This window comes from Saccostrea echinata, unplaced genomic scaffold (assembly GCF_033153115.1).
Source record: "Saccostrea echinata isolate AGI-Se365-2 ecotype Australia unplaced genomic scaffold, CSIRO_AGI_Sech_v1 ptg000054l, whole genome shotgun sequence".
NCBI classification, from domain to species: Eukaryota; Metazoa; Mollusca; class Bivalvia; order Ostreida; family Ostreidae; genus Saccostrea; species Saccostrea echinata.
Window position 1 is genome coordinate 62,165,283 of NW_026889803.1, and position 114,245 is coordinate 62,279,527.

Below are 114,245 nucleotides of genomic sequence, written 5' to 3' on the forward strand. Positions count from 1 at the left end.
GTGGTATCAGCCCTAATAAAATAAAACATAACCGTAAAATTACTAAAAACATTTTGAAATAACCAGTTTGCCAAGTTTTGCTACAGTGATCGTTTTTATTTATGACGTACGTCACAAGAGACGCATCTTTAAAAATAAATATTGTTTAAACGTCCCTACCGTTTCCTTCTATAATAATTTTTTTAGTTATACAAAACTAGGTTAAAAAAGCACACAGCAAATGGATTTTCTTATCCAATTTCCCGATGATAAGTTTGGTAAGGCATTCTGCAACTTCTTGCTACCAGTTTTTAACATGGTACATTTTCTTGACATCCTTTTCATTATTTGTCTATATGTCCGTCTGTTAGCTTTTAGCTCACGTGAGCCAAAATGCGTCTCAAATTGAATATTAGTAGTGTTCGTCTATATTGTCTGTCTCGTGTGCTGTCTGTAAACTTTTCACATTAAATTTTGAAAGTTTTTCCTATTAATTTCCCTGTAAAAATAAGGGGCCACAACAAGGGATCAACTATTTATCTTTAAAACCCGTTTCTGTAAAATTTACTCATATTAATATACAAGCATTCTAATATAGTGCAGATTCATTTCCCTTTTAACGTCTATTATGGCTGTGGATTTCTCAAGAATTCCAATCAAAGAAAACACAAAAGGCTAGGATGGCACTAGCTGCAGAACTGTAGCTCTCTGGTTTGTCTGTTCGAATTTTCTCAACCAGAGAGCTACAGTTCTGCAGCTAGGGTGGAAATGGAATAAGTTTTACAAGATGTACGGTTAAATTAAAAAAAAATCAAGAGTAGCAGGGCGACACTAAATCATATCAATGTATAATAGTATGCATACAATATAGCGTATGAGTTCAACCTTCTTCAAATATTGATACTGGCGTTGGAATGGCGGTAATTAATATAATTTAATACAAAATCTTTTATAATGGTGAAACTGAAAAGTGATTTTTTTAAACAATTAAAAAGGGTATTTTTAACCAGGAACCAAATATATAATAAAGTAATAACTGAGATGGATGTGACATCCCAGTGCGCTCTGTGGTCAAGGCCCTGTCTGTAAATTGTTTATTGAAGATTAAAAAAAAAACATTTCTCCTTTACTGTCCTCTTTATGACGCATTTCAATTTAAGCATGATGAAATCTTTTTAATCAAAATGATCATTTATACAATGGCTCTGACCCAAATTATAAATATATTTAAATATATAATAATTGTTAAATATATATATTAAAATATATACTAGTATGTATATATTAACAGACTCTGCAATCTGCATGTAAAATGAGTTTGAGCGCCTTATGCATAGGAGGAATATCCATGTGCTTTTAAAGAAATTAAATTCCGCATGCTAATTGCTGCTTTCATTCACTTTTGTGTTAATAGTATGATTGTTTCTTGGCTAATTACAAATATTGCAATGTCAATAAATTAAATGAATGGAATTAAATAACACTAAGCAATATCAAAACAAATTAACTCTCAATTTCACACTGACAAAATGTTTATAACCAATATATTTAAGATGAAGATTACCGAGAAATTTCTTTGTCAAACTATATATTGTAATGAATATTGGGAAGTTTCAACATGTTATGCTGCACGCACGCCTTTGGTTTTTTATTCAAATTCAGGAAATGAGATGATGTTTATTTTTCACCTTCCTCGCATGTCTGTAGATTTTTAACTTGAATCTAAGGGGTAGTGAATTTCGTAACTTTTGATTTATGTTTTCTTTTCATTTTGATAACTGGATTATATTTCCATTGAACCGAGTAATTTGTTCACGTGGTGCAAACCGCAAACCTCGCATGGAGAATTGTTTTACAACGACTCGAAAATCGGACACCCAATGCATTAAAACTCAAATTTTTATAGTAACTCTTCTCTAATGTAAAACAAAACAAGTATTTTGAAAGCTTTCTTAAAGCATTTCATGTCCCCTCCGGAACCAACAAATCTTGACAATGCATACTGAGGTTTATTCTTGATAGAATTCTATTAATACTAGTATACAATGTGCTGTCATTATCAACATAAATCACTCTTAACACGAGTTTTAGGATCCCCCCTCTCATTTTCCCCCGAAACGCCCAAGTCCATGAAAATGAAATACATGCATCTGAAAGTTAAATCTAAAACTTTAAGATTTAAACACTCTTTTAAAGAGTCCATTATTCTACCCCAAAATTCCTGGGCTCAAACTTCAAACTGCTTCTCACAGAAGTGTGCCAAATTATAATTCAGCACACATACTCTCAACCTTTGACTAGCGAGTGGGAGCGGATCAAAGATATATTATTTTCCAAATTTTCCTCACATTGGAAATTAATATATTAGAACTTCTAACAGAGAATATACAAGCAGGGCCTGAAAATTTATTTATTCATATTTTATAGGTGTTATATCGATGGGTCGTTTGTACATCCATGGATAAAATGTGTACAGAATGTGCTTAATTCTTGTGGATTGTCTTATATATGGACAAGTCAAACATTTCATAGTTTTAACTGGCTTAAGTCAATTATTAAAGATACCCTAAAAAATCAATTTGAACAAGAATGGAGAAGCACTGTTGATAGTTCACATAAGTGTATTAATTATAGAATTTTTAAAACAAACTTTGGTTTCGAAAATTATTTGCTGATTTACCAAAAGATTTAAAAGTTACACTTACAAAACTACGAACGTGTAATCATCATTTGCCAATTGAAACAGGTAGATGGAATAATATTGATAGAAATTTAAGAATATGTACCATTTGTGACTGTAAAACTATTGGTGATGAATTTCATTATGTTATGGAATGCAAGTTCTTTTCGAATGACAGAAAAATATTTCTCCAAAATAGATATTGTAAAAATCCTAACACTTTCAAATTTAATGAACTAATGAACACAAATAATGTAGAAATACAGAAATCATTGTCAAAATTTATTAAGAAAATCTTCAAAACTGTCTGTCCTTCTTGAATCCTCCATATATATATCTGATTATAAGTTTACTTTCCTTTCCTTTTTCATTATATACTTGTCTATTTTTTGACCCTTGACTATAATTTTTGTTTGTATATATGTGTATATGTACCTCTTGTACCAGTAATCTGGTTTTGAGTGAATAAAGAATTGAATTGAATTGAAAGTTAAATCTAAAACTTTCAGATTTAAACACTCTTTTAAAGAGTCCATTATTCTCCCCAAAAGATGTAAATTCCTGGGCTCAAACTTCAAACTGCTTTTCACAGTAGTGTGCCAAATTACTAGTATAATTCAGCACACATACTCTCAACCTTTGACTAGCGAGTGGGAGCGGATCAAAGATATTATTTTCCAAATTTTCCTCACACTGGAAATTAATATATTTATTATATTAGAACTTCTAACAGAGAATATACAAGCAGGGCCTGAAAATTTACACGTTTTTCAATTTCACAATAAAATAGAAAATGAGGACAAACATTTCAGTTTTTTAATTTATCATGCAGTTTTAACTTCTACGTTGTGTTTTTTCTATTAGTTTCCCGTTGTTTTGTCATGGGTTGGGATCCAATAATCAAACAATCGTTGTAGAAAATACATTTTTTTCTCTCAATTCAATGAATGGGGCTTTTCATTAAAGAAAAAAAATAAACAAAATAAGCTGGTTTTGTTTTTTAACCCATTGACCGTTATGTAAAAGTTCTGCATTAGAATTCTATCTCGTTCTTCTTTGTTGATGCTTGTTTCACATTCAATATTATTTTTGTATCCTGTTATTTTCATTCTAAGTGTATATGGTAAATGATAAGGGAAAATGGTAATATCCCTTACAGTTTATTTTTAAATCAAAGTTTAGGTTTTTCGATAGTAATCCAGATATGAACATTGCATCTGAAACGTTAGAAACCACTATCAACCCGATATTGCTGAAATATATCGCACGCAAATAAGTTAGATGAAAAAATTATATATCAAATATCTCGAATTTTACTGCGATAGATACCCTATACTGTAGAGATAGGGTTAATTATGTGTCTATCTAACCATTTTCTCGCGTCGAGTGGTGTCGTTAAAACGTACTGATCCAAGATGTTTTTAATCATTTCATAATTTATATTTCTAATTTCTCCCAGGAGCCTTTTGATAATAGAATTCATGTTGCTCATAAAGTCCGTATCGCAATTTGCATGACGTTTTTACGATTGCGTTTCTGCACGGACGACGCCACTACCCCACACACAGTACGGCACACGTGCATTATAATTGGGAGGCATTGTATCTTTTCTATTGTCGATAAGACGGGATTTTCCCTTGTGTACATGGTCAGATTATGATCAATGAAAGGAAAAAAGGAATGAGTAATTTTGGTTATTCATACGAGAGAGAGAGAGAGAGAATCCAATAAATGGCCGACAAAATTAATATTGAAAGAATTATCCCACAGATGACTTTGAACAAGTATTTTCTGCAATGACCCTTGATCCAGCCTTTTCTGAACAAGCGTTGACTGACGGAACGATTTTGCTACAGGAGATGAACGCTATGACTGGTGATGAATATCATATCAATTTCCCTGATTACAGATATTAAATCCTTATTTTCTGTATTCTGAAGAAAATGAATGACGTTTCTTATCGTACAGTGAACATAACCACACGTGAAAGGCGCCTAAAGACGCGGCTCTTTACCAGAGTCTCGGCATCCCCGAGTTTCCAAGAAAATGCTAGTCTGTCTTTGAATGCCACAATGTTGAACTGAAAAGAAAGTGATGGAAGTGAAACATTATTGGCAAGAAACTATTTGGGAAAACGTTGTCCGGTTGGATAAGATGTAATCTGGCTTTTTTGCTGGGGTAACTAACCTAAAACAGTCATTATCTGTGTAATTAAAACGTTAAAAAACATTTTCATTGTGAAAGGTCTATGACTTCAAAAACAAAATTGACAGATATTTCTTTTTTTCTCCTCGGTCTGTACAAAGAAACTAGTGTGAGAAAGTACACACACGGAAAAGTTCATCTCTCTTAATCAGCAAAACCAGGTGCAAATCAACCAAAAATGAAATCTAAATCTCTAATGTGCCGCTTCGCTTGGTCCGTCCTTAGTCATATATCCCTTAGTTTGTTTTCAAAAAAAGATAATTCCTTCTGCAGAAATCCCTGTAAGTGATGGAGGCGATGTCATACATAGCGTTAAAGCTGTTAGAACTTGTAGCTGCTGGTGAATTGGATTGCTTCTACAGGTTCCATTGTCCGCATCACTCGCCAGGTGTCACTCAAGTCTCGTGACAAGCCCCGCGCTCTGTCAGGTCGCTAATCTGCCGAGTAATTTGTTTCATCTTCTCTCTCCACGGTTGTCGGGTCACTGCAAATTAACCGAAAGTGTTAAAGAACTTTAGTTTTCCAAAGAGCTCTGCTGTTAATAACTGCTTTACCACATTTTCTCGAAAGAGCTAATGTATATTTAAAAAAATATATATTATGTTGTCTGTAGAATTCCATAATTCAGAACTTACATAGCATTCCTCTGAAAAATTGAGAGATTAGCTTAAATTTAACTTTACAATCTTAACGTTTGCTGTGGGAAAAAAATCAAATTATATTTCTATGGAGTTTTTTTCTACCTCTATATAAAGGGTAACTAGGGATAGGGGAGTCTGTTAAAAATTCTGTCAAAATGTCCCTCTTTTCTGTAATTTTGGTTTAATTTTCATAAAACTTAGTAAATATTTTAAATATCTAAGACACACAATATTAGAAATGTAAAAACTCAACAACAACAAAATCATGAAAAAAAAATTAAAAATCCAAGTGCAATTTTTCTCCTATACCTACATAAGTTTATATCAGTAGAGCTACAGTATCACCAGAGACTTCTGGTTCTATAAATAGTGTTTGTGTCATTGACTATATATAACATTGCTTGAGACTGTGTCATTTTCATTAAAATAAATCACGATTTCCTGCAATGCTTTATCAACAGAATTGTGTGAAAAAACAAGATATTTCCAACAAAGTTCCGTACGTGAGGCAATCAACAAGTTCAATAAATGTTGACAGTTACAGTACACAAGTACAATCTAAGTACTGACAAATGAAGGAATCCAGGAAGATTCTTACAGAGGAGGAAGGGAGAGTAAAATTCAGACTTAAAATAAATTTCCGAGCAAATGAAAATAAAATAAAATAAATAAATAGATTAAATACACATGTAAATAAATAAAATTGAGACAAGCAACCAAACTTTGTGGCAGAAAATAAAATACGAAAACCATCATGAATCATATATATGTGTTGGGAGTGTGGTTGGACTTGAGGTGGGTTGTGTTGGGAGTGGGTGTGGACTTGAGGTGGTTGTGTTGGGAGTGGGTGTGGACTTGAGGTGGGTTGTGTTGGGAGTGGGGGTGGACTTGAGATGGGTTGTGTTGGGAGTGTGGTTGGACTTGAGGTGGGTTGTGTTGGGAGTGGGTGTGGACTTGAGGTGGGTTGTGTTGGGAGTGGGGGTGGACTTGAGATGGGTTGTGTTGGGAGTGTGGTTGGACTTGAGGTGGGTTGTGTTGGGAGTGGGTGTGGACTTGAGGTGGGTTGTGTTGGGAGTGGGGTTGGACTTGAGGTGGGTTGTGTTGGGAGTGGGGTGGACTTGAGATGGGTTGTGTTGGGAGTGGGGTGGACTTGAGATAGGTTGTGTTAGGAGTGGGAGTGGACTTGAGATGGGTTGTGTTGGGAGTGGGTGTGGACTTGAGGTGGGTTGTGTTGGGAGTGTTGTGGACTTGAGATGGGTTGTGTTGGGAGTGGGGTGGACTTGAGGCGGATTGTGTTTGGAGTGGGGGTGGACTTAAGGTGGGTTGTGTTTGGGAGTGGGGTGGACTTGAGTTTGGTTGGATTGGGAGTGAGGGTGGACTTGAGGTGGGTTGTGTTGGGAACGGGTGTGGACTTGAGGTGGGTTGTGTTGGGAGTGTTGTGGACTTGAGATGGGTTGTGTTGGGAGTGGGGTGGACTTGAGGCGGATTGTGTTTGGAGTGGGGGTGGACTTAAGGTGGGTTGTGTTGGGAGTGGGTGTGGACTTGAGGTGGGTTGTGTTGGGAGTGGGGTTGGACTTGAGTTGGGTTGTGTTGGGAGTGGGGATGGACTTGAGGTGGGTTTTGTTGGGAGTGGGGTGGACTTGAGGTGGCTTGTGTTGGGAGTGGGGTGGACTTGAGGTGGGTTGGGTTGGGAGTGGGGTGGACTTGAGATGGGCTGTGTTGGGAGTGGGGTGGACCTGAGGTTGGTTGAGTTGGGTTGGGAGTGGGGGTGGACTTGAGATGGGTTGTGTTGGGAGTGGGGTGGACTTGAGATGGGTTGGGTTGGGAGTAGGGTGGACTTGAGATGGGTTGTGTTGGGAGTGGGGTGGACTTGAGATGGGTTGGGTTGGGAGTGGGGTGGACTTGAGATGGGTTGTGTTGGGAGTGGGGTGGACTTGCGGTTGGTTGTGTTGAGAGTGGGGATAGACTTGAGGTGGGTTGTGTTGGGAGTGAGGTAGACTTGAGATGGGTTGTGTTGGGAGTGGGTGTGGACTTGAGGTGGGTAGTGTTGGGAGTGGGGTGGACTTGAGGTGGATTGTGTTGGGAGTGGGGTTGGACTTGAGGTGGGTTGTGTTGGGAGTGGGGTGGACATGAGGTGGGTTGGGTTGGGAGTGGCTGTGGACTTGAGGTTGGTTGAGTTGTGTTGGGAGTGGGGTGGACTTGAGTTGGGTAGTGTTGGGAGAGGGGGTGGACTTGAGGTGGGTTGTGTTGGGAGTGGGGTGGACTTTTGGTGGGTTGTGTTGGAAGTGGGGTGGACTTGAGGTGGGTTGTGTTAGGAGTGGGTGTGGACTTAAGATGGGTTGTACTGGGAGTGGGGTGAACTTGAGGTGGTTTGGATTGGGAGTGGGGTGGCCTAGAAGTGGGTTGTGTTAGGAGTTGGGGAGGATTTGAGGTGGGTTGCGTTGGGAGTTGTTTTGACTTGAGGTGGGTTAGAGATGAGGCTTACAGTTATCTCTATGAAAAGCTCTCTCTCTCTCTCTCTCTCTCTCTCTCTCTCTCTCTCTCTCTCTCTCTCTCTCTCTCTCTCTATATATATATATATATATATATATATATATATATATATCCATTTTCTCTATAGGGTCTTGAAAGGGTAAAACTTTTCAAAGTTAGCGATCTTATTTTAATAATAACTGAAAATTGGGTTGGGGTTATGTTTCGTGTGACCCCGCTGGATACAGTCTTGAACAATTCATTGTAATGCAATATCTAAAATAAATATCATCTTATGACAAATCTAAGAACATTGAGTATTTGATATCACAGGCACTTGGGGTCTGGACCCCCCCCCCCCCCTTTTCCATTTTTTTTTCTTTTTAAATATGGGGTCGAGTCACCTTTTTCCTATTTATGTATTCTAATATGCACTATATGTTATCAATAATGTAACTCTTTTGTCTCTATATGCTGTTTTTAAATATACCGTTTTCGACTGATACATAAAAAGATGTATCAGTCGAAACTTATACCAAACAATTCATGCATTGATCAACGTATGCAACATCAATATAACTCTTCCTCCTTTATTGGCTGCTACAAATGGCAAAAAAAAAAATCACCGATATAATTCATTCTGTTAATTAAAAAAATTGAATTGAAAGAAAATGTCATTTTTAATGATTTTTTTATTTAATCGACCTCAGATGAACAACGAAAAGCTTTTTTTGTGCATAATACGGAAATAATTTTTCAGGTTCTGAGTTTGGTTCTACATAATACAATTTTTAAGATTGATCTTCTGTACGCTTTTTCCTTAGTACTTCATAATATCCTTTACAAAACGTGATCCAACAATGAACTGTTCATTGACAGCAAAAATGAGTGTGAAAATACGTGATAATTGCTCAGACAAAGAAGGTAGGCATGTTTTTTTTTTTCAAAACTTAAGAGGATCCATGTAATAACTTTCTGAAGGCATATACCTAGCTATATGCAGTCACATAACAGGGTTTCCCAGGGTTGAAACAGGTGGGTGTGTCCCAGTGTAAGCATGATAGGGGTATATGACATGTGTTGTGAGTGATGGGAACAATTCTTATTGAAGGACCTTTAGCACAATTGTTTTATGCATTGCTTTAATATGTTTTACGGTGTGACCGTCGGGGCGAGCGCAGTTGCACCATAAGAAAAACGTTTACACAGCTTACACTTGTAAACTATGATCCGCCTCTTCAAACTTCCAAACCGCACGAGACACAGTCTAGACTGTGACGTCAAATGACGTCGGAATTTACGGAGACAGTCGAGCGTCTGGTTGAATGAGACTACAGGCCTAGTGTAATTTTTATCGAAATACGTTGTATGGTAAACAGGTTGGGCACACCCCACCAAATGGTCATTTATCCCCCGTTTGGTGGACAATCTCCCATATCGGAGACGAATTTTACTGACCAATTGGTGGACTTCTTTATTCTATTCCAAATTTTATTAAAATAAAGCAAAAGCGCATTTACTTAGGCATTGGGGAATTTTAGTGAACATATTCGTCGCACAATTAACATAGTTTGGTCGATTTCCCATGTGCAATTTCTCTATAACTTCCTAAAAACGATACCCATAGTTGTCCGTAACAGCCGAACATCTTGATCACTCGATCAAAAAAAAAATTGATTGTGTCTAGTAGGATAAAAATTCTATTTTATCCAGTGGTTTAACTCTTGATAAGTTAAGTTTCAATCGCTTTTTGGATCTTCGTCAATATTTATTTCCATAAAATCCCGTTAAACACAAGGTCCTCATTACTTTACTGGTACGGTGGGCACTTATTGCTATAAAGTTAAATTTTTAAATACTTGAACGTAATATCTGTTGTTATTTTTCTTTTAGGATGAAGTTGCATATTCCATACGATCTTTTGTGGTTTAATATGTATATTACTGATGAATTTAATATACTTGATAAATAATTTTCAATAAAAGATTAACAAAGGGACTTTTGCAATTATTCTTGTATTCGTTCGAAGTACATCGTTTTAAAACAATAATAATATCATAATCTAACTTCATTTACTATTTTTATAGAGAACAAAGCTATTGCGTACAAAATAAAAGGAAATAAAGGCGAAAACTTATTTTTCTTTTGATTTTCTAATTGAAAATTGACACTAATGTGCCTCCGTAGTAAAATCCGACTTTTGACCAGGTTAAAAAATTTTGATTTCCATTTGGGTCCATTTGGGTTCCATTTGGGTCCATTTGTTTCCATTTGGGTCCATTTGGGTCCATTTGGGTAAATCGACGTGCCGTTAAAAAAAGATCATCGTTTTTATTGGTTTGCATTATTTGATTGGTTGCCCGGATAATCGAAAGAGAAAGTAAAGAACATGATTGACAGGTGCAGCATCGTAGAAGAAGGAGGAAATTTTCTTTTTAAGTAAAAACGGAGAAACGTTGTACTTGTTTACATACGTGACATTTTTTGTCAAATTTTTGAACGACTCTGCGCAAAAAATTACACGTTGAATTTCCGATTTTTTTCACTCAAAACACCGATAAATATTTATATTTTATTCCACATGGTTTAAAATTATGCGCCATTCCACGCCATTCTATGGAATTGAACACAACCATTTTTCTCTCCCAAATGGTCAGTAAAATTCGTCTCCGATATGGGAGATTGTTCACCAAACGGGGGATAAATGACCATTTGGTGGGGTGTGTCCAACCTGGTAAATGCAACTATTTTTTGCGGCAAACTGCAGGTCTTTTATATTTTATATTATTTTATATTCGCCATTATCGCATGGAATCCTGGTAGTGAGGGAATTCTGGGAAGGTTTCACTCCAAAATTTGCCTGACGCATATGTCATTCCGAATTTTCTCTGTTCTTACACGTTAGTCTATCGAGCTCGCTATCAGTTCAGATTTAAAAAATCTTTTATCTTATATGTATTTATTTCAATTAAAGGTATTGTAACGTGAAGTGGTCACCCATCCAAGGGTTATACAGGCTCGCCGTTGCCACTTGCCTGAAATAGAGGGAGACTCTATTGCATTACTAGAAAAACTAGCTCACTAGCAAGGCAGTATAAGTTCCCTGTATAGTGTATACTTTCCCCTACATTTCTCCCCACTCAGCGAAGTTAAACATGGGTTCTCTCTTAGTGTCTGGGGCCTCTTCAGCAACGGCAACCAATGCCGTCCATGGACATTAAGTCATTATATGGGCACAAAGTCCTTCCCCTAGAGCTTCCTAAAGCAGGCGTTGAACTTCTTCAGTTACGGTAACTTCTGCCGTCCACAAACACCAAGTCTGTACATGGACACAAATTCCTAGCTCTAGCCCAGAAGCAGGCCGCCAGACATGAGAGTCACTACCCTGCCACCAATTTTGTAATGTGAAGCGGTCACCCATCCCAAGGTTATACAGGCCCACCATTGCTTAACTTGCCTGAAATAGAGGGAAACTCTATCGCATCACTAGAAAAGCTAGCTCACTAGCGAACAGTATATAGTGAACTTGTACTGCCTCACTAGTGAGCTAGCTTTTCTAGTGATGCAGTAGAGTCTCCCTCTATGGGTGACCGCTTCACGCTACAATTCCATCATGGCTTTAATGCTATATTATCCCACAGTCATGCACATGAGGGATCTTATTAATATTCAACATAATTACAGCAAACTGTAAAGTCAATATAACTATATAAATATAAGGTTTTCCAAGTTCAGAGATGGTGAAAAATTTATTTGTAACATAATAGCACATATCTGCACTTAATATTGTAAAGATTTTTGTAGCTCAGATATGTCATATATACCTTTGAAAATTAGATCTTTGAAAAAAAACTTGCCTACAATAAATTTAGAAGAAACTTCTTATCCAAAAGTGGCTTCAGCATGCTCCAATGACACGCTAATACTAGAAATAAGACAGTTATTCCTTAAATTAACACCAAAAAATGCTTTATTTATCTTTGTGGGTTTCGTTTTTAGGATCCTGTTATCATCGAGAATGGATATCCAGAGTCCATTCCTCCATGTGGCAGCTATTATCCTACTTTACTGGACTGTGTCAATTTCTATGGTGTTTGTCAACAAACATATCCTCAGTGGAGCTTATGGGGATACAGACTTATCAATCTTTATTGCCTGGTACCAGAGTTTAGCTGCAGTGACCATCATACAACTTATAGGATGTATGAGGAAATTTTGTAGGAAATGTTTTAAAGTACCAGAAATTGATTTTCAAACTCTCTTTCACGGTGACATAATAAAACTATCCCTGACTTTCATAATGAGCATAACACTCAACAACTTAATGTTGAAGCATATTGGAGTGGCTTTCTATCAAGTTGCTCGGTCTTTCACATTGATTTTTACCATCATCTTGTCTTCCAGCATGTTAAAGCAACCCCTCACTTGGAAGGCCTTATTAGCTTGCCTGTGCATTATCACTGGGTTTGTGATTGGGATTGATCAAGAAAATGATACAGGAACACTAAGTGTATGGGGCATTATTTATGGTTTGATGGCCAGTTTTAGTGCTGCTATATGTGGAGTGTACTTTAAACAGGCTGAGAGAGTACTTGAAGGTGACAGTTTAAGGCAAGCTTATTACAACAACATAAACTGTTTTTTTCTCCTGTCTCCTCTTATTTACAGCACAGGACAAGCCAGGCAGGTCATCCAGTCAGAGATGTCCTTATCCATGGATTTCTGGATTCTTTTGACTTTGTCTGGAGTTCTTTCCCTTGCTATTGGATGGGTCAGTGCTTTACAGATAAAAGTTACCTCCCCTGTTTCCCATCATATCAGCATTAATGCCAAGTCTGTTACACAGACAATTATTGCCATCATCTATTACAAGGAACAGAAAACTGTGTTGTGGTGGTGTGGAAATATATTGGTCATTTGTGGAGTTTTGTTATATACATTGATGAAAACAAACAAGCAAGCCACACAAAAGTCAAATTCCTCTTCTTTAAGTTTATTGACTTCAGCTTAACCAATTTATTGGTTGGATAAATGATACATAATTTATAGATTATCTACTAGAGTTGTAACTGAAAGTCTTTGATACTATTTATTTAATAAGAATATATTGATGTTTAGGATATACATCACTGGTACGTGTATTGTATCATAATGAATGTGCTATTTTTATACTTGATATATTTTTGAAATGGCAACCATAGATTTCACAATTATTTTGTATATTTTTTTTTATCCCATGTTTACCCCTTTATCCCGTGGATATCACTCATTTGATATTTTTTTCATATCCCACTGCTGTGACGTCACAATGGGTTTTGTGTGAAAGTGATGAAGTAAAATAAAGTGGATTCATATATAAAAATGGTGTAAAACATTGATAGTGATGTAGTAATAAGAATCCTATATATATAGCACAGTCAGAAAAAGTGGTTGGGAGTTTCAACTCACTTTAACATAACCATGGTATTTGAGATCTCTCTGTTAGAGATACTGAAGTTTAACTGAATTTTGATTTTAGTACCATCAAAGTTTGTGGATTTCAGAACTGAAAATGCAGGTACATATCAGTGATTTATTTACTTTTACAAACAGTCAAACCTCATTATCTCGAACTCAGAAAACTTTGAGATATCTGAGAATTTGAGTTATTGAGGCTAAAATACTTTAATAATAAGTGGTTGGGACTCCAAAATGACCTTGACATATTAAATATACCATACTGGCATTTGCCCATGTATGTATACACACTCATATAAAGTGCCTTTGTATGTTGTTCTCAATTAAAAAAAATAAGTACCCCCAGTTACAAATTGAAAATGGCAAGAGTTTTATTTTTAGCATGCAAGAAAAAAAAAACTCTTTTAAACTGTCGTCAACTGCATCAATATTTTTTACCTTGACTTTTTCTTTGACCTTGACCTCACTTTATTTAAATTTGTGTTTACCCAGTTTCAAAGACACTATTCAAGATATTTTTATCAAATCTTATATGCCGAAACATATTGGTGAGACCAACATGTTTTGGCCTTGACCTTTCTTTTGACCTTTACTTCACTTTTCCCATTTACCCAAGTTGAAAAGAAAATTTTTAGCTTTAAAGAAACTATTTAAGATATTTTTATCAAACTTCATATGTGGAACATATATTGATGAGAGCTATTCAACTGCATCAATATTTTTTATCTTTGACCTTTTCCTTGACCTAACTTTTCATATATTTGCATTTAGCTCAGTTTGAAAGAAACTATTCAAGATATTTTAATGTGAGCTTATGCACTAATACATAATTTGGTGAGAATTTATCAACTGTGTTCATTTTTTTTTTACCTTGACCTTCCCGATGGCCTTTGACTTTACTATTTATTATGTATAAAACAAACTATTCAAGATATTTTCATCAAACTTCATACATTAATACAAATTTTCATGTTGCATTAGTAATGAGCCCTTGGCAGGGCATTCCTGTCCTACAGATCGAGATATTTCTAGTTTATGTGCAATACGATGTATGGTGCTGTGTATCCTGGTACATGTCCTACAGGCTTTACATAGATTTTGATACAGATTGTTGTATAGTTGTAAATGATAAAAAGAGTATATGTTGTTAATGATACAGATTTTGATACAGATTGTTGTATAGCTGTTAATGATAAAAAGAGTACATGTTGATAATGATACAGAGTGTGTACAAATGTTTAATGTTACAAAGTGTTACACAAATTGTTAATGATACAAAGTGTTTCATAAAATTTAAAGTTTGAGAGTGTTGTACAAATTTCAATGATACAGAATTTTTATGGTAATGATGCAGAATGATGTACAAAAGTTTATGACACAATGAAAAAGTGTTTTACAAATGTAAAATATTTTTGTTGTTGTTTTATTGTATAAATATTCACGAGAAAATATATCGTACAAGTGTGAATGATAGTGTTGTACAAATTATATAATGTGTTGTACACAGTGTTAATGATCCAAAGTGTTGTACAAATGTTAATGATCCAGAGTATTGTATAAATATTGATGATACAGAGTGTTGTACAAGTGATTATGATATGATATGATGTTTCAGCTTGTAATACAAATCACAGAACTTTAGATTGCTTTAATCCAATTGACATACTCAAAGGGGATTTAAAAAAGTATGACAGTCATGTTAAAATGATCTAAAAATAATGATTTAAATTTTTAATGGAAAAGAGTTCTTAGAAATGTTAATGATACAAAGAGTTAACCTTATGTTATGTAAGTTACAGAGAAACATACACAAATGTTAATCATTAAGAGTGGTCAATAAATTTAATGATATAATAATGTTAAAATGCTTATGATGATATGAAAGGGTTGGTTACATCATAATGGAAGAGAGGGTTGTACAAATGTTAATGATACAAAATATTAAATAAAATTGTACACTTATGTTAAAGATTAAAGTTAATGATAGGGACTTTTAAAATGTAAATGATACAAATTGATGTACAAATGTTACTGATAATGTTACTGCAAATTTCATTCCTGTGTGTGGTGAATATGAAATCAAATGGTGCTAAATACCAGTATCCATATGAATTTACAACTTATAAGCTTAACTTAGCAGGAGACTCTTTAATTTTTTTATGATTTTTTTTTAATGATTTATGTGATATTTTTGTTTTTTTAAGAGCAGAAGGTTGTGATTTGTCAGATTTATTTACAAGCCTCCTGTAGAAGCATTCATATCTCTAATCATTATCTTGTAATTAGTATAAAGCCATAAAAATTGTATTAATAGTATATATGCATCCAGTGTTTATCAGGTTCAAAACAACACAGATGAACCTTGTGGTCCAAAGGTCCTTTGTTAATTTTTACCATTTGTTTATTGTCATAAGTGACATCATAATGTTTAATGTGATATTAAAGTGTACAGTAACTGTACATTCTTTGTTGTGTTTTGGAAATGAAAGTTTTAGATAGATATTGATATTTGATAAATGTTATTTATTCATTCTTTTTTTTTCAAGAAAGGTCTCTGTTGATCTAAAACCTTATGATCATATTGAACAAACCAGTTATCCAGGGTATAATGGAAATAGGATAAAATCTTCTTTTATTTGAAGATTTTATTCATCTCTTGCAAGACCAACAAATAGCCAATTTACATAATTGTAACAATTATTTATCGGAATGAAAATACAACAGGTGTTATTATAATGAAAAATTTAATCAAAATATTTTCATGGTAAAAATTGTTCTGTTTTACCTCAGGGAACCCTTAAAATTGAAATCATGTTAGATACAACCTTAAATTACCAATTAAAAAAAAAAACAATTTCTTCTTTACACTGTACATTGAAAAGTAAAGGTTACTAATGTAACTTCTGTGTAAGATAAACAAACTTACACATGCAGGTACTATAAAGCCATTTTTATGGAAGGATGGATCAAGTGTAATATCTTTATTGATTTTTAGTTATTTTAAGGGTTTTTAATTATAATATTGCGTGCTTGTGTTCTCCAAAATAACACATCTGACAAGTGTGATATGTCGGAGTTATTGTAAACGAAGAACGTTTTACAGGGGTTTTTCAAACAAATATTTTCCTACAAAAATACATTTAAACAATATAAAACTTTTTTTAAAAAGTGTTCTAAAACTTAACAAAAACACATTGATTACAGTCAAATCTTTCATAGCGATCACCTGTACTGAGCGACTTCCTGTCATATTCAACTGTTAAATTTCTTCATAAAATATGGAGATAATGAACAGTATTCAAGCTCAAAAGTCCATTCAAACAGTACATTTCAAGAGCAGAGCAAACACGGACCTCTAAAACATAAGAGGTTGAATCAGGTGCCGTAGAGGAGTGAGCATCCCCTGCCGACCGGTCCCACACACATGATATTTTACCAGCATTCCCGAAATTACCGACTTCCTGTCTAACACGACATACAGTCACTTTCGATCCTAAAGATGTTTAAGACCCTGAATTTGGAGACTTTCAACTCTACTTTCGATAATAAAAATAATAAAATACTTTATTTATTTGTTCCCCAACGCAATTTGCAGGAGATTATAATTAGCTGAGTATATTTCACAGTGTGTGATTTGGTATCAAATAGATACTTATTGAAATATAAACATACTAAATGAAATCCGGCGTAAGCTCGGAAAAATGAATTTTACCACTGTTAACGATACAATTCTTATAATCAAGAAGAAATACTTTGTCCAAAATTCGGCAATTAGTTAAGGAGTAGAAGTACATGAACACATTAACCCCCACCCCCTTCTTTTTTTGTTTTTGTAAAGGCAAGAAAAAAATTACTAATTTCATTAATTGATATTTTTACTTTACATGTTAGCAATTTTATTTTCTTCATTTTGATACCTGTTGTAAATACATATTGTACTTCGGGTGTTATCAAGGATAAAATATGCACATTTTATAATTACTGCGCTATGCATCTTCGGACGCTGGCCAAAGGTTTGTGATTCGTACCTCTTCGGTGCAGATCACAAACCCTTGGCTAGCGAAGATGATTTTACTCATGATTTTATCGGTACATTTTTCGTAAAAATTAGCCCTTCACACCCCATAAAATGTGAAAACTGAAAAGGTGCCACTTTTACGTATAATTTGGACAATACGTACGGTATTCATTGAATTGACATTTTTTCTTTACCTATTGCACTTTGGGTTCGTTGCCATAACGTTTTCGACTGATACATAAAAAGAGAAGACGATATATTTAAAACAGCTTAGTGAAACAAGAGGGTTACATGATCGATATTAGGTAGTGCATATTAGAATACAAATTTTAATTTTTTAATTTAATTTATTTTGACAAAAACCATGCACATGTGGCGCAAGTCATACATACAGTAAACAAATACAGTCACATAAATTTTCTTATACAATATTTATTGGCGCAAACACAATTACAATAATTGGCAAAGGCACAACATACAAGAATCATCAATTGTTCATACATTTAAACAATATTCTAGAATGTGAAGATACACATAAATATGTTACATGCATCACGTATGAAATTACATATACTTGAACTGATTTAATATCTGCTGGATTAAGTATTTCATAAGATATACATGTATTCTTAAAAAGTGTACTATATTCACTTCGAAGTTGTTTATAAAGAGGACATACAAATAAAAAATTATGTTCATCTTCAACAATATTTTGATAATTAATGCAATATCTTTCATCTCTTGGTATAATTGGATTAAAATATCAGAACGGGGAGTTGGTCGGGGTTCCGTCCCCAAGCACCTGTGATATATAGAGGGGAATGACTGTTTGATCGAGGACTTTATTTGCGATTCATATGCCTGTAGTCCAGTAGAGAAAAACTGACACTTAAAAAAATTTATATCTTTATAAAATGGCAAATATTCTAAACTATGGATTTTTAGGGGGAATAATTCATTTTAATTCGTTTATTTATCAATTAAGGGCCCTGAAGGGGCAACTAGAAATACATTGTAAATACTAAGAAGGTCTTATACTTTTAATACAATATATACAAACAAGAGAGAAAGAGTTGCATGATTGAACACTGTTGAAAGGAAAACAGACATAAAAAGGGGACTACATTGGTAATGCTAAATTGCAGTTTACCTTTTTAATATCGAAAATGTTCATCTTCAGTTTTATTAAGCATACGATTTTTACATATTCTTTCTGTTCTAACTTTTTATTATGTTATTATATCTGCCCAATATTATATGAAAAGTCTGTGTGCTGATACAAGTTCATTTTCCGGAACAATGATTCCCCCATACCGAATGACATTTTGTCTTTTACTCTCCAAGCACTTGTTCCGTTTTTATTCCATTCGGATTTTGAATGACTCAAAAGATTTTAACTTTTTAATTTATTGATTTTAAACATCAGAATACAAGAACTTTACGGTAAGTTTACGTAATTCATATAAATTGTTGATTGCTTTTTCAATTCAGAGGGAAATGATCATTGCAAACATGGACTGTGTTCATGAAATTTGCAACGTGCCCGAACCCGCGAATTTAGATTTTGGCGTTCAAGGTAAGTAGACGGGTGGATCCTTGTAAACTTGTAAATTTTATTTAGAGTCGACACTGTGTACGTAATGCAATAAAAAATCTGAACAATATAGAGCTCTTAAACCGACTACTCTTAGAATTATGGGTTGTGAAATATTAGCTGTTATTTATTTTAATTAATAGGTCATTAGGTGCTTCAAGTAATTCAAAAGCATTAAAACACATGATAGGTCATTGGTATTTTAATAAATTATTAAGCATTGAATTATTGTTTTTGGATTTTGTTGGGTGTACAACTGAATCTGGCCTAGTTAAAATAATCTGTGTCTCAAGATAGGGCCTCATCACAGTTAGAATGCCTTCCATATACTAGTTAGAATAATCTATCTGTGTCTCGAGACAGGTCTCACTACAGTTAGAATACCTCTCATATACCCGCAATATAGAAAATTGTACAATCACTCCGAAATTATATTGGAGAAAATAAATGAAGTTGCAATAAATAACCATTAAATTAATCATAACAAACCTTTTTAGCTCACCTAAGCAGAAGCTCAAGTGAGCTTTTCTGATCACTGTCATCCGTCTGTCCATCTGTAAACTTTTCACATTTTCAACATTTTCTCAGGAACCAATGGGCCAATTTCAACCAAATTTGGTACAAAGCATCCTTGGATGAAGGGTAGGACTGTGTCAGTATATCGACATATCAATACATATTCATGTTCAAGAATGTATCATATCAAAAAAATAACTTCCAATACGTATTGGGCAGGCAGTTTTGCTTGTAATTCTGTAAAAAAAAAAAAAAAGTTCGGAATTTCAATCATCTAAGATTATATTTAAATGTTTTGAATTAGAACTTATTAGTAATGATATAACCATAAAGGAAATAGCACATTTTAATTAATTGCAATAACTGCGATACAGAACACTTTCCGTGGGCGTTTCTTATGCAAATGAGCAGAAACTGTACATTATCTGCAAAATATCAATGATACAGTACAGTTAATTTTTAGCGATGAAGGAAAACTGAATCTGCATCTTAAATGATATAGACCTAAGAATCATTCAAATTACATAATAGCACTGTTAGTATTTATTCAAAATTTGAGATGAATTAAGAATAGAATTTTTCAACATAAAGTTACCGGTGGCGGATTAAAAAAACTTTAGAAAGGAGAGATTGGGGGGCAGTACACAAATGGTTTTCTTTAAAAAAAAATGTCCAAACTGGAAAATCAGGGATTTCCTGAGGGTAGATTCATAATCAGGCTTGACACTAAGTGTGTGATCATTACATGTTGATAAATTAGAAGTGTATACGAAAGCCAAAAAGAAAAAAAAAATCAAAAAGGGGGGATACCTATGTGCGCAAGTGAGTTCTGGATTCACCTTTGGTTACTCTACATTTTGTATCAAACATGAAGGTAATATGCCCATTTCTTTCATATGTTTATTTCAATTTGGAGCCAAGAATTTTGTATACACACGTATGACGACCAGTCGATGACATTAAACGTTGATTATTTCCCTGCATCATCAGACTTTGGCGTATCGGACCATCACACATTAGCACAGTGCGTCTTATAGGAAACCAACCATCAGACTTTGATATAATATAATGTAATGTAATGTAATGTAATTACATGTAATGTAATGTAATGTAATATAACAATATAATATAATATAATATAATACAATGTAATACAATATAATATAATATAATACAATATAATATAATATAATACAATATAATATAATATAATACAACATAATATAATATAATACAATACAATACAATACAATATAATACTGTACAATACAATATAATATAATATAATATAATATAATATAATATAATATAATATAATATAATATAATAATATAAATAGCTAACCCTAACCCTGGTGATAAGACTCTTATACTTCACATGTGTAATCCCTGTGACAAGACTTTCCTTTAGATACCAACAATTATAGCCCATTGACCTTGACCTTGGAGTTTGACCTACTTTTGTAAAACTTTTAACCTTTTTAACCTTTGCCATATCTTTTGAACGGTTGGTGTTAGGGCTTTCATATTTCACATGTGTATTTCTTGCGAGAAGGCACCATTAATTTTTTGACCATTTGATCTTGACCTTGATGTTTGACTTACTTTTGAAAAACTTTAACCTTTTCCATATCTTTTCAATGGTTGCTGCTAGGGCTTTCAAAGTTCACAAGTATATTCCTTTGGACAAGACCTTTGGGTACCAACATATTTGATATACATTTGAGAAATTTTAACTTGCCATACTAGGGCATCAGTGTTTCACAAACACATCTTGTTTGGTCTTTAAAAATGATAATTTTCATTCATCTTTATTATTGATTTAGTGCCTTTCAAGGCTGTACAGTAAATCTCAATCATAGCAAGTTTACACATTTATAATGAATTCATGCGTACAGTGGAGATTTTCAGTCCTGGTACATGGTTTTAAAATGTATTGTTATCTTAACAGATAAAACAAATTACTGTTTATAAGGAATCAAAATTGCACGTCCCTGGAATTTTGCTATAAGCATGTTTTACTGTATGATTTCCATCAGTCATTGTTTTTCAGTATTAACCTGAAATTGGATAAGCTTTCCCAAATTGTATTGCGAATTTCCACAACATTGGGTAAAGCACATATATTCAAAAGCACAATTAAGAGTGCTAATTTATAGCTTATATGTTGACAAAAACATTTAAAATCAAAAGAAATGTGAAATATTTATTTAAAAAAAAAATAGTTAATACTCATGTATATTATAGATTAAAATAGGAAATATTTGTATGTTGTAAATGTAATAGTCACACATATTGAGAATAGAGTACATATATGTCCACTTCTATGGAAAAGTGTGCTATTCTATCATAATTACCTATTACGGTAACCATTAACAGAAGATGACATGCAAGATATTCTTGGTGGTAGCTTGTGTTGTCTCCGCTTTGTTACTTTGTAATAGTGCATCTGTTAAAAGTACAAAATTCACAACTGGCATCATTGCATACTGATTGTTAACGGGATTGAAATGTTACTTTATGTTGTTTGGGGGAATTCCTATTTTGTTTAATTCACATGACAAATGAAAAAGACATTGGCCTGTCCTGATATATTCTACACCTTTTTTTTCTATCAGTTAAATCATTTGCCCTTCATTTGCTGTTTACTGCCTGGCTTTGATTATGTATTTACTAGAGATGAGTATCGACAAAAATTTTGCATCACGATATATCACGATTTTTCTCAATAACATCATGATAATATCATGATATTTTTACACATAACTTTAACTTTGATTTTAATGAATTTTCATAATTTGAAAACATAACTTCACTTTTTTTCATTTTTATTTATATATTAATAAAGTTTGGATGCTGGGGTGCCGTTGTTTTACTGTTTAATGACATCTTTTTCAATTACTATAATTGAACTTCAAAAGTTTGGACAAAAAACTTAATTATTTCTGGAATTTATAATAATATACTGAATACCGGTATTTTAGTCTCCATATCACGATATGTATCACACAGTAAAAAATCACGATATACCCGTATACTGATAAAATTGCACGTCCCAAGTATTTACATATTTGGGGTGAGATTTGTAATGTTGATGATGGATGTTTTTTTTGATTATCCAGTTATGAGGCAGCTCCTGTTGTGGATTTAAGTGATGGACAAGTCCAAGAAAGAGATCCTCCTAAAGAACAGAGTGGAGCTGGTGGAGAATATCAACATTGAGGATGGGCTCCTAACAGAACTGTTGTCCAGGCAAGCCCTGACACAGAGAGTTGTCAAAACTATACAGGTAAATCCTAAAGCTTCTATACACAGGAGGCTCTGAAGTCATAGACAGGCCCGTACACACAGAGTTGTCAAAACTTTACTGGTAAATCCTAAAGCTTCTATACACAGGAGGCTCTGAAGTCATAGACAGGCCCTGACACATAGAGTTGTCAGAACTATACTGGTAAATCCTAAAGCTTTTATACACAGGAAGCTCTGAAGTCATAGACAGGCCCTGACACAGAGAGTTGTCAAAACTATACAGGTAAATCCTAAAGCTTCTATACACAGGAGGCTCTGAAGTCATAGACAGGCCCTGACACAGAGAGTTGTCAAAACTATACAGGTAAATCCTAAAGCTTCTATACACAGGAGGCTCTGAAGTCATAGACAGGTCCTGACATAGAGTTATCAAACCTATACAGGTAAATCCTAAAGCTTCTATACACAGGGGACTCTGAAGTCATACATAGGCCCTGACACAGAGAGTTGTCAAAACTATACAGGTAAATCCTAAAGCTTCTATACACAGGAGGCTCTGAAGTCATAGACAGGCCCTGACATAGAGTTATCAAACCTATACAGGTAAATCCTAAAGCTTCTATACACAGGGGACTCTGAAGTCATACATAGGCCCTGACACAGAGAGTTGTCAAAACTATACAGGTAAATCCTAAAGCTTCTATACACAGAAGGCTTTGAGATCATAGACAGGCCCTGACACAGAGAGTTGTCAAAACTTTACTGGTAAATCCTAAAGCTTCTATACACAGTGCCTGGGAAGGTCAAGCAACAGGTGGGGCCAATGGCCCAACTGTTCATGAAATGATGGGGCCATTTTGAAATTTAAGGGGCCAAGGGGAAATATATTGGGGCTATTCTAAAATAAATCATAGTATGATGCTATAGGATAATGCATATATCTCTGACAACAAAATTTAGGAAAATTAAAAAGAAAAATGCGATAGGAATTGACAAGTCATATGACATTGCATGACTAGTGCAAATGATTTTTCCGTTTCTAAGAACTTCAGTCAATCGTCATCTAGATTCTAACCAACTAGTATTTAGAAAAATTATATTTAAACCAAAAGCAACATTTTTTAATGATGCCGATTTAGAGATCACGGGACAGGCTAAAATAAGTGGACTTCGTTGAAAAGGTTTTTCATTGTAAGGTATATAAATTTTCCATGTGCGAGACTTTCGTAAAGCTGTGGTCAACCATCGAAAACGACTTGACACTTACGAATCGAACGACATGAAAAAAAAACTTTTTCTTTGCCAGTGGATGTCAATATGCCGAATGATGGTTCCGATTTTATTATATAATACATTACAGATTCCATCTAACCTCAATGAATACAGATAGTGTGGACTGCGATGAACTTACAAAGTAATAAAACATGCATACTCGCATTTTGCGGGGCGCGCCACATGGCGCTGCGCACCATTATTTCATTGCGCCATTTTTCGACAGTATGCGCATATGGCGCATGGCGCGGCCCCTTCCCAGGCCCTGTATACAAAGGAGGCTCTGAAGTCATAGACAGGCCCTGACACATAGAGTTGTCAGAACTATACAGGTAAATCCTAAAGCTTCTATACACAGGAGGCTTTGAAGTCATAGACAGGCCGTGACACATAGAGTTGTCAAAACTATACAGGTAAATCCTAAAGCTTCTATACACAGGAGGCTCTGAAGTCATAGACAGGCCCTGACACAGAGAGTTGTCAAAACTATACAGGCAAATCCTAAAGCTTCTATACACAGGAGGCTCTGAAGTCATAGACAGACCCTGACACAGAGAGTTGTCAAAACTATACAGGTAAATCCTAAAGCTTCTATACACAGAAGGCTTTGAGATCATAGACAGGCCCTGACACAGAGAGTTGTCAAAACTATACAGGTAAATCCTAAAGCTTCTATACACAGGAGGCTTTGAGGTCATAGACAGGCCCTGACACAGAGAATTGTCAAAACTATACAGGTAAATCCTAAAGCTTCTATACACAGAAGGCTTTGAGATCATAGACAGGCCCTGACACAGAGAGTTGTCAAAACTATACAGGTAAATCCTAAAGCTTCTATACACAAGGGACTCTGAAGTCATATATAGGCCCTGACACAGAGGGTTGTCAAAACTATACAGGTAAATCCTAAAGCTTCTGTACAAAGGAGGCTCTGAAGTCATAGACAGGCCCTGACACATAGAGTTGTCAGAACTATACAGGTAAATCCTAAAGCTTCTATACACAGGAGGCTTTGAGGTCATAGACAGGCCGTGACACATAGAGTTGTCAAAACTATACAGGTAAATCCTAAAGCTTCTATACACAGGAGGCTTTGAGGTCATAGACAGGCCGTGACACATAGAGTTGTCAAAACTATACAGGTAAATCCTAAAGCTTCTATACACAGGAGGCTCTGAAGTCATAGACAGGCCCTGACACAGAGAGTTGTCAAAACTATACAGGCAAATCCTAAAGCTTCTATACACAGGAGGCTCTGAAGTCATAGACAGGCCGTGACACATAGAGTTGTCAAAACTATACAGGTAAATCCTAAAGCTTCTATACACAGGAGGCTTTGAAGTCATAGACAGGCCGTGACACATAGAGTTGTCAAAACTATACAGGTAAATCCTAAAGCTTCTATACACAGGAGGCTCTGAAGTCATAGACAGGCCCTGACACAGAGAGTTGTCAAAACTATACAGGCAAATCCTAAAGCTTCTATACACAGGAGGCTCTGAAGTCATAGACAGACCCTGACACAGAGAGTTGTCAAAACTATACAGGTAAATCCTAAAGCTTCTATACACAGAAGGCTTTGAGATCATAGACAGGCCCTGACACAGAGAGTTGTCAAAACTATACAGGTAAATCCTAAAGCTTCTATACACAGGAGGCTTTGAGGTCATAGACAGGCCCTGACACAGAGAATTGTCAAAACTATACAGGTAAATCCTAAAGCTTCTATACACAGGAGGCTTTGAGATCATAGACAGGCCCTGACACAGAGAGTTGTCAAAACTATATAGGTAAATCCTAAAGCTTCTATACACAAGGGACTCTGAAGTCATATATAGGCCCTGACACAGAGGGTTGTCAAAACTATACAGGCAAATCCTAAAGCTTCTGTACACAAGGGACTCTGAAGTCATAGACAGGCCCTGACACATAGAGTTGTCAAAACTATACAGGTAAATCCTAAAGCTTCTATACACAGGAGGCTTTGAAGTCATAGACAGACCCTGACACAGAGAGTTGTCAAAACTATACAGGTAAATCCTAAAGCTTCTATACACAGAAGGCTTTGAGATCATAGACAGGCCCTGACACAGAGAGTTGTCAAAACTATACAGGTAAATCCTAAAGCTTCTATACACAGGAGGCTTTGAGGTCATACACAGGCCCTGACACAGAGAGTTGTCAAAACTGTACAGGTAAATCCTAAAGCATCTATACACAGGAGACTATATTGTCACAGACAGGCCCTGACACAGAAAGTTGTCAAAACTATACAGGACAGTGTTTAATACTCATTGCAAAATTAGCCAGACATGCAGGGCTGATTGCTAGTAAAAGTTGTCAGCCCTGTTGAAGATCTAGTAGCTACTACTAGATGGAACTTTAAAAAGGGAAACTGTCATCATAAATATTTTGCAGTATATTTCATATGATTTTTTGACAATAATTGTGAAATAATATAAAATGCTGTTAAAGGATGTATATAAAGTTCAATTAAACATTTATTTGGTTTTTATCTGTTATATTTGAAAATTAAATTCGGCTCTAAAATACTTACAAGAGGGTTAGAGCTCTCGTAAAGGTACGACAAATTTTGCATAGAAGAATCTCGTAAGAATTTTTGTGAAAAATGAATAAAATAGTAAGACTTTGTGAAAAGGGCTACAGGTCACCAAAACTTCAATCCCAAATGTAGAGACTAATAAATTCTTCCTCATGGCTTGTAACACATTGCTACCAATACTTAACTAATAGTTGATAAAAAAGAGATAAATCAAATATATGAATTTTCATTATCAAAAATTTTTAACACGTCCAGCCTGGTGTCAATACATGCAAATATGTTCGCCCGCATAGTTTGTATGTTTCAGGTGGTCGGGCTCACGGTTATTTCAAACACTGTATATATACAATTTATATTTGCTCATGAACAAACATTATTATGGAGAATTAGATATTATATTAAACTCTATTGGTAGATTCTTACAAAAGACATTGCTTTAGCGTTACGTTACAATTTGGGGTATTTGAAGTGTATCATGATGAATTGTATAAAGTACAATGTATGTGCATGCATATGTATATAAGAGTATTCCCCTTGTCATGATCATATGAAAGGGGAAAATCTGTAGACAATTCGGTGTGGTGATAATAGCTAACAATTTGAATGCAAACTTCAGTCAAATTCAACCTAATGATAGATGGAAAATTTGCAAACAAGGTCATTGTATTGATCATTGAATTTACAAAATGTTGACTTAAATTGAGGTTGGTGATATCCTTGTATCATCAACTTATTTGTCAGTAGCCTGCTTCGTTTTAGAAATTTTTCATACATAGAGCATGCTTTTCGAATCAACTGGGAAACAGAAACCCCATAAACAGCTGATAGTCGTAAATTTTTTTTTTAAAGTTTATTAATTGTCAAATTTGTGAAAGTAATTCCATTTATATGTCTAAAACTGTCCCAATTTAGTAATGTAATACCCCATTTTAGCCCTAAAATTTCTTAATTGTACCCCTGAAATTCACCATAATTTTTATGACAGTGCTTGACAACTCAAAAAAGGGAAGTTGCTTATAGAAAATACTAAGACTACAAGAGGCCCAGGGGCCACATCGCTCACCTGAGCACTATGGCTAGGAAAAAGCAGAAATCACTTCAATCTTGAAAGGTTGAAAAGTTTAAATATAAAAGTGGTTGGGGGGGGGGGTGTCAGGAATTGAACAAATTTGAATCTACATTATCTGAGGATGCTTCCATTTAAATATGACCAATCATGGCTTTGCTGTTCTTGAGTAGAAGATTTTTAAAGATTTAACCTATGTATTCCTATGTAAAACTTTGATCGCCCATTGTGGCCCCACCCGACCCCCGGGGGTCATGATTTGAACAAATTTGAATGTACACTATCTGAGGATGCTACCATATAAATATGACCAATCATAGCTTTGCTGTTCTTGAGAAGAAGATTTTTACTATGTGTTCCTATGTAAAACTTTGATCGCCCATTGTGGCCCCACCTGACCCCCGGGGGTCATGAGTTGAATAAATTTGAATGTACACTATCTGAGGATGCTTCCATGTAAATATGACCAATCATGGCTTTGCTGTTCTTGAGAAGAAGATTTTTAAAGATTTTTCCTATATATTCCTATGTAAAACTTTGATCGCCCATTGTGGCCCCACCCGACCCCCGGGGGTCATGATTTGAACAAATTTGAATGTACACTATCTGAGGATGCTACCATATAAATATGACCAATCATAGCTTTGCTGTTCTTGAGAAGAAGATTTTTACTATGTGTTCCTATGTAAAACTTTGATCGCCCATTGTGGCCCCACCTGACCCCCGGGGGTCATGAGTTGAATAAATTTGAATGTACACTATCTGAGGATGCTTCCATGTAAATATGACCAATCATGGCTTTGCTGTTCTTGAGAAGATTTTTAAAGATTTTTCCTATATATTCCTATGTAAAACTTTGATCGCCCATTGTGGTCCCACCCGACCCCCGGGGGTCATGATTTGAACAAATTTGAATCTACACTACCTGAGGATGCTTCCATGTAAATATGACCAATTATGGCTTTGCTGTTCTTGAGAAGAAGATTTTTAAAGATTTTTCCTGTATATTTCCTATGTAAAACTTTGATCGCCCATTGTGGCCCCACCCGACCTCCGGGGGTCATGATTTGAACAAACTTGAATGTACACTATCTGAGGATGCTACCATATAAATATGACCAATTATGGCTTTGCTGTTCTTGAGAAGAAGATTTTTAAAGATTTTTCCTGTATATTTCCTATGTAAAACTTTGATCGCCCATTGCGGCCCCACCCTAGCCCCGGGGGTCATGATTTGAACAAACTTGAATCTACACTACCTGAGGATGCTTCCACATAAGTTTCATGTTTTCAAGCACAGTGGTTCTTGAGAAGAAGATTTTTTAATGATGCCATTAATTTTTCACGAATTCTTAATTATCTCCCCTTGGAAGAGGGCGTGGCCCTTCATTTGAACAAACTTGAATCCCCTTTACCCAAGGATACTTTGTGGCAAGTTTGGTTGAAATTGGCCCAGTGGTTCTTGAGAAGAAGTCGAAAATGTGAAAAGTTTACAGACGGACAGACGGACTACAGACAAAATGTGATCAGAAAAGCTCACTTGAGCCTTCGGCTCAGGTGAGCTAAAAAAATTTAGTTGATCATAAAATCAAACGAAATTAATTTTTCAGTATATGTATACCCCCTTCTTTCATCACACTCTCAAATGAAAAAATATTTAGCTGATTTAAAAATAAAATTATTCAAAACATACATCAATCAGGACAAAATATGTATGTGTGTGTTTAAAGTTTCCAGCTTTAAAAAAAAGAGTAGGTCAAAAGGAATATGAGGACTAATTAAGTCACTCAGACCGAATAGAATATTTTTAATGATCACTGATCAGAATATTGGAAATTTTTTGACAGCTGGTAATTCTTGATCTACATTAATAAATCTGCAGAGTTTACATATATGCAGATAAATGTAATAATTGCATTTATAATGATTATACCAAAGAATTTTTTTTCTTTCAGTCTAAAAAGACAACTTACGACCAGACAGAGGAACTTCTGGACAAGATTTCAGTTAAAAGTAATGGATTTGAAGTCCTTAGTGAGGCTTTGATAGCAAATGGCCAGGAAGACATTGTGAATTTGTATTTAAAACCACCAGAAAAAGAGGTTAAAACATCAAAAACTGAAGTTAAAACAGAATCTGTTACATCTCAAAAATCTCAGACAGTTCAGGAACCCACCCGTCCACATTCATCCCCTCCCCGAATCCCAGCCCCAGGGACACAGGTGTCTCACCCAACAACAAAAGAAGTGCAATTTGTACACAATTCCAAAAGCTGCTCCTCAGGAAACATTGCTTATGGTTTAGAAAATTCTCGAGGTGTCCAATGCTCAGAGGGAGTTCAGCTTATACCCCACCTACCATCAGATCGTGTCTTCCATCCAATCGAAAACCCAAGTGTTCAACCCAACCCACCATCAAGTTTACACACCAACCAAATCATTTATTTACCAAAAAATCCCAGCCATCATTATGATTTTACTAATGCTGAGTTCTTAGATAGGGTCAGTCAAAATCGTAAAATTTTTGAAGAAAATGAAGAACGACTTAACCTGAAGCACTACATCAATGATCCAAATTATGAACCACTGCAAGGATCTCCAAAACGAGTGACTTCATGTGAACCGCTCAACAATAACGTTCCTCAGATATGTAGAGAAGTAGTGTATGTTCCCAGTCAAAAACCTGCATCTCTGCAAAGGGAGGATACTCTTGGTAAACAATCAAAATATAGATACTTTTCATGTGAAAAATTTACATGCTCTAGCTTTATTCAACAGTAATATATTGAAAAAATGCCTGATGTTATTTAAATGAACTTATGAGTCAGAAAAAATGTTTTCATTTTCTTTTAGATGCAATGACAAAACCTTTGGGAAACCATGAAGAAAACTTTGAATCTCCTGGTAATTTATTCCATATCAGGCCAAATAAAAAAATATGTGTGGTTCCGGTTACCCGACCATCCCTATTTTATACCCCCGACCCTAAACTTTTTTTTGGCAATTTTCATATTTTTTTCAGGAAATTTTCCCCGATTTCCATCAATGGCTCTGGTTTAAGTTTTAGCAATGATGGCCTCCTTGCACAACATAGTGCAAGTGTTTAATAGTGTTAAATCCAAAGCAAGCTAGCACGTAGGTGTGACCGTGTCCCCTACCAATATTGACTAGTACAGTGTATATTATCACACCACATCTAAATGTCATTTGCAAAGCAGTAATAGGTATTATTTAGAAAATTAAGAAAATCATTTTGTTAAAAAAAAAAAAAAAAAAAAATCCCTACCTACCTACCCTAATTTTTTGTAACCGGAACCACACATATTTTTTTGTTTGGTCTCATCAGTTTCACTTATTTTATTCAAATCTTTGTATTTGATAAGAATGCAACACAGTTTATAGAATATGCTATAAATTTTAGCCAAAAGACAACGAAAAGAAGACAAAATTGTAATTCCTTATTTTGAATCGGATTCACAAAGTCCTAATGAAATAAGGATCATCCAAACTGTTCCTCAGCCTGTCAAACTACGAGGCGAGTTAGATGACCCCGAGATTGATCTGACTGATGGACCGGTTACTGTCAGAGTAGATCAATCAACTCGACAGTTCTACCTTAATAATCGTGGAAATGTAAGTTATGTGAGTTACAGTGTGTTAATGTTCTATTCATACTGTAGGTATGCAGGGCTCTAATTGGCGACTAATTTGGTCGCCATGGCGCCTAAAATTTTTGATTGGTGCCTAAAAATTTTCCATAAGTCGCCAAATTGGCGACCATTTTAAATTGTCTTGGGGATTGACGGATTCCGGAAATTGTAACATTTTTAACAATTTTTCTGAAAAAGCAAAATGAAATTTAAAAGAAGAGGAAATTATTTTTAGCAATGGACATGTCATGTTTTCTTAGTCATGTCATTGGTCCCTATATTAATTACTATTAACTTTTAAAGTTGGCACCTTAAAAAAATTGCCTGGCGACTAAAAATTTGCATTGGCGACCAAAATGTTTTTGATAAGGCGCCAGTGGCGCTTAAATTTTAGAGGTTACTTAGAGGCCTGGTATGCTACTTTTTCTTTGCTCTGATTTTTCCAGAGAATGAGAAAGTGACCTATTTTATAGATTTTAATATTTTCATAGAATTAATTTTCAACTCATTATAAATGATCTTTGATTGAGAAAACATTTTTTTCTAGCTGTAACAATAAAATGTTTTCTTTTTTCTGTAGTCCTATGCAATGAGGAGACTGCCTAGAGGCAAAGCTCTGATCATTAACGTGAACGAAGTCGAGGGAAAACCACCTCGGAGGGGTACCGACATTGACAGGGACAATCTACACAATCTCCTGAATCAACTTCACTTTGATGTCAAGGTCTATAATGACTGTGATGGGCTTGCGGCAAAGGTATGCTAATTAGCTCTTTAGTAGGTAAGGAAAATTATAATGGAAGGACACCTGCAGATTCAAAATTATTGTGTTTGACAAAATTAATATCTTTCTTTATATTGTGTTAGGCAAATTAATGCCTTTCCTTGTTTGTTCAAAATTGGGATTGTAAAAATTAAAGTTGGGATTATAAATAATATATAATTTTAAAAATTCATAATTATGATTGCCTGCATTTCTTTTGTCTTTTATTTTCAAAATTTTGTTTATAGGAGATGGCGCAAAAGCTAGAGTTGTTTGCTGCAGATGCTGCCCATTACATTGCAGATGCCACATTTGTGTGCCTGCTCAGTCACGGAGAGGAAGGGTATATCTTTGGAACAGATGGTCGTAAACTCCAGTTAGACAGTGTGTTTAAGCTGTTTGACAATAGCAACTGTCCAAGTTTATTGAACAAACCAAAGATCTTTGTAATACAGGCTTGCAGAGGAGGTATGCCTTGCATTTTTATTTCACATTTCAATAAATTTACTTGTTTCTCATACTTTCACAGTAACAAAAATAAATTTAAAGATAAATACATCCAGAAATAGGTGCTTTGGATAAGCTGTGATCAGTTCTTAGTTACCAATTGCAATGTTTATGGATCACACACCTTATGAAAGCTGATTGCTTTTTGAGTGAAGAAAAAATATATAATGTCTAGTTTCGGTCTTTGGACTTGTGCCAACTATTAGATTCATTGACAATTTAGAATTATAGATATACATTCAAACTTTCTTATCTTGAACTCAATGGGACCATTGAAAAACTAAGATATCCAAGTATTCGAGATAACAAGGGTAAAATACTTAAAGAGGAAGGGTTGGGACTTTCAAATCATGGTGTACCAAAGTTCAATTGTAAATGGTCCTTGTGGCACAAATAATGAAGAAAAGGGACATTGATTATTATAATCTAAGCCAATGCTTAGAAGGTAGAAATGTAAATAATTTTTATTTTAGTGAGTAATAAATGTAAATGGAACAATAAACTATTTACAGGTGCTTTAGACAGCGGTGTTCCATTTAATGATGAACACGATGGATCAACCCCGGGATTTAAACAACTACCAACCCAATCAGACATGATCATTTGTTTTCCAACACAGACAGGTAAGATTTTGTTATAAAGGGGTTAATTACAGGGACTTCATTTATGGAATTGCAGGCATTGATACACTGTTGATGAATCTTTGACCATACTGACCCCTCTTTGTAGTATCTTATATTGATCGATCTGTCTGTCCAGTATTACTTGTTTAGAGCATATTTTCTCTTTCCTTGGCCCAATCTGCCTCATACTTTATAGAGTGCTGTAGGTGACATAGGTAAATCTTAGGTGATCAACAGTGACAGAATTGACCGAGTTTTACTGCAGTGTGTGTAAAGAAAATTTTCATGGAAGCCAGCAAAAAAAAGTGAAAGGTATAACAAAACATTTATTGACTGTGTTCTCGGGCAAAATGTGTTTTGTCGAACCCTTGAACCAAACTGTTTTCCTGAGGCCGTTAACAGTTTGGTTCTTGGGTCCGACAAAACGCATGTTGCCCTCAAACCCAGTCAATAACTGCATAATATATACTAAAATTAGAATGTATGTGCTATAGTATTTATTGGTGTTGTTGTATTTGCCTGTTTAGGATACTATGCTTGGAGAAATCGTGAGAGGGGGAGTTGGTACATTGAAGCCTTGGTACAGATTTTTATGAAATATGCCAAGACTGAGGATATTTGTACAATGCTGCACAGGGTAGGATTATCACGAGAGCTTTGCTTTGCATTGATACATTAAAAAAAAATTAACTAAGGCTTTCAAGATATGATTTTAAAACTAAGTTCATTTTGTTAAAGGAAAACCTTTTTTTTAAAGGACAAAATAGACTAATATAGAAATCTGTATATTATAATTAGTAACCTAGAAATAATTCATTTCCTGTATTGTAAGCCATCTAATTAAAAATCAGAAGAAATCCAATGTTTATGTGTTTAAATAGCCTGCACTCTATGACTGTTATTAGATTTTGTATGACCTTTCTGTACTGGATTTTTAGGTGAATCTGCTGGTCTCTAGGAAAGTGTCACGGTGTCCTCAGCTGGAGATGGACTCCATGTCTCAAATGTCCGAGTACAAGAGCACTCTACGCATGCCACATCTCTATTTCTACCCAGGAATTGCTAGTATTTAGATAAACACCATGTCTGCTTTAATCAAAATCATGAGATACCCCTTGTTTAAAACTACATAAAATTTTTTTCTTTTAAAGCTCATCTGAACTGAAAGGTTTTTATTTTAAATCAAAATTTGTCTGTACAGTGTGGATCACTTCAAAAATTGGCAGATTTACCTGATTAACTCGGTAATGTTGACTGGCTCTAAAATTGGTGGATGACATTGGGATAAATTGTCACAGCAAGATATCTTGTATTTATTTTAAATATGTTTGAGATTTATTCATTGAGTGAATACACCTTAACTATGTATTCTAACTTCTTTCTCATTTATGAGTTATTTTGATTTATGAGTATTGGAACAAGTTCCACAAGGCTATTTCAATGGAAGGAAATATTATTTGAAAGGTGATTGTTTTAGAGTTGATTGTTACGATAAGTATGTGATAAAAACCATTCCAAGGTATGTTCATTAATGCACATATGGCCAAAAGCATCACATTTTGTACTGTATTTCATATTTTGTTTGTAAAATCCATTCAATTTTAAAGCCGTTTGTTTATGATCAAATGTTGAGAGATATATTTTTATGTGTCACAGTGTTCTGTATTAGTAATATTTTATGCAAAATCTTTAATATGTAAAGTTTAATCAATTTTTATTTAATGTTAGGTATTTTGTATAGCCTTTACTCTCCCACAGAATTGTGTTCGTATATGTCACAGATACTTGTTTATCATGTTTGACAATAATTAATGATAAATATGAATGTATAAATAATTATAGTAATTACAATAACAGTATTTTCCTTATCCTCCTTTAAGTTCGAAACTAATATTGCTTATACCAGAGTCACGTTTAAACCTAGGATTGGGCAACCAAATTTTTCTCGTATCATTAGCTGAAAAAAAATGATCAGCACTCGCATTAATTCCGAGAAAAACCAATGGCTTTAAAAGTTTAAATATTTATAGGTCGACCAGTTCTCACCTGATCATTGAGCGCTGAGCTGCAGTTTGATTTTCCCGTCCGCCATCATTATTGAATTCCCAATGTTGACCGACCAACGACTGACGTAACAAACTGTCAGCCTATGGTTGGACGATGATTGAGGGTTGGTTGCTGGACTATTTAAAAACTGCTTCAATTGAAGAAATCGGCTACTGACGCAGAAAAAATTATAACTTGAACCAGTGGACACAAAATTGGTCAGCTGATGAAAAAACAGGTCAAAATAGGGCAAGATAATGCAAGATGAACTGCTGTCACCTGAAGAATCCCATTTTTGTCTCTAAAATGAGCCATTGGTTGTTTTTGTAAATGTGACTTGGGTTTTACTGTTGAGTTACTTTAATTCATGGGAGTCAACCTTTATGGGCAATCAAAATTAAACTCCTCTTGTGGAGCATAAACCTTGGTAATTGGTATATTAATAAAATTCATAACTGATATGTGTTTGGGGATGTAAATTCATGGGTAAGGGTAACCTAGAGGAAATCCACAAACACTGGTTCCCCGTGGACAATGATGATTCCATAGAATATCAGAATGTTGAATAGTGAATACCTGTGGACCTCTCCACTAATAACTACGGTACATACCAAGTAAAGAAAAATTGACTGATTAGACATTGTATACATGTACCTGTACCACCAAGTATAAAAGAAATATTGACTGATAAAATATTGCCAAGTAATAAAATATTGACTGATTAGATATTGCATACCAGTATATATATATATATATATATATATACACAGTGCTCTGCTTTAACTTGCCATGAAGTTGGAGTTGTCTTGTACTTTACCACAATTTACCACATTGCACAGCTTGTATATTCTGTAATAATTAGAAGCCCTGGTTAGTAAAACTTCTGGGTATATGCTGAATAGATGCTTTATAGAATCTTCAAAAATAGGTTGAAGTGACTTTTTTTTATAGCTTTACTGGTCAGAGACCAGAAGAGCTTATCATATGTGATAGTAAGGTGTCCATCCGTCTGTAAACAGTATTGCCTTAGTATGGGGCAACATGGAAAACTATAATGAACATATTCAAAGCGATTTCATTAGTTACTGTGAAAGTTGTCTACATGTATATATAACTTAGCACTCAAGTAGACTACACTAAGATACATAATTCTGTATATTTGTTTTTGATTTCCATGAGCAATGTTGCCATGGTTACTAAAAAAAATTGAAATTTCTTTGAAATACATACTTTCAAAACGCTACTCCTCCTACAGTTTTGGTCTGATTTCAGTATAACTTATCATACAAATAGACTCTACTAAGATACATAAGTCTATCTACATGTGTATCTGTTTTTGATTTTGATGAATAGTGTTACCATGGTTACTAGAAATTTCTCTGTAAAATACTTTCAAAACGCTACTCCTCTTATAGTTTTGGTCTGATTTCAGTATAACTGCACACAAGTAGATTATATTAAGATGTTTTTGATTTCATTGAAAGGTTACTAAAAATAAACATTTCTGTGAAATACTTTCAAAACACTACACCCCTACAGTTTTGGTCTGATCTCAGTATAACTTGGCACACAAGTAGACTACACTATGGTACCTAACTATTTTTCTTTGTTTTTGATTTCAATGAATGGTGTTGCCATAGTTACTAGAAAATAGAATTTCTCTGAAAGACATTCAAATTGCTACTCCTCTTACAGTTTTTTTCTGCCGAAAGTTTTATCTTGCTACAAAAAGAGACTAAATCAAGAATTGTTATTCTTTTTATTGCTGTTGCAAAGTTTTAAGTCCAAGTCCTACTTTTCTCTTCCTTTGATTTAATACAAACCAGTAGAGCTACAGTCTTATCAGAGACTTCTGGTTTTAAGACCAAGTCCTGTCTTTTGTAAGTAAGTAGTCATACATTGACTTTGCATACAACAGTTCCTTTTTAAAATCTTTAGTGCAACATTTACAGATCGTATACTGTAGATTTGTTATTTTTCGTGAGTACTTATCGCGAAATGGCTCTTTAACGTCAAATCGCGAGAACAATAATTAGCGAGTGGACGGTTGATCAAGGGATTTTTCATGGATTTTAGTACCATAAAAATAAAAGCGAGTAATTTTATTTCACGAATGGTGTTTCTCGCAAAATTACGCGATAATTATTTAGGAATCTACAGTATATCACAGAAGCCCATTCCAAAGTCCTTTATGACAAGGCCTAATGCAGCCATCAGGATGAATAATGTGGGTAACATTTTGAAGCTACAGTGTCTAGTTACATGTAATTTATTTTAGAACTTGAAGGAACCTTAATCTTGCCTTGACCAAACCTGTAAAAAACAAAACAAAACAAAACAAACAAACTTGATTTTCCAGTTTAATACTAGTAATTAAATGGGGAACACAGATGCAGATAAACAATTCAGTCACTTTATCTTGGTCTAGTTTAATGTTATGAATACTTGTATTGATTACAAACTGAATATTACACTATAGATTTCAGTTTATATATATTAAAGGGAAAATCACTTTACCTGCATAAAAGTACCATGGAATTGTAAACCTACTGTGTGCTGTGTATAGAGGGTCCTTAAATTTTGAATCCATTAAAACATGAATATATACGATGCGACATACATGAGTGTAAACAGTGTTAAATTACTTGTATTATACAAGGGGTTTCAGTGGTGTAGATACTAGTGCTGTTTAATGATTTAAATCTAGCTACTGTCAACACAAATTGAACAGATTAAGCAAAGTAATCTCTGCATTGAAAAAGTTTATTTACCAATAAAAATTAAAGGATACACATTCTGTGTGTTATTTAACAAATACAGTCAAACTCGTTATCTTGAATTAGATGGGACCAAGAAAAAATTTCGAGATATCCAAGGATTCAAGATATCAGGGGTAAAATACTTGAATAAGTGGTTAAGACTTCCAAATCACTTCTACATATCCATGGTATTTGAGATATCAGTGTTCGAGATACCGAAGTTCAACTGTACATTTCCATTTTGCATTAAAACCCGTTTTTCTTTTCATTTTCAAATTGATGAAATGAAATGTGTTTTTGAATAAACATCTCCTGGTCTGGGTAGTTTGTACATACAGTAGCTGCTGGTGGTGTAGAGATTATTTAATTAAAATAAATTAATCAGTAGTTGATTAAAATGTATGATTTTTTTTTTTATATCAGAAACTAGTTTTGTTCATTACCTCGTGTGTTCAGTGACTTCACTTTCGAAATGTCACTCATCCAGGATATAGTTCTAAGTCACAATTTTAAATCATTTTCTTTTCTCAAACATCCGTCCATGTTTTATTTCTTAGCTTAACAGAAATTGACTTATATTACCCCATCAAATTTTAAAGCCAAGAGACAAGGTAGACAATTTTGGAAAAAAATGTCCCTCACTGGAACTCTTTGGAAATGAAAACAAAGGAATACCTTAAGTCCCATGTTCTAAACCTAGCAGTTTTTTCTTCATTGTTTACATTATTTTACCTCTTAGATTTTTCTGAACAATTACAATAAGAATACTTGTAAGGGTTAATTTGCTTGTTTCATGCTGCTTACTTGAAAGCTCTGACAAGGGAAGGAACTTGAAATTAATTTTTGTATGGACAGTTAGCTGACAAAATATTTACTATTCATCTATCGCCTTCATAAAAATATACATATGTAAATTAAGCCTAAAGAAACATGGTCCAGAATTTTGCATATATTTTTGATTGTGATTAAAGTACATGTACAGTCAATTGTTGTAAAAAATAACTTCCTGAAGAAAATGCACTGAAATTTTAAAACAGAAATACAGAAATTATTCACAAGCTTTTTGCTAAAATATTACTGAAAGACTTTAACCATCCACAATGATGCCCTTCTGACAAATAAGTGAAACTTACCGAAGGCTTAGCTCTTGTGTAACATAAATTCTATGATTATTTCTTGAATGTGTTCTATACACAAATTTTCCTGATTCCCTTTACAGCTAGAGTTCTTGATATTATTAAACTGCTAGTTTCTCTATCAAAGTATGTGCAAAGTTACAGTCCATATCACCTTTTTTTAGCTCACCTGAGCCGAAAGCTCAAGTGAGCTTTTCTGATTGAAATTTGTCTGTTAATTGTCTGTCGTTGTTGAGATGTCATAAACTTTTCACAATTTCATCTCCTTCTCCAGAACCACTGAGCCAATTTCAACCAAATTTGGCACAGAGTATCTTTGGATGAAGGGGATTCAAGTGAAGAGACGTGCCTTATTTTGAGGGGAGGTATTTAATAATTTGTGATTTTTTTTTTTAATTTTGAAATCTTTTAAAAAAAAACATTGAGCCATAAAACTTGAAACTTACTTGAAAGCATCCTGACATAGTGAAGATTCAAGCCTGTTCAAATCATGGTCCCAGGTATAGGATGGAGCCACAATAGGGGATCAAAATTTAACCTAGGAATATATAGGAAAAATGTTTAAAAATCTCTTTTCAAGAACAGCAGGGCCATGATTTGCAAGCATCCTCAGGTAGAGCAGCTTCAAGTATTAGTTCATATTGTGCTGTGGGGTAGGATGGGGCCACAACATGGAATCAAAGTTTTACTTAAGAATGTATAGAAATTATCTTCTCAAGAACAGCAGGGCGATGATTAGTGATATTAATGTGCAAGCATCCTCAAGTAGAGCAAATTCAAGTTTCCTCAAATCATTGCCCCCAGGGGTAGGATTGGGCCACAACATGGGATCAAGGTTTTACTTAAGAATGTATAGAAATTGTCTTCTCAAGAACAGCAGGGTGATGATTAGTGATATTAATGTGCAAGCATCCTCTAGTAGAGCAAATTCAAGTTTCCTCAAATCATTGCCCCCAGGGGTAGGATGGGGCCACAACATGGAATCAAAGTTTTACTTAAGAATGTATAGAAATTGTCTTCTCAAGAACAGCAGGGCGATGATTAGTGATATTAATGTGCAAGCATCCTCAAGTAGAGCAAATTCAAGTTTCCTCAAATCATTGCCACCAGGGGTAGGATGGGGCCACAACAGGATCAATGTTTTATCTAGGAATACTGTGTAAGTAGAAATTTTAGTGAGGATTTAATTTTGGCATTTTTAGGGAGGATATTGAGATCTCTGAAATGGTAATCACTAACAGTTCATTCTGCATTGGGGGTTACTGTTTTCTCTCTAGGCATCATAAAAATCACTAAAATTACTTCTTGATAAAAATTAATACTGATTTTAAAGGCAAAACCACAAAATTTGCATCTTGCTAAATATTCCACTTATACAGTACATTGCTATTTTCCATGTAAAAGTAACCCAAAAAAATGACCTTGGACCCCCCAAGCAAACACAGAACCCTCTTAAAATGGTAAGGAGAATTGTGTTACTGAAGAAATTAGGAAATTGTTGTGGTCCATGGGCCTCTTGTTTAAGTACTGCCTTTGTATGTTAAATGGATGCAATACTTGTTTTGTTGCCAAAATAATATATTACATGTACAGTTGTAAAAAGTATTACAACTTTTTTTGATTGAAAGCCAATTTGATTGCATTTTATGTAATGGTTGTACAGAAGAAATCTACATCCAGTGGTTGATTTTTTTTTTCAGTTTCTAATGTTAGGTTGGAACACAGAATAGTTTTGCACAGACAAGCTTCTGATGTATGGAAGTTTTTCATTTTTTCATTTATGCATTATATACAGTCCCTATGCTAGCAATTCTTGTTTCAAATTATTTTCCATGTAAGAGTGACCAGAAAAAGAAAACAAACCTGTAGTTGTACGTTTTTTGTTCAAGGAGCAATAAATTTCAGATGAAATCAACAGGTATAAGATACCGAATGATCTTTATTTAATTTTTCTGCAATGTTATATTATAGTCATACTGAATTTTATATAAAAGCTTATAATACATAGAAATAAAACATATGAAATACACTTGGTTGTTTGGTTTCTTTCAAGTAAGAGATCTTCACTGAGCGATTTAGAATTCATCCCTTTTTTGGAGATACAGTTGAACATTGGTATCTCAGACACTGATATCTTGAATACCATAGATATGTCGAAGTGATTTGGAAGTCCCAACCCTCTATATCTTGAATCTTGGAATATTTTGAATTTTTTTCTCTGCCCATAAAGTTTGAGATAATGAGGTTTGACTGTAATTTGTTTAGGATTTAACAGCATGTGATCTGCAAAAATACATGAATTTCAAGAAGGACATTAGTTGTTAAGATGGATCGAAAAACTAGCTACGTATTCAGTCAATTGCCCTTTATTTTGCAAAACAATATGACTAGCAAGAGTGGCTTGTATTCATATGAACAGATAAACCCTTTGGCTTTCTCAAGCATCTGAGAAGAGACTTTTCTTGACAGATGTTTTATATGTAAATCACCTTCATATGACATGCAAGATTGACTGTTTTCAGTCAAAAACATGGCTTCTTCCACTGACATTATCCAATACATTTGAATCATAAGAAAAAAAAATATATTGGTTCAAGGGGATTTGATTTCATTTTGGTAGACAACATTGATATTGTAGTGACTAGTGTGATATTTTAACATTTTGTGGAGGACATTCATAGGTCTCTTTATACAACAACAATGAATATTAACCCCCCATGAAAATTAGTGAATTCACAGTAATTATTCTAAAGGAGATCCACAAAAAATACATCTGAGACTTAAGTACAATTTCATAATAATAATTTCATACAAAGCAAAGTTTCCTTGGAAACTTGCTCAGAAGTATCGAAAAACAGGCAGCAATGAGTCACCTCAATGACCAATCTCTACCCAGAGTTATCATTCAGCTATGCTTCACTAATGTTGTAGCAGAGCCTTATATGCCCTCGTGTGAGCGATTGCTCCATGACTTAACAGTTCTATAGACTGAGCTATGGCAATATCGCCATACTTACCTTAGGTATGCATGACTACTAGTATTTAAAACTCTTATTACATGTTTTTCTTGTTCATTATTTATCTTCACTCTACGTGTGGGTAACTGTGAAAATAAATTTCAATTGTTAGTTCAATTATTATATTACTGGTAATGTTACCCCTCACCTTTGAAAATTACAAACCTCAAAAATATACACAATTTTCTTTTATATTTTAACATTTGTATATGAAAATATACATGTACAGTTGAAGTCTGATATCTCATACTTCAATACATCTCAGCTACTGAATTTTCTTATGTTTTAAACCTGAATAACATATGTCTCTGTCCCATCAAATTCAAGACAATGAGGTTTGACTGTATATTCTAAACAATCATAAAGCACAAGCAAGCCCACCTGCCACATTTACTTGACTTATCCATTTGACATGTGATAGATACATTTTGTGTATAGCATTTAAATGTCAGTTTACTTGCACTCTATTTTTTTTCATGGCAAAAATAATTTAATATTTATCAAAACATATTGGGTATAATCAAATACATGTATTAATTACAAGCTTACCTTGGCAAACATTAGAAGTAAGGCAAAGACTCACACCAAATTAATGTTCTGGTAATGTGCATATACATGTAAATTATCCATGCAAGTCAGACTTAATAGTTACATGGGAAAAGACCTGCTCAAAAAACTTTAACTATTTAGTCATCCGCAAAATGCAAGTCAGATGCAGTGCCCAAAGCAAGCCTGGTAGTATGCATACCTAAATGCATCATCCATGCAAGTGTGGTTACCATAGGGCTTTTAGTTACTTCGGATTTGACTTGCTCCTAAAACTTGAATCTGTTCAATCAGAAAATGTACGTCACATTCAGCATCTGAAACATATCTGGTAGTGTGCATCCCTATATGCATCATATCCATGCAAATTTGGTCACAATAGAACTTTTAGCTATTTGAGAATGGATTTGTTTCTAAAACTTTTACCTGGTCAATCATCCTGCAAAAGTAGGTCAGGTCCAGCATCCAAAGCAGGTCTGGAAGTGTGCATCCCTAGATGCATCATCTTGCATGTTTGGTCATGAAGTAGCTTATAGCTCCTTGGATTATACTTACTTCTAACACTTTTACCTGACCAATCATTTGGAAAATGTACATCATATCCAGCATCGGAAGTAATTCTGGTAGAGTGCATCCCTAAATGCATCATCCATGGTCCTGATAGAACTTAGTTACTTGGGAATGTACTTGTTCCAAAAACTTTACTGGTCAATCATCCTGAAAATGTAAGTCAGATCTAGCATCTTAAGCAAGTCTGGTTCAAAACATGCATCCTCCATGCAAGTTAAGTTGCCATCTAGGGTTTATAGTAACATTTAAATGGTTGCCCCCAAAATGTTAAAGTGGTCCATCATCTGGAAATAGTAGGTTAGATCCAGCATCCGAATCAGGTATGGTAGTCTGCATCCTTATGCCCTGTTCACACGGAGACTTTAATTCAAATTTAACGCAAGTTACTGCGAATTAAATTTGAACCGCGTTCACACGGGGAATTTAATGTGAATTAGTTTAATTCAAATGAATTTACTGCGCATAAAATTACTTTGCTTTAGCTCCACGTGAACGCTAAGCAAAGCTAATTCAAATTAAATTCTGATGCATGCGCAATAACAAAATTAAGTCACATGTTGGTGGTCAAACATAGGTACTTATGCTATTTTTTAGTGAGAAACAAAAGGAAAATTATGTTAATCACTGAAATATGTACAGGCACTATGTCATTATGTCAAATGGATCTGCTCTGCATAGGGTGACGTGATTTGAAAATGACGTCATAATAGCCTTAATGAACAGCCTAACTGTAGAAATAAAATTTTATTTTTTTTAGTTTACTTCGTATTAGCTGTCGTGTGAACGCAATTTAATTTGCATTAGTTTAATTCGCATTATTTTACTTTGCATTAATTTACTGCGAATTAAACTCGATCTCTGTGTGAACAGGGCATTAGATGATCATCCATGTAAGTTTGGTCCAGGTAGAAGTTTGGAATGGACTTGCTCTAACAAGAGGCACATGGGCCACTATGCTCGCCTGAGTCATTTTGTCCCTGCTGTTCATCAGCAATTTTTTTTTTAATTTCATAAAAAATATGACTCCATTATTGCAATATAATTAAAATTTAAGTTTCAAATCCACTTCCACTTCTCAAACTTCTAACAACATCCCATACAGGGTCAAGTTAGGGGAGCCTTTCAATTATTAATAAATATGAAATTTTTTGGCCTATCAGATTCAAGCTTCTGTAAACAATTCTAAAAATAGTTTCATGGTTACATCAATACATTTCTGATGCTCAGTAGTCTGTCTTTTGAAGTTAATTGTGGTATAAATTGAATGTATAGTCCGACCATCCTCCATTCTTTCCTGAATACATTGTAATCTGATAATGCAAACAACAAGAGGCCCAAGGGCCTTGAATCACTCTTCTGATAAATTGTACAACCTATCACTTCTATTTGAAGCCTCTAAGTATCCTGTATATTTAGATAAAGCCTTGAAATTCCAAAGGTAGGTCATCATGACCTACATTAGATAAAACACTTTGAGAACCCAAGATGATTCTAAGCTAATTAGTACCTGAGAGTAGGTCATGGTGACCTACTTATCACTTGTCATTCTCCGAGAACCCAAGAAGCATCAACTAAGTTTGATGATTCTAAGCCAATAGTACCTGAAATATTTATATAAAGCCATAAAATTTCAAAAGTAGGTCATGTAGACCTACTTTTCAGTTGACGTACTCCGGGGACCCAAGATGCAACAACTGACAAAGTTTGATGATTCTAAGCCAATTAATACCTAAAATATTTAAATATAGCCACACAATTTCAAAAGTAGGTCACAGTGACTTACTTTTCAATTGACATACTTTGAGGATTCAAGATGCATCAACTGACAAAGTTTGATGATCCTAAGCCAATTAGTACCTAATATATTTAATAAATAAAGCCATAAAATTTCAAAAATAGGTCACAGTGACCTACTTTTCAGTCAACAAACTCTACAGACCCAAGATGCATCAACTGACAAAGTTTGATGATTCTAAACCAAATAGGATCCGAAATATTTAATTATAGTCATATAAATTGAAAAGTAGGTCACAGTGACCTACTTTTCAGTTGACCTACTCTGAGGACCCAAGATACATCAACTGACAAAATTTGATGATTCTAAGCCAAATAGTACCCAAAAGTATTTAAATATAGTCATAAAATTTCAAAAGTAGGTCTGGTGACCTGCTTTTCAGTTGAACATTTTTTGAGGACCCAAGATGCATAAACTTGCAAAGTTTTATGATCATAGTCCTTACGATGTCCAAAATATGTCTCTAAAACGCTTTGAAATCGAATGCCTGCAGAGTTCAAAAAGTTGGTCACTGTGCCCTACTTTTTAATAAATATGTTTTATGGCCCCAAGATGCATCATCTTACAAGATTTAATGATTCTAAACCTCTCAGTATTCAAATTAATGACCTTAAATGTTTTGGAAAAAAAATTTGCCATAAAATTCAAAAACTATGCCATAGTTTTGTTTTTTTTTTCTACGGCACTCCTCAGGCTTTTAGCTTTTGCTGTGGAAAGAAAAACACATCTGAACTACTAGCCAAGATTTTGGTGGCAGTTATTTCACTGGCTAATCAAAAGGTTGCTCCCGCATGACCCTTAATGGGATGTGGTTAGATGTTTGAGGAGCGGTAGCAGATTCTGTACATTCTGTACATCTAATTTAGATTGCCATTATTGTACACCAAAGTGGCCCTAAGAGAGCTATGATTTAATCAAAAGTTGAATCCACTCGACATTGAGATGCTTCAATATCAAAACAATCAACACTCTTCTGTTCCACAATTTTTTTCCCTGTATTTAGGATCTCGGTCCAACCCCTCAAAATGACTTTTATATCTGGGTCATAGTTTGGCTTGTTCTCTTGCTCCTCACAGCATTGAGTTTTTTTTTTTTTTTTCTCTCTCTCTCTCTCTCTCGATTTCATTGAATTGATTTTATGAGATTCCAATATTCCTCTGTAAAAATTGGATCCCTGGGCCAATGACAAGAGTTCAAAACATCTCTTGTTAACAGGCATTAAAATCCATCTAATCAGATGATTATTACAGTGTATTCACCTTCAAGTTCCATCTTCACATGCAAAAAGAACATGCATCTTGTGGCTTGCACTTGGACCCAACCCTCTTTACAATATCTACACAAGTACTAGTAGATGAAAGAAGTGACAAAATGCTTATTTGTTGCAAGTTTGCAAGACTGGTCACATCATATGCTCAAATGTTATCAAATAAAGAACACACAATGACAAAAAAGCTTTATTGACAATCGAGAAATACATTACAATATAGGTGAAGGACTAGTTAATACACCCCCTGATTAATGGAGCAAGCAACCTACACTAACCAACTAGGAGGTTATCAGTCTCCCTGGGGTACATACAATTTCCATACCATTAATCAGAGCAATCCAAACACGTAAAAGCACTTTCTGGATTATGCCTAATTTCCCAAAAGTTGTTCGGTCATTTTATTTTGTTTAAAAATATTGTATTTAACTAATTAGACATGCATAATCTTTAAAACTTTCAATATAATGCCTTCCTGACTTTAACTTTAATATATGGACTACAAATGACAAATCACTAACACAGTTTGAACCTTGTACACAATCACTCCCATACCGTTACAATGCTTTCTCACTTAGTGGTACTTACGGATATAATAAATATCTGACAGCAATAACAAGACCACATTTTACTGTTGAAACACACTTTAGTTACAATATTTTGAATTTTCTTCATGATTTCATCAAGACAGATATAAAACACAGATTGTTGTTAGAGGGGGAAATATCCCATAGATATAAATTAAAACTCCTTAAGTCATGAAAATATGCTACAAATACATTCATAAGTAAAAATTTGATACAAACTGTGAAAGAGAATGCAAAGTCAATTGCTCATCTTCCACAGAAAATAAAGAAATATACATGTATTCATTGCACTAATTAAATATATGATACAAAACAACATTTAGCGCTCCGGTTTGAAGGGGGGATGGTGTGGACACATAAGCCTACATTTAGAAGGGCTACCATACTCATCAGTTCATTTCAATCTGACAACATGGATAACATCTGTCACTTAAGCTCACTTATAAAAACCAAGTTAAAACATTTGTTGCATGATGTGTTCCTGCAACAATGAAAAAATGTATATATAAAAATTCCCACGTTTGATCAACATGCAAGGTCAAATGTGCTACTCTTCTCCTTACATATTTGATCATAACTGTTTCTATCCACATGTCAGAAATACATCTTTTGTGTACAGGCAGACAAAGCAGTGTTTTCAATTAACAGTCATACACATAATTACTCTGAAAGAAATATAAAGGACACATCACATGGCACACATGTGAAACGTCTATATCCATACACACAAAACTTTTAAAATTAACAAGATCTGATTTCCACAATGAAGGATTTATCATAGATGGGTACCATGTCATCACGGCCCAGTATAACAGATTCATGGCTGTTCTACCATCAGGTCTTGAAGTACCACAGACAGTCTGATGAAACAGGCGCTCACTGCCTTCTTATCAAACCCCCTAAAGTGTGATTACTTGATGAATAATAACTAACATCCACATTAAATCACTGTTTTTTTTTTTATCATTCACATGAGAACTGAATGAAGAAGAAAATTCGCAGTTGATAGTTACTGTAGCACAGTTTGTTCCCTCTAGTTCCAGATCTTGAGAAAACTATCCCAGGATCCAGTGGCCACAGCCATCCCATCCTCTGTTACCCCAAGGCAGCTCACCCTGTTGTCATGTCCTGCTAGAACACCTGTAATTCACAATTTAAGGAATTGTAGACACAAATTTAAGATTAAATCTTACCAATTATTTATATCAACTCAAATCTTTCTATACGTCTTTGTACACTGTGTACACAAGTGCCTGACTTACCAGCTCTATCTTGTTTTAGCACATCCCATACATTGCAGTTAAAGTCATCATATCCACCCAGCAACAGACGACCAGACTTGGAAAAGGCCACTGATGTTATTCCACAAATGATGTTGTCATGAGAATACATTCCTATCTCTTGGTCAGCACGAATATCAAACAATCGGCATGTAGCATCATCAGATCCTGTAGCAAAGGCATACCCATTGGGAAAATACTGAAAAACATCAAACATCCATTCGTAAAAACCAAGCATTTATCAAGCCTAATAAATCTAATTAAACAACCAAGTAAGGTCCGAACAATTTTCTGTATTTCTTCATGTTCATGTAAGGCTTTCTTTTCATGAGTAATGAACTTACTGTGATAGCATTAATATCAGATTCATGTCCAGAAAATGTCTGTTTGCACATTCCGTCTCTTATATCCCAGAGCTGTGTGAAAGAAAAAAGAACAAAAACATTAGATTGTGAAGTTTAGAAGAATACATAAAAGCAGAGCCATATAAAGACTCAACAAACCTTAGCTGAAGCATCACATGCTCCTGAAACAAATGTTCTCATGTCTGGAGACAGGGATAAACTCATCACATCCCCAGTGTGGCCAGTGAAGGCTGTGGTCTGTTGACCAGTCTCAATGTCCCACAAAGCACTGAAATGATAATATTGCTGCTAATAAGAAACATTTTTTTGATGCAGAACTAAATTTTTCACTCTTATGGATACATCCCATTCATAGAACATTGAGCAGAGGCAAACACCTAAAGATGTCTTCATTTTAAACATATTCTACCTAGTAGTAAATATGCATCACATACATAAACAGACGGATAGACATACTGATTACTATAGGGCACCAAGGTTTTTTTTTTTTGGGGGGGGGGGGGGGGGGGGGGGAGAGATAAAAAGTTAAATCTTAAAAGTCAAACCTTTTGCAAAATTTCTTCCCATCATATTCTGATGAAAACATGAAATTTTAGTGCAGTTATAATCTGTTTCTGAAAATTGGCATCGCTTAAATGCGAGAGTAATACACTATCTAAAGATATGACTTTGTTTACAACATTTATCATGTGTCTTAATTAAATATCATAATACATGAGAATTATATAGTGCTGATATTTTGAAATGTTTCTTTCAATGAATAAACAAAAGAAAATAGAGATTTTACTGTATAATTTACAGTATAATAAGCACTAGTACCGATAATTTAATTTGAATCATGTTCACTACGTTAAGCTTTGGAGAAAATGCATCCCATATGGAAATATTGGAAATTCAGGTTTTGTCAGATATTGAACATTTGCTCCTGATCCTAAATACACTAGACAATGTTAATGAACTTCAAAATCAAAGCTGATAAACCAGCAAATTCTAGAAGACTGTTGTTTTATTTTACTCATCATCCCCCCCCCCCAATTTTCATTTGCAATTAGCAATTATATCCCCTTTAATTAATATTGGAGTGCATGAGGATGCTTGCACATCAATATGACTAAATGAAGCCATGTATTTCTTGAAAAACAGATTCTAAAAAGATTTTTTTAAAAATTATTTTCCCTTGTATAAATAAATTTGAACTGTTGTCAAGCCCAACCTTAGCTCCAAAGGGGGGGGGATGCTTGATATGAGTTTTTGTATTTTCTCACCCAGTGGTTCTTTAAATGACCCCACCCTATTTTCCATTTCCAAGCATTTCTTGGAAAATGGCCTTCCCTTTGAACAAACTCAAATCCCTATCAATTCATGCAAGGACACCTTGTAGAAAGTTTGGTTATAATTGGCCCTGTGGTTCTAGAGAAAAAGGTTGTTAAAAATTTCCTGTGTTTTTCAAACAGCTAATACGTCTGTTGTTGTTGTTAAAAAAGATATGTGTTTAATCTTCTCAACTCCTTTTAAGAAATTTATATCCAAATCTAAGTACTGTTTCAAGGAAATTAAACATATGAGAATTCATGATTTTTCAATTTTCTATAAGACATACAAAACTTCAGTTTCTCCAGTTTAGAATATTTAAAATTCTATTTTGATACCTGTTACTCCATCAAAACCTAATCAGGACTTTATATACATTATATTCTAAACAAAACGTTTGATTTACTTAACATCTGTGGATTTAAAATGCCAAGGGAGGGTTTTTGTAAGGGTATTAGGAATTACATTTAAGCTGATTCTCTAAAGACCATATAATAACAATATACATGATCCAGAAAATATGAACCTGTCATGGTTTTCTACAATGGATGATAATATCTATTGCTTATGAAGGCAGAAAATGTGTACCAGTCACATAAAGAGCTTGAACATTATATTGACCAACAAATATCAACTTTCCATTTCTGATCCTAAAAGCTAGTCTGAAATGTGTTTACAACTTACAACCTTGTGAGAGTTTTCATGTGTGCTCATATCTAATAGCAACACAAAATCAATACTGGAGCATAATTCTCCACTGAAGAACAGTAGCAGACAAAATCAATACTTATTTTTATACACGTCAATCTGCAGAACATGAAAATCAATTGGTCTTATTAAATCCACTCCATTCCACATGCTGCCCAGCTTTTTGGTGTAGCCATATTGTGTGTAACACATCCTATATACTACAGTCAGTTATTTTGGGGATTTTGTGAATGGCTTTTACATGCTAACTCTGGTACACACTCACATAGAATGAGTCATACACTCTAACAGGAAACCAGCAATAGAGTGCTCTTCACTGTGATGCCACATAACTTCATTTCACCTTCTCCATACAAAGGCATAATGAACTCAATTCTTATGTTGTGGTTCAGTGAAAGTCAGGACAATCTTAAGAGGTTCATATTTCACAAAATCTACAATGAATATTTTGTACCAAAATACACCTGTGTGTAGTTCAAGACTTAATGGTGAATATAACTAGATCTAAATGTTTTTCAACGTTAATGTAGGGGATTAATGTGCAAATAATATTAGAGGTTCTAATGTACTTCCTATTCGATCTCTTCTCACTTTTCTTGTATGACAAAAGATGCTTTAAAATATATATTAAAGCAGGCTTAATCTAAATTTTATGCAAACAATTCACATAAAAAAGATAAATGCTTTGTGGGATTTTTTTTAAAACACAGCCATCTGTATTTGCTAATTGAATATATAACCATTTCAGTCAATTTACCTTCCCCATTTCCTAATTAGCAATTACCTTTGGCCCAAGTGTACATGTTAAAATACCAGGAAGTCTGCTTTTCTTGCAGCTTACATCTGACTGCATGTGTATGTAAATTTACATGATCTAGGTGATAATCAAGCGATACGTTTAGCAAACTGACTCGGTCTACATGGTCTAGGAGACCAAGCACAAATTACTAATAAACTTATATCATTCCATTACTTAAATAGATACTGTAAGTCGTTTTAATTCCACGGTGTTTAAATTTCACGATTTCTCAAAAAGTACCAATTGCGGTGGTTTTAATTTCACGCTGCAAGAAATTAATTTAAATTTCGTATAAGCATTTAAACGTTTTTAAAAAGTAATGATAGCATTCACTGTGGGTTTTATTTAGCGGAAAATTGATGAATCGTGAAATTAAAACCATCGTGATTATTTGCCAATGTACAGTAATTAATACATTACTTAATTTAAATGTACCCAATATATAGCATGTGTGCAAAGAATAAATGTTCAAACTTAATTCAATATGTACCGATTCCCTGGGCAGTTTTCCTTTCTTCAGCATTTTAAACTTGATCAGAAATATAATCATTACAAGAGCTGTTTAATACTCGTGCAAATAGTTTTAATGAGAATTATGTACGCAAGTAATGCAACCAAAAAAAAAAAAGAAAAACGATCTGCAGTATTTTTTGGACAATTCTGACACATACACACACAAAAAAAACCCAAAAAATACTCACCAAGTCATGTCTCCCGAACTTGTAACGATTTGGTTGTCATCCAAAAATCGGCAGCATGACAAGTAGCCAGTGTGTCCAGGCAATTCTCTGCTAACTCTCACATTGCCTTCTCGTGTTTTCAAACTATAGATTGAACATATGTTGTCTAGACCACCACATGCTACATAACTCCCTGATGGAGCATAGGCACAGGTCATAACCCAACTAGACCGTAATGGTATGGCATGAACCTGGTGGAGAATAAAAGATATTTCTGTTCGAAATTTTTCCATGTCAAACAATTTCCAAGATATGTATAAATATACCAAAACATTAATGGTCTATTTTTAGGATACACACTCTGCCAAACACTGAACTAAATATTCAGATAAAGACTGTATTTTTACATACACTTCAGTTTACGTGGGAATATAACATTATCAACTAGAGTTATGTTAATGTGACCAATTCAGGACATAAAGCTTGGTGAACATGAAATGTGTGACAATCAGGAAGAGTTTTAATGGAACACCTCTACCACTGGTAAATAAATGCAAACATTTTCACTGAAGCAGGAAACTATCAAATATCTACTAGAGGTAATGTCACATCAAATTGAGAGGTTACTTTTTCCTTTGAAAATAATACGAGCAAACAAGGGTCATAAAATCATGTGATTTTTAGAAATTTTCTCTTCCAGCTTCTTTATGTTTTCCTGAAATCTAGGCTGTATAATGATATTGACCCAAGCATGCTTTCTGAAGCTTACTTTGTTTGTTGTGTATCCATCCCATACAATTAATTTTCCATCTTGTGAAGCTGATACTAGGTTCCTGCAAAAAAAAGAAAGAAACAATTCAATTACATTTTTCATCCTTACTGTATAGTAAATGCTCATCAAATCCAGATTAATCACTCTACAGTAAAATGTTTCTACATCAAATCTAACCTTGAATCAGATGCCCAATGCATGGCATATATTTTGGCTAAGTGTCCCCTAAGGGTGCGCCTTGTGCGCATTTGTATCCTCCCAATTGGTTCGACATTTGCTGTGGCACTAGCTAGGGTGGTATCAGCTGCTGCTTTTCTGGCTTCCTGATAAAAAAAAAAATTCACTGTATCATTTTCAATATATCCACAATTAACTTCAATCATTAATGCATTATGTAAATAACATTTCTAAAAGCCTTTACTTTGTTGAAATTTGATTTTTTTTTTTTTTAGAAGAAACCATTTTCAGGAATGCAAATCTTATACTTAATGTGAAATTATGTACCCATTACATTATTGATTTGTTATCAAGTAATGTCTCTCGCCATGCATCATGATATTTGTTTCTAATATTCTAAAGTCAGATAAAATAATGTGTATGGGATGTATTTATAAATGAGAAAGTGGAGACTTTGTACAACTATTCTAAATCTGACGGATTTAATTAAAAGAGTTACTTTATGGGAGTTAATAACACATCTGATAATACCAACACAAGAGCTTTATATTTTAAGATCTTTTCTATCAAATTTCAATCAAACAATTTTTCAAAGTACAGAATTACAGAACTAGTTTGCAGCCAATGAATAATTCATTTGTTATTCTGCAAGAAAGGGTATCATGTGTCAGAGCCCAAGCAGTGTCGCATATTGATTTTCCATCTCTTTAACCTTACTGGCAAGCATGTTATTTCCAAATCAATTCATCAACCTTGTCAAGTGATTTTTTTTTTAAAATTTAACTACATATTCTCATTTTACTTGATAATGCATAACGCTACTGTATTTGAAAATCAATTTTAACCCATCTCATCCCTCCTATTTAGAATATTGGTTACTATTTATATGCTGGATTGGAGCATTCAGAATGTACCTGATATGCAATTACTGTTTCTGTCTGGGGTACCTCTTTCAGTCATAACATTAACTTGCAATATTTATATAGCACTCCACCAATTTTCGTGTTTCTGCTGAATGAAAGCAAGCTGCTTGACCACTACTGTACCACACTTATCTTTTTTTTTTCTTTATAAAAGAAATACTTACTCTAATCTGGTTTTTCAGCTGTTCTGTTTCTTGGCGAAGAGCTTCTAGTTCACTGCTCATGATGACAATTTATCTACAGGTGCACAATCTTGAATAAAAACAGAAGTAACTCAGTGCAGTGACACTTACAGGTGCCTATTAAGCAACCCTCAGTTAACAAATACATTCACAGTGCCTAAAAGTTGGACCCAAATAATGCAACTACAAATCTTCTGTATTCTGATGATGGCAATATTGACCTTTACAATTGCAGCATTCCTTCTTTTTCAAATGCAACACATACCAATGTAAGATTAATCAAACTTTTCTTCCTTATATCTCAATGATAGTTTGAAAATAAATATTCTATGACAAGTACATACTCAATGTCCACATTTTAGCATGTATATACGGCATTTAACATCAGTACCCCACCCTATACCATTTTAATGTTACAACTAACAAGTAAACAAAGAACGGGATGACATAGCTTGGAAAAATTTATAGAGTCATTTGAATTGACCAGTTTCCATGCTTCACTTTAAGTAGAAGCCTGTCATTTTCATAAAAAGCTTGTGTAACTTGGATGTGAAACCATCCCTGCATAAAATTATCGACATTCAAGATGGAGGCTACATCATCTACATCAGCATCAGTTTCTTCGATGCTCGGACTCTAAACATTTGATAAAACTTAAAAACAAACAACAACTGTCAATTCTCACCATCCCTTATAAACAGTACATGTAAATACAAATTAAATTGTTGACATTTATCATGTAAACATAGAATACATACAGCGGAAATGGACCGAGAACTCATCACGCAACTCACTCCTTGAAATTTTCCTTAAAATATCATACTTTCACAACAAACAACGGCTCGTGCATAAAATACTTACATTAAATAGAGAAAGAGGAGATCGAAACCTCCTTTAAATTGTCATAAAGACCCGTTTAATCGTTTATTTTAGTCCGGCATTCATCAGTTTATCTGTCTTCCTGTAATGGGGTGCGGTCCTCCCTGTATTTGCAACGTAAAACCCCATAGATAATGAAAATCAATACGATGCGCATGCGTAAGTCAAATAACACGAATTATCGTTCTTGTGTGCGGATCGAAGAGATTTTAAAAATAATATTCTTTCAATATATTTAATAATAAAACCAGGGACCTATATACTGTTAATATACAGGTCCCTGATAAAACAGTGAAAGCAAAAATATATACTTTTCGGCGTGAATTCCAGAAGAAATAAATTTGATTCAATGATTTTCTTTCTTTATTTTTTCCTATGCCGATCATTTATGTACAGGCACATTTATTACAGGCACAGAACTAGGGGCGGGGGAATTCACCTGAAAAATATTTGAACCCCCTCCCTTAAAAAAATTGGAAAGAAAATTTTCCAAACACAAAAATTCTTTTTCGTGGGGTGGGGGGGCATATTCAAGTATCAAATATTTTATTGGCACAAACACAATTACCAGTCGATTACAGTAATTTCATGGTAAAGGCACATACAGAACATAATAAGCATGATAATACAGTAGAACACAACTAGAATACAAGCAATTGGTGTACTCATCATGCAGATACTATATAAATAATTCAGATATAAATGTAGTTACTCACTTATAGCTAGAACACTTAACTAACTTGTGACAAGATTTTTTTTTTTTAAAAAAAAGGGGGGATATGACTTTACTACAAATGGCGGGGGCCCAGCCACTCCATGAACATTTTCATACTAAATTGACAATAATTAAAACATTATGTTTGAAAAAAGGGGAGCCCCCTCCCCCTGATACTACGTGGCTGCCTGTTATATTCCGAATATCCTTCTTTAAAGATTAGGATCAGAAAACAGCTAGCTGACAAAAGGTGTAGCAAGATGACAAAATGTGTGTGCATTGGAGGAGTGGTGTGGCTGGGGTGGGATAGGGGTGACACAATGATGTCAAAAAGCCTGGACTTCAATTTATCGTGGGGAATGGTTAATTGTATACAGAGTTGAAAAGTCGTAAATTTTTATGTTATTGATTTTGAGAAATTTTTGTGATTTCAAATTTTCTAAAATTAAGTTCCTCGGAATTTTTAAGTATCTACATCTGATTTACAGCTGACAAAGCAGGTAACAACATTGTCTTTGTTTGTAAGAAAAGTAAAAAAAAAAAAAAAAAAATGGAACTTGTAAATTTACTACCTCAGTTGTCATTGGTCATTAAAATTTTTCAAAATTATTTTGTTAAAAACATTCTGATTGTACACATAAGTACTCTACAGTAGATATTAAAAAGATAATTGAGTTTCTGATTGACAAATCTATGTAGTTTTTGGAGATCAAGTCTTCCAACAATCTGTAGGAATTCCCATGTGTATCCACATTCCACATTGCATGTGCCCCGTTATTAGCAGACCTTTTTTTATATTCATATGAAGCAGATTTTATTTTAAACAATTATACACGAGAAGAAGACACTTGCTGTGGACTTCAACTCGACATTTAGATATATTATATCGACGGCGAATTATCAATTAACAATAGTTACTTCAATTTATATGTCGACTCGATATATCCCAGTGAACTTGAAATAAGATACCACAGAGTCTGACACATCTGTTTCATATTTTGGGTATTTGACTAGAAAAAGACAATAATGGTAACCTAACAACAAAACTTTATGATAAACGTGATGGTTCAACTAGGATATATGGATATTTTCATACGCCAAAGGCTGAAGAATTAATGTGCTGTTAATTATGATTAGAGTAATGACTTCAACTTTTCTATCGTCAATATTCCTCGCTTATGTAGCAATATACCCTTATCACCTGTATATGGGGTTTATATTTCCCAGTTCATTCCATTTGATATGCTCTACGTACGAAGAATTTCTAAAAATGGGAATTCAACAGTCAAAAGAAAAAAAAAGTTTATCATTTCGCAGGTCATATGGTCGATACAATGACTTTGTTAGCACATACAATCTATCATTAAGTCAAATGCTGGCTGACGTTTTTCATACTAATTGTTAGGCCATTATTTATTGATTTTTTCCGTTTGCCCGATCATTACAGTGAGCACATGTTGGGTATGACCGGTCAACAGGGGATTTTTACTCCTCCATGGCATCTGATCCCACCTCTGCTGTTTTTTTTTAGAGGTCCGTGTTTGCTCTGCTCCCGATTTGTATTGAATGTGAGCTTGATTACTGTTCGTTATCTCATATTTCATTTGACAGCTGTTTGATGAGTTATTTTCATCTTTTAATTTTATGCTTTTGTTTTTGTACATGGTGTTTTCTCCCCCTCTCTTCTCTTTTGATTTTGTTTTTTTTTAATTGCTAAGTTATTATTTTACTTCGCGTCAAACTTGTTTGACTTTTGCGTGGGGGGATTCGTTTTTACCGTTAATTCGGTTATAGTTACTATTAGCAGAAACATATATGGTTTCATACGTCTTTGCTTTTCGTTGAGCCTGGTTAGGTGCAATAATCTAGTCCTTTCCACATCGTCGCAAGTTTGTGTCCATTCTATTTTGAAATAGCTAGAATGGTCCCGTGGCTTTCGAATCTCTCTGACGTATTATGAGAGTGGGGCAGCCAGGCCCGTAGGAAGCAATTTCACTTTGTGGGGGCACAACCATACATTTTCAGTTGGGGGCACTATCAACTACCAAAATTCCTTGACAAGCAAAAAAAAAACAAAAAACAAAAACAAAAAAAAAAACAAAAAACAAAAAAGAAAAAAGAAAAAAAGGTATCAGACGTTATTATTGAGGGGGCACAAGCATATAGTAGCTATGTTTTCTATAGTATTCTATATATCGGCAAAATTACTGGAGGGGGGGGGCACGGCTCCCCGTGCCCCCGGTTCCTACGGCCATGGAGGCGGTGCGGGTTGACAACCTCCATCAACTTTGAAAACAATATTTATCTGGCAAACCAAGAAGGTAGCCAGGAAAAGCATTTAACAGACAAAAAAGGAAACCGACTCAAATTCTTCTGATAGGCCTACTGAATGAACAGCCCTTAGAAGCAGTTGTAGTACAAGTTAATCGACCGACATATACAATCCAATCAAAATAGAGTTTACAAACTATGTTCGGACTCTCAAAATAAATACTTACGCTACACCACATGGCAAATGGTTTGGGTTGGGACAGAGATACAAGATAGAGTCCATAAATGGTTATTATCAGAATTGAAAAGAATATCGATATGTGGTATTGATAAAAAAAAAAATTAGAAGCAGATTTTAAAGACTAGGGAAATGGTGGAAATAGACAGAGGTAAGAATATTTAAATGAACACTAAGTGAAAAGGCAGGGTTGTCCTTTGTCGTCACGCGAATAACTTGTATTATTAATTACTTTTATGGAAAATGGTCTTCACATGTTTTCCTTTCTGAATATATGGATACTAAACTTTCATCCTAGGAATAGGAGCTGTCATTGTTTTAATTTGACTGCTTACAGTTGTAGTTAACAGGTCCAGCACCATCTCTTGATTTAGCTGTATAACTTGAATTAGTTATAATTTAGCTTTATCAAGCTATTGAGAATAGTTTGATAAAGAACTGCGAACGATAGTATTGTTCTCCCGCCTACCTCCAAGTCAATTTTCAAAAGTCAACACATTTGAATGATTTTTCATATCTATATTCAATTGATATTTATATGAATTTTTCTTTGGGAAAACAAAGAGAGATAACTCTATAATTTTGGTAAAACGTGTTTTTCACTATAGAAAGCAATGGAAAACGGAAAATATTTTTAAAACATCTTTCCTTCCCCAGTGAAACAAAAATTCCTTTTTACAGGTAATATGGACTGTCATTTCACAAATTCATATCAGAGCTTTTTGTGTTTCACGGGGGGGGAGGGGGGGGGAAACATATGTTTACAGGCAATAAACTACAAAAATGCTTAATTTTTCACCAATTTCAAAGGGGTTTACAACTAAAACATTGTATTTTATTAATAATATATGTTTAATTTTGTATGAGTAAAACATAAGAAAAGATTTAAGGAACATTTATTCATATCCAAGAATATTTTAAAATGTGGTGATGCTTTAAAGCCTGATTTCAATGAAAAATATTGTCTACCCCCTTATCTAAAGAGCTGGAATTAGGGGTAATTAACTATTTAACATTGGTATTAAACTTATCAGTCAGTTACCATTGAACTGTTCTTTACATTCAACAACAATTTTACGGCCAAATTGCCATTAGTATTGAATTAAATTGGAGGTAAAATGTAGGCAGGAATGGAGAGTTAGCGTGCATAGTTCTTTATTTCAATACATTTTTTCACAAATATTTTTTAATACAAGAAATATACAAAAGGTCGCAAGTATGTGAAAACCCATGGTTCAATGTTGAAAGTAGGTCTATATATAGAAGTGTGGGGTCAGACAGGTTTGATTGCCAGTGGCCAGATAGCTCAGTTAGTAGAGCACCTGACTAGAGATTCAGGGGACCTGGGTTTGAATCCTGGTCTGGTCCGTCACATTTTTCTCCTCTCCTGATACATTTGGTGCCATTGACCACCCCTGGACTGCGGGTGAGAGTCCTGCCAGGGGCAAATAGAACTTTGGTTGTGTCTTCGAGGGTGAAGACAATTTTTAAAAGAGGGAGGAATGTAATGGTTTGGGCCATGGATATTGGCCTAAGTAGCTCAGTCAGTAGAGCACCTGACTAGTGATGCAAGGGTCCTGGGTTCGATTCCCAGTCCAGCCATACATTTTCCCCTTTCCTGTTACAGAAGTATGGCATATATACTCAGTTCTCATTATATCATGGGTACTACAGTGCTACCTCGGTATATTGCCAACTTTTGTCCAAGACAGATTTTGGCATTAAAGTGAGGGTGGCAATATAACGAATTCGCCTTAAATTACAATTCATTTGGTTATCAAAACAAAATAAATATATTACGTAATTTATTTCAGTTACAATCTATTTATGTCACATGTATAGGGACAACTCTCATTTCTTTTTGGGGAAAAAAGTCAATATTATTGTTTTGTTTACAATATTTTGACTGAAAAGAAATAAAATACCAGAATATTGAACACATCAATTTCCTTTCGTCATGCTCTAAGAATTTAATAACCGGGTGACAAAGATGTCAGTGGCAGTTATGGCCTCTTTGTATGAAAAAAGGTTTTGAGAATTATCATTAATTTCATCTGAATTGAAAGTAGATTTAATCATTATTTCAATGTCTCAAGAATTTCTGAATCAGTAAAAAAGTTCGGTTGTAAAGCATCATGACTGACGAATAGTAAGTCACATGTCAGAATACGTCAACCCGTTATATTAAACATGTATTCTTATGTTTGCTAGTACCTGTGTACTTCTCTTCCGATTCTGTTTTGATATTTATCAATCAAACCAATATATGCCCGACAATTTAAGAAAATTTCAGGGCTAACTGAATCCCTAATATTTTCACGTGCGGAACTATAGTAGTCTAAAAATAGATATATGGGGTTTCCTTTTTGATCGATAGAATGGCTTCTTAATTAATCTAAGGGAATACAAATTAATTTTTGCATCTATTATGGTTTTGTGCATTATCCATGATAAGCAATAATCGGCGATTTACAATCAAATAGATCAAATGTTGATCAATCTTTTTATTTTCGTAATTTAAATTATTTTCCATTATTGTGATGAAATAATCTTCTATCTTATAAACACACGCCAAAGACATTGCTAATTTTGAGTTTTATACAACGATTATCTTTAATTTAGCTAAATTCCTTGTCCAGCCAGTCACGCTTCACCGCAACCACTGTCAAAGCAAGGGTGATTTGTCCAAATTACCGACACGCGTTAGATAATTGGCATTGTTACCGAGGGTTTTCCTTACACAATTTGACCTTTTGTTTCCCAAAACCAATGGCAGATGGCAATAAGCGGGGTTGGCAATATAACGGGTGTATTAACACAGGTGGAAATCTGTTCTTCAAGAATTCCTGGCAATAAGCGAGGGTGGCAATATAACGGAGGGCAATATACCGAGGTACCACTGTATTGTATCGCGGTATTTTCCAAAAATTAGGATACACAGCACATATCCTTTTTGTTAATGGACTGTCTGTCTGTCGTCTGAAGGACTCGTGTATTAATGATGAAAAAAGTACGGAATGTACATTGGAAAAAATATTTTTTCAAATAATTTAAAAGAGTAATTTTACTGACTTCTATTCCCGTTTTTATTTTATTTTGACCATTGACTATATAAACCTAGTAAATACCATAATGGAGATCATATTTTTAAAGCCTTAATTTGTTATTGTTGTTAAGTTTTCATGCAGAATCAATTGAATTATAAAAATATAAACTGCATAACAGCCCCAAGCTTCCATGTGTTTCAATACTGCGATACAATGAGACTCAGATTTGGAGGTAAACAAGACTTCCTGTTTTAAAGATAGACTAAAAATGAAATGAAGCAAGCTTGGAAAATAATTTGCCACTAAAGAGTTAGCCCATTGATATATTTATGAAAAGCATCTGATGAAAAATTAAAGTAAGAATTTGGAATAACTTTTTTTAAAGCAAAAGAAATATTACAAAATACCACTGTACGTTAAACACTTCATGTACAGTACACATGGTACATGTAATTGCAAGTTTCAATAAAATTTTAAAATATGTAAATTAATTGCAAATGTTCTTGCATTTATGAAAAAAGACACTATTTTATGCTGATTATGCTTTTTTTGATTATATAATTATAAAGAATGACATCTATATCTAACACTTCAATGACATGCATGTTATACATGTACTATAAAACTAATATAAATATTAATAATTTATTCTTAATTAATGTTGTGTTTTGTTGCATTTATGGAAAAATTATTACTATAGTATTTTTTATTGCAAAATTTAAAAAATTAAAACATTTCATGATAAATTGACTGGACTATTAGATTCCTCTTAACTTTTTAGTGTCAGGGATAATTGATATCATCAACATCCTGGGAAAAAAATGTTTTTGTTGTTGTTATGGTTTGTTCTAACATTCTCACACCACAGACATTAATATGTATAGTCATCAGAATTCAAACTATTATTATAATAATGAGCATACCTCTTACACAATTGGACTACATACCGGTAGTAATTTTCAGAAGGAAAAAAAAACAGGAAGAAATGTGACATTACCTTTGTGACATCACTGACATCATAATCAAATGTGCACAAAATGGATGCTGAGATTGTAAAAATTGTGTATAGTAAATCACGCTTTATATAGCAAAGTGCTAGAGAAGAACAAATTTGATTCATTATAAATATAATCCATTGTATCATTAGGTTTACAACTACTTATGTTTGAAAACTACCGGGAATGAAAACCACTTTGCTTAATTCTATATTTATTATTAGTATGTTTGCTGTAACCATGTTTATCTGTAGTACGTAAATTTGATGATGAAAGCAAACCTGCAGTACCCTAAGTAATGAGTACAGAGAGGAGTACATTGCACAATGTTTGCTGATTCCATTAAAAATAATTTGAAATGGCCAATAGCATGAAAGAATAAGACTGGCGATAAATGTAAACGTAGCATAAAAAGATGTGAAGAATTAGGACTTAAGTATCGTATATATCTGGCATATTGGCTTACTTAAGTATCATATATATCTGGCATGGCTTACTTAAGTATCACATTTTTTCACATTGTTTACTCAGGTACACTGATTTTAAAAAGTCAGTTTAGATTATTTTCTTTTTTTTTTTCTCGTTTAAATGAAATTTTGACTTTTTGTGAGCTTATGGGGAAAAAATTTCCAAAAAAGTACCATGTATACAAATTTGATACAGTGGCTGTTCTTATGAGCTTGTGTTGAAGGAACTGGGAGTCTCAGCAGTAACGGTGATGATTAAGAGGCTTCTCTGAAGTTATAATTAATTAACAGTCTTGGGTTATTCTTTTAAATACATGGAGCCTTCTATCCCAGATATTTAATTTTCTAATTAGAAAAGATCAACGAACAAGAGAGCATAATTTTTTTTCAGCTCACCTGAGCAAAAGGCTCAAGTGATCTTTTCTGATCGAAATTTGTCCGTTGTCTGTCGTTGGCGTCGGCGTCGTTGTAAACTTATCACAATTTCATCTTCTTCTCCAGAACCACTGGGCCAATTTCAACCAAACTTGCCACAAAGCATTCATGGGTGAAGGGGATTCAAGTTTGTTCAAATGAAGGGCCACACCCTCTTTCAAGGGGAGATAATAGAGAATTGGTGAAAAATAAATAGCATCTTTTAAAAATCTTCTTCTCAAGAACCACAGGGTCAGGAAAGATGAAACTCATGTGGAAGCATCCTCAGGTAGTGTAGATTCAAGTTAGTTTAAATCATGACCCCCGGGGGTAGGGCGGGGCCACAATGGAGGATCAAAGTTTTACAAAGAAATATAAAGGAAAAACCTTTAAAAATCTTCTTCTCAAGAACAGCAAAGCCATGATGAGTCATATTTATATGGAAGCATCCTCAGGTAGTGTAGATTCATGTTTGTTCAAATCATGACCCCCGGGGGTAGGGTCGGGCCACAATGGAGGATCAAAGTTTTACATAGCAATATATAGGAAGTATCTTTAAAAATCTTCTTCTCAAGAACAGCAGAGCCATGATGAGTCATATTTATATGGAAGCATCGTCAGGTAGTGTAGATTCAAGTTTGTTCAAATCATGACCCCCGGGGGTAGGGCGGGACCACAATGGAGGATCAAAGTTTTACATTGAAATATAAAGGAAAAATCTTAAAAAATCTTCTTCTCAGGAACGGCAAAGCCCTGATTGGTCATATTTATGTGGAAGCATCGTCAGGTAGTGTAGATTCTATTTTGTTCAAATCATGACCCCCGGGGGGTAGGGTGGGGCCACAATGGAGGATCAATGTCTTAAATAGAAATATATAGGAAAATATCTTCTTCTGAAGAACTGCAAAGCCATGATAAGTCATTTTGATATGGAAGCATCCTCAGGTAGTGTAAATTCAATTTTGTTCAAATGATGACCCCCGGGGGAGTGACAGATCCAGGAATTTCGTAATGGGGGGGGGGGGAGTAGAGGCAGTGGGTCTTGGGGCTGCATTGAAGCTCCCAGTGGTATTAGAGCAAGGCCTTGGTGGGGTCTGGGAAGCTGACAAATTCTTACAAAGAAGAGATGTTTTTCCTTAAAATAGGATAATGGACATATAAGTTCTACAAAAAAAAAATTCAAACGGGGGGAGCATGCCCGGCGCACTGGCCCTGGATCCGTCTTTGGGGGGGTTGGGTGGGACCCAATGGGGGATTGAAAGTTTTACATAAGAACATATAGAAAAAAATATTTCTTCTCAAGAACAGAAAAACTATGTTTAGTCATATTGATATGGAAGCATCCTCAGATAGTGTAGATTCAAGTTTGTTCAAATGATTATTGATAAGCAGTCAAGGTGACCAGACGTGTTTTTTACAGCTCCTGCATTTCTTATCTATACTTAGTATTTACAATGGAATAATAATGAGTTTGAGTGATAGTTCTAACCTCTTTAAGTCACTTTTGGACTCATTTACTGGATTTTCAAGATCATTTATTGTAAATAATGATCTACCAAATGAATCTGTGAAACTAGATTTAGATGTGCCAGATTTCCTGCAAGTTAAGGAAAACCAGAAGAGTGTCACAATAACTTTTGATGGTGACAAGTACCCTATCATCTTGGACCTACTACAGAGTGAACTTGTACTGTTTAAAAATCGTGATAAAAGAAGACATGGATCTATTTATAAATCTGGAGATGACTCTGTCACAGTTACCATTTATGAGAAAACAAATACCCTTCACATCCAAGGAGACTCGTATTTCTCGTGGTGCCAAGAGTTCCTCAAGGAATTGAAGACCTCTAATAGATATTTGGAGACAAGATGTAAGACCATAGATGACACATCTCCCCAGTGTACATCTACTCCTAAAGGTAAAGCCCCACAAAATGATGAACACCCCCAAATGAATTGCCATCAGTGCATTGACAGTGCAAAACTCATTAAGGAACTTTCAGATACTGTCCAACTTCTGTCACAAGAGGTCAGTGATCTTAAACAACAATTAAATGCATCAAGGAAGGCCACATCTCTTCTTACAAAAAGTACCCAAACATTTCCAAACAAGACAAAGGAAAAGGAAACATCAACAGAAGGAATTCAGATTCCTGGATCTGGTGTATCAAGGCATAGTCAGTGTGACATTAAAGTTCCTTTAATCAGTAGCAGTACTATGACAGATACCAGCGAGTCTTCTGATATCAAGACTTCTCCTGCTTTATCCGATCCCACAGATTTCACAAGGGGGAAAAATCAACCTGGAAAGAAACCAAAGGATAAATCTGTCCTCATCATTGGGAGCTCGATATTACAAAGGATCCGTACCAGAGGATTGCATTCAACAGTACAGGTCAGCACAAATCGAGGAGCAACCATCTCTAATATAAGGGCAAAACTTTCCAAAATGGACGTATCATCCTATCAGAGTATTATTGTTTTAGCTGGAGGAAATGATGCATCAAGACGGCGAGATGCAGAGGGGATTGAACACGATTTTGCGGAAATAATTGCAGATCTCCAAAATCGGAACCCCAGTGTAGGTGTGTTTATTTCAGAAGTGTTAGCAAGACGTGATACGGATATCAGTGATATAAATGGAATTATTAAAAATGTTTGGGAAATGTATGGTGTCACAGTGATCCCTACTTCAAAGTTCTTTGGAGATGGAAAGTTTAAACAGGGATTCTACTGGAAAGATGGAATCCACCTGTCAGACAGAGGTACCGCAGCACTGCTGAAAATTTTTCAAGGATATGTGAATATTCTGAAAATAGGAAATATGCGAGCAAATGTCAAAAAAATGACAACATCGGTTGGCGATGATTCCTTCCGTTCAACCTTCTGCTATTTCTGTGGGGAAAGTGGCCATATATCGCGACACTGCAGACATGGAAGAAAGCTAGACTGTTGGAACTGTGGAGAGCTAGGACACAAAACCAAGCTTTGTCCGCATAGCCACTAGGAAACAGGCAATGAAAGTGTAGCCGTCACCAGTTCCCGAGTGTTAATTAATAACAATAACGTATATTCTTTTCTTAATAGTTTATGCTCAGAATGTAATAAGGTTTATTGTTCATGTCGTGTTTATGAATATTCTTGTGCATCTGTTCAAAATTCTAGTATTAATTCAAATACTTTATCTAATTCTTATAAAATCATTCAGAAAAATAGGAATATCAATAGAACTGCTACCAAGAAGGTTTCACATTCAGACAAAGACAAATCTACTGTATTTAACAAAAAATGACAGTGTAAAAAGCAATAATGAATTTGGTTTGATTAAAAAAGGCTTAAAATTTGGGAACCTGAACATTTGCCACCTAATGCCCAAAATTGAAGAAATTAAAATTCTGCTCCAAAACAAACAAACTCTTAATATTCTAGGACTTTGTGAAACCTTTTTGAATGATAACATTAGTGATTCTGAGTTGAATATTGATGGTTTTGATATGGAAAGGAAGGATCGCACATTGAGGGCAGGTGGTGGAATTGTGGTATATATTTCTAATAATATAAGATACAAACGTAGACCTGATTTTGAAATTGGTAATATAGAAACAATTTGGCTGGAATTAAATACAAAGAATTCTAAACCAATTTATTATTGTTCAGCATATCGTCCACCATCTGCTCCCTCCTGCTGGGCGGAGGATCTGGCTAGAGAAATAAATTGTGCCTCCTGCTGTGACGATGCAGAAATTATCTTAACAGGTGATTTTAATATAGACTTATTCAAAGAACCCCCACAAAGTTGGACATATGCTTTAGAAGAGTTTGGTTTTTCACAATTAATTACAGCACCAACCAGAGTAACTAATACCTCAAGTACCCTAATAGATCATTTTTACACTAATAAACCAGATAACATGTGTGAAGTGAATGTACCTTTTATAGCCATCTCTGATCACTACCCAATATGTGCCACTAGAAAAACTAAATGCATGCAGCAAAAAGGAAAACACAAAGAAATTCAGTATAGAGATTTCAAAAAGTTTGATGAAAATAAATTCCTCCAAGACTTAAAAGATGTAGACTTTAACAATCTCCTCCAGACGCATGACCCTAATGAAATACTAACTGAATTCTACGAATTATTTAATAGCGTACTTGACCAGCATGCACAAGTTAAAACCAAACGAGTAAAGAGTGAAATTCGTCCTAAATGGATGACACAAGAAATAAACGATGCTAGACACTTACGTGACTCTTACCACAAAGAAGGAGATTTGGAAAACTATAGACTTTATCGAAACAAAGTTAGTCTTCTTATAGATATATCAAAATCTTCATACTATAAAACAGCGATTGAACAGAGTTCAAATCCCAAAGAAATGTGGAACTATCTTAATCAATTAACATGTAATTCAAAGAATATAACTCCATCTCATGTGTTTTCTAACGAGGGAATTATTGATAATTTACAGGATATTGCAAATACTTTTAATAACCACTTTTCAGATGTCTCAAACAAGCTTCTTTTGGAAATGCCAAAGCATGAGTATGATCCAAATATATTACGTAATTTTGTTAGGTCTAAGCTTGATGATGAAACCTTTTTTAGTATTCATCTAATTGAGGAAAGTGAAGTTTTTAACATGTTAAATTCTCTTAATATCAATAAATCAGCTGGCGTTGACTTTATTGGACCGCGTCTTTTGAAAGTCGCATCTAAATATATATGTAAACCTATAACTCATCTTATTAACGCTAGCATAGTAAGTGGTATTTTCCCGACAAATTTAAAACAAGCCAAAGTAACACCTATTTTTAAGAAAGGTGACAAAGCTGACCCGAATAATTATCGTCCAATTTCTATTCTACCGACTATATCTAAATTGATAGAAAAACATGTAGCTAAGCTAATACAAAATTTCACTAATGAATTTAATCTACTAACACAATCCCAGTCAGGGTTTAGAGAACTCCACTTGTGTCAAACTTCACTTACAAAACTAACAGAAAGTTGGCTTAATGCAATGGATCGTGGTGAACTAATCGGTATTACATTTATAGATTTTAGTAAAGCATTTGATTTGGTAAATCATAACATTCTTCTAGAGAAATTAACCCTTTACAAATTTGACCATACAGCTATAAAGTGGTTTAAGTCATATCTTTACGACAGGACTCAGTGTGTTAAATTTGGAACATGTGTCTCCAATATTCTACCCGTCACAGCAGGAGTACCACAGGGCTCAATTTTGGGTCCACTTTTATTTTTATTGTACATAAATGACCTTCCATTACATGTAAACAATTCAAATATTGATATGTTTGCTGATGATGTAACTCTGTATTCTAATAATCATAATGCAAGATGTTTAGAAAATACACTAAATTCAGATCTTTGCGAGATTGAGAAATGGTGTGCTCAAAACCAAATGGTATTAAATGTAGACAAAACAAAATGTATGCTAATGGGGACACAGCAAAGAAAATCAAAACTAGATAATCCAAATTTACAACTTTATGCCTCAGACAAAACAATTGAAATGGTTGAAACTGAGAAACTTCTTGGTGTACATATTGATGATAAGTTACAGTATGCAAATCATATTGATTCAGTTTGTAAAACCATAAACTATAAGTTATTTACTCTACGTAAGATAAAAAAATTTCTTCCCCTACATACCAGAAAACTATATTACAATGCTTATATTCTACCATCTATTAACTATTGTTTGACTATTTGGGGTAATGCCCCCAAGCAGGACATGGGTAGACTATTTAAATTACAAAAAAGGGCAGCCAGGATTATCCTTGACGCAAGTCCTGATTCTTCTTCTAAACCACTGTTTGAGAAACTTGGATGGTTAACAGTTTATGAGCTAGTTAATCTATACAAATACATATTATTATACAAAATTTTCAGCGGAATGACTCCCGAATATCTTTGTAATTTATTTGAATTTCACTACTCAGCTTCTTATAACCTGCGATCTGAAACTAATTATGACCTTAAATTACCTAAGTTCCGTACAAACTTATTCAAGACCTCTTTTCAGTACTCAGGTGTGCACCTGTGGAATAAACTTCCCCAGCACATAAGACTCTCTCAATCTCTACGAACATTTAAGTGTAATGTAGAAAATTACATTATCAGCTGTCGTACAATTATTTGAGCACAGTAAGATTTTGATATCCTATCTACAATGTGATTGTTAGTTGTATGTACATATTACCAGACATGGACACTCTATTCATAATTTTGTGATTGTAATTCCTTAAGACTATATCTGTTTTATTTACATGTGTACTTGTTTATATTTGTAATTGATATATAGAAGGCCCTGGGGAAGAATAGTGCATGCACTAACCAGGCTACCTTCTTTAAATAAAGTTTTATTATTATTATTATTATTATTATTATTATTATTATGACCCATGGGATAGGGAGGAGCCGCAATGGGGGATCAAATTTTTACAAAGGAATATATGGGAATTTTTTTTTAAAGCTTTTCAAGTACAACAAAGCCATTTGTTAAATTGACATGGAAGGTAGTTTAAAATTCAAGCCCCCCCCCCGATCTTTTCAATACTGAACTGATTTGTGCTTTTGCCCAGCCAGTGTGCTCAGGTGAGCGATGTGGCCCATGGGCCTCTTGTTTATAAATACCTGTGTAACGTGACTTTCAGCATAATTGTCACATGAGCTATTTTGGTTAATCTCCCTAACAAGCAATCTTTTAATTTACATGCATATGATTATATGTCAGTAATGAAAACTGTACAGAGCTGGTTTTACCATGAACTTTCTTACAAGATACATGGGATTAGCAGTATATACTGTGTCCATGTAATTCAGTATAGCTTGTTTACAAGTTTGGTTTCATTCACGTCACAGGTAAGTCCCACGATGTAAGATTTTAAATACTGGAGCAAACCTGCTACAAGTTTGAGAATTCTTACCAACTGTTAAAATTAATAGGTTAAAGATAAGCTTCAGTGATATGACCAAAGACCAATGACAGCAAGTAACTTATATATGTCCCTTCTATTACACAAAATATCAAACCCAACAATATAGCTGTGATTGGAGAAGTGAAATCACCATGTCTGTCTACATGTCAGTGGATCTGTCTACATATCTGTGCTGCATCTAGTTTGTAGATGCTAATGTAAGTTTTATTCTTTGCTTATCTACAGTTGTAAATCTATGTTGGATACATGCTTCAGATGCTGTTGCTGACCTACATATTATGCTTCAATGACTCTGGATTAGGGTTACAGATGTATGTATTAGAGATTGTTTGTCACATGTATGTATTAGAGATTGTCAGCTGCATGTATTAGAGCTTGTTAGATGTATGTATTAGAGATTGTTAGATGTATGTATCAGAGATTGTTTGTCAGATGTATTAGAGATTGTTTGTCAGATGCATGTAATAGAAATTGTTTGTCAGATGTATGTATTAGAGATTGTTTGTCAGATGCATGTAATGCATTTTTATTGTTTGTCAGATGTATGTATTAGAGATTGATTGTCAGATGTATGTATTAGAGATTGATTGTCAGTAGAGCTGGGACGATATATCGAGATATCGATAATATCGATTCAATGTGAGGATGATACGCATATCGATACATATGAAGAAATATCGACATATTGCCCAAAAAATTCTGACTAATGTTTTTCTTTGTTTACTTAACATTTTGGGTTTAATATGTAAAATAAATATGCTTAATATAAATATAAATATGAAATACATAATAATTAAGACCACTTGTGCAAAATAATTAAGTTTTACAACAGATATACAACTTCTTTGAATAAATTATTCTTATATGTGAAGAAATGTTTTGTTCACTTCAATATAAAAAAGAATTTATAACCAGTTAAACATATCGTGATACATATCGTATCGTGGCTCAAATATCGGGATACGTATCGATATAGAAAAAGTTGTATCGTCCCAGCCCTAATTGTCAGATGTATGTATTAGAGACTGTTTGTCAGATGTATGTATTAGAGATTGTTTGTCAGTTGTATGTATTAGAGATTGTCAGATGTATGTATTAGAGATTGTTAGATGTATGTATCAGAGATTGTTTGTCAGATGCATGTATTAGAGATTGTTAGATTATGTATTAGATATTGTATGTGAGATGTATATTATTAGAGATTGTTTGTCAGATATATGTATTAGAGATTGTTTGTCTGATGTATGTATTAGAGATTGTTTGTCTGATGTATGTATTAGAGATTGATTGTCAGATGTATGTATTAGAGATTGTTTGTCAGATGTATGTATTAGAGATTGTTTGTCAGATGTATGTATTAGAGATTGTTTGTCAGATGAATGTATAAGAGATTGTCAGGTATATGTATTAGAGATTGTTAGATTATGTATTAGATATTGTATGTGAGATGTATATTATTAGAGATTGTCAGATATATGTATTAGAGATTGTTTGTCTGATGTATGTATTAGAGATTGTTTGTCTGATGTATGTATTAGAGATTGATTGTCAGATGTATGTATTAGAGATTGTTTGTCTGATGTATGTATTAGAGATTGATTGTCAGATGTATGTATTAGAGATTGTTTGTCAGATGAATGTATAAGAGATTGTCAGGTATATGTATTAGAGATTGTTAGATTATGTATTAGATATTGTATGTCAGATGTATATTATTAGAGATTGTTTGTCAGATATATGTATTAGAGATTGTTTGTCTGATGTATGTATTAGAGATTGTTTGTCTGATGTATGTATTAGAGATTGATTGTCAGATGTATGTATTAGAGATTGTTTGTCAGATGTATGTATTAGAGATTGATTGTCAGATGTATGTATTAGAGATTGTTTGTCAGGTATATGTATTAGAGATTGATTGTCAGATGTATGTATTAGAGATTGTTTGTCAGATGTATGTATTAGAGATTGTTTGTCAGGTATATGTATTAGAGATTGTTTGTCAGATGTTTGTATTAGAGATTGTTTGTCAGATGTATGTATTAGAGACTGTTTGTCAGATGTATGTTTTAGAGATTGTTTGTCAGATGTATTAGAGATTGTTTGTCAGTTGTATGTATTAGAGATTGTTTGTCAGATGTATGTATTAGAGATTGTTTGTCAGATGTATGTATTAGAGATTGTTTGTCTGATGTATGTATTAGAGATTGTCAGATGTATGTAATGTATGTATTAGAGATTGTTTGTCAGATGTATGTATTAGAGATTGTTTGTCAGATGTATGTATTAGAGATTGTTTGTCTGATGTATGTATTAGAGATTGTCAGATGTATGTAATGTATGTATTAGAGATTGTTTGTCAGATGTATGTATTAGAGATTGTTTGTCAGATGTATGTATTAGAGATTGTTTGTCAGATGTGTCTGTAGAATGTTCTGTCCCATATTTTTTTTCAGAAATGCCCAGTGGATTTCTATTTGACATGCTAATGTTAAAAAACTTAAATGATTAAATACAGTGATAGATTTTAGTCAAATTTAGCCAAAAGTTCCAGACTCGGAAAGTTGCTAAATAAATTTTAGACTTTTCTTTACATTTTCATCTCAAAACACACAGCTGAGGCCTGATCAACAGAGTGAACGTTTGCGATCGCTCGCCTAAATTCCTTATCCCTCCAACAGAAATGTTCACGAGTGCTTGTGAACATTCGTTCTGTTGAACAGGCCTCTGAATTCATTCCTCAGTTACAAGATCACTATCAATAATACCATCCCTCAGACATAATTGAATGTTTTTATCCCAAACCACGTATATGTCTGGGTTAACTTATGACCTCCTGTCCCTCCATCCTTCCAACCTCATGTCTGTCTGTCCATCTGTCACATTTGTGTTTAGCTCAATTTAAAAGAAGGTATTCAAGATATATTAACCAAAATTTCTTACATAGATACATATTGGTCAGAGCTATCACCTGTGTCGTAATTTTCTCACCTTGGTCTTTCCCATGATACTCAGACCTCCTTTATGACTTATTTCCTCATAGATTTAGCTCCAAGATATTATTCCCAAGATAATTTTATCATTACTCATAAAATGTAACATATTGATGGGAGCTATTCAACTGTGTCACAATTTGTTGACTTGACCTTCCATGTGAACTTGTCCTCGTTATTTTTCATTTTGCATTTACCTAAGTTTGAAAGAAACTTTTTTTTTCAAAATGTTTTCATTGAACTTCATACACTGGTAACTTCCTTAATTCATACACATTCTTTATATATGTTAAGTATGCACATTTATCATCAGAGTTCAGAATAAATATTTATTTTTAGTACATTATGTAAATAAAAAAAAATATATATATATATTTTCAAATTTAGTAAAAATATTTTTTGCATTTGAATCCATATAGTTGGTATATTTTCAGATTCATCAAAGATGAGGATGTTTTAAGATTAATTGTGCACAATTAATGTATTGCGACATTTTTTGTCTGGAGATGACCTCTAAATCTATTTAAAGTCTCATTTCAAATCTTTCGGAATTGTTACATGTGAACCAGTGCATTAGGAATGTCACTTGAATCACTTCTGACTTGATTATTAAAATTAAGACTGTTTCATTTTTTCATTAAAAAGTAATTAAGTCTTCTGTTTTCTAATGGCAGACTTTATACTGATTTGCTGATTTTAATGTTTTACTATATAATGAATATACTATTTTTATGATTCAATTGAGTGTGTGTGTGTGGGGGGGGGGGTCTTTTTCTTCTTGAACAGTTCTAGAGAATTCTTGGGGTTGGGGAATGATATTGATCCCTCTAGAACATTCATGAGAATTCTGTATTTGACTTCGACCTTTCCTTAGATCAGTTTTAAATAAATCATTCAAGATAGTGTTATCAAACTTAATATGCTGATACGTATTAGTGAGAGCTGTTCTTAGTTGAACTGCATCAAAAACTTTTGACCTTGCATTTTTCTGTGACCTTGACCTCACTTTTGTTTAATTTGCATTTTTCTTAGTTTTAAAGAAACCATTTAAAATATTTTTATGTAAGCTTATGCACTTATACATAATTTGGTGAAAATTTAACATCTATATCCAACTTTTTAGATTTCAATTTAAAGAAACTATTCAAGATATTCTCATCAAATTTCATACACTAATACAAATTTTCATGTTGCATTACTAATATACCCTGGGGAGGGGGGGGGGGGGCATTCATGTCCTATGAACATATTTCCAGTCTTTTTTTTTTTTTTTTTTTTTTTACAACAGATTAATGTAGAACAGAATCTCCGGCTCAAAGTTTAATGAAACGTATGCTCAGAGACAGTGTGTTTGATCTGTTTTTAACAAGCATTATTCTACAGATTTGTCTAAAGTGGGACAATATGTGTTTTACTATCAGCAAATACTGTAAATATTGTATTGTACTATACATTTATTGACTGGGTTCAAGGACAACATGCATTTTCTCTGATCCAAGAACCAAACTATTTGCCTGAGGCTGTTCGGCCAAAGGCAAACAGTTTGGTTCGAGGGGTTGACAAAACGCATTTTGCCCAAGAAGTCAGTCAATAAATGTTTTGTTATACCTTTTATTTATTTATTTTTTTTTTTTTGCTTCCATGATGAAAATTTTCTTTACCAGCACTGCGGTAAAACTCGGTCAATTTTGTCACTGCTGAACACAATATTTAGCTGATACCGCCCACAGCGTGACATTAGCGGTCCAATATTTCATCCACAGGCTCACTCTGAGGTCAAACATTGATTTTTTTATGACCACTCAGGAAAACATTGGAAATATTAGACTTTTTTAGTATAAATTTTTATAGGAACCAAAGTTGAAAGGTATAACAATGTGAATTATGTGTTGTACTAAAATCCTGTAAATCTAATATGTGTTTCACTGTCAGTAGTATTTACTGTAAATTTTTTACCTTTTATAGGAGAATACCACCAGGTGAAGATGGAGAACGGAATGGATTCCGCTGTAAACAGTGGAGTGACGTATCTCAACAAGGGCACAGATGACCAAATGGTAAGGCAAGCATGAATGACCTGGTTAAATCATGTTCATTGTAAATTTTAAAGAAAAAATTTATTCAATATATTTGAAACATTAGTTGAACTTCGGTATTTTAAACAATGATACATGTATTCCAATACCATGGTTTTGTTTAAGGTAAGTACATGTATAAAAAAAGGTAACTTGTTTTGAAAATGCCATGTTGACAGTCTCACCAGAAAAGCTCCTTGCAATTTTGTGTGTGTGTGTGTCTCGGGGGGGGGGGGGGATGGGGGGGGGGGGCAAGCTGCATGAATTTGATAATGATAAAACTGTAAAATGCTTGTGATAGAAGTCTAAGCCAGTTCCAGGTGAGCCCAAAGTGGTCATAGTCTTAAAAAACTCACGATATTCAGGTGACCATTGAGGCCCAGGAGCCTCTTTTTTTCAAATCATAGAGTATGTAGAAAGAAGTGGCAATGCCACACTAAATCATATTGATCAAAGTTATATGTATTTGTAGGAAATATCTGGCTATAAACTAAACAAGATGAAGAGGTCCCTTGTATACCTGGGGTATCTACTGACTGGTGGAATTTTACCCTTGGTTTTGTACTGGTGCCCACAATGGTACATTAAGTGTACTCACACTGAGACTCAGCTGTCAGATGCCACTAAAGTATTACTCAAGGTAAAAGCTCTTTTTTGTTTTGGTTTCTTTAAAAAACCAGGTCAAACACATTCAACTTTTTGAGTCCATGAATTATAAAGTTAAATACTCTTAGATCCAGTACTTCACCATGATAAAGTTATTGTAAGCTTTTTTTCTTGACCTTTAGCATCAGTAGAAATGTCAGCTTCCTATGTTTGAATAAGTGTTTTGGGCAGGTCTGTTTCCAAGAAACTATAAATCTTACCAAGACCAGAATAGAACAAATGAATCAATAAAAGGTACATTTGCCATTATGCTTCATATGCTTCAGCGATTTTTTTCTACCCATTGGGAAAGGGTCTGGTACCGGTTCAATTGGGAAAAATAGAATCGAAGTAGAAAAAGGAGAATTTTCTGTCATTTAAACAAATGAAATGTATTTTGCGTTTATTCCAACCTCATTACCTAATACTCCGTGTTTCAAAGAATAAACAACAAGTATTATTGTTTTCAATATCAATGTCCCTTGTTTTCGCATTTTCATGCTTTCAATTTGTCAAAATGTATGACACTACACTGTTTACACCACAGGTCCCACCATATTACGACTAATCTTTACTTTCGATTTCAGCAGAAGTGAAACTTTTAGTCAACTTGTACAATGTTTCATTTAAAAAGAAATACGATGTCATCGTAGTCTGTTGCTTGGCAGTTGAATTGGGAAATTTTAGTCTCAAAATTGGGAAAAATTAACGTTTTTTGGCATTGGGAATGGTACCATTTATTGGTACCAGTTATATAAGGAAAAAAAAACGCTGTGCTTCTTGTATCAAATTATGATTGAGTGATAAGAGTCACTGTTTTTAGAGATGATATGTTCTCAACCAGTTACAAGTTATGACTATACTTAGTAAAACTTGCAAAGAATATATAATTCTTGTGCATTAGTTTATTAGCTCACATCAGCTTAGTCAAGATGAGCTTATGCTATACCCCAGAAGTAGGCTTCTGAGTTAAAGTCCATTCTCAAGTAACTATAACCTCTACCCAGACCAAACATGGGTGATGCATTCGGATGCTGGATATAACCTTCATTTTCCATATGAATGAGCAAGTTAATGTTTTTGGAGCTGGTATATTCCCAAGTAACTATAAGCCCTACCAGGAACAAATTTGCAGGGATGTTGCATCTAGGGATGTACACTTCCAGACTTGCTTCGGATGCTGGATATGACCAACATTTTTCAGATGAGTGAGCAGGGTAAAGGTTTTGGAGTTAAGCTCTGTACCCAAGTAACTATAAGGTCTGTTATGACTAAACTTGCGTGGATGATGCATCTGGATTGGAAATTAACAGATTTACTTTGATACTGGATCTGACCTACATTTTTCTGGTGAGTGAACATGTTAAAGTTTTTGGAGCAGGTGCAAATCAAAAAAATTGGTACCTAAAGTAAGGTCTTGTCCCGAGGAATATACCTGTGAAATATGAAAGCCCTAGCAGCAACCATTGAAAAGATATGGAAAAGGTTAAAGTTTTTTCAAAAGTATGTCAAACATCAAGGTCAAGGTTAATTGGTCAAAATTAATGGTGCCCAAGGAAAGGCCTTCTCACAAGAAATACACAGGTAAAATATGAAACCCCTAGCACCAAATATTCATAAGTTATGGCCAAGGTTTAAGTTTTCCAAATTAGGTCAAACTCCAAAGTCAAAGGGTCAAAGTTGTTGGTATCCAAAGTAAGGTCTTGTCTCAAGGAATATACGTGTGAAGAATGAAAGCCCTAGTACCAACTGTTCAAAAGTTATGGCAAAAGTTAACGTTTTTCAAAAGTAGGTCAAACTCCTAGGTCAAGGTCAAAGGTGCAAAGTTGTTGGTATCCGAAGGAAGGTTTTGTTACAAGGATTACATACATGAAGTATGAAAGCCTTAGCATCAACTGTTCAAAAGTTATGGCCAAGGTTAAAGTTTGGTAAAATTTTGCAAAACTAGATCAAACTCCAAGGTCAAAAGGTCAAATATGATGATACTCAGAGAAAAGTCTTGTCACAAGAAATATACATGTGAAATATGAAAGCTATAGCTCCAACCAATCAAAAGTTATGGGCAAGGTTAAAGTTTTTGCAGACAAACAGACAGACAGATGGAGGGACAGGATAAAAACTATTATTTCCTAAGTAGCTTGTAACACGAACTTTGATTGGTTACAAAGTCGGGTGTAAATTTTTGTACACCCGACTTGAGCAGGGGGTAAAAAACGTGACATCACAGTGCATAGTTTCTCCATGATAAAAAGCAAATAACATGACGTCACGATGCATTGTAGGACATAGTAAATCTTATTGATAGCTTGAAACACATTTGATTGAACTTATTTACAAAGAATTTATTTGGGTACATAGGAAATAAATTCGTTATCCAGGTCCAATCAAGGGTGTACTTGGATTTACCCCGGGTTGTATTCCATACACCCTTAGGCCTTCATATATCCTTGATTGGACCTGGATAACTAATATATGCCCTCGAATCTTCGATAACAGGGGCATAAATATACACACAAACAATGCAAATACACAAACCTAGGCTTTTAAGAGGTGTGGCCACTTTCTGCATACTTAATTTGGAGAAAGAGGGAGATTGGATTCTTTGATATCAATTTAAATCTTCAAGGATTAAACAGCTATTTAGCTATTAATACATACTGTTTTTGAAACATTTCAGGATCAGTATGAACGGTGGTTTGTAGCTGAGGTGGTGCTAATCACCAGAGATGGTACAAGGTGAGAGGAATACTATCATGTTGCTATTGTACTCGGTTTACTCTGAATTCACACAGCTGTCCTGTAAATTTTTAATTTTTTTAAAAACAATATTATCGTTTTAGTATATGGTAACCAAGGTTATTAACAAGCTTATATTTTTATAAGTCAAACTCCAGGTCAAGAAATCAAAAATGTTAGTACCCAAAAGAAAGGTCTTGTCTCAAGGAATATACCTGTGAGATATGAAAGCCCTAGTACAAACCTTTGAAAAGTTATGGCAAAGGTTAAAGGTTTTTCCAAGTAAGTAAAACGGCAAGGTCAAGGTCAAATGGTGTCCAAGGGAAGTTCTTGTCACAAGTGATACACATGATCATGAAATGTGAAAGCCCTAGAACCAAACGTTCAAATGTTATGGCCAATGTTAAAAATTTAAAAGTAGGTCAAACTCCAAGGTAAAGGTCAATGCCAAAATTGTTGGTATCTAAAGGAAGGTCTTGTCACAAGGAATATACAAGTGAAGTAGGAAAGCCGTAACACCAACTGTTCAAAAGTTATGGCCAAGGTTAAAGTTTTTCAAAAGTAGGTCAAACTTCAAGGTCAAGGTCAAAGGGTCAGAGTTGTTGGTATCTAAAGGAAGGTCTTGTCACAGGGAATGCATTTGTGAAGTATGAAAACCATAGCACTAACTGTTCAGAGGTGATGGCCAAGATAAAAATTTTCAAATTTGAAGTAGGTCAAACTCCAAGGTCAAGGTCAAAAGGTCAAAATTGTTGGTATGCAAAGAAAGGTCTTGTCACAAGGAGTACACATGCAAAGTATGAAAGACCTAGCTCAAACTGTTCAAAAGTTATGGTCAAGGTTAAAGTTTTTTCAACAGTAGGTCAAACTCTAAGTTTGAGGTCAAAGGGTCAAAGATGTTAGTATCCAGAAAAAGGCTTTCTCAGAAGGAATGCACTTGTGAAGTTTGAAAACCCAAGCTCCAAGTGTTCAAAAGTTATGGCCAAGGTTAAATTCTCAAAAACCTTTGCAAAAGTGGATCAAACTCCAAGATCAAGGTCAAAAGGTCAAATGTGATGGTAACCAAAGAAAGGTCTTGTCACAAGGAATAAACATGTGAAATATGAAAGCCATAGCTCCAACCAATCAAAAGTTATGGGCAAGGTTAAAGTTTTTGCAGACAAACAGACAGACAGACAGACGGATGGACAGGGCAAAAACTATATGCCCGGAATCTTTGATTATGGGGGCATAAAAAAACCCAGGTAACACAATCATGGTAAATTGAAGAAGCACTATAATCAACATTCAGATGATGCTTTGAATACAAATGAGTTGCTGAATTTTAATGAATGAAATCAAGATACTGTTTTAATGATATTTTCTATAGGTTCAATTTTGAAAGGGTCAGGGGATTATCAGGAAAAAATAACAGCTGAAAAAAAATCTTTCACCAGCCCCAACGAAAAGAGGATTTTTTTAAAGATTTAATTATATACTAACTAGCAAAATCACAAAATGTTACAATTTTAACTCACCATCTGTGTGTAGTTGACTTGGTGACCTCATAGAATAAAAAAAATCAAACCGTACACAGTTAGATAAAAGAAACAAATGTTAAATAAAATCTCTTCTTCCTTTTAATGACTTCCTGCTTCTGATTAGATAAATAAAATCAGTGACATTTAAAGTTTACTCTTAGTCCTGATTTGTTTGTACCAGTTTCTCTACATATTTGACTAATACTTTTTTGTCATCTTTTATATGATTATAAACTAGCAGTCATAAAATGATTTTATAAAATACAATTCTCCATTTATTCTAGACAGGAAGTTTGAAAAAAGTTTAAGGAAAACATAAAAATATATATCTGTTAAATGTATAAACCATTAGTTGTGTTTGACAGTGTGAATATGTACTGTAGAATGTAATTCCTAGAGAGTGTCAGGCATATCAACTGTTGTAGCTAATGTAAACCATGCTAACCAGACACTAGAGACTTTAACAGTCTGAATCTATTTAAGGATATAACTTTCTCTTAACTAGCCTACCCAGAGTTTTGACGAATTGTACTTTCAGGAATTCTAATATAATGTATGTGAAATTGGGACCAGAATTTTGATGTTGGAGATGCAAAAAAAGAGAGAAGATTTTGGGTCAAAAGTCAGTGTAAAGGATGAGGTCTGTTAAAATAAATGTTAAATGTTTTTATGATGCGAATGAAAGTACCATTCTGTTTTAGAGTCAAAATAATTCGTCCACCCCCAGCATTTTTTTTCACCAAGAAACGACGGAAGGCTACTGCAGATCTTCTACAGAGAGGGGTAAGTGTGCTTTGTCAAAGAAGCAAAAATAACTAAAAAATATACCAATAAAGACATTGTTAAAATTTTTCTTGCACACATCCCCCCCCCCCCCCCAACAAAAATTAAAAATTCAGAATATAAAAAAAATCATAGAATTTTATCTGAAAGTTGAGGCTAGGAAAGCATAGATAAATTGTGTATTCTAATTGTTTAGTGAAATCTTGAAAGTTCATGTAGTAATGGAGACTACTTAAAGCATCAAAGTACATATATACGAGGGGTTATCAAAAAGTTCGTGGACTAGCACCATAAAATTAAAACCGCTTTAAATACATCAATGAATTTTAATACATTTAGCTAGCATCATCTTTTCTATCTATATAATAAACCATAAATCATAAAATATTTTTTTTAATAAATTGTAAATGTTTTTGTAAGCAATGGTATGTTCAAGCGGCGCAACCTCAAATATGACGTTTTTTCTACCTGAGTGTAACTGAGAAAAACTCTTTTGATATGAGCATTTGTCATCCAAAAATCCAATTAATTCAGGCATATGATACAACACAATTGTTCCGTAAAATTTTCAATTTTTACCCCATTCTGTAAATTCTATTAAATTTTATCGTAAATTTTATATGGAGTATCCAAACAATTAAGGACTTGAAAATGACGTCAAAAAGGGGGAGGGGTTTCTGTTTCCAACATTCTTTAAAGTTTCGCACCTGGAAAAACTGGTATAGACCTAGAGAATGTTTAAATTGGCTACAGAAAAATAAGATACACCCAGAGTACTCATTTTAAATACCCAAAAAGATTCAGAGAGTTGAAAGATGCACAGTTAAAGTCAATTTGTAGTCAGGGTGTCAAAAATCAGTCACGTCGAAAAGTGACGTTGATCATGTTTGGTAAAATTTGAACTCCAACAAGCTAAGTATTCTGACATAATCAAGTGAGGATCTTTCCTTATATATAGATACATTTACAATATTATATGCATTGAAAGCAGCTGTTCATGACATTGTAAAGTCATATAAACATAAGGGCTTAAGTCCTTAATTAACTCCAAGTAATCACATCAAGATAAGTGTATAAGGTAGACGGAGTGGACATTGAGAAACAATGAGAAGCAATGAGGTTGTCGGACGTCATGAAACTAAACGGCGACTGCGTCGGATGATTATACGTCTTTTTTAATTTAGAATAATTTGGCAAATTATCAACTTATTAAGCTAAAATTTTCAACATTTCTTAAACTTTTGTTGACTTATGATTTTCATAAATTTTATAAGCACAGACTACATAGTATTAATTTTATCGCATCAGTCCACGAACTTTTTGATAACCCCTTGTAAGAATTATAAAAGTATTTAAATGGAGGAAGGCATGTAATTTTTATCTCTCACTCTCTCTCTCTTTTTTACAAGAAAAACATATGTAATTACGTGCATGTGTAAATTGAGAATATATTTTTGGAGCCAGACTGTCATTGGTTGAACAATCAAAGGTCAAAACTGTCTTTAGCTGATACAGGTATATTTCAGTGAGCCAAACTGTTTTAGAATTGAGCCAAAGTGTCCACAAATAGACTATATAAGAATACCAATGTATAGACTTTCATCAAGAAGTCTAGCATTTGATACTGTGATAGCAAGCCTGATTCAATGCACTGAAAATTGAGACTGTGTAAATGTTGAGTTTAGAGATCATGTACCAATAAGAGATTTCATTTATTCTATGTATTTGGGAGACAATTGGGATGGGGTTGAGCATTGAAGCCTGATAGCCTGTTGTAATGACTTATTTTCCCAATATTATAGACTGATGAAAATCTGTTGAGGTATTTTATGGTGAAGAAAGTAAAATATTGCTGGAATTATGAATCTCAGGAATTCCAAAAACTCAAGTAAGCATTGTTGCAACAAAATATAATTCATAGAACTGGCCTCATAGACAAAAATGAAAAAAACTGTATTTCTAAAAAATCCCTGTAATGCCATACAAAATGAAGTTTTTAACAATTTAAGTATTTATATAGATGCTTTCATGATGAGCTATCAGTAATTCATGTAATGAGAAACATTCTGGTTTACTGTGATTTGTGTGTGTTTTACTTTTCAGAGGTCTGGAGGATATTTTAACTTGTTCACAGCTTCATACTTCACAGGGTCTGTCTGTCACGGAGGTGTGTCGCAGGTAGGGAATTTTTCAATGCTCTTAGATATATATATGTACATAAAACTCTTATGAGCTAGATCTTTCCATTGTAAAGTACTAGACAATATATCGTCTGTATCACATATAAATAATCTCAAAGTAATCTGGAGACTTGTGAACCTATCTCATCATTCTGCTTGTATAGTAGTATAGATTTTATTCACACATAATTGTTTCTTTTTTTCCCCTGCTAGACGGGTTACATATGGTGCTAACTCCATTGCTGTTCATGTTAAACCAGTTTTATACCTATTGTTTAAAGAGGTATTACTTATATATTATTTATGTATTTTTGTATTGTTTATGTTGATACAGCAGTATTAGTTCATTTAATTTCTCCATAGCATAGGGTTTCTGATCTGTTATTTGCCTCAGAAACCCTTTCCCTGGGGTGTCATTTAGAAGTCAGGATTGCTTATGTCACATGATCTGAAATCCTACATACATCTCTACTCATTATACAATCATGTACATAGGTTGCATCATTGACCAAAAAAGAACATTTTAAAATTGAAGTACATCTAAAGAATATTCAACAAGCTGAAATTGAGAGATATTATTGCAGGATTCAAATCTAGATATTTGTAGTATAGATACTAGTTGACATTATATCCAAGTCAACTCATTAAATATATCACTCTTTATAGAATGGGTTATAGTGAAGCATAGAACATACTGTAGATCACTTTTTATTCACGAGAACTTTATTTTTGCGTAATTACGCGAGACAGCCTGCTCATGAAAATTTAATTCTCACGTATATTTGTAGTACAAAAGATTATATAGAACAATAATCAGAGTTTGTGAAAATTATATCTCACTTATAAATACCTAATGGCCATCTTGCGAAAATAATGTGTCACCAAAATTTGGTGATCTACAGTAGTCATGAAACATCCTGAATGGTGTTAATGTCAATGACTATAACTTTGCAACACACCAACAGATTGATCTAGCAATATTGATATAGAGTCAAATCTCCTGAAAAACATCCCAGACTTGATAGTATGATAGAACAAGGGTTTGTGAGGCATGTAGCAGATCATAACCACTTGGCTGAGGATGAGTTCTTTGATTCTTGAGATGTATAAAAGTATTATTTATATATTAAATACAACATTTAATTCTTTTGATTTACTAGATGAATGATGAATTGTAAACTAATCTTGAATCATAAACTAATCTTGAAGATTTCCCATACCCTCTATTGAACCTGATGACTATAACTTTAAGTATTGAGGAGCTTTTATATGGTTTTATGTAAAGTAAACAAAAATCCTCCCTTTTCCTGATTTTCTTACTAAAACAAAGAAAACGTAATTTTTTATGCACTTCTTTCAGTAAAACCGTAAATCAGTTGATTATAAAAGAAAAATCAGTTTTAAAAGTCTTATCTTTTGTTTAGCAACATTTTCTGTGATAGAAATATTTAAATTTTTGTGATGAAAGGTGACATATATTGAAACAGTCTGGGTTCAATATACAGTAAAACATGCTTATAACGAAGTGCTAGGGATGGACGATTTTGCTTCGTTATAAATGTAATTCGTAAAATCTGTTAATATCACAATATATTTTAGAGGCATGGGGAATAAAAATTTACTTCACTGTAAGCTTCAATTCATTATAAGCGTGTTTGCTATAAGCGTGTTTTACTGTACGATTATTTTCAGGTATTGTCACCTTTCTATGTGTTCCAAGCCTTCAGTGCCTCAGTGTGGTTTTCTGACGAGTATGAAATCTATGCTGCCTGTATCGTCTTTCTCTCCACTTTGTCAATCATTGTTTCCATTTACCAAACCAGAAAAGTAAGTGTTACAGATTTCCCCCCAACCATAAACAACCCACAGATAGGATCACCCTAATTTATGCCCTAAATATTATATCTATACGTCGTGATTTCATATGTTGATATCATGATATCACCAACTATTGTATGTTATTAATGTATGCTTTATGTTTCAACTATTATGTATAATTCATGAATATCGTCTGCATGTATTGTACAAACCCGAATTTCCTCCATAGATCAGCCGTCTCGTAATAACAAATGGCCACCTGGCTATGTTATTCGACTGACATACCCAAAATCAACTTGGCATCGTCTCCAAAACAATTTCCAAACAACATCTCATCCCTTTTCCCGCATTTGTAATGCTAAAGCCTTTACTTGGTGCAAAAGTTGTAACTATACAAACATCGCACGAATACTAGCGATACCGCTTGTTATTCGTGCGTGAAGTAATTCGCACCGTTGTACGAAAGGTATATAAAGGCGACGTTTTGAACATCCTCTTCAGTTTGGGACGTTGGTCAGTCGTATTAACACCTTGACTGAACTGCTCCAATATTCCCAACTCATTTACACCCATAATTATGGGTAAGAATCTGATGCCACCCATATGTTTTCATTGGGTAAATTTATCCATGGGTGACCCAACCAATTATTGTTATATATACGTCCTGACCCATTACCCATAATTGCTTCTTGATTGTATTTATTAATTATAAATTATTGTTTTAATAAATTCATTTTTAAAGTTAAACAAATCTCTTTAATTAATTAAGGTAAATCTCAGAAATAAGAGGACCCACAAACAATATTCGTAACCCATCAAGCGGGTAAAAGAATATTCAAAAACAACAGCTATACCCCACAACGTTACATAAGCATTTGTAACTATAGCAATTGTTAAATTCATTTGCTGTTATTAAATTAATATTACATCCACTCCTATGATATAGCTATACATAAGTGGATCCAACATTTTATTTAGGCCATATTGTTGCCAAAAGAAAACTTTAGGACAGCTGAGCACTTCATCTGTTACATATGCATACAGTGATGTGAAATTGTTTTTTTTCCTCATTTTTACAGATGCAAAGAGCACTTAGAAATACCATTCAGTCATCTACCATTGTCAGCGTGTGTCGAGAAAATAATGGTATGTTTTAGAATATTTATATTTTTGATATAAATGATTGATCTGGAGACATTAAATAAGAAATTATTTCTTAGTTTAATTGTCCAGCCTCATTGTGACTTATATCCTGGTACTGTTCTTTACAGAGTTTGTAGATATTCACTCGGATGATCTCGTACCTGGTGATGTCCTTGAGATCCCTCGACGTGGATGTATCATGCAGTGTGATGCAGTATTACTGACAGGAAACTGCATTGTCAATGAAAGTATGCTTACTGGTAAGGACAAGCATTTTTACAAAAATAATCTCCATGCAGAATGTTTGGTAAATGAATATTGCAAAAAATAACCGTCACAAAATAGCCATGCATTCTTTAATGTTTACATGAAATTAAATTAATGTAATTGCAAAGTTTGTTGAAGAGTTTATAGGCTAGATATCAAACATCAAATTGAATGTTCTGTAAATTTTACTTTGGTGAAACCATAAGCTTGATAAGTTTGAGGCAACAATTGAGGATCTCATTTCTCTATGGTGTTCACATTTCTCACGAAGAGAAATAGGACTTGGGTGAAAGTCATGACCCAAGAGTTTGCTTTACCTGAATGACCTAAAAAAAAATTATAACACAGTTATGTTTTTCTCTTGAATACTTGTTTTAAATAGAATTGCTCAACTTACTTTATTATCATTTTTGGACAGTCAAGTTAGAGTAAAATCATTTGAGTCACGGAATAGTTAAAATTTGCATACAAAATTTATGTGGATTTAGGAAGACAAACTTTTTGTGATTAGGTGAGAGTGTACCAATTACAAAGACTCCTCTTCCTAACTCGGGGGGCCCAGGAGTTGACGGCAGCCAATCGGATCATCAGGACGTAAAATTCAGTATCAAGGAGAATGGAAAGCATGTTCTGTTCTGTGGAACTGAAGTCATCCAGACTCGTTTCTATGGCGACCAAAAGGTCAAAGCAGTGGTCATCAGAACAGGTGAATATTTTTGAACAAGATGTTAAAAGTGGTGAAGAAAAAGAATCCCAGATCACAAAAAACAAGAATATTTATTTCGCTTGAGGTATATATGTACTTATACATCCAGTAGAAATTTATGAACCTATCAACAGTTAAGATCCTGTTATCAAAAGTATTGAGAATTTTTTATCAAGTATATATTTGAAATCTATACACATAGCTTAATTAAAAATCAAAACCAAAAATGAGGGTCGATGTGCTTCTTTTGGCGCTACGGAGCATTTAATATGACCTTTTTGCACTGTAATTATATCTAACACATAAATCAATTTTTCAAAGTTTTTCCTCTAATATTTTTTATTCAAATAAATTATGGGAACAAACGCAGTGTTTATTCATCTTGAATAGTCTCTTTAAAATTTGTAACAACAAAAAAAAAGTTTCAAATTACTTTGCATAGTCAATTAGCTGACCTTTTTGCACTCATAAAATGTCATTTTTTTCTGGCATTAAAAATTTAACAAGCAGTAAAATCATTTAAAAGTAATGAGTAGAATCCAAATTTATTGTAAGAGCTAAAACTTTATGCAGAATTTTTTAAATAGAGGTCTAGACAAAAATCTGCTCAAAAGCTCAGGAACGAACCTCGTTAACCCTTTCGACGCCAAAGCGACATAAATGTCGTTTACTGTGTCAACGCCAAACCGACAAAAATGTCTTTTTTCAATAAATGTTTTACTTTTTCTTTTATTAACCATATACCTTACGTGTAATTTAACACAATAATATCTATATTTTGACACAAATATAGCTCATTATTTTTACATAGGTACTGGTCTACATATGACGTCATATTTCTTACGTTAAAGTTAAATTATGACGTCAGTTTAGGAGTATGCTAGCATTGTAAATAAAGTATGGCGCACTTTCCGTTAGCATTTTTATGGTTTATTGTTGACGGAAAGTTTTACACTTATTTTCCCCGGTGATATATACATTTACATGCATATATTTTTTTCAGAGAGAGAGAGAAAGAGCTCTGTGCACATATACATAAGCATTTGTTTTATTTTATAAGTGGTTTTTTGTTCTGAATAACACGTTATAAAATGTTTTAACCATTTTAATTTTAATCCCCAGTTAATCATATTGATATACTCGATTAGACAGGTTCAAGGTGTATAGCGTCGATTTCCAAATGGGTGTTAGTGGGGGGGGGGGGGGGGTAAGCATGCAGAGATAATTGACAAGCAAAAAAAAATCTCCTAATGAAAAGGCAACCGCTAATAGTTCAAACTGATAAAAAGAGACCTCGTCGTTGTCTGAATATAAAAACCGGTAACATGGGATGCTTGAACCTACGTTTAAACATTTAACAACAACAAAGAGGAGGGGAGGGGGCACACAGCTATACTAAATTAACACACAATAAAACAGAGTAGAGGGCACGAAAAAAATCTAAATTTTGCTTAAATAAAAAATTGAAATAATGGATTAAATGCATAAAAAAAAGTAGTCCCTGAAAATAATATGAAATTGTTCTGATAAAAGCCAGTTTGAAATGAGCTTGGAACTTGTTTAGGAATTGAATACAGCTAAATAGATGTTGACTTTTTCCAAGAGCATTATACTCAGAGTTGAAAAACATAAGAATTAAATCGACAGTGACTTTTTGCTTAAAAATATGTATGAAACAGAACAAACAGTAGATTAAATAGAAGATTAGGCTGTAAAGAAACTATTATTGAACTTCTGATAAATGTTTATATGGCAACACCGATTGAGAATGAATCAGTGATAGAAGAAAACTGTACTATTACATGTAACAAGTGGTTATGGATGTCATTCAAATGATATGAAAAAGTTCAAAATCATGAACCAAACACTAGTATGAAATCTGTACATTATTGGAAAGATAAAAATAAAATGATGTTTTGAGCAAAAACACCCCCCCCCCCTCCCAAAAAAAAAAAAACAAGCAAAAAACAAACAAACAAACAAACGAACAAACAAAAGAAAAATGGTGATTCGTGCAAAACTTTGATGACCGTGAAAAATGTAAGGAATCATTTTTTTAAAATTGACTATTGAATTCGTGTATGTAATAATTTAGCCATGAAATCTTGAACGTCAAGTTTCAACTCTGATATCTCGACACCCCGGATATCTCAGTACACACACCTTTCTGCCTTCAAAGAAAAAAAAGTTTTTAGTCCTGTCCTGTGGTAACAGGCAAAAACACCAGTCATGTTCTGTAATTTCAAGATTCCACTTAGCCTATGAAGAGAGTCGAGTAGAGCGGTAGAGTTTCAAACATTAAAAATGGATATTGCTTACCTATATCGCCTTATACAAAAAATTATAAATATGTGTTGGACGTAATATTTAATTATTGCTTGAGACATAATTGTATGTACATTTCATTGCATCGAAGTATGAAGAGCTTTAAGATGTCAGATAAGCTGGTGTCACGGAGGAAGAGGACTGCGTAAAAATATATTCAAGTCTTCCAAAAATATTCAGAGTTTCGATTTCAGATTTCGTCAAAATTATAATTTAGATGTATTTCACTTTGCTCAGGAAAGTCCAGCTGCGTTAAATATGCATAGGCCTATATAGAAAAGAGCCAAGAGCAGTACAACCATCTCTTTGATCAAACTCTACTTAAAAAAAATTAAATTTTAGAACTTTCCGTAAATCTGAGTTGGAAACCAGACAATAAAATCTCTCGCGAGATTTTTTTAATTCCGGGAATCCAGAAAGGTCATTATTTCAGATCAAGCGCAATGCTACAAGGAATTCTTTTTTTCCTAGGATTGAAATTTCGAACTTTAGTAAGCTTAAACATGACGGCTATATTTCTATGTCCAGCAGGTGATAGTAAGTATCTGGCAATATGATCGCGAATTTCCCATTCATTCCGACATTAAGACCGCGGAACATTAACTGTCAAGGTTTGGAAATATGCAGCTTATAAATACGTCATTTTTATCTATTAGAGTCAAAACATTTGAGCGGGTAATTATAATAATTCGGCGCGGGCGTCTGAGAATACATGGATTAAAATTCTACTTCGAAATTCATTTTAAATTCACCTCAGCTACTCTTGTACGCACAGTGTTAGTGATAGATCCAGAAGAAAAATAATGCCAATTTCGGAATTTCGGAAAAGTTTGACATTTATATATATAAATCAGAGTTTTCTATCCAATGTTTTTGTTTAAAAGAAATAATAAGAGGACGAACATTTGGGGGAGGGGGGTAGATCTTAGAAATACAGAAAGTTTTTGAGTTTGGACAGCCCATATCAGTGTCGTCTCGATCATCAAATATTTTAGCTGTAACAGATGGAAATCATTCGGCAAACCTCGGCTGATTCCGTCACCTTCATCAAATGAGGTACGAATCGGCCGAGGTGTGCCGAGTGAGATGGAAATGACGTACCTGAAAGCTGTATATTTCCAGCCTTGCCAGTTAACGTCGCGCGGTCTTAGAAATCTATTTTTAAGAAACCAATTTCCTTAGTGTTTCATTTGAGATTACAGTTTAGGCCCTTTTAAGAAATGATGTACGATTGTTGCGTCCAAGTGATAAACGTCGGGAGCACAGGTTAAAAAAAAAAAGAAGACAGCTTTTGATATAACCTGATTTACTAGGGGAAAACTAAAAAAAATGACTAATAGTTTCAATTTTCATGTATATGAAATAAACTTTTTGACATCATTATGTACCTCTTTTTTATGTTTGTACATGTATTCCATGCCTTGGAAGTAATTGGTTTGTATGAACAACATGGCCGTAGGAACCCCAAATAATTTTCCCGATATTATAGTGCCCCTGCTGAAAAAGTATGGTTGCCCACATCCCCCCCCCCCCCGGGAAAAAAAAAACAACTGAAATTGCTCCCTAAGGCCCTTAATAATAAAAACTTATTTAAAAATAATATATCAGCGTATTTTTAAAAAACATCAAATTAAAAAAAATCCGTTTGGAAGTAGAAAAACAGACTTTTTATGAACGGAACAAACTTAACCAAAAAAAAAACAAACAAAGAAACAAACAAAACAAAACAAACAAACAACTATCGTATTTTACACATCATGCATCTGAATCAATTTCCAGTTATAATTCATCGGTGATACAGAAAATACTTGGAGTGCTATTATCTTCTCTTTTAAACAAAGTTAGAGGGGGAAAAAGTAACGCGCTTGTGGGTGTGGGTGGTGGAGTGAATGCGTGCTTTTAACTGAAATTAATAAATTTTTATATCGAGATCGATTTGCTTTTTTGCGAGGGGATGGCCCGCTTTACGCGCTGTCCCTTTGTTTGGGTTGGATTTCTTTTTTTTTTTCTCTATGGGGCATCTGCGATTTTTTTAAGGGGGGGGGGTATGTTTCAAGTGCTTTATATCCATTTTTACTTGAGCTAGAATATTAAATACAAAAAGAGTACTTTGTTTGAAATTGTAATATTTTTCGACTGAATATAAACCGTTCCCAGATCCTTAATCATTATGTCCAGATCCCCCTCCTCCTTAATTAATGGATCTGCCTCTAGAAGTATGAACTAAAGCGTCTTTTCTTAGTTAGGAATAATTACATACTAGTAGCTTAGAAAAAGAAATTAAATATTTTCTCAAGTTTTTATGTGTCAAAAAGATTAGGATTATTAAATAATTTTAAGAATGTTTAGAAACTGAAATTGCTGAACGCGACAACAGTACCTTTGCTGTTAGTAACGTCAACTTTGTTTTGAAGTGCCTTTCTAAAATGCTTATAAAATACTGAAAAAAGCAGACATTTTTTAAATGTTTTATATATATTTGCATTCAAAAAGGACCAGCTAGACTATTTAAGGGCCCCTTTTCTCGTGACGGCAGTCATACATTTATAACATTTAGTAGAAATATTACCAGGTATTTGAAAAAGATCAAACGTCTTTTTTTGTTATATTTAAAGAATTTCCTTGTGTATTCTAGCTACAGGATAAATATTTGCTAAATTTACTTTATGGCGATTAAAAATTATTGGAATGAATATGACTATATTATGTGCATTTTCCTTGAAAACTATGAACATCCTATTACCTTGCTTAAACAGGTGCTTGTTTCATTATCAATTTGACGCTTTTTTCTGAAGCAAATTATTTTACGTCTCAGTTGACGTCATAGTACGGCATCCATGACGTTATAGACGTAACTATATTCGGCGTCGAAAGGGTTAACAAAGAATGTCTTCTAGGGTGAGTTAACCATGCATCGGACACATACCTTGCTTCGGACAACTTTAAGCAATAAACTGTCATTGAACCTGAGTCTCCCCGTGTTTTTACTAGTTTCTGTCTTAAAGGTGAAGAACTAAACTTTTTAATGATGCCGATTTTTATTTTCATGTTGTGATAAAAATGCCACAAGAATGGCCTTGAAATTACGTCATATTTTGCATCATCGAAGGGGAGTAACCAGAATTTTACAATTTTGCAATTTTTAGAGTTGTCATTCTTTTAAATAAACGTAAACGGAACGGGCCGGACCTTGGTAAAATTTGTCAATGATTGATAATTTTACAGAAATTTTTCAAAAATTTTACTTCAATGTTTGTACAATATTTTTTAAAGTTGTTTTTAACTAGTATGTTTATTTCACCGTACATCAGACACAAATTAACCCTGCATCGGACACTTTCCGATGCATGGGCAATCACTTCCATTTTCACGTAAAACCCAAATGACAGCTGTTTTTTACGGAAATAGAAAATAGAAACTCTAGATTGTTAGTGAAAATACAAATTATCGATATATGACGACTAGAAGTGGACTCAATTTATTTCTTTAAACTAGATGATTATAACCCACGAGACAAAGGCGCGAGTTGCCATATTATTAGCATTGTAAAGCCTTTCTAAGGCGATGTGATGCAACTAAAATCTCTTCATATTTATGCATCGAAATAGTCATTCAAATTTAATTAAAAGGTTATTTTTTAAATACAAGATAAAAAATGTTTCGATATCACTAATTTTAAAGCACCGAGATCAAGGTATGATCGGTCCTACTAAACAGAGTACGCTAGTACGATAGAGTACTTTAGAGTACGCTAGTAAAATTTAATAATTTAATGCAATTTAACTACTTTTTGTATGTTTTTCTACTTTAGTTAAACATAATGAATATATATTTTAAATTAGATTTGTATGTTTTCCTTATTTTAGGAGTTATTTCAAATTCTGATTTCAAGTGACGGTTTATCGTTTGATCCCGATCTAATTTAACTTGAACATGTTGAAATGTTTCACTGTTAATGTAAAAAATATTTATATAGGGCAATAAATTTAATTTTTGATAAAATTCAGTTAAAGTTAGTAAGTCTGAAACAAAATATTAATCGAGATCAGAGTGTTAATAATCTTTAACAGTTTAATGCATTGAATCATGAATGTTATTTTCTTGTCAAAATAGCGCTAAAAACAAATATTTTGAAATAAATATTGCAATATTAGTTTATAATAATGTTTAATGGAGTTATGATATTTTTCTGGTTTAAATATCGTATGTCTGATGCATGGTGAATATTGTCCGATCCATGGTGAATTCTGTTTTCTAAAAAATCGGTTTTTAATGATATTTTCTCAATAAATAGGGGACGATTGTGTCAAAAATTTATATTTTAACCACATACTACATGTTAAGTTCCATTTTGATAATATTTGGTCGGTAGCGATATTGCTGGAACTTGTTGAAGTGCAAGGGTGTCCGATGCATGGTGAATTCACCCTAAATGTGTCTTCTGTGATTCATGTACTAATAAAGTGAAAGTACAATTGTTTATGTATCAAATTTAGATTAATGTTTAAAATGGTAAAGCATTTTTACAGCACACTTTGACATTATTGTGAATTAGTACTTGTAACACATGTATCAGATTTATATCCAGTACTATGAAACTGACAAATTGTTAGCATTATGAATTTAAAATCTTTGAGATTGTATTCAGAAGACGTCTTTTTTATAGGCTTCTCTACATCCAAGGGAGAGTTAGTCAGGTCTATCATGTATCCTAAACCTGCTGATTTCAAGTTTGAGAGAGATACATATATTTTTGTGGGAGTTCTAGCCATTATTGCAGCCATAGGATTTATATATACCATTGTACTTGAGGTAGGCAACAGTGAACTATTGTAAAAGTCAGTTCTCTATGCTTGAAATCTTATGTTGTAGTCTGTGTAATTTTTTTAGCTCACCTCGACGAAGTCGAGATGAGCTTATGCTATACCCCCGGTGTTGGCGTTAGCGTCGGCGTCCCGGTTAAAGTTTTAGGAGCAAGTCCCATTCCCAAGTTACTATAAGCCCTACCTGGACCAAACTTGCATGGATGATGCATCTAGAATGGACACTGCCACACTTGCTTCGGATGCTGGATCTGACCTAGATTTTCCAGATGAGTGACCAGGTTAAAGTTTTTGGAGCAGGTCCATTCCCAAGGAACTATACGCCCCACCTGAACCAAACTTGTATGGATGATGCATCTAGGGATGGACACTACCACACTTGCTTCGGATGCTGGATCTGACCTAGATTTTCCAGATGAGTGACCAGGTTAAAGTTTTTGGAGCAGATCCATTCCCAAGTAACTATAAGCCCTACCTGGACCAAACTTGCATGGATGATGCATCTAGGGATGGACACTACCACACTTGCTTCGGATGCTGGATCTGACCTAGATTTTCCAGATGAGTGACCAGGTTAAAGTTTTTGGAGCAGATCCATTCCCAAGTAACTATACGCCCTACCTGGACCAAACTTGCATGGATGATGCATCTAGGGATGAACACTACACACTTGCTTCGGATGCTGAATCTGACCTAGATTTTCCAGATGAGTGACCAGGTTAAAGTTTTTGGAGCAGATCCATTCCCAAGTAACTATAAGCCCTACCTGGACCAAACTTGCATGGATGATGCATCTAGGGATGGACACTACCACAGTTGCTTCGGATGCTGAATCTAATCTAGATTTTCCAGATGAGTGACCAGGTTAAAGTTTTTGGAGCAGGTCCATTCCCAAGTAACTATAGGCCCTACCTGAACCAAATTTGCATGGATGATGCATCTAGGGATGGACACTACCACACTTGCTTCGGATGCTGAATCTGACCTAGATTTTCCAGATGAGTGACCAGATTAAAGTTTTTGGAGCAGATCCATTCCCAAGTAACTATACGCCCTACCTGAACCAAACTTGCATGGATGATGCATATAGGGATGGACACTACCACACTTGCTTCGGATGCTGGATCTGACCTAGATTTTTCCAGATGAGTGACCAGGTTAAAGTTTTTGGAGCAGGTCCATTCCCAAGTAACTATAAGCCCTACCTGGACCAAACTTGCATGGATGATGCATCTAGGGATGGACACTACCACACTTGCTTCAGATGCTGAATATAACCTAGATTTTCCAGATGAGTGACTAGGTTAAAGTTTTTGGAGCAGATCCTTTCCCAAGTAACTATAAGCCCTACCTGAACCAAACTTGCATGGATGATGCATATAGGGATGGACACTACCACACTTGCTTCGGATGCTGGATCTGACCTAGATTTTCCAGATGAGTGACCAGGTTAAAGTTTTTGGAGCAGGTCCATTCCCAAGTAACTATACGCCCTACCTGGACCAAACTTGCATGGATGATGCATCTAGGGATGAACACTACACACTTGCTTCGGATGCTGAATCTGACCTAGATTTTCCAGATGAGTGACCAGGTTAAAGTTTTTTGAGCAGGTCTATTTCCAAGTAATTATAAGTCCTTCTTAAACCAAACTTGTATAGATATTGATCTTGGGGTGTACACTAACTAGAAAAAATATGATGTGAGATTTGCCTTACTTATAGATAACCTTCGTCGAGGTGAGCTTCGTAATCTTTGATTACCTATGATTCTATTTTTGAAAAGGGCATTAGTCAGCTGGTTTACATATGAACTAGATAATTTTCCTACACATATTGTACATGAACTAAAATCTCATAAATTAAAATTCAAGTGCTTTTGGAATTAAAAATTATGAATTTAAAAAAGACCACATAACAGTATTTATAGAAATAATTTGCTAAAAAGTAAACTTAATTATGATACTGTAGGTGAACGCTGGAGAGGATACATCAGACATCATACTACATGCCCTGGATATCATCACGATTGCCGTACCCCCAGCACTTCCTGCTGCTCTGACCGTGGGGATCGTGTTCGCTCAACAGAGGATGAAGAACCATCAAATTTACTGTATCAGTCCTCGAAGCATCAATGTGTGTGGGGGCATTAACGCTGTCTGCTTTGATAAGGTATAATAATAATAAAATTAATGTATGGTATGAGAGCCGTGGTAGGTATTTTCACCATTATTCCATATGAGTGCACAAGAAAGGGTTCCACCATAATAATTAAAATGAATTGGATAACTGACAGATGAAAATTCAAATTGTTTTGTCAGTGTAATCTTTTTCATATGTTAGAGAATATTTTATTAGAATTTTTTTAAGACTTGTATTATATTACCTGTGTATATGAAGATTGATTAAGACTACAAAATATATTGTAAAATGCTCTTCACATGTGTTTACAGACGGGAACTCTTACAGAGGATGGTCTTATGATGCAGGGAGTCATACCTACTAGTGATCAAAAGTAATTATCAAGTATATATAATTCTTAATATTTACATTTGCCAATGTCTTTCCTTATGTAACAATACTAATTAAATTGAAATTCAATTTTCAATGACGTGCAGTTGGTCACATGATCAGACTTTCTTGGGTTTGGAAAGCAAACTGCACGAGTCATTTGGAAAGTTCCGACAGTGACGTCACATGACATCGTAGGTTCGCTATGTTGCATTTCCATAGCAAAATCTAAATAGTGCCTATATTTCTTTGTAACACGAATAAAAAAGTAAAATATAAATATAAGAAATAAAATATCATTTTTTAGAGTTTCATTGGGTTATGACATGAAGTCGGTATGTGATCAAATCTACTATAATGCCCTTCGGGTGTTATAGGATTTGATCATGTGACCGACTTCATGTCATACTCCAATGAAACTCTAAAAATGATATCTTATTTCTTAAATATATAATCAACAACTCAGTTGAGAGATCCAGTGAATGAAGCTTGAACATTTTGTACAAAACTGACTTCTTGAGCTTAAAATTCTCTTATCTAGAAATTGTACGTTTCTGTTAATTAAGATGCTTGTAATTATTTTTATGTGCACAATTGTATGTACAGTATAATCTGTCTAATTCTGATGTCAGTGGTTCCAAAAATTTTAATTGGGTCAGACAATAGAAAAAAAAAATTTATAGGAGTTCTTGCCCTTATTTTACAGTGTTCCTCATTTTATCGATCCCTGTTAGGATAAATCAGGAAAGTAATTAATTTTGCCGTGGCACATAATAGAGCCAATATAATATTGTAAGAACAGGAATTTCGCGGTTTATAAAGCATAAACTGTCCCAACCCAGTTTATACCATATAAATTGGGTAGCTATTAAATTCATTCCTTAAATCAATTCAAGAATTTTAATAGGTCAATGTATATTAATCGAGCACTGATCTTCGTGAATGTTCCGCACTGAAATAAACAACATTGATATCTATTCATCAGAACTTTGTTGTCTGTAAACAATTTTTACTGGGGGTAATACTACATACCCTAAAATGTTGAAAATGGAATAAAAAAGCTCAATATATACACTGTTAAACAATGTAATTTTCTTAATGTCCAAAAAACCTTTTGCCATGGTGTATAGAGGGTCAGTTTATGGAAATCTGGACAGAACATGCTTAGTTACAAGTACATACTAAGTGATGTTAAATCGCATTTTATTAGCAGGAGTTTTTGTTCACTTGATATCATGGAAATGTCGTAATGTAAATCCTTGCTATTAATCACAGAAAGTAACTAATGTTTTCTTATATGGAGAATTTCCAAGAATAACATAAACAGTGGAATATCAGTATTCCAAAGTTTGGGGGACTTGGATTTCCCATGTTTGAGATACTGATACCGTCCATATAAGCAGAAATTTTAGCGAGGATTCAATTTTGGCATTTTTAGCAAAGGCGTTGAGTTCCCTAAAATTGAATATCACGAATAATTCATTCTGTATTGGAGAATACTGTTATCTCTATAGCCATCACAAAATCACTAAAATTACTTCTCGCTAAAATTAAATACTGATTTTATTTTTAAGGAAAAATTGCTTAATTTGAGGTTCACTAAAAATTCCAATTATATGGTATTAACATATATATATTTGGCTAATAAATAGAACCAGAGACCTGTCAAAGTAAAGTCCGCCTAAATGTATGTGATTAACAGTAGTTATAACACTATGTAATTGATTTCATAGGTTTGTTTACCGGGTAGTTGTTAAATTTTGTGTTTTACAGATTTGAGGATGAAGTTTTAGATCCGAGTCTTTTAAAATCGAGTCCACTACTGATTGGCATGGCAACGTGTCACTCACTAACAATTATAGAAGGCAGCATTGCTGGGGATCCACTAGATGCCATTATGTTCAACAGCATTGACTGGGTAAGTGGAAATGTTATTCACAACAACATAAATGATTTACTGGGTAAGTGGAGTAGCATTGACTGAATAAATGTTATTCACAACTGCATTGACTCCTGGTAAGTGAAGCAGCATTGACTATAAAATTAGACACAGCATTTTCCCTGAAGAATGGTAGTGATTGTAATGGTTTGTTACACTGTTAAATGAATTAGATCCTACTGAACCAATAATACTGGACTGAACCAATAATACTGAACAGAACCAATAATACCAGTAATACTGAACTGAACCAATAATACTGAACTGAACCAATAATACTGAACTGAACCAATGATACTGAACTGGACCAATAATACTGAATTGAACCAATAATACTGAACTGAACCATTGATACTGAACTGAACCAATAATACTGAACTGATCCAATGATATATATCAATACAGGTGTTGGAGGAGCCGGGACAAGAGGAGAGTAGATTTGATATGATGGTCCCTACAGTGGTATATCCTGGAGCTTCTTCTCCAGTCAAGTCCAAGGTATGTCTACATTTTAGAAAATGTCTTCTAAATGTCTACATCCAAGCAAGTTGAATTCTGACATCATAATACCACACTTGATGTCAAAACTATAGTGAACTGTTTTGTTTCAAAAATGATCGTTGAATGACATAAATAATGTGACATAAATAATGTGAATATAAGATAAGCATTTTATTTGTGAGAATTCATTAGGTACACAATCTACAATGCTTCACGCCTGTATATTTATCATGAAGCACTGACAAGCTTCAAGAAATATGCCAGTGTAAAGCATCGTAGTTCATGTCTCATGAATTCTCAAAAATTCAATTCACTTCTTAAATAAACAGTAGTAGCTCAATCTAGATGTAAATCTACAGTACGTGTATTAATACTTTTAAAGCTTTTAACCATGTAGATGAAACACATACATAGCTAGATTTTGTGTAACTGTCAATGGTGAGCTGTATACTGCTGTATTTCAGGAAGATCTTCAGTATGGGGTGGTTAGACAGTTTACATTCTCATCAGGACTTCAAAGAATGTCAGTGGTGGCCAGAAAACTAAAAGGACAGAGTTTTGAGCTGTACACTAAAGGTGCTCCAGAAATGATTGTATCCCTCTGTAAACCAGATACCGTTCCTCCTGACTTTCAGGAGAAGTTGATGTCGTACACGCAGCATGGCTACAGAGTCATAGCAATGGCGTGGAAAGAATTACCCTCCAAAATCAATTATGTCAAGGTCCAAAGAATACAAAGGTTAGTAGGGATGGGGTGTTATAGAACAGTTGTTCCTCCCATTAGCAAAAGCATTGCAGTTGCATAAAACATTTTTATGAAGGACTATAATTATTTAAGAAATGAATTTAATTTGGTACCCAAGTTATACTGTTTAGCCTGGTATGATGGAAAAAAAATAAAATGTTCCAACCCAGCAACCCAGGTAAATCAAGTAAAACTTGGGTAGCTATTAAGATTTACATTTATACATTATTTTCTATCGTTAAGAGTAAAATATTAGACAGTATATGAATATTCCTTCAAAATTGCTTTAAAATTGTACTGAATTTAAGTGCAAAGTCAAGCAGATTTAGTTTATATCTTTTTGTTGCCTGCTTCAAAAACGTATTAATTTTCTATCCAGTAAAATGGTGCGTTACAACAGAATTGGATTATATACCTGAAAATCAAGTGTTGCTTAAGACTCTCTATGGAAATGCAGACTTTTCTTTTTCACTTTACAGGGAACAGGTAGAAAAGGATCTGAATTTTCTGGGCCTGCTGGTGATGGAAAACAAGCTGAAGCCAGAAACAACACCAGTAATCAATGAACTGAGGGAGGCCAACATTAGATGTATCATGGTCACAGGTGAGTTTAATCTTCAGTGGCAAAAACATGGGAACCAGTGATGGGGGGGGGGGGGGGGGCAAAATTAGATGTATTTCAGGCATTATCATTAGCTCCTAATAACTACTGATGAGACACATTACCATGTGTGTGTGTGTGACTTACATTTAGTTTCTATTTTATTGCTGTTGGTAGGTGACAATATTTTAACTGCCATCAGTGTAGCTCGGGAATGTCGTATGGTGGACACTGCAGACCAGATTATCCTAGTGGAGGCAGTTGTCACCAAAGACAACAAGCCCATGTTGAACTTTGTGTACGCAGATGATAAGACAAAACCAGTGGAGGAGGTTAAGAATGGGGGATCAGGGAGTCTGATTCAGATTGAAGAGTTAGACCAAGTGTTCCACTTCGCCGTGGAGGGAAAGTCTTGGTGGGTTTTACAGAAACACTACCCAGAGATTCTGTCCAAGGTAAAACATCCTGGCAGCTCTGTTGAGAATTTTAGATGTTTATCTGTTGATGATGCTGGTTTTATGTTTCAGTTTTTCAGCATTCAATAGTTTATTAATTCTTTTGTAGGTGATTGTCAAAGGAACTGTCTTTGCAAGAATGTCACCAGAGCAGAAAGGTCAACTTGTAGAACTATTACAAGATCTGGGGTATTTACCTTAGTTTTATAACATACTGAATGTATTGAGTTTAATCCAAAGTTTTAAGCTGCTGTATAATTATTAATCATACAATATTTGCCTTTCACCAGACAAAGTAAATATCAAGGTGATTTTTTTCTATTTCAGATACTATGTTGGTATGTGTGGAGATGGTGCTAATGACTGTGGAGCACTTAAAATGGCCCACGCTGGGATATCTCTCTCAGAGGCGGAGGCTTCTGTAGCCTCTCCATTCACCTCCAAAGTCCCCAATATAGAATGTGTTCCCAATGTCATCAGGTAAATATGCCACTAAAGTCCCCAATATAGAATGTGTTCCCAATGTCATCAGGTAAGTATGCCTCCAAGGTCCCCAAAATAGAATGTTCCCAAGGTTAGCATAGAATGTGTTCCTAATGTTACCACAATTCTCTGAATTTGCTTGTTTCTTCATGTGTTATAAGGAATCTTTGACAAATTCTTTCTACTGTATTTAATGTAATGAAACTTGACCTTACAGACAAGGAAGGGCAGCTTTAGTGACCTCATACGGCATCTTCAAATACATGGCTTGTTACAGCTTAACACAGTTTGTGTCAGTCTCTATACTTTATTGGGTAAGTTATCTAGTCTGTGTCAATCTCTATACTGTATCAGGTAAGTTTCCTAGTCTTTGTCAGTCTCTATACTTTATTGGGTAAGTTATCTAGTCTGTGTCAGTCTCTATACTGTATCGGGTAAGTTCCTAGTCTTTGTCAGTCTCTGTACTGTATTGGGTAAGTTATCTAGACTGTAATAATCTCTATACTGTACTGGGTAAGTTACATGTACTTAGTCTGTGTCAGTCTCTATACTGTACTGGGTAAGTTACTTAGTGTCAGTGTCTATACTGTATTGGGAATTTTACTTATTCTGTGATGCACAATGATGCAAAAAATAGTGCTGACATAAGCGGATCTATGGCTGACTTTTAAGTGAAACACGTTATCTGTGAGAATATATGGTGGACATTTTTGTCAATATTTATACTGTACTATACTGAGTACACATTTTTGTCCATTTCTACACTGTACTATTCTGAGTAAGTCTTACATGTTTTTGTCAATTTCTGTACTGTATTGTATAAACTAAGTTAGTCTTGCACGGTTTTGTCAATTTCCATATTGTACTGTATACACTGAATAAGTCTTACAAAATTTAAGTGAGCTTTTCTTATCAAAAGAACAAGGTTCACTTAGGACCTTTTTTGGCCCTGTGAATTTCCGAAAAATTAAAAACTGCACAGTTTTAGGTGACAATGCAATGAATATTACTTGGACCCTTATGACTGCATATCTCTTGAAAATGATGTAATTTTCTTGCTGTGATGTCATAAATTATGTCATTATTCTAGTATCCTGAAAATTTCTTTCAAAAATGGCGAAAGTCTATGATGTTTTTCAATATTTCAACCTCTGATCCAAAAGCAATTATATTATGATAGAACTGTTTCTGAAGATTGTAAAACTTGTTAATTTTTGGATTGAGGGGTGTGCTCATATTGAATTCTTTGCAGAAGGTTCTCAAATTACACCTGTTTTCTGCAAAATTCAAGAACATTGCAATTTCATAAAGTCTGTTTTCCAATACCTGGACTCTCAGAAGAAACTTTTTTTTTATATAGAAAATGAAAGACTAATTTTCTACTTTATATTGATGTTTAAAATGGGAAGCAGAGTTTATAGTCAATTAATTGATATAGGGACATGGCCAATTTATGCATTATTAAGTGACTCTTAGCTCTTTGTTTGTTGTCCCTCATTGTCGTAAACTTTTCATGTTTTTGAATTCTTCTCCAGAACTACTGGGCCAGTTTCAACCAAACCTCCCACAAAGCATCCTTGGGTGAAGGGAATTTAAGTTTGTTCAAATGAAGGGTCATGTTTCTTTCAAGAGGAGAATTAGTGGAAATTTTATGGCATCTTTCAAAAATCTTCTGATGAAGAACAACTAGAAAAGTTGAAACTTTTTGATAGCTTCATTTCAATAGTGTAGATTCAAGTTTGTTCAAATCATGACATCTTGGGTTAGTGTGGGGCCACAATAGGTAATCATAGTTTTACATAGGAATATGTAAGAAAAAATCTTGAAAAAACTTCTTCTCAAGAACAGGAAAAGCCATGATAAGTCATATAAATATGGAAGCATCATTAGGAAGTGCAGATTCATGTATGTTTGAATCAAGATTCCTGGAGGAAGTTTGAGGCCAAAATAGCCAAAAAAAAAAAGTTCTATTGGATGTACATGTATTTAGGACAAAATCTTTAAAAAGTCTTCACGTGATTAGCAGAGCCCTGATTAATTATATCTATAAATAAAAATCCTTTGGTAGTGTAGATTCAAATTAATTCAAATCATGACCCCCCAGGGTAAGGGTGGGGCAACAATAGGTGAACAAAGTTTTACATACAAATACAAATGAAAAATATCCAAAGAAAAACAGCATAGCCATAGTAACTATGGATGCAAGGTTTTTTCAGTGATATTTTATTGTGCAGTACATATCTTGATATCTTGATACGGAGACTAAAATATTGTATTAAGTGTATAATTATAAAGTATGAAAATAAATAATTGTTTTGTTCAAATTTTTGAATTGCAATTATTGGAATTGAAAAAAAATATCGTAAAACAGTAAAACAATGGCATCCTAGCATCCAAATATACATTATAAATATATTGAATAAAAAATTTTAAAAAGTGAAGTTATGATTTTACAGTATACTTTTTAGAAAAAATTGTTAAAATTATTTAGAAATCATAGGAAGCATGCATGTAAAAATATCTGATATTATCATATTTTTGGAAAAAATCATGATATATTGCGATTCAAATTTTTTGGTGATACCAGTCAGTAATAGTTATTCAGGTGAGTGTTGTGGCCCGTGGACCTCTTGTCCATTTCTATTTGTACTTAATTGAATAAATCTTTGAAATTTTTGTCTATTTCTATACTGTACCATACTGGTTAAGTCTTACAGATGGAGCCTGTCAATTGCCAAGTCTTTTAAAAACTTTGTGATTTTTTTCTTTTTAAACTCTTTTTAATTAGTATTTGTATCTTTCTACTTCAGATATCAGCTAGTCTTACTGATCCGGAGTTCCTGTACATTGATCTATTCCTTCTATCAACTCTCAGCATTACCTGTATGTAGTTTGTATTGATGTTTCTTTAAAAAATTGTCTTTTGAGATCAGATGAAACAGAATAAATTGTTACTAGTATGTTGAATATAATTTTTGTCCCTTGCTTTCACAAAAAGCAGGGGATATTAATTTGGATGTGTTCCTCTGCTCATCTGTCCATCTGTCTTTTATTCTGACTGTGTGTAACACTTTAGCTCTTAAAGTGCTTTAATGTAGAAATAAAATCTCATAACTACCCAGGACTTAAACAAGATCCATTTCATATATTCCCTAAAATGTTTTCCAGATGGTAACTTTAGTTTTCAGTGCACTTTTGCAATGACACGTAAGGTTGTGACTCTAACTTAAGAGAGGCCCTTTAACATTTAGGCCAAAGGTGAAAGGTCAAGGTCACAAATTCTTGGTAATTTCAAATGGTAAATTTTACTTTCCAGATGTCACTAAAAGTCCTTTAGGTTTTGTAGGTTTTGTCATGAAATTCTTTAATATATCTTGACTCCCAATGACTATAAAAAAGACCCTTAATGATTTTGAGGTCAAAGGCCACGGTCAGCAGTTCATATAATTAGATGTTAACCTTAGTTCTCTTACAGTTTTTGCGATGAAAGTTAAGGTGATGACTTTCTTTAACTTTGAAAAGACCCCTATTGATTTTGAAGCCAAAAGATGAAAGACTAAGGTCACAAACTCATATATGGTATGAAGTTGTTTCAAGACTCTTTATTACTGTCTATAATAAAACTTGCCCCTATTGATTTGAATTGGAAGGTTAAGGGCACAAACTTATTACATTTTTTTGGTTAGTATCTCAAACTTTGGTCTGCAGGGGACATGAATTTCCTGAATTAGATTGTTTTCCAATTGATTGTCTGTTTTTCCTTCAAATTAAACTTCAAAGCCTTGTGTAACTTTTGAAAGAAATGAAATAAAATAAAAACTTTATATTTAAGTTTCACATTTTATCACTGAAGACAAAAAAGATGTCAAGATCTTGCTAAAGAATTAAGGAAATGGAATTCAGCATTCTTTGTAGACTTTTAAGATGTTTGTTTCTATTATGTTGAACAGTTGGAAGGACTGAGCCTTACCCAGAACTGGCCAAGGAACCACCACCCATTAGTCTGACCAATATCTTTCCCATTATGTCACTGGTTCTACAAATGCTCATCCAGGCAGCTGCCCAGGCTTTCTTTTACGTTCACATCAAATCACAACCATGGTAAGAGACCCTCACCCAATCACAGCTATGGTAAGAAACCCTCACCCAATCACAGCCATGGTAAGAAACGTCTCCCAATCACATTCATTTAAGAAACCCTCACCCAATCACAGTTATGGGAAGAAACCTTTCCCAGTCACATCCATTCTAAAAAAAAAACCTCATCCAGTCACAGCGATGGTGAGAAATATTGTTAAGGCACAGCCATTATGAGAAACTGCACCCAGTCACAGACATTTTAAAACAGTAGTCCTCTCACAGTATTTGCAAGGAATAGAAACCCAGTCTTGCTCTAAAGAAATATCCCATATCACAACAACAGTAAAAATTATAAACTGGCCCTAGGATCATTTAGCAGTTTTAGCAAAAAGTCAGAATTTGTGCATTGTCTTAGAATTTTATTATAGAAAAGATAAAAAATTTGAAATGGTATCAAAAATTTCTTTCTTCTTTTACAATGTACATGTAGTTACTAAATTTTGATTTTCAAGTATTGGTTTTTGATGAACATTCCTTTTATGAATGATTAAAATTTTGACATAAGGCTGAGAAGAAATTTTCATTTGAGCCATTTGAGGATAAGTACAATAACTTCTCTGTCAATGACAATAGTAGTAACTCTCAGGTTTGAGTCGTTTTAGGATAATAAGATAAACTTTTTAATCAAGTTTGAGCCATTTGCAGATAACTACAATAACTTCTCTGTCAGGTTTGAGCCATTTGAGGATAATTACAATAACTTCTCTATTAGGTTTGAGCCATTTGAAGATAATTACTATAACTTCTCTATCAGGTTTGAGCCATTTGAGGATAATTACAATAAATTCTCTATCAGCATTTGAGCTGTTTGAGGATAATTACAAAATCTTCTCTATCAGGTTTGAGCTGTTTGAGGATAATTACAATATCTTCTCTATTAGGTTTGAGCCATTTGAAGATAATTACTATAACTTCTCTATCAGGTTTGAGCTGTTTGAGGATAATTACAATAAATTCTCTATCAGCATTTGAGCTGTTTGAGGATAATTACAAAATCTTCTCTATCAGGTTTGAGCTGTTTGAGGATAATTACAATATCTTCTCTATCAGGTTTGAGCTGTTTGAGGATAATTATAATATCTTCTCTATCAGGTTTGAGCTGTTTGAGGATAATTATAATATCTTCTCTATCAGCATTTGAGCTGTTTGAGGATAATTACTATAACTTCTCTATCAGGTTTGAGCCATTTGAGGATAATTACTATAACTTCTCTATCAGCTTTGATCCATTTGAGGATAATTACAATAAATTCTCTATCAAGTTTGATCTATTTGAGGATAATTACAATATCTTCTCTATCAGGTTTGAGCCATTTGAGGATAATTACAATATCTTCTCTATCAGGTTTGAGCCATTTGAAGAGAACCCTGATGATGACTATTGGAGCTATGAGAATACGGCCATTTTCTCCATTTCTGCATATCAGTACATCATTCTAGCTGTTACTTTTGCCAAAGGCTACCCATATCGCAAAAACATGTTCTCTAACTGTAAGTACTTACTGCGTGTATTAAGGATGGAAATTGAAAATCCAAAGCTGTTTTTAGCTCACCTCGACGAAGTCGAGATGAGCTTATGCTATACCCCCGGCGTCGGCGTTAGCGTCGGCGTCCCAGGTTAAAGTTTTAGGAGCAAGTCCCATTCCCAAGTAACTATAAGCCCTACCTGGACCAAACTTGCATGGATGATGCATCTAGGGATGGACACTACCAAACTTGCTTCGGATGCTGGATCTGACCTAGATTTTCCAGATGAGTGACCAGGTTAAAGTTTTAGGAGCAGGTCCATTCCCAAGTAACTATAAGCCCTACCTTGACCAAACTTGCATGGATGATGCATCTAGGGATGGACACTACCAAACTTGCTTCGGATGCTGGATCTGACCTAGATTTTCCAGATGAGTGACCAGGTTAAAGTTTTAGGAGCAGGTCCATTCCCAAGTTACTATAAACCCTACCCAGACCAAACTTGCATGGATGATGCATCCAGGGATGGACACTACCACACTTGTTCAGATGCTGGATCTGATCTAGATTTTCCACATGTGAGACCAGGTTTAGATTTAGGAGTAGTCTCATTCCCAAGTAACTATAAGCCCTACCTGGACCAAACTTTCATGGATGATGCATCTAGGGATGTACACTAACCAACCTGCTTCGAATGCTGGATCTGACCTAGATTTTCCACATGAGTGAATTTTAGCCATATTTTAACCAAATTAGCATGGATGATGTATCTAGGGATGGACACTTCCAGACTTGCCTTGGATTCTGAATCTGATGTACATTTTCCAGAAGAGTGACCAGGGTAATTTTTTTGGAGTAGCTATATAATATTATGGCCTGTTATGATTAAACTTGCATAGATGGTGCATCTAAGGATGAAAACTTCCAGACTTGCTTTGGATGTTGGAACTGACCAAAATTTTCTTGATTACTAAACAGGTCAAAAGTTTTTTGAGCAGGTCTATAATTAAATCAAACTTGCATGGATATTGATCTTGGGATGTACCCTAACTAGAAAAAAATATGATGTGAAATTTGCCTTACATGTAGATAACATTCGTCGAGGTGAGCTTCGTAATCTTTGATTACCTATGTTTTCATATTTGCCATTAATAGAAATTTATTCAAACATTATTATAAACAGTATATTTATAATAATCAAACATAATGGATTTATACCAAAGTTGTGCATGTATTTTGTTCTTAAGAGTAACAAGAAAAAATAAGTAAGAATGATAACTGGATATGTCAATTCAATGAAGCAATTTGCTGTGCTGAGAAATTTGCTTTAGTGTACTGCACAGTGTTTTTTGTTTGTTTTTTTTTTGTTTTGTTCTTTTTAGTACAAATTTTGATATCTGGAGTATTATGCTGGACTGTAAAATTTTTCGCTTAAATATATGTGAAGTTATTATTGTGAGTCACTTACATTTTGTGTTTGTGACTTTAATGAAATTGTTCTAGGTTCATCATTCTCTAACTTTAAAATAAGAAAACTTTTTATGCCCCGTAAGATTCGGGGGTATATAGTTTTTGCCCTGTCCGTCCATCTAGCTGTTTGTCTGTTTGTTGGCAAAAACTTTAACCTTGCCCATAACTTTTGATTGGTTGAAGGTATGGCTTTCATATTTCATGTGTATTATATGTGACTTTGGCTATTGACATATTTGACCTCTTGACCTTGACATTTGACCCACTTTTGCAAAAAAATTACCCAACTTTTACCTATAACTTTTGAACAGTTGATTCTAGGGCTTTCATATTTCACAAATGTTTTTATTGTGACAAGACCTTTCCATGGGTGTAAATATTTTTGACCTTAGAGTTTGACCCACTTTTAAAAAACTTTCACCTTTGCCATAACTTTTGAACAGTTGGTGCATGAGCTTTTATATTTTGCATGTGTATTTCTTATGACAAGATCTTCCCCTATGTTCCATTAATTTTGACTTTTTCACCATGAGTTTGACCTACTTTTGAAAAACTTTAACCTTTGCCATAACTTTTGAACAGTTAGGACTAGGATTTTCAAATTTCACAGGTATATTCCATGTGACAAAACCTTCCTTTGGATACCAACAATTTTGACCTTTTTACTTTGACCTTGGAGTTTGACCTACTTTAGAAAACCTTTATCTTTTGCCATAATTTTTGAAAAGTTAGTGCTAGGGCTTTTATACTTGGCATGTGTATTTCTTATGACAAGATCTTCCTCTTTGTACCATTAATTTTGACCCTTTGACCTTGACCTGGGAGTTTGACCCACTTTTAGAAAACATTAACTTTGACCATAACTTTTTGAATGGTTGGTGCTTGGCTTTTATATTACTATATCCATTGACACAAGTCCTTTCTTTGGGTAACAACATTTTTGATCCCTTGACCTTGGAGTTTGACATGCATTTGAGAAACTTTAACATTTGCCATAAGCTGCCATATGTTTCACAAACACAATTTGTTTATTTTAATAAACAACTATTCAGCTTCATGTTAAAAAAAATGCTAAAAATTGTTTTTTAGATTGGTTCTTGGCCAATGTTGTGATTTGTTTGTTGACAACAATTTGGGTCACGATTTACCCTGAACCCGAGGGATTCAAAGAATTAATGGAGGTAAGCGTTACTACAGTAGATTTCATTTACATTATAAACCCTTGTATATAATCAACAGAAGAAATGTATTGATCAGACCCATTGTACATTTTCTTGCTGAGATTAAAAAGAGTATCTTGCACCAATCCTTACTTCAAATTCTCTGACAATCTCACAGCATAAATAAGACTTAATATGTAAAAACCTTTCTATAATTTATTTTTTTTAACTTTGCATTACTTATTTAGCCAATATCAAAAATTGTGTTTTTAATCACATTCATACTTGTTTTTAAATTTTAATCTATGATCAAATTACTATAATTCAGTAAATGTGTTTGTGTAAAATATGTCTTAAATTACATGTTTAAGCTTCGTCCACCTGAAGATATTAGTTATCGACTCCTGTACCTCGGAATAGCTGCTGCAAACTTTCTCTTGTCTGTGTTAATAGAGGTAAGCTTATCCACCCAGTGTTGGTTGCTAAAGAGAACTGATAGGGCCATAGGTATAAGAGGGGGTATAACGTGAGGGTGACAAGAACAGGGGTCCACAACATGTGGGAGAATGTAAGGGCGACAATATAAAATGTAATGGTATAAAAGGAGTGACAATGTAAGGATGAAGCTGATTGGACATTGGTGTTCACATTGTCACCCTATCTTTCTTACTCCTCTGTATTGATTGTCACTCCCTAACCCATGGCTTAATATCTGCTGCACATAGGTCCGGTAATAGGACCCTGTTCCATTGGAAATTGACTCTTTTCTTCCCCAATATTGTGGCAAAAATTCCCAAATTACAAGCAGATTAAATTTTTATGTTTTTTATCAACAATAAAGACGTACATTGAGGATAAGCCTATAATCTAAATGTCTTTTCAACAGTAAAACAATATGTCATCAATATTTCCTAATTTTTCCACTTATTTCAATTCAATTACCCAATTGAAAGGGTACAGGACCCTGTATCAAAGGGGTCAATTAAGCCCTGTAACCTTATATAAGTATTCTGTAGAGTTCAGAATAAGTAAATATATTGTGTACTCCCATGTCCAATCAATTTTCTTGGCATTCAGAATAAAGCACTACAAACTTCGTTTTAATGTTTTGCTCCCTTACCCCAAAGAATACCATAGAATGCAGTGTATTTACAGCAAACCTTCATTGTTTGCTCCCTTACTCTATCAGTATTCCATAGAATTTGGAACAGCTGTTTCTTTTTTCATCAGAGATAATCTTACTTTTACCTCCAAGTTTAGAGTTTCTTACCATCAAGTGTAAAAATGATGAATGATGCAGCTATTGTACTTGCAAAAAAAATTGGTGAAAATGCATTTAAGAATTTTCAAAAACATTTGTTGTAATGTCACTTGTTCATCTAACATCAACTTGATTTTCTGAGGTTGTAATATTATTGGGGTTTTTTTTGGTTGAAATTTCAGACATACCTGCTTGATAACCCATTTCTACGAAGTAGATGTTCACAATTCATGGACCGCCATTTTCATAAATCGGAAGCTAGGTACAAGATCATAGAAAGGGAGATAATTGAGACTCCTGACTGGCCTCCAGTAGAAAAGTTAATGGATGGGAAGACTAATGGCTACATGAGGCTGGAGAGTGTGAATTCCTGTCACGGAGGCAGCATCTCTTACCTGTCAGGTTCTGAATCGGACATCAAAAGTCTGTCATCTGTTTCTTCTAACAAGACAGCTGCAAACAAATGTCATGATCATGTTGATAAATCCTTATACAACCAAGGCTCCTTACCTTGCATTGTACAGGATTCCAAAGATACACCAGCTTCTACAACAGTGACACCGACTCGGAAATCACGGACATTGAGCGAGTCAGCTGTAGACAACTCTGACAGGAAATTGAACAGTCTGTTGAATAACGAGGACAGTATTCTGTCCAATGAAATCACTTCTTTGGCTCAAGCTCGATCCAGGGACAAAATCTCCAACAGTTCTAATGTAATTCCCCTTCTTGATCCACCCCCAGGTAGAAAGAAAAGTGTTGGATCCCATGAAGATATAGGAATCTGAGAGAATTAAATTTTTGTTTTTTATGTCTTGTGTTTACAATCAGTTTGTGTGTATCTTTGCTTATACTGATATGCTTATTAGTTTTTGTAAGGTTTGCTGTGATATTCTTTTAAGACTTAAAACTATTTGTAGATTTAACAGAAAGTATCACTGTATACTTTAAAGTTTTATGTACTCGTGATATTGTAGGTCACTCTTTTATTTTACCAAAAAATCTTTGTCCAATAATAATGAAAATTTGATATATTTTTCCTCCAGACCAATTTCTTTCTTGTATTTATACTAGTTCAAACCAAATGATCTCGGATTTATTCATTCTTTAATATATCATAGTTTATATATGTACATGATCTGTAGTTTTGTTTTCTTCTATCAATAGATTATTATTCTCAGATTATTCTACAGAGCTACAGTCTTGTCAGAGACTTCTGGTTTTCCTATCAAGATGCAACATACACTGTTACTACTTTATTAACAAGATATGGTATATTTTGGATTAAAGCTTTATAGGATGCAGATAATAGGTTTTAATTTATTAATTATTTTTACTTTTATTTCTACATGTGTTCTATTGATAGCAGGTAGTTGATAATTGTAATTAATACATGTATAAATATCTAGGCAATGTTACCAAAGACATTTTTACCTGATTATAATCTATAGCAATGTAATATACAATATAGTCTTTCTTATTGGGTAAATTTAATTTGTGTTACATTTAGCTTCTCGGTTTTTTCCCTAAAGCTTACCTTAGTTGAAAGCTCCAATTAGCTTTTCTGATCAAATTTATATGTCTGTTAATTTCTCATATACTGGTACATATTGTAAAACCATACAATTTAGATATTTTCTCAATATGACTCATGTATTATCTCCTTTTGGAAGGGTGCATTGCCTTTCATTTAAATCCCTTAGCCAAAGATGCTCATTGCCAAGTTTGGTTGAAAATTTGAGAAGAAGTCCACAATGTGAAGGGATTTATTTACAAAATGATGGTGACTGGAATTATTATTACTGGCATAAGCACATTGGCCTGATGAATCAATAATCAAGGGATTCGGGATTTTCATACAACAAATGTGTGAAAGCTTTTGCACACAGTGTAGATTCTGATTTGTTCAAATCATGTCCAATGGGCTTTGGCTGGGTCACAATAGGGGGCTAAAGTTTTACATAGGAAAAATAAAATATTCTTTGAAAGGAAATTTGAGGTCATAGTCAAGTAATGTGCTTGTTTCCAAATGTAGTGCAGATTTATATTTTAAATATATGTAATGATGGCACTTGAGCTGGCCAATGTGAGTGTCAAGTTTTTATGTAGATGCCACAGAAACAATCTTCAAAACTGAGTGAAAATGGTATATATGTACATATAAGCAATCCCATATATATGTAGTATAGGTTGAAGTTTGTTCAAATAATGACCCCCTTCTCTTAGGATGTAAATTTTTGGCAGGAGAGATTCTTTTCAAATCTTGGAAAAGTGTGTTGTAGAATTGAGTTTATGCAAGGCAGTGAACCGTGGGTCAGAATGTGGCAATATTCAAGGTACAGTTTTACATAAGAATGTATACATTATCTCCAGAACAGTGTGACTATAATGTCTAAATTTGATATCAACCATAACAAGACATAGTGAAGATAAACCATAGGTTAAGCTTAGGTTTGTCAGAGAAATCCAACTCAGGTGAGCAGTGTAGCTGATAGACCTCTGTTCACTATAACTCTGTAAACACCACCAATTTATGAGTATGCTTAAGCTACTTCCTATTTAACATTAAAGGGTACATTTTATTTGGAAAGAAAATAAGTTTAAAAATTGTTATGTGAAGAGACTGTATGCTTGTGCCATAACCAGAAAGACTGGAGTTGAAGGCTTTTCTAATTATTAACATGTCAATTAAGTATATTTAACATGTCAATCAAGTATATAGTATATAAAATGTGTTCAGTAAGCATGTATTTTTTATAGTATTTATAGCCATGCATACGAAGTTGAGGGAGAGGTCTGTCCATAGCATTTTTTTGTCCAAAGATTATTTCTTTAAAAATATGATTTTTTTTTTCAAACTTTGTAAAAATAAAACATTTGAACACGTGCATCTGGCATTGTTGAAATAATAATTTAAAAAAAGTATGGCTTTATTGCATTGAACATGAATTCTCCGTCTGTAGTATGGAAGAGTAAACTCTTGTCTGGATATAACTTTAAAATTGAGGAACTGAAGAATCTTATCCTTGATACAAAAGTAGCTAGTGTCATGACCCTGTAACAATGTTATTGGACAAGGTCAAGAACATATGGTAAAAAAATATTTATATTCTAGTTGTAACTTTGAAAAGGAGAAACATTAGATTATATATGCTTATGACTCTTGGGATGTCAGACTTCAACCCAGGGTAATTTCGACAAGGTCACTAGTTTATAAAGTGTTAAATACTTACAGTCAGGATAGTTATACCCCCCGCAAACGAAGTTTAGGGGGGGTATATTGGAATCACCATGTCCGTCTGTCTGTCTGTAGACGAGATTTTGTCCAGAGCATTTC

At 34.1% G+C, this 114,245-nt stretch overlaps 5 protein-coding genes across 5 annotated transcripts; 3 read left to right on the plus strand and 2 right to left on the minus strand.

Annotated features, from left to right (window-relative positions):
- Nucleotides 1-6,257: 6,257 nt before the first annotated feature.
- On the minus strand, nucleotides 6,258-11,422 carry LOC133205081 (mucin-2-like). Its single transcript, XM_061340821.1, has 3 exons — nucleotides 11,290-11,422; nucleotides 6,908-7,897; nucleotides 6,258-6,817 (listed from the first exon to the last, which is right to left on the minus strand). Exons 1-3 carry the CDS (start codon nucleotides 11,420-11,422, stop codon nucleotides 6,258-6,260), a joined length of 1,683 nt encoding a protein of 560 aa, XP_061196805.1.
- A 558-nt stretch (nucleotides 11,423-11,980) lies between these two features.
- On the plus strand, nucleotides 11,981-13,303 carry LOC133205309 (GDP-fucose transporter 1-like). The gene has a single exon (XM_061341091.1). It carries the CDS (start codon nucleotides 11,996-11,998, stop codon nucleotides 12,986-12,988), a length of 993 nt encoding a protein of 330 aa, XP_061197075.1. The 5' UTR covers nucleotides 11,981-11,995; the 3' UTR covers nucleotides 12,989-13,303.
- Nucleotides 13,304-22,686: 9,383 nt separating this feature from the next.
- LOC133205296 (uncharacterized) lies at nucleotides 22,687-35,096 on the plus strand. The gene is made up of 9 exons (XM_061341072.1): nucleotides 22,687-22,850; nucleotides 29,667-30,423; nucleotides 30,564-30,614; nucleotides 31,132-31,343; nucleotides 31,941-32,117; nucleotides 32,372-32,591; nucleotides 33,143-33,253; nucleotides 33,781-33,890; nucleotides 34,192-35,096. The coding sequence occupies exons 1-9, from the start codon at nucleotides 22,716-22,718 to the stop codon at nucleotides 34,324-34,326; spliced, it is 1,908 nt and encodes a 635-aa protein (XP_061197056.1). The 5' UTR covers nucleotides 22,687-22,715; the 3' UTR covers nucleotides 34,327-35,096.
- Nucleotides 35,097-46,566: 11,470 nt separating this feature from the next.
- On the minus strand, nucleotides 46,567-55,189 carry LOC133171746 (guanine nucleotide-binding protein subunit beta). The gene is made up of 9 exons (XM_061306538.1): nucleotides 55,035-55,189; nucleotides 54,156-54,243; nucleotides 53,069-53,214; nucleotides 52,889-52,952; nucleotides 52,141-52,370; nucleotides 48,760-48,889; nucleotides 48,601-48,672; nucleotides 48,239-48,455; nucleotides 46,567-48,116 (listed from the first exon to the last, which is right to left on the minus strand). Exons 2-9 carry the CDS (start codon nucleotides 54,213-54,215, stop codon nucleotides 48,010-48,012), a joined length of 1,026 nt encoding a protein of 341 aa, XP_061162522.1. The 5' UTR covers nucleotides 54,216-54,243; nucleotides 55,035-55,189; the 3' UTR covers nucleotides 46,567-48,009.
- A 3,153-nt stretch (nucleotides 55,190-58,342) lies between these two features.
- On the plus strand, nucleotides 58,343-111,992 carry LOC133171903 (polyamine-transporting ATPase 13A3-like). The gene is made up of 29 exons (XM_061306698.1): nucleotides 58,343-58,427; nucleotides 75,121-75,212; nucleotides 75,703-75,870; nucleotides 78,553-78,611; nucleotides 80,833-80,914; nucleotides 82,717-82,802; nucleotides 83,018-83,092; nucleotides 83,308-83,377; nucleotides 84,787-84,921; nucleotides 85,992-86,058; nucleotides 86,184-86,315; nucleotides 86,834-87,028; nucleotides 94,020-94,165; nucleotides 96,147-96,347; nucleotides 96,629-96,690; nucleotides 98,460-98,604; nucleotides 99,031-99,123; nucleotides 99,591-99,865; nucleotides 100,351-100,475; nucleotides 100,650-100,927; nucleotides 101,037-101,116; nucleotides 101,255-101,407; nucleotides 101,628-101,724; nucleotides 104,221-104,293; nucleotides 105,361-105,511; nucleotides 106,896-107,041; nucleotides 109,577-109,668; nucleotides 110,019-110,102; nucleotides 111,091-111,992. The coding sequence occupies exons 1-29, from the start codon at nucleotides 58,409-58,411 to the stop codon at nucleotides 111,694-111,696; spliced, it is 3,987 nt and encodes a 1,328-aa protein (XP_061162682.1). The 5' UTR covers nucleotides 58,343-58,408; the 3' UTR covers nucleotides 111,697-111,992.
- The last annotated feature ends 2,253 nt before the right edge of the window (nucleotides 111,993-114,245 follow it).

Bases quoted from the DNA above. Each gene is read 5' to 3' on its own strand.
- LOC133171746 (XM_061306538.1), bottom strand. From the start codon at position 54,215: ATGAGCAGTGAACTAGAAGCTCTTCGCCAAGAAACAGAACAGCTGAAA. The intron at 52,371-52,888 runs GTAAGCTTCAGA...ATTCTCCACCAG, and splicing joins ATGGATACACAACAAACAAA to GTTCATGCCATACCATTACG. The intron at 48,117-48,238 runs GTAAGTCAGGCA...TGTGAATTACAG, and splicing joins GCTAAAACAAGATAGAGCTG to GTGTTCTAGCAGGACATGAC.
- LOC133205296 (XM_061341072.1), top strand. From the start codon at position 22,716: ATGGACAAGTCCAAGAAAGAGATCCTCCTAAAGAACAGAGTGGAGCTG. The intron at 22,851-29,666 runs GTAAATCCTAAA...TTTTTCTTTCAG, and splicing joins GAGTTGTCAAAACTATACAG to TCTAAAAAGACAACTTACGA. The intron at 33,891-34,191 runs GTAGGATTATCA...CTGGATTTTTAG, and splicing joins TTTGTACAATGCTGCACAGG to GTGAATCTGCTGGTCTCTAG.
- LOC133205081 (XM_061340821.1), bottom strand. From the start codon at position 11,422: ATGGTGGGCCTGTATAACCTTGGGATGGGTGACCGCTTCACATTACAA. The intron at 7,898-11,289 runs GTTTGTGGACGG...ACCCACTTCTAG, and splicing joins TGTCCATGTACAGACTTGGT to GCCACCCCACTCCCAATCCA. The intron at 6,818-6,907 runs GTTCCCAACACA...ACCCACCTTAAG, and splicing joins CCCACCTCAAGTCCACACCC to TCCACCCCCACTCCAAACAC.
- LOC133205309 (XM_061341091.1), top strand. From the start codon at position 11,996: ATGGATATCCAGAGTCCATTCCTCCATGTGGCAGCTATTATCCTACTT.
- LOC133171903 (XM_061306698.1), top strand. The intron at 75,871-78,552 runs GTAAAAGCTCTT...GAAACATTTCAG, and splicing joins CCACTAAAGTATTACTCAAG to GATCAGTATGAACGGTGGTT. The intron at 94,166-96,146 runs GTAGGCAACAGT...ATGATACTGTAG, and splicing joins TATATACCATTGTACTTGAG to GTGAACGCTGGAGAGGATAC.